This window comes from Pinus tabuliformis, chromosome 6, assembly GCF_031772625.1.
Source record: "Pinus tabuliformis cultivar Carrire ecotype Pingquan chromosome 6, CPIR1, whole genome shotgun sequence".
Taxonomy (NCBI): Eukaryota; Viridiplantae; Streptophyta; class Pinopsida; order Pinales; family Pinaceae; genus Pinus; species Pinus tabuliformis.
Window position 1 is genome coordinate 292,385,655 of NC_142292.1, and position 144,179 is coordinate 292,529,833.

At 38.2% G+C, this 144,179-nt stretch overlaps 1 protein-coding gene across 1 annotated transcript; it reads left to right on the forward strand.

Annotated features, from left to right (window-relative positions):
* Window positions 1-33,504: 33,504 nt before the first annotated feature.
* Window positions 33,505-103,910, forward strand: LOC149258478 (uncharacterized). Its single transcript, XM_089419114.1, has 2 exons — window positions 33,505-34,575; window positions 103,698-103,910. The coding sequence occupies exons 1-2, from the start codon at window positions 33,505-33,507 to the stop codon at window positions 103,908-103,910; spliced, it is 1,284 nt and encodes a 427-aa protein (XP_089275240.1).
* Window positions 103,911-144,179: the final 40,269 nt, after the last annotated feature.

Sequence of the window (144,179 nt, forward strand, 5' to 3'; positions counted from 1 at the left end):
TGGCTGATGAAAATGAGCTATAGAAGACCTGGCTGGGATATGTTTAAAATTTTCACTTTCTTCTGTGGGAGCGAGTCTAAATAAGCAGAGATTAAATCAAAAACTTTAGCTGGGGAATAATTGGATATAGGTGGAAAAACTAATAATAATATAAAAAACAATTATATATATATATATATATATATATATATATATATATATATATATATATATATATATATATATATATAGTGTGTGTGTGTGTGCGCGCGCAACTTCATTGACAATGATTACTTGGAGCATATTGATGGGCCTCTAAATTAGATACAAATTAAGGGCCAGTTAAATTTTCTTAGGCACTTAAAAGCTATATAAAATATCTCATTCTTAACTTAATAATGTTTTTTTTTAACTTTAATATGTCCTTAAGAAGATTTAGAGTTAATTGCATATTATGTGTCTAATATTATTTATTTTTGCAAAATATTGAAAAAATATTGAGTAAATTCTAAATGAGATAATATACACACTTTCTCCCTACTACAGGATGGACCAAGATTGGATAATAAATGAACATGATATTATAAAATCATTGGCATATTCTAGAGCTCCGGTGATTGAGAAAATCTAGGGATGTGATCCTTGCCATTTAGTGAATATTTCTACTGTTGGGAACCATATCCACTTTTTGAGGGATCTTGGAGGGGAAAATTTTCTTCTTTCAAGGAGGATATTTCACCATAAGTTTGTATAAGTACCAATTCTAATTTTTCTCTAGGGGCATGTATTTCTTAATCTTCTTGAGGAGAAATTTTTTTCTTTAGTAGTTCTACTTTTACTTCTAGCAATAATGTACTTGGATCGATTCAAATAGTAAAGTTTTGTGCCATTTTTAGCTTCTAAAGCTTCATTTCCTTCACAGGAAACTGAGTACCCTTGGTCTTGGCCATCCCAGGAGCCTTAGATCCATGTTGTACAATTTCTTTATTTTCTTTGAATGATTTTTTTACTTGCATCTCTTATTTCTGCATTTAGTGTTCATTCTTCCTTTGTTGCAGGTTATATTGGTTAAATGATTGAAGTGAGTTATTTTGTAAGTTATTTACAGAGTCACAAGCATGATACATCCTTAGAATAGTTTTGAAAAGTCATATTCATCATTGGGTTGTTAGAAATAGCAACAATAAATCTTAATTTAATTTGTCCTTGGATTAAATTAGGAATTAAATCGAAATTCTATCCTCATAGCAACTTGCAATAGTTAACTAAGTTAATCTAACTTAATTGACTTAGTAAATTCGAGCTGGAAGTCTATCTAGAGTCATGTAGAGTGATTCCTAAATTTTAGGGGTCCATATTGAGTTCTTTCGAGTTGTAATTAATTAGCTAAGTCTAACTAAGTTAAATTCTGTTAAACTAGTTCAAAGAGTTGGAGGAACTAGTAGGAGGTCTAGTAATGGGGACAAGCACTAGTCCACCTTCACTACTCCACTATTTAACTGAAGATTCTCTAATAAATAACTCATGCATGTTAGTTCATAGGAAGACCCAGTTGAGATTAGAGTTCATGGAGAGTGTAATATCAGTTGTATAATTTTCGGAGTTGTATAGATCATGCATGCAATCCGTTGAGGGCCTATGGACAGATTGCACAGTTATGGAGAGATAATTCCCCAATTAAATATGGGCTAACTCTCTCAGGAATTTCTCAAGGAAGTAAGGGGTTGGCATGCAGCAAAATTGGCTAAGTGTTGGCTTGAGCTAGTTTTTGAAGCAGAGAGATAGATTGGGATTTTTATTTAGTGTGACTTTTTGGACTTTCCGGTGCTAGAATCCGACGAGAAAATTTGAGGTGAAATATTGATTTGTGTTATTTAAACTTTTTTTTTTTTTTACTATATATATGGATTCAGCACCATAAAAAACCCCTAGCACACTTTGATTGTGCAGGGGTTACACACCAAACTTGTGATTTCAATAAATTCTTGCTAGATTTTAGAGAAATTAGATCGGAAAAACCCATTGGAAAAACTTCCAAAAAGTCTCACTAAATATAACTCGGATAGATTGTACCTGTGGAGGAATTGTTTAGGTTAAACAAGAATTGTATTTTCTTCTCAGATCTTCTGGTTATTGCAATATAGATAGTTGGGGTTTTGAGCAGTTTCTTTCCCTAGAGAAATTCTTCCTTTTCTTCTTAGTGTTTTCATTGATCATTTTTTTTTTTTCGCTGATGAGTAGAGTATATTTTTGTCTTATGTTTCAGCATATCACATAAGGTTTTGAATCTACAAGTAAAAATATACATGGTATTGAAGCTGAAGACATTATAGAAGAGGAGAATTTACAAGTTCATACTTCAAAGTCTGTAGTATGTTATTCTACGGTTTGAGACTTGAGTATGCCCTGGAGGGCAACACAAATTACATAACTTGGAAGGACATGAAGGAGGCAGTGTTTGAAGACAAGGGGTGAAGGAATTCAAAGATCATGGTATTCTAAAGCCTCCAACATCTGATGCCAAAGATCTGGATGAATGGAGAAAGTGTGTGGCAAAAGTGAGAAGGATTATCCTAAAAGAAGTTCGAGATCATATATTCTCGAATCCCCAGAGTAAGGAAACTCCATTTCCAATGTGGAACGCATTGACGAGCCTGATTCAAAATAGAAGTGACCACAGGAAGTTGGTATTGGAGGACAAACTCAAAAAGATCAATATGAAGAAGGGAGACTCTATTCCAAAGTACTTGACCAAGTTCACTCAATGTTGGGATGAGCTTGGAAGTGTCACGATTACTGTTTTTGAAGACGATTTGGTGAACCTAGCACTTCTAGGACTTCCCAAGAGCTGCCACAGTTACCAAGACTCAGTTAATGGGACGGAGAAGCTATCAGAGGGAGCGATTGTGGTTCGACTTGGTATAGGAAAGGATTCGACAGAAAACCAGAGACGGATCCTCGTCAAAGCATGATGATGAGGAGAATTGTGCTTTAGAGAGTAAGGAAAAGAAAGGGAAGGGGGAGTCATCCCATTCCAAATCAGATACTTGTCAGGGCGACAAGAAGAAGGACATGTCGAAAATCAAGTGTTTTCATTGTCATGAGTTGGGACACTTTGCCACAAATTGTTCACAGAAGAAAGCAAGTAAGAATCCCTCAGGAGGAGTGGTAGGTGAAGCTCTTGCTTCACAGTTTGAACTAGATTTTACCCTCATCGCTTCTATGGTGTCATCGATGATGGGTAGTGTGTGGTACCTGAACAAAGAGCTCTTTAGTAACTTGGAGGAGAAGCATCTCCAGATGCATATCAAGATGGGCGATGATGGGAGGTATAGCGCAATCAGGATTGGTACAGTTACCTTTCATAGGAAATCTAGTTCTCCCCTCACTTTGCGAGATGTTATGTATGTTCCGGGTTTGAAGAAGAACTTGGGTTTTGTTGCCATGTTAGAGGATAGAGGCTATGATGTGATATTTAGTAAGGGAAATGCATTCCTTTGTCACATATATGCATGAAAGGTGAAGAGGATAGGGGTTTGAGTGAAGAACCTCCACAAGTTGGAGGTAGAAGATTGTGATGCCTTGAGAACTAAAGCAGAGAAGGTGCAGAGTCGAAATATCGGTGATTTGTGGCACAGGAAGTTGGGCCACTTGCACCATGGCACTTTAAAGATCATGCACTAAATATCTATCGGTCTTCCCAAGGGTACACTAGAGAAGGTAGAAACATGCAAAGGGTGTACATTGGGGAAGTACACCAAAGACTCCTTTCATGAAAAATACAGTCGAGCACAGGCGATCCTCGATCGAGTTCACTCACATGTGTGTGGACCATTCTCGACAGTATCCACGGCCAAGCAGAAGTATTATGTGATATTTGTTGATGAATTTTCTCGTAAGTATTTGATCTTATTCATGCAGAATAAACATCAGAATTTTGCCAAGTTTTGTGAATTTAAAGCACTTGTCGAGAAAGATATTAGCAGGAAAGTTAAAGCTCTCAGAAGTGATAATAGTGGAGAGTATGTGTCAAATGAGTTCAAAATTTTTTGTGCATCTTAGTGAGTTAACTAGCTTAGTGAAGCAATTGTTAAGCCGACCAAGCTATAACAGCCTTGGTAAAAATTTCATGTAAAAATATATAAGATGATATAGTTGATGGGGCACATGTTCCAAGTTGAATTGTGGGAGAAACATTCTAGTGTGGGTGTTCATCAGTTTAATGGATAAGGAAATTGACAAAAGCTAATGCAAAGGCCTTAAAATGAAAAAAAGACATCTTTGGCACATTTATTTATGAAAATAAAGGAAATTAGGAGAAAAGTAAGGTGAAAGATCACAGGTTCCATGTGAGGAGGAAATTGAAGGAAAATAATGAAAAATGAAGAAAATAGAGGCCTCATTCATAAAAAGACTGATGAGTATCATTTGGAAAGCTCTTGGTTAGTGTAAGTTCTTGGCTCAAGCTTGATCAATTCAATTTTGGAGCTCTCTTCTATTATCTCTCTCTCTCACTCTTGGAGAGTTTTCTTGGAGCACTTTTTCATTGGAGCGAGAAAGGCGGAGAAGGCAAGAGGGAGAAAAGATCAAGCAGGAAAAGGCAGGATCAAGAAGCTACAATAGGATTCATTGCAGGTATCGATTTGCATGTGTATTTTCCTTGGTACAGTTGGCATGCATGGTATTACATGTGGTTATTTAATATCATATCATGGATTTTTCTAGATGTGATAGTGTTCCTTAACCTAGCCTTGCGATTTATGGATAGCCTTGATGAGACGGGTTCTCATACTTTGGTTGATGTGGGATGGCTGGATGGATTCGAAGCTGAGTGGGGTGGATCTCTGAAATGACAAACACATGGCCTAGTGGCCCATGAACTAGACTGTGGATCAAAAGAAAGCCACTAGTCTAGTAACCCTTGAGCGAGACTATGGGTTGCGGTAAAGCCAGGATTGTGTGCCTCGGTGGGCTTAGGAATCCTTGTCGGTGAATGGGAGGGTATATGGAAAATCCAAGAGGTGGATTTCTCTTTGTTGGGTCTAGTAGTCTCGGGATGGGATGTACGGTAAATCCTGGAGAGTCTGCCTTAGTGTAGGGCCTAGTGATCCCTAGTTCAGAATGTGGATTATGGTAATTCTTGAGAGACTAGGAGGCACTCAAATTCCTCGTGGTGTAGGTGAAGAACTCCGGTGGCATCTATGCTTGTTTGGTGTGTTCTATGAGTTGAACATTCATGCTTTGAATATGGCACGAGGGTGATTGGCTGAAGAGAGACTTGGCTCAACCAATCTATGGTTGTGTGGAACGTGGTAGTCCCATGTCCGGTTGGTTTATTGCATTCATTAATGAGACATCCATTGCCTTGGTTTTCATATGTAAATGTATTGATTTATATGTGTATTTTATGATTGGTATATATATGGTATTTCTATTGTTACTATGTTGGTTATATGTATGTTTTATGGCAACAACTATGTATGGCAATAGGTGCAGCATCGCCACCGCAAAACTACAATCTAGTTATTTGAAAATACGATCTAAGGGTTTCCCAAATTTCTGAGTCCACCCCAAATATCAAAAGCCACGAGGCACTCTCGCATCTGTCTCAATGATTTTTTTTAGAGACAAAACTTAAAAAAAAACAACAAATTTTTTACCTAAGATCTATAATTATTTATAACAGCAAAATCAACTATACATAAAATAAATAAATAAATAATTTGAATATAATTTAAGTCGGAGTGGGTCATCCGAAGTATTGTGAACATCATTTCATTTCATTTCAATCGTTCCAGTGAGGACTTGGGGGTTGTTTCCTAACCGCGATAAAGTGGGCTTGATGCATAGACATTGCAATTATATTACTGGGTGTTCCTTAAGGACAAAAACCTGAATAGGTGAATTTCATGTTTTAACAAATAGCCTTTTAATTGAGTTGATGGCAGTGTGAATAGGCCAATTTCACGTTTTAACAAATAGCCTTTAATTGAGTTGATGGCAGCACAAATAACAATAACCTGGCACCAATGATTTTTTATTTTCTCTCTATTTGATATCACCCGAAACGTAAAACAAGCCCTTTTCAGTTAGAAATAATTAATTCCTACTTGTCTATGGTTGTAATTCTCCATTTGAGGAGTTTGTTCCTACATAATAGGAATTTAGCTTCTCCTAGTTTAGTGTGTGGTTGAGAGAATCTCTCAACCACACTACTGTACGTCTAAGATAGAATTCCTATCTTGATACTATTGCTTGTATAAATATGTGTGTAAATTTCCTCATTAATATAGAATATATTGCTGTGTGCCATTTTATCTTGGTATCAGAGCCCGTGAGGGCCTGAACCCTCCTGGGCTTGGCCCTTCCTGGGCTGAGGGAAATAATTGAGAAGTATTTGTTTTTAGTTTTTGAGTTTGTCCATCATCGATTATACAGCGTGGAGGTGGCATTGGTAACCAGCTCCCTGGAAAGCACAGTGGCGGTGTGGTGAATCCGAATCCGTGTTGTGGAGGTTCCTGGGAGGCTAAGTGCTGAAGCAACAGAGGTGGAGACTGTGAGACTGTAGCGAATCAATGTAATTATTTCTAGCGTAGCTTTGTAGCGGCGCCGCTCAACGCGACGTATACTGTCGAGGAATTCGAATTTTATTTGGTCGACTCCAAGTCGAAGCTGCTGTTGTTGCCGGCCGAAGGAAAAACAGCCGCTGCCAAGATCGCATTACCTGTGGCCAAGTGTCAGTTTAGTATTCTGTCAGAGGGCACTGGGAGCGTGGAGTTCGTGTCAGAGTCGCCCGGGTTCGATCTCGATCTCGGCCTGATCGGCAAAGGCCAGACTGACATCGAGGCCGAGCTGAGTTGTGATATTCATGATGACATGGCGCTGTTCCTACACACGTCGGGAACGACGAGCCGGCCTAAGGGGGTGCCCTTGACGCAGCTCAACCTGGCGACCTCCACGTTGCACATCAAGGAAACCTACGAGTTCTCCACGTCAGACGTGACAGTCATTACCCTGCCGCTCTTCCATGTCCATGGCCTGGTCGCGAGTCTGCTCTCGTCTCTGATCTCCGGAGCCTCGGTTGTGCTCCCCGCGGCAAGCAGATTCTCCGCCTCGACATTCTGGACTGACATGCGAACCCACGGAGCCACGTGGTATACGGCGGTTCCCACGATCCACCAGATTTTGCTGGAGCGCCACACCACCAAACCCGAGGATCAGTACCCCGAGCTCCGGTTCATCCGTAGCTGCAGCGAAGCAACCAATGCGTGTGTGCAACCATCTATTGGGTTTCGTTGTGGGCAGTGAAGCTTCCGAGAATTTCACAATACTATTGTGTGTACAGGCTCCTTCTCAGAATCAAGGAAGCCTGTTGTGAAAGATTGCATGCTGCATGCTGGTGATATGGAGTATTGCACGTTGGTTGAATGAGGTTGCTTGAACTCTGTCTGAGCATTGAAGGGCTTAGTGTTGTTCATGCCCACGTATGAGGGCGACAACGTTGGTGCTGGTGCAGATCTGAATGTGTGGATCTGCATAGTGGATGTTTGCATGTCTTATTGATGTAGATCGGAGCGTAGGTGTTGAGGCTTGCTGATCTAAGTGGGAATTTGAACTACGAACAGTGATATGTGACTTTGAAGAGGCGTGAAGCCTGTAATTGCGGCCAGATCTGAGCTGGTGTGTTGTGCCTCTGTCAGCCTTGGCCTGGATACCTTGATCAAGAATTTGGAAGGCAGCATGAGTTAGGGAGAGTTCGCAGATCAGTGTTTCTCCATGCATGGTTGCCTAGTTGGGGCCAGTGCAGATCAGAAAGCTTAGAACGTGCTGGAGACTGTGGCATGCGATCAAGAAATCTCAAAAGCATCTTCCAAGCACCCAGTTGACAGAAGAAGAGGCGCTGGTCTATGTGACAGTGGAAGCCAGGTAGGTGAGTTCCAGTTGCAAAAATCGTGGGTGGTTTCCCGGATGTTGTGGAGCAGATAAGCCATCGGAGCAACATCGAAGATCTACTGGTAAATCGTTGAAGACCATGCTATTTTATCTTGGTATGCTGGATTGAGGTGGCACAACATGTGAGTTCCATAATAGTTCGGATCTGCTGCAAGTGGATCGTATGATTGGCGCAGGCCATGGATCCCATCGTGGCGATTGAAGCAGCAACGCAAGTTGTGGTCGCAATCCCTGTGCGAGTTTCCCTTCACTACACGATTGAACGATGTTTCCCTAGATTTTCCTGGCCCTTGCTTGAGTTCTATGGCATCTGTTTGGGATTTCCCTTCGAAATTCAAATCTTTGAATCTTCCTTTGAACATTTTAATAAATAATGCGGGAATTATGGCATGTCCCTTTCAGCTTTCTCAGGATGGAATAGAAGGAAAAGCGCTGGCTATTGAGAAGGAAAGGCGATCGCAAGATTCCCCTGCTCGATCGTTACCACTTCTTGCGGGTCATTTACAAGCACCACAGCAATGTTGAGGACGAGATCTTTGATATGTCGGTGTAGATCAAGGAAGGATCGGATCGCGATATCTCTGCCCCCCACTTCGTGTGGCTTATCAGAGTGTGCCTGGTCCCTATAGAGAAGCCGCGACTCGGATGGCGTACCCCAATTCGGAGGCCATTCCCTGCGACAAGTTCGAGGTGGCTTTTCAGGCTGTGGAGCTTTGGATAGCCTACGGGGCAGTTCTTCCTGTGGAGAATTCGTTGGGTAGAAAAATAAATTAATGTGAAGAGTTCATGTTTTATTTAGTTTCTTGGAATCATGTTTAAATATTATTGAGCCTAGCTAACTCAATGTAGGTAAAGTTGTTTCGTTAGAATTCATGACTCTAACAAATGACAGGATAAGCATGGAGTTCCAAGAATTTATTTGACAAAGATGCCCAAGATGCGAACAATGAACAGATGAGGTAAAGGAGCACTGACAATGTTTATGGTGGACAAAAAAATAGATGTTTGTTTGAGTTAGTGTGGTTTGTGGAATAGACTCCCTAGCATGTTATAAGCAAGACCAGTTGTTGTAATGGTCATTGTATGTACCCAGAAACTCCAAAATGTGGAATGAAATGTAAGTTTTAAAGGCATCTAAAAGTTCGTGGTGATCTTAAAACCACTTTGTAATGGTTTATGGTCAGCCTGAAACCATCTTTTGTCACTATAATGTGATGGTTGGTGGTGAGCCAGAAACCATCTATAGAGTCTTTGTGGCTGAAGTGCTTGCCTTTGTGGCAGAATCGCCTCTGTGGCTTGAGGTGCCTTTGTGGTTGCGTGTACACGAGAGCTTTGTGCTCAATTGAGCAGGTGGACTGCAGAACACCTGGCTCGGACTCAGATGATTTTTAATTTTCTGAGTAGAAGGGGATTGGCGCGCTTTTTGCGTTGACAGTCACGCCAGGATGCGCAACTAGCACGTCTGTTAGGCCATTAATAGTGCCACCGCGCCAAAATACCAGATTGGTGCGGAATTTTACGGAAAGATCGCGCCAATTCACCTTCAAGGGGATTCGCGGGAATCCTCATCTTCATTTGACGATTTGCGAGAGGAGGCAGATCGGAGAAGTTGTGGATCTGTCTGAGGGAGGCAGATTGTGTTTTGGAGGTTTTGTACATGCAATTCGCCTGATGGTGGTGGATTTGACTATCATGACAAGTAGTCATTAAGGGGGGAGTTAGAAATAATTAATTCCTACTTGTCTATGGTTGTAATTCTCCATTTGAGGAGTTTGTTCCTACATAATAGGAATTTAGCTTCTCCTAGTTTAGTGTGTGGTTGAGAGAATCTCTCAACCACACTACTGTATGTCTAAGATAGAATTCCTATCTTGAGACTATTGCTTGTATAAATATGTGTGTAAATTTCCTCATTAATATAGAATATATTGCTGTGTGCCATTTTATCTTATTCCGTTGTCAAAAAAATAATCTATTGCTTTACCTTCCCGTTTGGGTGGAAATAATATCATATTTAAGTTTACTATCCTGTTTGGGTAGAAATAATATCATATTTAATGATTAGGTAATTGTATAAAAGTAATATGATATTTATGACATAAATTAATGATTCATTTATTTTGTTGTTTAGGTAAGAAACCATTGCCTTATTTTTTTTTATTAATTAGTTTGCATAAAAAGTATGATATTGTAACATTTTAGGTAAGTGTAAAAGTATAAAAGGTTGGAAAATTTTTTAGTCATGATTTACTTATCTTATATTCTATTATTTATTCCAAATTTTTTAATTTACTATTAGATAAATCATCATTATCGCGTAAAATAATTTTAGAAGTGGAATAGTAAGCTACATAACATAACACCTATTGTTGCGGTATATTAATGTAAGGTTCTTGTTGCAACTTTACATCATCATCTTGATTCTTTTAACTAAGTCGGTGATTCACACACTTAATAATGTAAGTGTTTACATTATGTAAGAAAGTAGCATCATTGGAATGGCACAAAAGTCAAACACATCATTAGACATGGATATACCCTTGAATCTCTATAGGGAAAATCCAATAAATGTTGTATGGAAAAACTAACAAATGTTTAATTTTATTAAACACTCATGAGGGTGTTTACCCCACTCAATGACTGTAAGGGAGTCCATCCCTTGACCATTGCCATAAAATATTACAAAGAAATATAATCTTAAATACAACATAACTAGTCAAGCTATTACATTAATCATGATATCATATACCCACAAATCCTCGAACATTACGTCTTTGCAACCTCATTGTTTCCATCAACATATTATCCTACAGTTCACATTCCTTCAATTTGCATGGACCATTAACTCATTATCTATCATAATGTTGAACATAATCCATCTTTCGCGTACGTCACAATCTTTTCCTGCAACTTTTACAGTGAAATTTTTTTGATATCATGATTAAATAAAATAAATAAATAAATAATATTTAGAGTTGACGCTTCAAGCATATTTTTATGTACATAAAAAAAAGTAGATAAAGTATTGAGACATGCCCCTTTTAACAACACCGCACATGTGTTAATTAAAAGTACATCATTATCAAAACATACACATGCATGATTATTACACATGTTGGTCCATTCATAGCTCACATATATAAGGTAAAATACATAACAATTATCAAGGCATGCTCGTTTATCCACTTCACATGCATTATAAGAAAAGGAATAAATACATTTACCTCTACCCAATAGAGTATGATAAATTTAAAAGATTCACTACGACAAAATTTCAAAGAAATTCCATGGTTATCACTATTTCTTCACACAAGAAGAGGGAACTCTTTCAAAGTTAAAACATTGCATTAAGTATTATTTCCTTCACACAAGGCGCATTCTTTTCCAACAAAACAACCACCGCAACTACCCATATTCCTTTAAAGAAAGACTAGCACAATAGCTATGTTCTTTGCACGTGCAATAACATAAACTTTATCCAAAAGTAACTAGCTCTTTGACTCTTACTTTTGGTGCATACAAATCTGTAAAAGAATGCTAACACAATGAATATTGTTCTTATGAATGCAAATGCATATTTTTTTCAAAAGAAAACTTAACACAATATAGCATGCAAATATATTTTTCTTTTTTAGGAAATTTAACAAAATTAAGCATCCAAAAACATTTATATTCTCCAACGAATTTAATACAATAAAACATGCAAAAATATTTTCTCTTTTCTAAAAATCTAATACAATAATGCATGCAAAACTTATTTCATTATCAAGAAAATCTATCACATTTAGTTATTCATACAATTACATATTTTCTATAACACAATGGCTATTATTTTAGGCATGCAACCAGTGTTTTTTCTAATACAATCATCATTACTTCTATACGTACAAATACGTAACCTTTCCGAGAAAACAAACCTAAGTTTTTATCTCTATATACACATGATTCATAAACAAGTTTATAAGAAAATAATTTTGGTTCCTATCATTTCATGCATAAGAGTTCATATGCTTTTCTTTCTAAAAGGTTAACACAACTAATATATGGTGTACCCTGTAGTCTTTCCAAGAAAAATAATGTGGCTAATCTTTTACGCCAATGATATTTATGTGCAGAAATTACCGTTGACGGTGTTGCCCATGACGACAATAGTGTACACAGTGGCCTCCATCTACACTGCCCAACACCAAGAATTTGAAACTGTTGTATATGAAAGTTTCGAACTGTCGATGTTCCTAGGGTTAAGAACACCTCATTTTAACCTTATCTACCTTATTTCAATTTTCACGAATATCAAAAATAATTTGAACTAATTAATGACTAACTAGTAAAATAACTAAATATTAACAATACTATTTTCATAAATAATAAAAACTATATTAAAATTTTAAAAATATTTAGTAAATAAAATATAAAAATAATAAATCAATCATTAACTTATTAAATAATACTTACTATTTACTAAAACCATCTGTTATCTCTAACTCTAAATATTGATTACATTTTAGTACTTTACTGAGAATCCCATTGCGTGCTGGATAAAATTCCTCATCCCATCATGTTTGATGTGACATATTTGTTTTCACATAAATAAAAGGAGTTGTCTATAATGCGATTTTTTGGAGATTTCGGTGACGGAATCCGGTGGAAGAAATTGAGGTCAAATCTTGATTTGTTGCAGTTAAAATGGTTTTTTAACTGCATATTTGGATTCAGCACCCTGAAAAACCCCTGGGACGCTTTGATTGTGCGGAAACTAGCTATCAAACTTGAGATTCCAATAAATTGCTGCCGGATTTTGACCGGAAAAACTTACCAAAAAAACTTTCAAAAAGTCACATTATAAACAACTGCTAAATAAAATGGCAATGAGACAAGCCATTAATAACTGTAGAAAGTATTATTGAAACACTTGCTGAACAAACATGAAACTAAGGGAGCTCACCTACAAAGACAACAAGGCAAATCCATTTCTTCATGTGACATGTTTGTATTGAGGTAAATAAAATTCCAGTGAGACACGCCATTAATAAGTGTAAGGTCTATTTGTCCGGTCACATGAATCCCAGTGAGACACGCCATTAGTAAGTGTAAGGTCTAATTGTCCGGTCACATGAATGTGTTATAGCATTAAACGACTCTATTGATCTACCAATCTCCACAGACATACTCAGCCATACCATAAACTCACGTTTGAAAATGGACTGAATTAACAATTCAATAAAATTATTTTTTGAAAATTTTGATACTTTTGAAATCGATCAAAATTTTGAAATAAAATTATTAATATTAGAAAGCGAACTAAGAAATGGAATAAAGAGTTGCATGTGACTCAACTATTTGAATGAATAATAACATGTGATTAAATAGCTTATGTAATATAATGGTATTCAATTATGACTACTGAATTTAGTCACTTAAAATGAATTTTATTTAGCTTTTTATTAAAAATAGTTACAAAACTTTTTAATACATGGTGTTAACACTTGTAACTTAGTCAATTGTAAACAATTGTAACTTAGTCAATTGTAAACAATTGTAACTTAGTCAATCAAATTTGTTCTCTTTATAATTTTTGAAAAATTGATATAATTTAAAAAATAATGAAATCTTTTAAAGATTAGTATGTTAATTTTTTTCCTGAAGTATAATATATATGTTCAAGTTAAGTTTAGGATTTGGTTGGTAAATGATGAAATTTTTGAAAAGATTTATATGGTTGTAGGTAAGAGGTGGTTTTTTTTAATGCTATTTAAAAATAATTTTTAATGTTAATTATTATTATTATTATTATTATTATTATTTAATAAAGAAATCTAATGAATCTATAGTGATATTTTCACAATAGATTAACCAATCAAATGTTATAGTGAAAATCAAATATCTATATTTTTATAAATTTGATATATGTGAAAAAAATATTAACAAAATGAAAAACAATAATATATATTGTGTGTGCATGCAATTTCATTGACAATGATTACTTGGAACATATTGATGGGTCTCTAAATTAGACACAAATTAAGGTGTATCTAACTTTTCTTAGGCACCTAAAGGCTATATTAAATCTCTCATTTTATACTTAATAATGTTTTTTTAGCTTTAATATGTGCTTAAGAAGGTTTAGAGATAATTTCATATTATGTGTCTAATATTATTTATTTTTACAAAATATTGAGAAAATATTGAGTAAATTCTAAATGAGATAATATAGAGGCTTTCTCCCTACTATAGGATGGACCAAGATTGGATAATAAATGAACATGATATTATAAAATTATTTACATATTCTAGAGCTCCAATGATTGAGAAAATCTAGGAATCTGCATCTTATCATTTAATGAATATTTCTACTATTGGGAACCATATCCACTTTTTGAGGGATTTTGGAGGGGAAAATTGTATTCTTTCAAGGAGGATGTTTCGCCATAAATTTATATAAAAATCAATTCATTTTTTTCTCTATGGGCATGTATTTCTTAATCTTCTTGAAGAGAAAACTTTTTATTTAGTAGTTCTACTTTTATTGCTAGCAAGGATGTACTTGGATCAATTCAAATAATAAAGCTTGGTGCCATTTTTAGCTTCTAAAGCTTGATTTTCTTCATAGGACTTTGAGTATCCTTGGCCTTGGCCATCCCATGAGCTTCAGAGCCATGTTGTACAACTTTATTTTCTTTGAATGATTTTTTTAATTATATTTCTGCATATAGTGTTCATTCTTCCTTTGTTGCAGGTTATATTGGTTAAATGATTGAAGTGAGTTGTTTTGCAGGTTTTTTACAGAGTCACAAGCATGATACATCCTTAGAATAGTTTTGAAAAGTCATATTCATCATTGAGTTATTAAAAATAGCAACAAGAAATCTTAATTTAATTTGTCCTTTAATTAAATTAGGAATTAAATCAAAATTTTGTTTTCATAACAACTTGTAATAGTTAACTAAATTAATTTGACTTAGTTGGCTCAGAAAATTCGAGTTGGAAGTCTATCTAGAGTCATGTAGAGTGATTCCTAAATTTTAGGGGTCCAAGTTGAGTTCTTTTGAGTTGTAAATAATTAAGTCAGTCTAACTGAGTTAAAGTTAGTTAAACTTGTTCAAACCGTTGGAGGAACTAGTAGGAGGTATAATAGTGGGGACAAACACTAGTGCACCTTCACTGCTCCACCAATTAACTAAAGATTCCCTCATAAATAACTCATGCATGTCAATTCAGAGGAAGGCCTAGTTGAGATTAGATTTCAGGGACAGTGTAGTATCAGTTGTATAATTTTCCGAGTTGTACAGATGGTGCATGCAATCAGTTGAGGGCCTATGGATGGATTGCGCATTTATGGAGAGAGAATTTCTCAATTAAACATGGGCTAATTCTCTCAGGAATTGCACGAGGAAGTAGGGTCTTAGCAGGCATTAGGATTGGCTAAGTGTTGGCTTGAGCTAGTTTGTGAAGCAGAGAGATAGATTGCGAGTTGTCTTTAGTGCGAATTTTTGGACTTTCCGATGTTGGAATCTGGTGGAAAATTTTGAGGTGAAATCTTGATTTGTGTTATTTAAATTGATTTTTTAACTGTATATATGGATTCAGCACCTTGAAAAACCCATAGGGCACTTCAATTGTGTAGGGGTTACCCATCAAGCTTGTGATTTCAAGAAAATCCTACTGGATTTTAGAGAAATTAGATTGGAAAAACCCAACAGAAAAGCTTCCAAAAAGTCTCACTAAAGACAACTTAGATAGATTTTACTTGTGCGGGAATTGTTCGAGTTGAACAAGAATTGTATTTTCTTCTTAGATCTTCTGGTTAATGCAATATAGATTGTCGGGGTTTTGAGCAGTTGCTTTTTGTAGAGAAATATTGTGTTATGTGAGATTGGAATTCTTTCTTTTCTGTTTAGTATTTTGATGGATAAATTTTTGTTTCCACTGATGAGTAGAGTATATTCATGTCTTATGTTTTAGCATATCACATAAGTTGTTTAATCTACAAGTAAAAATGTACATGGTATCGGAACTAAAGACATTATAGAAGAGGGGAATTTGAGTTTGTTGTGCAGGTGAAATCAAATTTACAGGTTCATACCTCAAATTTAGCAGTATGTCATTCTACAGTTTGAGACTTGAGTATGCCATAAAGGGCATCTCAAATTACATAACTTGTAAGGACATGATGCATGCAGTGTCGAAAGACAACGAGCTAAAGGAATTCATAGATCATGATATTCTGAAGCCTCTAACATCTAGTGCTAAATATCTGGTTGAATGGAGAAAGTGTGTGGCAAAAGCAAGAAGGATTATCCTAGAAAGAGTTCTCGATCATATTGTCTCTAATATCCATGGTAAGGAAACTCCATTTGTAATGTGGAAGGCATTGGTGACCCTGTTTCAAAATAGAAGTTACCACGAGAAGCTAGCATTGAAGGACAAACTCAGAAAGATCAAGATGGAGAAGGGTGACTTTATTATGAAGTACTTGACCAAGTTCACTCAATGTCGGGATGAGCTTGGAAGTGTCAGGATTATTGTTGCCGAAGACGATCTAGTGAGCCTTGCAATTATAGGACTTCCCAAGGACTTCCATGGTTACCAAGACTTAGTTAATGGGAGGGAGAAGCTACCAGAGGGAGAAATTGTGGTTTGACTTGGTATAGGAAGAGATTCAGTGGAACACTAGAGACGGATCCTCATCAAAGCATGATGATAAGGAGAATTGTGCCTTAGCGGGTAAGACAAATAAGGGAAGGGGAAGTCATCCCATTCCAAATCATATTCTTGTAAGGGCAGAAAGAAGAAAGACATATCAAAAATCAAGTGTTTTCACTGTCACGAGCTGGGACACTTTGCCACAAAGTTTCCGTACAAGAAGTTCGGTAAGAAGCCCTCAGGAAGAGTGGTAGGTGAAGCTATTGCTTCAGAGTTTGAAATGTATTTTACACTCATCGCTTGTATGGTGTCACCAATGATGGTTAGTGTGTGGTACCAGGATAGTGGAGCTTCATTCCATATGACCAGTAACAAAGACCTTTTTAGTAACTTGGAGGAGAAGGATCTCCAGATGCATATCAAGATGGGTGATGATGGAAGGTATATTGCAACCCAGATTGGTTTAGTTACCTTTCAGAGGGATTCTATTTCTCCACTTACTTTGCGAGATGTTATGTATGTTCTAGGTTTGATGAAGTAATTTCTTTTTGTTTTCATGTTGGAGGATAGAGGCTATGATGTGATATTTAGTAAGGGAAAGGCATTCCTTGATCACATAGCCACATGACAGGTGAAGAGGGTAGGGGTTTGAGTGAAGAACCTCTACAAATTGGAGGTAGAATATTGTGCTACCTTGAGCACTAAAGCATAGAAGGTGCAGAGCACTAGAGAAGGTAGACACATGAAAAGGGTCTACAATGGGAAAGTACACCAAAGATTCCTTTCATGAAAAATACAGTTGAGCACAGGCAATCCTTGATTGTGTTCACTTAGATGTGCGTGGACCGATCTCGATAGCATCCATGGCGAAGCACATGTATTATGTGATATTTTTTGATGATTTTTCTCGTAAGTGTTGGATCTTTTTCATGCAAAAGAAATATTAGACTTTTATTGTGTTTTTTCAATTTAAAGCACTTGTCGAGAAAGATACTTGCAGGAAAGTTAAATCTCTTAGAAGCAATAATGGTGGAGAGAATGTGTCGAATGAGTTCAAAAACTTTTGTGCATCAGAAGGCATTCGATAAGAGTTGATAACACCTCATAACCCACAACAGAATGGGGTGGCCGGAAGGAATAACATGAGTATTGTGGGAGTAGGACATGCGATGTTGCATGATTGGGGCCTACCATTACACTTGTGGGCTGAAGCACACAACACAATTGTTTATTTTCATAACAGAAGTCCTCATCGCATTCTTGGGATGAGTACATTAGAAGAGGATTTTTCAGGGAAGAAAACATATGTGGCACACTTCAGGATCTTTGGTTCATCAGTCTACTTCCATGAAGATGTATGTAAAAAGAGAGAGCCAACAACAGAGTTGGGCATATTTGTGGGGTACATTGATACACCTCAGAACTATCGGTTGTACCTGCCAACCAACAGGATGAAAATGGTTCATAGAGATGTAAAGTTCGATGAAGAGAAGGCCCAGAGATGTTCCCTTGAGAGGGAGCTTTAGCTACATGTGGTTGAAGAACTTTTATCTCCTAAGGAGGAACCTCAGGATGATTTGGAGTAGCCACATGCAAAGGATTAGGGAGTGGAGACACCCACTAATGAAAAAGCTTCCAGAGATGGGAGAAAGCACACCAGAGAGGCTAACAGGTTATTGCATGATGCTAGAGAGCATGTGGGAGCACCCACTTCAGAACGCAAGCAGAGGAGGTCACCAGAGAGGTACACTTGCTACATGACTATGATGAGCGTATGTGTAGAGATTGAGCCATCCTCTTTTGAGGAATCAATGCAGCAACCAGTTTGGGTTGATGCCATGGTTGAGGAGTATGACTTCATTGTCAGGAAAAATGTTTGGGATGTGGTCTCAAGACTGGCAGAGAATACAGTGGTGAGTTCCAGATGGCTTTACAAGGTAAAGTAAGTAGTGCATGATAGTGTGGAGAAACACAAGGCTAGCTTTCTGTCTAGAGGGTTTTCTCAACTGGAGGGGATTGATTACGATGAGACATTTTCTCCTGTTACAAGGTATTCATCAATCAAGTCCATTCTAGCACTGTCAACACAGATGGGATGGAGGATATATCAGATGGATGTAAAGACAACATTCCTCAATGACATGATTGAGGAAGAGGTGCATATTGAGCAAGATTAAGGATTTGAGACCTTCAAAAGAGATTCGTATGTGTTCCAACTCGAGCGATCGTTGTATGGATTGAAACAAGCGCCCTGTGATTGGTACACCGGGATCATAGTTATTTCACCGGGTTGGGCTTCACCAAAAGTGAAGCAAATGCTAACCTTTATCATATTGTGGTTGAAGGTAAATTGTTTATTATTTTTCTATATGTTGACGATTTGATTCTGACAACTCATGATAAGTTGATCAAGTCTTGTAAAGAGGGTCTTGCAAGAGAGTTCGAAAAGAAGGACTTGGGGCTCATGCACTACTTTCTGGGGATGGAAGTATGGAAAGGTGATGAGGAACTACTTGTCTCTAAAGGAAAGTATGCCAACAAGATACTCAAGAAGTTCCACATGGAGAATAGTAAAGCCATTGAGACTCCTCTAGCTGGAAACTCAAGGAAGGAGAATGCTACTTTCAGTGAAGTATTGGAGGCTACTATTTACAGGAATCTTGTGGGTTCATTCATGTATTTGGTGAACACATGACCAGACATGTGTTATGTAGTTAACCATCTTAGTCAAGCAATGGTTAAGCTAACCAAGCTGTAACAACCCTGGTGAAAATTCCATGTAAAAATATATAAGACCACAATTGATGGGACACGTATTCCAAGCTGAATGGTGGGAAAAACATTCTAGTGTGGGTGTTCTTTGGTTTAATGGCTAAGGAAATTGGCAAAGGCTAAGGCTAAGGAAAAGGCATTAAAAGGAAAACATGAATTTATGGCACATTTATTTATCAAAATAAAGGAAATTAGGAAAAAATTAAGGTGAAAGGTCAGAGGTTGCATGTGAGGAGGAAATTGAAGGAAAATAATGGAAAATGAAGAAAATAGAGACCTCATTCATAAAACGAATTCGAAGAATCAGTTGGTAAGCTCTTGGTTAGTGTAAGTTCTTGGCTCAAGCTTGATCAATTCAGTTTTAGAGCACTCTTCTATTCTCTCTCTCTCTCTCTCTCACTCGGATAGTTTTCTTGGAGCAATTTGCATTGGAGCAAGAAAGGAATAGAAGGCAAAAGGAAGAAAATATCAAGAAGGAAAGGAAATATCAAGCAGCTAGAGAAGGATTCATTGCAGGTATCCATTTTCATGTGTATTTTCCTTGCTAGATTTGGCATGAATGGTTTTACATGTGATTATTTTCTATCATGGCATGGGTTTTGCCGGATGTGACATTGTTCCTCAACCTAGCCTCGCCATTTCCATAAAGCCTTGATGAGATGGGTTCTCATACTTCAGTTGATGTGGGATGACTAGATGGATTCGAAGATGAGTGGGTGGATCTTTGAAATGAAAAAAACATGGCCTAGTGACCCTTGAACCAGACTGTGGATCACGGTAAATCCACTAGCCTAGTAACCCCTTAGCCAGAATATGGGTTGTGGTAAAGCCAGGATTATGTGCCTCGGTGGGTCTAGGAATCCTTGTTGGTGAATAGTAGGATATATGGTAAATCAAAGAGGTGGATTTCTCTTTGTTAGGTCTAGTAGTCTCGGGATGGGATGTATGGAAAAGCCTGGACAGTGTGTCTTGTTGCAGGGCCTTGTGATCCCTGGATCGGACTGTGGATTATGATAAATCCTGAGAGACTATGAGGCACTCAAATTCCTCATAGTATATGTAGAGAACTCCAGTGGCATCTGTGTTGAAAATAGCAACAAGAAATGCTAAAAATAGAAATGCTATAAATAGCATTTTAGGTACTAGTGTTGAAAACAGCAACAAGGAATGATAAAATAGAAATGCTAAAAACAACATTGCTATGAATAGCATTTTAGGATATATTCCAATTTTAATTAGTCCTTGAATTAAAATTCGAATTTAGTCTCACTAGCTGTTTGAAAAATAATTAATTAATTCATCTTGAGTTAATTAGTTGGAGAAAATCAAACATGAAGTCTTTGTGAAGACATGTAACAGTTATCCCTTTGATTGAGGAAGTTATCCCTTAATTAAGGAGATAATGATGAGTTGTATTTGAGTTGTAATTAGTTAGCTCAGTTAACTGAGTTAAGTCCAGTTAAATTAGTTCCAAACAGTTTGTGGAACTAATTGTGAGTTCAGACAGTTAATGCATGCATGCATGAAACTAGCGTTTTCCAGATAACTGAATATTCTCTCATAAATAACTCATGCATGTCAGTTCAGAGAAAGACCCAGTTGAGATTAAAGGAAGGGACAATGTACTATCAGTTGGAGGAATTTTCCTATAAAGGAAACTCATCCATGCAGAAGGAATTCACTCCTTCAGGATTGCGCAGTTATTTCAGAGGTCAGTGTTGTGTGTGAGGTGAGAATCACACAGGTTGCAGCTGGAGGACCCAGGAGAAATTGCACAAGGAAATAGGAGGCTTGGAGGACTGAAGGAAGGCATATGTGTTGTCTATTCTGTCTATGAGCAGCAGTGAGGGATTGTACTGAGAGCTAGATAGCTTGTGAGCTAAAGCTTTGTGTAATTCTAAGATATTTCCACTTGTATGATAATACAGATAGCGGGGTTTTTAGCTGAGGCTTTCCCCAGAGTATTCTTCTGTGTTTCTTGTGTGATTGAATCTTCTTCTATGTTATATGTGTTCTATTTGATCTTGCTCAAAATCAATTAAGCTTCCGCAAGTTTGAATGTAGAAGTAGATTAAGTATTTTGCTTTAGTACATTGCATAATCAATTTAATCTACGATGAAATTTGTACATGGTATCAGAGCAAAGGTGATCAATGTGGAGAACAATATACAAAGAAGTTCGAAGTTCGAAGGTTGAATTTCTTGATTGTAGGTACAAAATCGATTTCTTATCACATCTCAAAGTTCACCAATGGCATTCAATGGCTTGATACTTGAGTATGCCCTAGATGGCAGCTCAAATTAGTGGTATTAGAGGACAGTGGGTTGAAGGACTTCATTGATCAAGAAGTCCCCAAGCCAGCAACAACTAATGCCCAAGAATTGGCTGAATGGAAGAAATGTGTGGTGAGAGCGACGAGGATTCTTCTGGAGGGAGTTTGAGACCATATTGTCTCGAGTCTCCATGGGAAGGAGACTTCGTTTTCAATGTGGAAGACATTGAAGGATCTATATTAGAACAGCAACAACCAGAAGAAGCTGGCACTGAAGCACAAGCTTTAGAAAATCAAGTGTGAAAAGGGCGACATGATCTCTAAATATTTGAACAAGCTCACCACCTACAGAGATGAGCTTAGAAGTGTAGGAATCATGACAGCTGATGATGATATGGTGAGTCTTTCTCTCCTCAGTCTTCTTAAGAGCTGGCATAGCTACCAGGACTCAGTGAATGGAAGAGAGAAACTGCCAGATTGGGAACGTCTATGGTCGGATCTGATGCAGGAGGAGATCAGGAGAAGCACCAGAGATTGTTCTTCATCCAAGGAGGACGACGAAAATTTCTCCTTAGCGAGTAACGCAAGGAAAGGGAAGGAGAAGGATTCTCATCCCAAATTGAGTTCTTCTCATGGAGGGAAGAAGATTGATGAATCTAAAGTGAGATGCTTTAATTGTCATGAGGTGGGCCATTATGCAACTAATTTTCCATTGAAGAAATCCAAGAAGGGATCCTCGGAAGGCTCTTAAGGTGAGGCATTGGCCTCTCAGTTTGAATTGGATTTTACCCTCATCGCATGCATGGTTTCAATGATGATGGATTGTGGTTGGTTTCTTGACAGTGGAGCCTCATTCCACATGATCAGTGATAAGAGTTTGTTTAGTACCTTGGAGGAGAAAGACCTCTAGATGCACATAGAGATGGGTAATGATGAAAAGTATTGTGTTTCAGGAGTGGGCACGGTTTCTTTTCAAAGGGAGCATGGAGCTCGCATCACCTTGACAGATGTGAAGTATGTGCCAGGACTGAAGAAGAACTTGGTATCGATCACAATGTTGGATGACAAAGGCTACGATGTTGTCTTCAGTAAGGGAAAGGTTTTCCTTAGACACGTCACCACAAGACAGGTGAAGCATATCGGTTCACGAGTCAAGAACCTATATGCTCTTGAGGTTCAAGATGCATGCAAAGCCTTGAGGAGTAAGGCAAATGTTGGAGACTTGGTGGTTGAGAGGGAGAGTAGATTACCTCTCAACATGCAATGCCAGAAGAAGTCTCAGAAAATTGTGGAGGGGCCACAGTTGGTGAAGCAGCTTTAGGAGGTTATGGAGTAGCCACAACTGGAGAAGCCAAGAGGAGACTGAGTAGAGGCATGCACTCATGTAGAGACCTCCAGTGGGGGGAAATTTTGAGCCAAGTGGGCAGAGGGATCACATGCATCCATACCTCCAGGTGTGAGGTGGGGCGATGTGAAGTGATAGTCCCAAGAAGGCTAAAATAGGGGTAGGATCCTTGAGGTACCCAGCCTCTTTGATTAGAACTTGCTACGAGAGCCCTAATGAGGAGTAGCAGGACTAGCTAAGTGGGTAGAGACATATGCAGATGGAGCGACAGAGGGAGCTTCAGCATCAGAGGGTGTTTCTAGCCCAACAGGGAGGTTAGTTGGGAGATCAGTTACTTACTTCTTAGTAACTAAGTTACAGTGTAGCAGTGGGCAGTATGATGCAACATGATGAGAGGAGGTGCAATGCGGATGTAGTGCTGGGAGAAAGGACCAACAGTAGCACGGATGCAGCAAGAGGAATCAGTGTGATTGATGCAATCAGAGATCAAAGTGATAGAGGCTAGAGCAGTCAAATACTGAAGGACACAAAGGTGCAGAGGTTTCAGTTGACAAAGGCAATAACAGTCAGAGACTTTGATGACAGAGGCATCATTTTGATTCAGGTTGGACATTTTTTGTTTCTAGAGTTGCTGGAGCAACAACACTAGGGAGAAGTGTTGCATGCGGAACATTCCAAAGGTTCAAGATCGGGTTCGAGTTGAATGCCTTTCTTGTTGAGAGAGAGTGTTGAAAATAGCAACAAGAAATGCTAAAAATAGAAATGCTATAAATAACATTGCTATAAACAGCGTTTCAGGTACCAGTGTAGAAAATAACAACAAGGAATGATAAAATAGAAATGCTAAAAATATCATTGCTATAAATATCATTTCAGGATATATTCCAATTTTAATTAGTCCTTGAATTAAAGTTGAGAATTAAAATTCGAATTTAGTCTCACTAGCTGTTCGAAAAATAATTAATTAATTCATCTTGAGTTAATTAGTTGGAGAAAATCAAACATGAAGTCTTTGTGAAGACATGCAATAGTTATCCCTTTGATTGAGGAATTTATCCCTTAATTAAGGAGATAAGGATGAGTTGAATTTGAGTTGTAATTAGTTAGCTCAGTTAACTCAGTTAAGTCTAGTTAAATTAGTTCCAAATAGTTTGTGGAACTAATTGTGAGTTCAGTCAGTTAATGCATGCATGCATGCAACTAGTGTTCTCTAGATAACTGAATATTCTCTCATAAATAACTCATGCATGTCAGTTCAGAGAAATAACCAATTGAGATTAAAGGAAGGGATAGTGTACTATCAGTTGGAGGAATTTTCCTATAAAGGAAACTCGTCCATGTAGAAGGAATTCACTCCTTCAGGATTGCGCAATTATTTCAGAGGTCAGTGTTGTGTGTGAGGTAAGAATCACACAAGTTGTAGCTAGAGGACCTAGGAGAAACTGCGCAAGGAAATAGGAGGCTTGGAGAACTAAAGGAAGGCATATATGTTGTCTATTCTGTCTATGAGCAGCAATGAGGAATTGTACTAAGAGTTGGATAGGTTGTGAGCTAAAGCTTTGTGTAATCCTGAGATATATCCACTTGTATGATAATACAGATAGCGAGGTTTTCAGCTTAGGCTTTCCCCAGAGAATTCTTCTGTGTTTCATGTGTGATTGAATCTTCTTCTCTGTTATATGTGTTCTATTTGATCTTGCTCAAAATCAATTACGCTTCCGCAAGTTCGATTATAGAAGTAGATTAAGTATTTTGCTTTAGTACATTGCATAATCAATTTAATCTACGGTGAAATTTCTACAATCTGTGCTTGTTTGGTTTTTCTGGCGTGTTCTATGAGTTCCACATTCATGCTTGGAATATGGCACGAGGGTGATTGGTTGAAGAGAGACATGGCTGAACCAATCTATGGTCGGGTGGAACATGGTAGTCCCATCTCCAGTTGGTTTATTAGATTCATTAATGAGACATCCATTCCCTCGGTTTTCATGTGTAAATTTACTGATTTATATGTGGATTTTATGAATTGTATATTTATGGTATTTTTGTTGTTACTATACTGGTTATATATATGTTTTATGACAATAGTTATGTATGGCTCTCACCATGTTTTTACTTGTAAATGAATGAACAATGTATCTATGAACTAATGGATGAAATGGTTGTTAAATTGATAAGGAAACAATGCTTCATGGTGAATATCTGATAAGTATGAGACCCCTATGCTCATATATGTTATTTACACATGTAAGTTGCATATTTACTAAGTGTTTGAAAAACTGTGTGCCATGGCTAGGCTTGGTTAGGTCAAGCTCTTGATCAAGTTTTGTGTTAGGGGCTTTGCCTTGGTGTCATTTAATGTCCTGGAAAGTCTCATCATGTTCCAAGAATTGGTTTGGAGACTAGCCCTAAAAAAGTGGCTTAAATCTCACAGTCTCTGGCACAGAACTGGCTGGAAAATACTGTAGTCTCTCCCTTGCAGGTATTATGGTAGCAACTATAGGGTTCCAGTCGCATGCATGCCTTGCCATGGGAGTGAATTTGTGTTTAATTCATTAAAATGTTAGGTTAATTTAGGGGTTGGGCACTCGGAGTGGTGTATTAGCTCCCTGGGGTCTTGAAGCACCAAAGGGAGGTCTGTAAGATCTTGTTTTTTTTACTCCATTTCCTTAAGGTTACCTATAAGGTTGAGTCTTTTCATAGTGGCCTCTCATTGCATGTTTACCCCAATTAGTTGGTTGCTTCGGTATATGTGCGAGGAGGGTGTTACAGAGTGGTATCATAGAATTAGGGTTATATGAATTAGGGTTATATACATTAGGTTTATGTACATGTCTTGTGATGTTATGATTACATTCATGATATATGTTAGTTGATTAGTGTAGTTAAATGCACGTGTCCAATAGTCAAGAATGATGGTAACCTGTAGTTGTGTGCGTTTTTATTGTTGTTTTATGTTAGATAACTTGATGATTAGGTTATATGTTGTTGATGAGCATGATATATATCTTATTTTTCTTATATGCTATTAACTTGATGATTAGGGTTATTTCATTTAGATCTTGATGTTGTAAATTGGATTGGTCATATGCGTGATGGTTATGTTCATTGCATTGAATATCTTGATGTTATATGTATTGTGCTAACCTGGTTTGACCGATGCAGATGGTTATGGCTGTAATATTAAGGTATGAACTGACATATTTGTGATATGTTGTCATACTAACTATACTGATCGTACATATGTGATTATTATGCATGAACAACAAATGCTTATGAGCTTATGATGTGAACATGTTAGTTAGTTATTGTTATGAATATCATGATTTATGTTTGAGTTGATATGTTGTGAAGTTGTATCGTGCTAACTTGGATTGATTGTGCAGACAAGATCACCTCCCCTATGATACATCAAGGTATGAGTTTGCTTATGTCGTATATTTGGTACTTTATTGTTTGATTATGTTGTCTGGTTGATATATTTAACATGATATGGTTGTAAGTTGGTTGAATGCTTGATGAATTGCATAATATCAGTATGTGTTCAAATGATCTTGTTTTAAGATTATTGTACTAACACATATGCATTGAGACAATTGCTATGTACTTGAGTGCAGTAGGTGATAGTTGTAGCATTATGTCTAATGACTATGAGTTGACTATGGATTATGACATGATTGTTAGTCTTGGTAAAGGTTTATTTCAATTTGATAGATATTATTGTCTCGATATTTGGAACATGTGGTTAACATGTGTGAGCAGTTGTAGGAAGCATGTTGGTATTAGCCTGACAAGGTAATAGTTAATTTTCTTATATCACTAACAGTTGGGTGATGTGACAGTGCATAGTAACACTCAATTGCAGTTAAAGGAAAAGGTCAAATAAAGGAATTGGGCAAGAATTCCTTTGGTTATGTTTGGAAATCCTAATTCCAAACAAATGAGTGATTTGCACATAGGAAGTCTTCTTAACTTTAATACTGTCTGACATTATGTGGATATGTGCTAGATTCATGAACATGTACTTGACATGTATATTAGCTAGTCTCTAGCTACAAGCGGATTTGTTAAAGGATTGGAGTCCCTTGAGAGATGGCTTGGATATGTTCAGTTGCAAGCAACATGTTGGGCACAAAAGGATGAGGTAACTGGTGTATTTTTATGTTTATTTATGCACTAACATCTATATGTTAATGATAGCATGATGCAGGGAGTTGCATGGAAAGAGAGGTTGGCATGAAATCTCAAAGAAGGCACAAGTCGATCTTTCCTTGGGAACCATGAGGATTGAGTCATGGTTTTTGTTGTTAGTCTTTTGCTTTTCGTCTTTTGTGATTTTTGCACTTGATTTGCGATTTTGATTCTTTCTGGTGCATAGCTATACCACTTTATTGTAGTGTCATATCATTATTGGTTTTCATGGTTTTCTTCTTGTTTGTTTCTTATCTTTCCTTTCATGTTTTGAGTCTTGGGAATTGGTTTGGGAAAGAGGAAGAGTTGATGGAGCTCAGGGAAAGTTGTGTGGTACACGACATAAGCTTGTGAGGCTATCAATATGAGGAATATTATTGTTGGTTTGTTTGGTCAGCAGATGGATCTAACAGTGATTTACTGTGATGATTACAGATGAATCAAACTCTATGAGAATCCTTTTTTTCATGATCGGTCCAAGCATATTGATATCCGGTATCATCATCATCGAGATTGTGCCTAGAGGAGAATTATGTTGTTGGAGTACATTCCCACAGAAGAGTAGGATGCAGTTATTTTGACAAAGGCATTGTCAATATGAAAATTCAAGTTTCATAGAGGCGGGATCAGAGTAGCAAATAATCCCTTTCTTGTTGAGAGGGAGTATTAAAAATAGGAACAATAAATCCTAATTTAATTTATCCATGAATTAAATTAGGAAATAAATATAAACTCTATTCTCATAGAAACTTGTAATAGTTAACTAAGTTAATTTGACTTAATTGGCTTAGTAAATTCGAGTTGGAAGTCTATCTAGAGTCATGTAGAGTGATTCTTAGATTTTAGTGGTCCAAGTTGAGTTATTTTGAGTTGTAATTAATTAACTCTGTCTAACTGAGTTAATGTTAGTTAAACGCGTTAAAACAATTGGAGGAAATAGTAGGAGGTCTAGTAGTGGGGAAAAGCACCAATGCACCTTCATTGCTCCACCAGTTAACTGAAGATTCACTCATAAATAACTCATGCATGTCAGTTCAGAGGAAGACCCAATTCAGATTAGAGTTCAAGGACATTGTAATATCCATTGTATAATTGTTTAAGTTGTAAAAATGGTGCATGCAATTAGCTGAGGGCCTATGTATGGATTGCACAGTTATGGAGAGAGAATTTCCCAATTAAATATGGGCTAATTCTCTAGGAATTGTGCAAGGAAGTAGGGGCTTGTCAGACAGAAGAATTTCCTAAGTGTTGGCTTGCGCTGTTTCTAAACTAGAGAGATAGATTTCACTTGTGCAAGAATTGTTTGGGTTGAACAAGAATTGTATTTTCTTCTCATACCTTATGGTTAATGAAATATAGATAGTCAGGGTTTTGAGCAGTTGTTTCCCCAGTCAAATATTGTGTTATGTGCAATTGAAATTCTTCCTTTTCTTCTTAGTGTTTTCATCGATCAATTTTTTTTCCACTGATGATTAGAGTAGACTCATGTCTTATGTTTTAGCATATCACATAATTTGTTGAATATACAAGTAAAACTCTACATGAGCTACTTGGATTGGTTTACTAGTTCACAAATCTAGAATTTTTGGAAGTCTCTTCTAGCAAAATAATAGTAATTTCATGTTCTTTTTTAGGACATGCTAACGAGCATGTTTTGAGTTGATTACACTTGTATTTAGTCCTAAAAAAAATCAAGTTAATAATTTTTTTTTACCCAATAGCATTTTCACTTGATTAGGTTAGGCATTTAGTAGGTTAACTAGCTCACTCATTCCTTAATTTCTAGTTTTTTGATTAGTAATTTTCTGCTATTTTTTTAACACACATTAAAAATGGTATCTTTGAGTGATTCCACTTGTATGGGATTCCTATGAAATCCTACTTAATAAAAAAAGTTACCCCATCCCATTTTCATTCGACTTGTTTGGTCATTGGTGAGATAAGTAGGAGGACAAACTAACTGGCATACTACGTATTCAGTCTTTTTGATTATAAAAATCATAATATTTTTGTGGCATGAAGGTTATATTATTGATTTGAAGGGTTATAATTATCACTTACACTCCTCATTCTACCACCATATCCTTCTCTCTGCCTCAACAGCTCCTCCAAAATGTTGTTCACCGAGAGTACATTTCTGGTTTGTATAAGGCCACCATGTGCATTTTTATTTGTGCAAGATGGGACCCTGAAGGTTACTCAACTTGGAAAGGGAAACATACAACATTATCCTACCTTCCACTACCATTTCCCACTTTTATATCACCTTTTCCACCCTTAGAATACTCACGGATCCAATCTTATAGAAAAGCAAAGCAATCTTGTAGCATCATGTAGCACCATGTAAACTTGACCATATTTGCTCCAAAATCTTGATTTTTTCCTCTTGGAAATTAATAATGACCCTTAGACTCTAAAACCATGATTTAGGATGACTAAAAACCACTTAGGACTTGCCTTTTTACCCCTCCAACACATCTCAACAACTTGGGTTAGTGGACAAATTTATGAATTGGATAACACAATAATGATTTTCTTGATTGCCACATGAAGTATATAATGAACTCTATCAATGGATTTGACATCTTTGGAATGTAGTTATTGATTTCATATTATTTCCTTCATTCCAGTTAGATTAGTTTTCTTTCTTTATTCTTAAGTTAGTGTTTCTATTTCAAGCACTATTATTTCCATTCGATAGACTAGGTTTCCCTTCAATGCAACATTTACATTTTGCAAGTAGCTTAATGTTTAAATTTTTTTAAGTAGTATAAACTTTACATTTCTACAATTAGGATTAACATTTACATTTAAGTAAGCAACATTTCCATTTCTTACAAATAAAGTAACATTTCCATTGTTTCCATTAGTTTAGGCTTTGATTTCATGACATTCACCCCATTACATAAGATCAATGAAAGAATGGAACATTGCATGTTGCACATATAGCACCGAAACCTCTTAAGTTTGTAAGAACCTTGGGTTGATAGTTTAAGTTGGTAGCCTTGAGAGTTTCAACATTCTTGTTGCAATACTAGGGTTCATCACTTTTTCGTACCGTTGTCAGGGAGGTGTTAAAGCATGCATTGTTTTCTTCCCTAGTTGATTGATTTATTTTACATTTTGGAAAAACAAAAAAAAATATTAGGCATATTGCCTTGCATTAGCATTCTTATTCGAAATTTTTATGAAAATAGAAAAATACTTCTCCAACACCAAACCTCCCCCATTTAATCACGTGGTGTAGTAAGAAGCACATCACCACCCACTTTTGCATGTAGAAGAAGAAGAGGTGAAAAAGAAGGTAGAATAAATGGATGGAGATAATGACAATGAGGCAGATCCTCCTGGATTTCCCATTCAAGATATTGATATCAGTGTTCATATGAAGAACATCCCTCCATCTTTCCTTCAAAACTTCCATGATATGAGGTCAGAGGATCCATAAACCTTTTTCTTTGAATTTAAAATACTTTATAGATCTTATCGTTACTTATTAAAGACTCAAAACTTGAGATTGTTTCCGGCAACATTGAATGATAGAGCTCTTAAATGCTTCATGAGTTAAAGGACTAATTCAATAATTGAATTAGACCATGGAGTGATATGCAAAGATAATTATAGAAAAATATAAAGATCATGATCTTAAAGAATAAATATTTAGAATGGATCAAACAGAAGGTGAGAGCCTTCAGGATCTAATAGAGAGATTTATGTATAATGTTAACAGGTAAAAATTACATCATTTAGGATTTGACACACTAAAACCCATCTTACATAGAATAATTAGGGATGATTGGATTGATATCCTTGATCTCGTGAGTAGAGGTGATGTATACCAATTATCATTTGAAGAAATTTGTGAAACATGCAAACATGTATCAAGAGGAAGGGAAAGAGTAAGTAAATCAGCATCGATATCAGTAAGTCAAGATAAACTTGGAAATTTTCTTAATAACTTTAAAACAAAAATTCTTGGAAATCTAAGTGAACAAGTAGAAATTTTAAGAATGACAAATGAGATAAAAGAGGATGTTGATATTTGCATAATTCATGTAGAATCACAAGTCACTAAATATTTCCCATCAATACCAAGGTTGAAGAAAGTTTACGAGGAGGACAGTGGAGCAAGTCTTTCACCAAAGAAACTCTATTATGTAACTCCAAGAAGACCATGACAACCTAGTCAAATTGGTATGATGTAAGAACCCAATTTACGATTTCAAGGTTATGCACAACCATTTCAAAGTAATTGTAACATACCCTTTCCTTGGAAACCTTGGCCATCTCAACCCCAAAACCAATCTTGGAAACAAGGTTGGCAAAGACCTTATGGGAGAAACCCACATTATCCTCAATATTTTCCTCAATATCCTTCATTCTATCGATACCATCCACCTCCACCACAACCACAACCTAAAGAACATCCATCTCAAATATCTACTTCCACTCAACTACATGTACAACCATTTTCAAACCCAAACAATAAAGTAACTCAGTCCACTTACCATGTTGAGGTACAACACTTCCAAACAAATTCTCTTAGTCTAAATGGTATTCATTGTATATCAGGAAAATTATTGCAAAAAAATATATTCTCCTAATGTCATTGAAGAAGAAGATCCAAAAGAATCATGTATTACATTTATGAAGAGCATCAACTAGAGCTTGAGATTGAAGAGTTTTTGCAATGCTTATCATTAGATCCTTTATGCGTTCAAGGTACTAATAAGAAAATATTAGAATATTTGAATGACATGGAAGAGGAGGGCATATAAAATTATCTAGATGAGAAAGTGAACCAAGGGCATGACATCTGTATTGAACTTTGGTTCTTGTTGATCACTAAGCTAGAGCACCACTCTCTTCAACGGTATTTGACATCATCAAAGTCAAAGAAGTTGGGATCTCATATTCAGGTACATGTTAAAGCATATATTTCGAGCCTACACATGAGTTTAACTGTCATATTTTTATGCACATGGCTCCATTGGAAGTATACCTATACTTAAAAGAGATTTTTTTTTTTTCCAGGTAGAGTAGGATAGAGGAATAAAAATAAAATAAAAGGGAAAAGAGGAAAAAATAAAAAATGAAATCTCAATTGAAAACCTCCTTTGAGGCACTTGAGATTGGCTCATTGATTGAAAACCTCCATAAGACAGTCAATGGGTTGGAAAAAAGAGAAAAAAGGAAAAAAAGTAGATCCTAGGTGAAAACCTCTTATGAGGTGCCTAGGCAGACCTACTAGTTGAAAACCTCATTGAGACATCTGGTAGGCATAGAAAAAATAAAAAAGGATTATTTTACCCAGGTATCTCTCTCTGATGAATGTGGGTGTTTTCCAACCTCTGCAAGAAAAAAGAAGAACTTAGCAACATGAGAAAAAGATGATAACAAAACTAGTCAAGGGAAGTCAAACTTAAGATTTCACCTCCTTTTCTTAGATGCTCCAATAGGACCAAGGCTATGTCAATCCATCACCCCCATTAATTTCCAACATCCACCCACCATTCACAAGCCTTTCCCATTCATTTTCCTCATTCTTTGAAGTGCTACAAGAAAGTTTTGTTTTTCTATAGTATTTCCAAAAATACACAGGGCATAATTGTTTTTTCCCATATCTCAAAAACCGTGGATCCATTAGTTGAGTTGTTTCATGGGGAGACACACAAGGATGATAGTAACATTGAAGAAATTTCAGCAAATTCTAATGCATATGTTTTGAGCAATTATCCATCATCACCTACAACCATTTTCCATTTTTCTCAATATTCGTGTATCCATTGGATAGGATTTTTTGTGGGCATATGCATAAGGATGATAGAAATTATAATAATTATAATAATTATTATAATTATTATAATTTCTATCATCCTTATAATATCAGCGTAGATAATAATAATATTAATAATAACTATATTTATTATTATTATTATGTACGATGATGATAATAATAATAATAATAGCCTTGATTCGGGAAGTAATTCTCACCCTCTACCTCCTAGCAATAAAGTGATCAATCTCTCTAGCTTTTCCTTTCCCCCGTCCGTTTTCAATCTCTTAAGTAAGGGTCTTAATTTTGCCTTAGCTCCGAAGAAAATTCCAGTTGAAGACATCATCTGCAATGTGGAATTTGGTATTAAGAGCCTTCCTGATAAAACTAAGGACACGATTAGGCAAGATTGTGCCGTGGCCCTTAGGAAGGCAAAACCGCCCCGAAGTAATATCAGCAAAGCTGAGTTTGAGGCTCTAAAAACCTTAAACCAGAATCGCGATATTGTTGTCCTAAAAGCCGATAAAGGAGGAGCAGCAGTCATCCTTAACAAGGATGATTACCGCTCCAAGATGTTGGATCATCTTAACAATAGTGGAAGCTACAAAAAGCTTTCCAAGAATCCTTTAAAGAAGGTTTCGAGGGCAGTTGCTCTTGCTATCAAGTCCTGTAATTTTACTGATTCTTTATCCCAGAAGCTCATAGAAAGCAACCCCATCACCCCTAGGATCTATGGCCTTCCAAAGATCCACAAAGAGGGGGTTCCCTTAAGACCTATTGTCAATACCATCGGTGGTCCTACTTACCTTCTTGCAAAATTCCTTGCCTTAAAGCTTAGACCATTGGTTGGTTGCACGGAGTCCTTCGTCAAAGACTCTGCATCGTTTGTTGATGATCTTAAGAAGGTAAAGCTTGACCCCGATGATATTCTGGTTAGTTTTGACGTGGTCTCCCTTTATACTTGTATTCCCATCAATGAGGCCATGGAGGTTATCAACAGGCTCACTGACCCAGATACCACTCGGTTAGTTGAGTTGTGTCTTACTTCCACCTTTTTCAGCTTCGAAGGAGAGTTCTATGAGCAAACTTGTGGGGTGGCCATGGGCTCCCCCCTATCCGCGGTTGTCGCAAATCTTTTTATGGAGGATTTCGCGTCCACGGCTTTGTCCTCAGCCCATCTCTTGCCAAACCTTTGGAAGAAATTTGTAGATGAAACAGGTGTCGTTTGGTCTCATGGTCACAATGAGTTGGATCTCTTCTTCCGTCATCTCAATGAGCAATCCTCCGCCATTAAGTTCACTATGGAAAAGGAAGTCAACAGTTGTCTTCCCTTCCTTGATGTTCTCATCTCTAAGAATAATGATGGTTCCTTCTCCCACCAGGTATTTCAAAAAAAGACTCATACCGATCAATATCTCCACGCTAGCTCTCATCATTTCCTTGCTCAGAAGTTAGGCGTTCTCAACATGCTGGCTACTCGTGCATTAAGAATCTCTGATGAGAAAAACTTGGCAAAGGAGAAGGCTCATCTCCTGGATGTCTTCGTTAAAAATGGTTACAGTAGACACCTAGGTCAGAAAGCCTTCCTCAAGGCCTGGAAGGAGCACTCTATCCATAAAGATCCTAAAGACCAGATCCTGGGGGTACACCTCCCCTACATCCAAGGAACCACTGATAGGATTGCCAGGATTCTTAAGAAGCATAATATTCCCTCGACCTTTAGACCTCTTAACACCATCCGTAGCTCTCTTAGATCTGTTAAAGATCTTGTCGACCCTAAAGACATGAAAGGGGTCTATGTCATTCCCTGTTCCTGTGGGGCCCCATACATTGGTGAAACTGGTCGTTCTATTAATCAGAGGATTAGTGAGCACTCAGCAGACTTGAGGCATGGAAGGGCCAAGTCCTCAGCCCTTGCTGAGCATGCCGAGAAAACTAAACATCAAGTCTGTATCGAAGAGGCTCAAGTTATCGCAAGAGTTGTGCAGTTTCACCATCGTAAATTGAGGGAAGCCCTTGAGATCGAGAAAAGACCTTTGAATCTCAATAGGGATGACGGCTGGAAGATTAGTAGGTGTTGGATCCCAGCCCTTTTACCTTAGCCTCTTCTTCGCCTAACCCCTCTTGGTTTGTTTAGCTGGACGCTGTTTTCTTATGATAACATTGGTTTAGTAATAATAATATTGCTCTTTTAATAACATTAGTCTCTTTAGTAATTAATAATCTTAATTATTCACCCTATACCTGTATTATTAGTAATTAACAATTGTAATATTATTCATCTTACTCATATATTAGAAAATTTACCCTAGACTAATATTATTAATAATATTAATTTGAAATTAATATAATAATATTAGCTTGGAGTTAATATAATAATATTGCAAATAATAATAATAATAATAATAATTATTATTATTATATATATATATATATATATATATATAAATAAATAAATAAATAAAATAGAATAAAATAAGAAAAAATTTACCCTAGTCTATTATTAATAATAATATTATTCATTTTACTCATATATTAGAAAATTTACCCCAGACTAATATTATTAATAATATCAACTTGAAATTAATATAATAATATTAGCTTGGAGTTAATATAATAATATTGCAACTAAAAAAATAAAATAATAATAATTATAATAATTATAATATATATATATATATATATATATATATATATATATATATATATATATATTAATAAAATTATTAATTAATAAATAAATAAAATAGAATAAAATAAGAAAAAATTTACCCTAGTCTATTATTAAATTATTAATATTTATTTGAGAAGTTAATAATTATGGTAATAAATTGAACCATGGTCTCTTTAATGATTATATTTTTGAATAATTTATCGAACCCTGACCCTTTCCCCTAGGCCCTGGTCTAATCTAGCCGTTAAGGGTCTTTTTAACCGTTGCCCGTTCATATAGCCGTTGAAGGACCTGCATGCTCTATTTAACGGATTGCTCAGAATTGTTCCTCAACTTGTCCTGACGATGAACCACACTAGTTGGTTCGAAACACGTCGACAAATGATTCTCTATGTGATTTTGCTGAAATCATTCTCACAATCAAGTATGGATAACAGACGTCTAAACTCTTTGATAGAAACATGCTAAAAAAAATTAAGGTGTATCCAATCTACCGTTTGAGAGATATGTATCAAACAACTGTACTACAAGATTGTCCTGTAGTGCTATTGGATTGACCAAAATTGCTACATGATTATGATTAGCATAGAGAGAGGGGCCAGGTCTTATGTTTTCTTTGGGGGAATGAAAAAAAAAAAAAACTACCACACCTCCATCATCCATCCTCCACGCCATTTAGCCACTTCTCCATCCAAAAATCCATCTTTGTCAATGAAAAAATCCATTTTTACCCCTTCTTCCATTGTTTTCACCACCACCAAAGTTTCTAATTCCTATCCATGGTCTAACCATCAATTATTAGAGCTTCTAAATTCATTTCATGAAGTTTATGGTGATTTTGGAGGGGCCTGTGTGACTTCTACAAGAAAGAATCCATTCTTGTATCAATTTGCAGAAACCCTACAAGACCACAATTGAGAGCACTAGAATGAAGAACCAATCATCATGAAGACATTGGATAGTCATTTCCTCAAATTTGGGTAGTTATAAAACCTTTGCAAAGTTTCTACAAGATCATTTGTCATCTCCAACACCAACATCTGATCCATGGTGGCACTTATATTTTGATCACATGAATCATCTAAATTCAATCAACAATGAAAATATTTTAGACTTTAAGCTTCTGTGGTAGTTTTTTGGGGTAGCATGATCCGGATTCTCCACAGTATTATGTTCATTCTGTCGACGTTTCGAACCCCAAAGGGGGTCCATCATCAGGACCTTTTTAGAATATGAATGATATTTTCTTGAGAGAAGAATCTTCCGACTAGAGTGTATATATAAACCTAGAAATTGCTAAATTTTTAGAAGCCGACCTTTTTAATTTTTAATTATTATAATAATTTAGTTTAATTATTTTATTTTAGTTTTTAATTATTCTAGCTTTAATTGTTCTATTTGTTTTAATTATTTGATTTAAATTATATGTTAACTAAATTAATTAATCATCCCTTAATAAATACAATTGATTAAATACTAATTGTAAGTTTATTTTAATAATGTAGTGTAATATGATTTATTTTATTATTTTCATAATTAGTTTTTATTTTATCTCATTTTATTTTATTAATTTTATTTATTACTAAATTACTTAATCACTTAATTAACCTATGAACCTAATGTATTAATAAAGATGTATTTTTTTTTTTTTAGTTTTATTGTTTAATTAGTTCATGATTTTATTTAACTTAAGTATCTTACAATATAATTTAATTCATATAACTAATTCATAAATTAGTTTAATTAATTAATTAATTAAGTTATAGTTTTATTAATTAATTAATTAATTTATAGTTTTTCCTTTCTAAATTTTTATTTAATTTATCTTATTCTAGTTGATTAATCCTAAGTATAATAAAGGAATAATTATTTAATTGATTCAATTAATTAATTTGATTTTGATTTATTTTGATTAATCTTAATTTAATTATTTTGATTAATTTAATTTAATTAATTAATTTCATAATTATTTATTATTATTTCTATTTTTTATTTATCTTCCAATGTTAATTTTATTTAACCCTAAGTATGTAATTGTTAAATAAGTAAATTATTTTGTTTTAATTTATTTGATTAATTAATTAATTTAATTACTTTTATTTTAATTAATTGATTAATTTTTTTTATTTTTTTTTATAATTTTTTTTTGGGGGAGACCAGTGATACTATGTTTCTAAAGGTTTGGGGGGATTAATTTGTCTAATAAGGGGAAGCCAGTTTCCACTAATCTCACTACCATTGCCCCTGTTGAGGTTATGAGGAAATTTCATAATTTCGATGGCCTCTCTCATTTTTCTCTTTTGATAATGATCTTCTCTTGCAATTATTTTAGAATCTTCTAAAAACACATGATGTTTAGTTTTGGATGAGAGTTCCGCAAGCGTTGATGTACGAGATCTCCCATCCTTTATATCAGCTCTGTGCTCTTTAAGTCTTATTTTCAGAGATCGTCCCGTTTCCCCAATATAACTCTTGCCACAGGAGCAATCGATCTTGTACCTCAGAAAGAATTCCAAGAAAATGACATTTTGTACCTCAGAAAGAATTCCAAGAGCTTCATCAATGTTTCAACAACCTCATGCAAGAATCAACAAGTTGGTCATCAGCTACAACACTCACATCATGAGCATCTCAACAACAATATTTTAGCAAGAGATGTAAAGCAACAACAACAACAACAAAAAACCTAGAATACCTCTAGAAACAAGGCTATTAGTAGTAGGATCTCCAATAGATTATCACATGTAGCTTCATGATCATCAAATGTAGTCTCCACATCTACAACACCATCTTTCAAAATAAAAACACGCATGGTAAGGCATAGGTATTCAACTCTTTAACCGCACCCTTTGAACCTATTCTAGCTTGAGAAAACATTAAAAATGTGAGAAGGAAAGGTTTTTTATAGCCAAACTTATAATAGAGCAACCTCAAACTTATGTAGTAGTTAACTTTGCATTTCCACCAACACACCCACATGTGTGGGACATGAACAAGACAAAAATGAAAAAGACTTGAGAAAATTGGTTTTCATCATTTAGTCATGATAGAGGACAAAGAGAGCAAAGGGGTAGGTGCTGCCAGCTCAGTTAACTCAAAGCACTCTTAGTTTATTTTGCATGCAGTGAAAAAAAATAGAAAAAAATTAAAAAATAATAACAAATTAATAAAAAATAAAAAGGTGGACCCTCACCACCTCTTGGTGTGTGAAGGTTAGTTGCTATAGGATTTGAGTTGTGTGCTACAGGATTAGAACAAGCTATTACAATATCAAAATAGACTATTACATGATTGACATAGTATGTTACAGGAAGCTAATAGAGTGCTATAGGAAGGAAAATTTTGCACAAAAAAACCACTAGATACTTAGGAGGCAAGGAAATATTCAAAGGAAATAACAAGGGAACAAACAAATATGATACATGTGTTGGCTTGATTTGGGCTGACCCAGGATCAATCTATACTACGCACCAAAAAAACCCTCAATCACTGGCCCTTTTGGCAACAACCGGCAAGCAGATCACAGTCTCACCCGAGGTGACTATGGGAGGATGCAGAACCAGTTTTCTATAGCCTTGAAGGATTAAGGGATGTGGTATTATTATGTTATCCTATTCTTAGCATTTATAAATCACTTCTCCACATTAGATTAATCACTTAAACATGCCATATAAATCATAAACCATTACTGTGCTGAAGTAAAATGCAAGTATAATAACTGCTACTCTACAACAGATAATAAGAAAATATACACATCAAACACCAAATTACCATGGTTCACCCCTGCGTAGGGCTACGTCCACAAGAACTGTTACTTAATATAATAAATTTATGAACAATAAGGAGTTCTTGGCCTACGCACTAAGTTGCAGGATTTCTGCGCACTCAACTGCAGAGCCTCGCCTTCTCTTTCAAATGACAGATCACAACAATTTTCCCATAACGCTGATCTGGATCTAGAGATAGATGATTCTTTTCTTATTATTTTACCCTATATACTATTACATCGAAGGGTTACATAATTAAAATACCATGGTCCAAATGCCATGGACTCCCTAAAACAAGAAACTATGGTCCCAAAATCATTGATCCCTTACAAAATCACATGATTTTACAAAAAAGGGGGGTTGCGACCCACCCCAAATCCCTTATGTTGCACGGTATATTTAATTCCTTAAACTGTGCTCCACTACTCCACTGTGTTGTCCACTTCATGCTCTGATGTTCGCTCCACTGCATGCTCCACCCCATAAAATGCGGAGTCTTTGCCAAAATCTAGGCCAAGTTGGGATGTTCCCAACACTCACATGTGACTCGTCCCGAGTCACTCAGCTGATTTACCTCTGATATTTGCTGCAATGTTTTTGTAGGCACTGTTGGACTACTGCAGAATGTCTGTGACCTGCTTCTCTTCGTTGCGTGATTCTTCCAACGGTGCTTCTGTAGTAGGTTTTGTAGCCTTTTGCATCATTGTTGTCTCTCTCTATCGAAGCTCTTGAAGCTTCTCATCCACTGCTTGGGACATATTGAGAGCCTCATCCTGCCATGGTTGAGTTCTCTCTATCAAAATCTTCTCTTCCTTCCTCAACTCCTTTATCTTCTTCTGGAGGGCATTTCCCTCATTGATCTTTATGAGCTTCTGTGAGATTGGTAAGGTTCTCATAGTTGTCTGAATCTCCTCAAACTATTGTTGCTTCTACTGAATATCCTCTTATAGTTTCTACACATTTTAATCTTCCTGCAGTGAAGTCCAAATATTTAAGCTCCGATCCAGAAGATTCCCACAATCTGCCACTGTTGCGGATATACCGTCCATTATAACCTTCAAGTCTGTCTCCCTCTTCTCTCACACTTCCTGTGGTGTGGTTGGTTGTAGCTTCATCTGTAGCTCGCTAATCTTCATCTCATATGTAAATTTCACTTTTGAAATATTATCCTTGTATCTTTTTACAGTAAGGTCGAACTTCCTGACCTTATCCTCCATTGGTTCCTCTTCTCGGACCTCAATGTCTGGAATCTCACGGCATGTTTCTTCGATGACCTCCTTTAGCTTTTCTTGTTGTTGTATTACTTAATACCTCTCCTTGATCGCCTGGTTAAGATTCTGCTGTAATGAAGCTCACTCTTTCTCTACCTAAATGTTTAACTTCAAATTGAGTTATTCGCATTACTTCAGCTCATCTATGATCTCTTAATGTAGCTTGTGTAATGTATGAAGTGGCATTGTTGCGATGTTTCTATTCACATACCTCCACTCTTTTGCCTGTTGTTGTACCTCAATGGACTCAAACTGTAGGGCTCCGAAAAGTATTGGTGTTATCCACACTCCAAGTGTAGGCTCTATTAGTCTCTCCTCTCCAAGATTTTCCTCTCCATGCACTGGTTGTCTAAGTGTTTGTGACAATAACTTGAGTTATGAAATGCACTCCTCGACACCTGTTAGAAGTGCGTTGTAGAGATCCTTTAACTTGTTCCATGATTTCACCATTGCTTCCTGAATTCTATCCTCAATTTGATCCAAGTCCCCATTAGTGAGGATGAGTGGTTTTTTGTCCTTTGCCGTTTCTTCCTTCTGCTTATTTTTTCCTCTTGTGGAAACTTCAACACCTTCCTTCCTCTTCTTCATGGCAGCTTGGTCTATCTCTGTCTTTTAAGACTCTTTTTTCTACTCATCACCTTCAGGAGGATCCTGGTGACCCTCGTGTATTTCTCCTCTTGTTCCAACTCGTGCTCATCCTTATCCTTCACAATAGCTTCCTCGTGCTATGTCGTGTCCTCCTCTGTCGGACTATCCTCTTTCTGTGTCTCGAGCTTAGTCATCCACTCTGCGTGTCACTATTGTATCTTTGCTAGGAGATCATCTTCTGTCACTAAATATGGCAGGGGATTCCATTTCTTCCTTGTGTCCCCATGAGCTTGTATGTTAATTCTGTGGAATTCAGCCTTAAACTTTGTGACATAGCTATATTTATTGTATAGACTTAGTGAAAGGCAAGGGTGTTGGTTCACCAACATGTGTAAGTCCATATGAAATAAAACAAAAGACATTGTGCTCTCCTGCGCTCGTGCTTGTTTAGTGGTATACGACAATGAGGTATATCGCACAACTTCACAAACATTCAAGGGTACTAGAGTGAACTATGAATCTTTCAACTCTCTCCATACAAGCATCATAATGAAACAGACTACCTTTATCTTGAACCTCACAGCAATCGTCTAAAAAATCTTGGCAAAGATATGCCACCCAATTGTATTGAACCCCATTAGTGCACTACGCAACTAATGAAACCACTGGTGCAGGGACTTCATTAGCCTGGCGCTTCCTCATGATTTTTCCAGCCAATATATGTGCTGCAAAGTGAACTACCTGGTCATTGATCAAGTTGATATCATAACCTCACTTCCCTTTTGTCAGTCCAAACTTCTTCTTCATGTTTTCTACTATGGCTCTATCCTTATCATTCCTGACAAACTCTTCCGTGGGGTTCTGCCCTTCATAGGGAAGTCTTATGATTATCCATATTAGCATTGGGTCGATAGGGATTGTCTTCCCCATCCATAGACATCCATCATGCACTAGTACGAGTTGTTGTCCCACACAAGCTGTGCAACCTAGACTTGTTTTGAAGTGCGACACATTCAATATATTCATCAAGTCTGATTGTGTCAATGCAACCACCCCCTATTGCAGTTATAACCTTGTCACACCACTCTCAAGCTAGTGTACTTATTTTAAGTATCTTTCTGGTGTGAATTGCGAATATTTCTTCCTGTCATTGAAATCATAGTGCATGAACTTAAGCTGTGGAATCTTCCCAAGGGTTTCTCTAGTAAATCGCACTGACTCCATAAATAAAGGTGTGAAGGTGCCATACTTCGTGTCCTTCAACTCTTTTACTAGATTTTCATTTAGTTTTCTTGGTGGAATATATGGTGGGAGAGGTGATGGAAACATTGCGCCATCCATTTCCATTTTCACTTACTCTTCTTCTTCCTCACCATCTCTTACTTGTTCGGGCTCTTTGATAGGTCTCTTGTCCTGTTTATTCTTTGTTCTCTGCTCTTTGGTCATTTTCTTTTGTGGGGATCAGGGTTGTGTGCATGATGATGCTGATGCAAGTGATGCTGGTGTGGGAATATCAACTACTTTATCAGATGCTGCTTCCATGACTTCGTCTAAGCCCTCCTCACTAAATATACGAATAAATTCTTTAGTTGTCAGGATATTCATTTGACAATTTCTACAATTTCTTCGCAATAGCAGTACTCAAATTCTCAATTCAGCAAAGTGCCCAATATGGGCCAGACTCAACTTTTTATAAAAAATATGAGTTTCTAACCCCATTATTAGCTTAGATTGTGTTCATTAATTTCATATATATCCTTAGATATGCTCAATCGGTCCTCATAAATGCAGCTTTCCGTGTGCTTTAACATTAACTTTCACTTTCAATGGTCATATTTTTCTGGTGAACTTCGATGCATCCCATATTGTAGAGAGAAACCCTTCTTACATCGAGGCTCCTATGAACTTTGACATAATCTAGACTGTAATGAAGTAACTTTCTACGTCGAAGCTCTTTTTGCAGGGTAGTTTATAGTCCAGTTACCACTTTCAACTGCAGGTGGCACTGAGACTCTTCTCCTTTCTTCAGAGTGAGGTTGTAGGGGTAGGGTTGTCCCTATACAAATTTAACCTGCTTCCATTTACTATTCCTTCAACATATTCTCCATTTAACTTTGCTAATTGAATTTCAACTCCTTTAGTAATATGTTTGATAATGTATGGGCCCAACCAATGCATCTTGAATTTTCCTAGAAATTTTACAAACTTACTTTCATAAAGGAGAACAAGGTCTCCTACTTAGAACTTCTTTTGCTTAATATATCTGTCATGCGAGGCCTTTTCTCTTTCGACAATCTTTCCTCCATTATATCAGGATCTTCCATATCTGTAAAAGTTGCAATCCTCAAACTAGGCACCATGAATGCCATTGGCATCACAAATTGTTGCCCATAAACTCTCTTGAAGGGTGTCTGACCTATCAACGTTTTACATGTGGTCTAATAAGCCCATAAAACTATTGAAATTCTAAGGTTCCATACATCTCTATTCCCTTTGCATACCTTAGTAAGTGCATTCTCCAGAATATTATTAAATGCTTCTATTGTTCCATTGGCCTGAGGATGATAAGGGGTACTTTTCTGATGATAAACTTGGAACTCCTCAGTCAATGCTTCAATATTCTTATTTAGGAAGTGTGAACCTTGGTCACTCATCAAAATCTTTGGACATCCAAATCAAGACAATATATAATCAAAAATAAACTTCGCAAAAGTATTTGCGTTGTAGTCCTTTACTGGTTGTGCTTCGGCCCATCTTGTGAAGTAATCAATCACTGTAATTATGTACCTTTCATCACTTCTCTTTCCAGGTGGGTTGATGGGTCCAAAAAAAATCAATGGCCCACTTATCAAAGGCCAACAATTTAACTTGTCGTACCAATGGAATCTCATCTCTTTTGGAAGGCTTTCCTGTGCTTTGACACAAATCAAATGCTCAGCAGTATCCCTTCACATATTTATGTAGTGTAGGCCACCACAATCCTACTCTCAAAATCTTCTACATAATAGCTTTTCCTGCATAGTGTCCACCAGTTGCGCCCCCATGAGCCTCTGCTAGAATCATTTGTCTTTCATGTTCAAGAACATATCTATGCAGTATCTCATCTGGTCCCATCTTATATAGTTGTCCTGCTATTAATGAAAAGTCATTTTCCTTAACCACTAATTATTTCTTTTGTTGTGTAGTATATTCTGAAGGGGCCATTCTTGTGGTCAAAAACTAAATGATATCTATGAAATGGTCATCTTCCACTCTGATTGTAAATAACTACACATTAGGGAGATTATCCTCTATGCTGGTTGGTTCTTCCCCTATTTCTAGTCTTGACAGATGGTCAGGTCCTGCATTCAATCTCCATGGTTTAACAATTATCTCAAAGTCATATTCCTGGAATAATAGTAACCATGTGCAAATATTTCATCCTAAGACTATCTTATAAACCAAATACTTCAGTGCAGAATGATTTGTAAACATTTTAAAGTGTTAACCCAGAAAAACGTGTCTAAACTTCTGCAAAGCATATACCATGGCCAGTCCTTCCCGTTATGTAGTGGTGTAATTCTTTTATTCTTTAGATAACTTTCTACTTGCAAAATATATAGGATGATCAATCTCTCTTGCACCAGGTTTTGCCAATACCACTCCCAAAGTTATACAAGACGCATCCAAATGGACATGGAATTCCTTATTCCAATGAAGGAACACTAGTATAGGTGAAACTACTATTTCTTCTTTCAATACGTCGAGGCTCTTCTGACATTCTTCATTCCAATGAAAAGTTATATTCTTCTTCAACAACTTCTCCATAGGCGCAATGATCTAAGCATGCTCCTTGATGAACTTGCTATAATACCCAGTATGTACCAACGTAGTGCAAAGCTGTCCTACTATCTTAGGCAAAGGCAGGTTTACAATGATAGCAATCTTAACAGGGTCCACCATTAGTCCTTTCTTACAGACAATATGTCCCAACAATATGCTGAAAAGTACAGAAAATATGCATTTCTTTAAGTTCAAAGAGATCTGATACTGCCTACATGTGTTGAGCATAAGTCTCAAACTTTCAACATGTTTTCTCAATAATCCAAATATTGTCCGATTGTCAAAATGTACCTCTAAAAACTTATGGATGTATTCCTTAAACGCTGCAACCACCACCCTAGAAAATATAGAAGGGGCATCTTTTAATCTAAAAGGAATTATTGTGTATTCATATGAGCCCCATTCTGTATCAAATGTGGTCTTATGCCAATCTTCAGGTGTAATCCTAATTTGATGATAACATGAGAATCTATTTGTAAATGAGTAAACTTCATGACCTTCTACATTGTCTAGCACTTCATATGTGAAAGGGGTAGGGAAGGGATCATGTAAACATGCATAATTCAACTTTCTCAGGTCAACACAGATCCTAATCTCTCCTTGAGTCTTCTTCTCTTGCACCACCATAGGACTCACCCATTCTGATTCTTCTAGTGGTTCAATAATTCCTACGGCTATCATCTTAACAAGCTCTACTTTCACTTTCTCCTTATATTTTAGGTTCATCCTTAAGGTCTTTGTTTGATTGGCTTCACATCAAGCTTAAGGGGGATATTCATGAATCCTAAATCTCCTGTTATACCCTTCATCTCTGAAAACTTGGTGGGAAATAGTTCTTGATATTCATGGAGTAACTATGTAACTTTACTAAATGTCTCTTCATCCCATTAGTCTCCTATTGTTGCAAACACGGGTTCCTTTCTTGATCCTATGTTCACCTTCTTGGTCTTCATTAGCTTCGTTATGTCTGATATTTCTAGCTCAGGTCTAGTTACTTCATGGTATCCTTCTAACTATTCTATCTTGATGTTGCGAGGATGTTCTTCTTCATCTGCAGTGAGGTGATAGCACTCTAGTGCATTTTCTATCTATGTAGCCCAATCAAGTTGCTACCATGTTAGTGGGGTTACATTCTCAAAGATCCTCTTCTTGACTATCTGAAGGGCCAAATATATGTATGGAAAATCATCCTCAAAGATGAATGTTAATATGAAGCCATCAACCATGTTTTCCCAGTTCACAATACCATGTCAAAGCTTCATTTCTAGGTACCAGTTCTTAGGGATTGTCTCTAATGTATGAATGAATCCATGTACCCATTCTTGTTGTGGAATCTCCTTCCATGTTGTAGTGCATAGCTGGATATGCTTCCTAGGATTAGTTTCACCATCATATTTTATTTCTATCTCTGTATCTATCTATCCAAACCTTATCCCCATCAATCTTTGACATTCCTTCCAACCTCCTATATTCTTCTTGTGTGCATTCCACCATCTAGCAAGGGGTAGCTTTCAGGGCTATATCCAAGGATGACAATATTTAATTTTATGGAACTTTTTCTTCATAATCATTAAGAAAAGTATTTACATCACCTAAGCCATCATAATAAGGAAAGTTACATAACTAAGATATCATACAACGAACTGATTTGGTAATTCTTGCACAACACCTTGTGAATAATTCATACAACCTATTTCAGTAGTTCTCCAACTCTTCTTCTAAGTCTCATGAACAAGAATTATCACGTTCCCAACTCTACTTGCCTTATCCAGTAGGGTTAACATAATCATGTTCCTTTGTTGTCATATGATAGATATTTTCTATATTAGTTGCACATTATTCTTCTTTGATTGGTTTTGTATATCTTACTCCTTCTGATGGATCCAAGGGAACAATTACTCTCATATTGTTTCCTTCAAATATCATCTGTCTCTTCTTCATATTAATTATTTCCATATTGTCAAATTCCCAGTCAATTCCAAGAAATGAAAGATAAGGGTTATTATCATCGATGATCTCTATTACTTCAAAATTAGCAGTGGTGCGAACTCCTTCAATATCCACTGTGACACTTGGTAGTCTTCCTATACGGAAGATATTTTGTTGATTTGTCATCCTTAACTGAATAGGTGACCACTGTAGCTTTGACTTACCCATTAATTTCCATTCCTACTTCGTCAAGACATTAGCATCGGATTCAAGATCCAAAATAATTTAATCCATCTCATATTCTCTTACCTCTGCACTAAGCCTTATCTCTCTTCTGGTTTTCTTATGTTGATGTAAATTATTGAATGCGTGCATCTCACTTCGCGGTGTTTCTTTGGATGCACAATAATATATCAGCTCGTGAAGCCCTTCTACAGCCTTTTGATCTCTTAACAATTTCATACAAGTTTGCAAAAAAAGACTTTAAAATACCTACTTGATTTTCTGAATCTTGGTCTTCTGTCGGAGCTTGATCCTATGTCAGATCTTGGTTATGTGTTGACACTGATGATACGTCACTGTTAACTTTCTGATCGAGCTTTGGATGTGCACTAGAGGTTGAAGCTCCATCATCCATAGAACTTCACTTTGCTTCCATAAATACTTATTTTTCTTTCCAAATATAAAAAATAGGAACTTTCTCAACAGTTTTTCTTACCCATGGACTTTCAGATTCTTTCTTTTCATATGCTTTATCACTATCGGTCGCAGCTCCACTTCTAGTGACAAATCTAATTTGAGGTTCATCGGTCCTCCTTTCAACAATCATCACTTGAATATTCTATGTCAGCGGCTGATTCCTTTTTTCTTGCATCTTTGCCATAAGTATAGGACATTCTTCAATTACATGGTCAAAGGATTTACAGTAGTTGCATGTTGTTGTGGGATGCTCGAAGTCTCCTACAAAATGACCTGGCTGGCCGCAGTTATAGAAAATGATTTGTCCATGTCCTCAACCAACGCCATCACCTTGAATGCTGCCTTGGTAATCTCCTTGACCACCACGCTGTCCATTTTCCTCATATCCATGCTCTTCTACTTGCATTCTATAAGCACCAGCACCATGCTCCATCATTAGTTCTTAAACCCGACAATTATTATCATCATGTCCTACTGACTTACAGAATTTTCAATATAGACTCCTCAGAGTTTGTACATATTTTTGTAACAAGTAACAATCTTGTGAACGATGTTGGCCTCTAGTCTTACATATTTTGTACCACAGGCTAGATCTTGCATTCAAGGGATTTAGTGCCCCACAAGCCATGTAATTCCTAAAGATAGGACACTGTTCTTTAGAATGACCCTCTGATCTGCACTTCGTACACCATATTTCTTCTCCAGCTTCTTTTTTTTCTTGATGTCTTGTATCTGTAGGGTTAGGCTCGCCAGCTGCTTCTGAATCTATTTCATACCTACATTAGTATCTCTTATAGGCAAAGCTTCCAATTTCATCACAATCTGTAGAGCTTCATCTTGACTTTCTATCTTTTGTTGTGTTAATGGAAATTTCATATGCGGTAGCAGCACAACTATAAACCATTCTTGATGTTTCTGTGGAGCTATGTCAAAACTTACATGATCCAACAACGCCTTAAATCTCTGATCAAACTCCCAAACAGACTCAATAGGTTTCTATTTGATTTCTTTCAACTTGGTGATGCACTGCAACTCAGACTTCGGTTTCTTAAACTCTCTTATCAGTGATGTTTTAATATCTACAAACATTATGTTCTGGTTATTTGAATACTTCATATACCATGTCAATTCTCTATCACAGAACATTGTAACGAGTTGTGCTTTCTTTATATTCTCATTGTTGATCTACTTCCTTGTCCATACAGCTTCACATAAAAACCAAAACTATTTCGGATCCTCCAATCTGGTTCCTTTGAAAATAGGTAACCTAATATCGTTAGCCATACTTCTTCTTGGGAGGGGAGAGGGAGGGGTGGGGGAGAAGTAGGGGGAGGGGATGGGGGGTTGGATGGGTAGGGGTAGTATGGGGAAAGCCAAAAATACACTGGCTATTACTAGATTATAGCTTTTGTGAACTCTCAAATTGGAAGGATGAATACTGCAAAATTGCCTTGGGGTTATTAGGGTGGCTTTCTTCTCTTTCACTTTCAGATTCACTTAAAAGAGGACTATAATCAGTTTCTATAAAGGTCTTCAGGTATTGTCCATGAGATCTCTTTTTGGTATCTACTCTATCTCTTTCCACTTCATGTTGCTCCGATCTCTTACTCAAATTTATTCTCTCTTCTTCCAAACATAAGTAAACTAGAAATCTCACTACATTTGTAAAAATCCCTTTTCACACAAAAGAATCTTGATCCGAAGTCTCAGAGATTTTAAATACTTACCTTGCGGTCCTTTGAATAATCATCATTACACTTCATTGTATGACACAATTGAGTCTCGGCGAACTCAATAATGAATCCTCCCAAGATGATATCAATCCAGAAATCGACATCGCTTGAAATCATATTGTCAATGCTCTTGAGTCGTTGTATGAGTTCACGATTCCACACCGTAGGTTCTTCACCTTTAAAACAATTCTTCCTTGTGGTCAACTTTGATATCCACACGTATAGTTCAATAGGAAAATAAGTGAAGAAAATCTCGTATTGATATGTAAAAATATACTTCTATAACCAAGCTTCTGGTGTCAGACGAGGGTTTCTATTTTCTTGATCAACAAATTCTCTCTCTATTAGTTATATCAAGTCTTGAATATCCTTCTTCGATGGGTGCCACATCCACATATCCTGGTCCCAGCAATGGAACCATTTGTAGGCTTGCTTTGGGCTGACCCAGGTTCAATCTATATTGTGCACCAACAAAACAACAATCATTGGCCCTTTTGGCAACGACTTGCAAGCAGATCATAGTCTCACTTGAAGTGACTATGGGAGGATGGAGAGCAATGTTTTTGAAACCTTGAAGGATTAGGGGATGTAGTATTATTATGTTATATTATTCTTAACATTTATAAATCACTTCGCCGCATTAGATTAATCACTTAAACATGCCATATAAAATCATAAACCATCATTGTGCTGAAGTAAAATGCAACTGTAATAACTTCTACTCTACAATAGATAATAAGAAAATATACACATCAAACACCAAATTACCTTGGTTCACCCCAGTGTAGGGTTATGCCCACAAGAACTGTTGCTTAATATAATAAATTTTTGAACAACATACAGTTTTGACCTGCACACTAAGTTGTAGGTTGTCTGCACACTCAGTTGTAGAGCCTCGCCTTCTCTTTCAAATGACAGATCACAATAATTTTCCCATAACAATGATCTGGATCTAAATATGGATGATTCTCTTCTTATTATTTTATGTCGAAGGGTTACATCATTAAAATAACATGGTCAAAATACCATGAACTCCCTAAAAAAAGAAACTATGGTCCCAAAACCATTGATCCCTTACAAAATCATGTGATTTTACAAAAATGGGGGCTTCGACCCACCTTGAAGTCTTTACACCACACGATATATTTAATTCCTTAAACTGTGCTCCATTGCTTTGCTGTGCGGTCCACTTCACGCTCCTTCATGCGTTCCAGTGCGTGCTCTGCCCCACAAAATGTGGAGTCTTTGCCAAAATCTAGGCCAAGTTGGGTTGTGTCCGACAACAGGGGAAACCAAATTTGTTATATGAAGGAACATAGCTACTACAGGAAAGAAAAAAGTTGCTATAGGATGAAGAAAACATGTTACATGAAGGGACAAAAACAACTGAAGAGGAGGGAGAAGTTCCAGAATGAATCCAAGGGCCCACTCCACAACCTGATCTTGGATCCTATTAAAAATTTATTCAATGGGGAAGAATTATACCTACAATGTGTGCATTTCCCCTCATGTTTGAGTCAGAAAAACAAAGAGGAAGAACTCACTAGTGGATGAAAATTGCGAAATCCAAGAAAGTGGAGGATGTGGGCCTCATGGAGGAAAAGGTGCAAAAAATGTGTAAGGAATTAGTTGACTTGAGGTTAAAGGAATCAATCATGAAGGAGTAGTTGTAGCTATAAAACAAGAGGTCGAGAGAGAAACTACAAGAAAAAGAGGCACAACTCGCCACCATGGAAAGTGTGTTCATGAAGGCCATCTAATGCAGGCAACCATCCAAATCATATGTAATTTTCCTCAAACAACAATGAGCTATGGAAGGTAATTACATGAAAAGTCATTTGAAATATAAAAGAAGAACAATAGGGGAATAATATGGATAGGTTTCTCATAGGATGAGCAACGATTTCAGTAGGGGTACGATGAGCCTTTAAATTAGACATAAATTAAGGCCCATCTAACCTTACTCAGGCACATAGAGGATATATTAAATCTCTCCTTCTTCAATTAATAATGTTTTTTTAGTTTTTATATGTTCTGTGGAAGGTTTAGAGATAATTGCATATTATGTGCCTAATATTATTTATTTTTTCATAATATTGAGAGAATACTGAGCAAATTTTGAATGAGATAATATAGGGACTTACTCCCTACTACAGGTTGGACCAAGATTAGAATTTTTTGGGAACATTTTCAAATAAAAATTCCCATTATGCAGGACCTATTACTGACACTTACATTTTCTTGTGAAATCATGAACAATGCATATTCTAAACAATTTAAGAAAACCATCAATATGAAACAAGAAGCAATAATCATGAACAAGAATAAACACATGATATGATAATAGATTTCACCCAGTGTGGGCTATGTCTTCGGGCCCGATGTCAAAAGTGGGGAGGTTGATTCATTAATTGCTACAAGATGATCATGAGTACATGATGTATTATTTTTCCATACAAGGATGAACCCCCTTAACTAGAGTGACATGTCTCCATGAGACATTCTTCTATAAGAAGTCTCACTCATAAAATCTCTCCTTCAACATGAAAAAATAACAATTTCTCACATAGAATGGCATACAATGATCCTCCAACAAATTGACATACATGGATTTGAAAATCAAATCATCATCTCAGAAAAAATAAAAAGGACATCGGAACAAACCACCTTACACCTCCATGTCTAGGGATAGCCTAAAAATCAAGCTACTCAGATGAAGGAACTATCTATGCCATCATGTTCCTTGTGAAAAATCATGAAATATGACTGTAAACATGAGTCTTTTTTGTCTCAATCAATTCTCAGGTCCCTGGGAATCTCAAAGTTCCTTAGAGATTCTCGTTTGTGGGTTGTTCGGCATGCAATCCCCCCAAGGCATGTTTTGGGGCTCAAAGCCCAAGTTTTGACCGAATCTTGTTGTAAAGCTCTACGAATTGTGGGCCCAGGGCATGAAAGTACGATAGAGTCACAAGATTGTCCACCCTAGTTTTGTAATGTAATGTCGACTAGATAGACCTACCCATGGTCCGCAAACCATGGGATTGTATAAATAGAGCAAGGCTCTAAGTAGAGAAGGAAGGAGAAGGTGGAAGAATTCTAAGTGACTAAGTCGAGGTGTAAAGTGTGTCTTTGGGTCGTAGAGTAGGAGAAGGATGTGCAGCTGAGTGCGCAGAGGCCTAGTAGTCTGCAGCTGAGTGCGCGGACCCGTGTAGCTGAGCGCACAGGGCGAGTCGAGTGTGTAACCAAGGAAGTAATTAATAAAGAGAAGTTTTATCATAATTTTGTGTATGTGTTCTTGGGTTAATGCATGTTTGATATAATTTGCAAATATACTATTTATTTATTGCGCGCACCTCTATGAATGGTTAATGTTGGTAAGTATAACTTAAAGCACGCAAGTAGGCTAAAATAATCAACTAACATTGGAATACCGGTAAGATCTTGGGTAATAATGCAGAAGTGTGGGGTTTAGCCCCTAAGTAGGGTCATGCGAAGGCAGTATATTAGGCTATGAGGTACGGGAAAGTGTGCAAAGCCACCTGCATGCAGGGTCAAACCGTGGACCACTTGAACTCATCAGACATCTCCACGGTGTGGAAACCTAGTTCTAGCATGCTCCCATACTACTTCGAGTGAGACCTCAGTCTGCGCTCCGCGGACTGTTGCCGAAAGGGCTAGTAGTACTGGGATTTTTTTGGCTAAAATAACTCTGAACTTGGGTCAGGCCCCAATAAGCCAACAAATGGTTCCGTTGCCGAGACCGGGATCTACATAGAGATGTCTGATGTCATATCATTGGAATCCGATAAAAAAAGGAATTAAAGAGTGGTTGGATAGAAAGATTCAGGAGTTCGCAGCACAGAAAAGCAAGAATCCGTGATTGTCAAAAGGAAGAGTGGTTAGATTGCTACTTATATACAGAAATCCATGGAATTTTCTTTGCATCCTTCCCCTCTAAGTTGTACGAGTGGATTGCAAGGCTAGCAGACAGTCAAGGAAGGTGTAGGCTCGACAAACCTATTGTGTAGACTCCAGAGTTGGTGCGCAGATTGGAAGCATCAGAGGATAAGATTGCACACTGGATCGATTGAATTATAGGAGGATTTATCACCGAGTTCACTACAGATACTTCAATCAGCTATAGCGAGGTGGAACATGCTTCTTCAAAGGACCGCGAGGTAAGTACGTTAAATCTTTGAACACTTGGATTAAAATGCTATTGTGTGAAAAGTGGGTTATGCGAATAAATTGATGTTTGGGGCTACACAAAGTGGGAGGATCCACGGAAATGAAGGTAGCGCAGAACTAGAAATTAGCCCCTTTATTTCACCTCCGCGAGAAAGTGAGGAAGAGCTCGCGAAGGTTTCACCAAGAAGTGAGATCAGTTTGATAAAGCAGCGAATTCTGTGCATACCACCCCCACCTACACCACCACCAGTTTCACCATCTTCACCCCTGTTTTCGACCACGCCACCTCTGCCACCACCACAGTTTAATATGGCAAGCGCGATAAAGTTGTCGGTGTTCAAAGGATTAGGGAATGAAGATCCGTACCAGTTTTGGTTCATGGTAAGGGTTGTATGGGAAGCGCAGGGAGTCACAGATGACAATATAAAGAAAGCAACGCTGGTCAGCACTCTGCAAGATCGCGCACTGACTTGGTACATTAAGCATTCCAATGACAATCCGAACACATGGATCGTGGATATCCAAGTCACGCTAAATAAGGAATTTAGCAGGTCAAAATCAGAGACATAATCGATCATTGGATTTAAGGAAATCATGATGCTTCTAGGTAAGACCCCCTGGGAACTAGATCAGAGACTAAAATGTACAATTCTTGAAGCCAATATGACCTTCATGGATGGGCAACACCGCACATGGTTTGTATCATCACTAACGCCGCATCTAAGGAACGCGTTGTCACAGTAGAAGCTAACCACTCAGGCCAAGGCCTTGGAGATTTCAATGAGACTACATGAGACCCTGATACAAGATCCTAACCTGGAAGTTCAACAAATCCACTCGCAGTTGAAAAAATTGTACCTTGAGATGTAGAGTTTGAGACAAGACATGACAGCTCACCCAGAAGCACGCGAGGATGTATGGTGCATAAAGTTCAAAGGCAAGGGACATGACAAGGACCATTGTCCAGTCTTCGCGAACTACCTGGCAGGAGGAGGACCAATGCCATTGACACTAGAGACACAAGCAGGATCGAGCGTGGCGCCTGCATTATGGTGCATGATTTGTTAGATAGGAGGGAAGCATGCTACAGATAACTGCCATCTATTACAGAAGTATACATAGAATTCCCAACAATTGTTCTGTAATTTCTACAAGTCAGTAGGCGACAATGAGTGTACCTGTAGAAGTTATGAATTGATGATGGATCAGACTCCTACCTATAGAGTTTAGACTGAAACACGGGCCCTCCATCGAAATGTAGGGATGGTGTACACTGGATTTCAGGGGCGTGGACGAGGTCGAGGTGGAATGGGACCAAGAAGAGGTCGCGGACAATTGATATGTTACAATTGTGGAGGAACAGGGAATTATGCCCATGATTGTACAAATCCAACAAGACCATCATGCTTATATTGTACCCAGTTTGATCATGAGATGGAGGATTGTCCCACATTGATAGCAAGGTTGCATGATAAAGGAGCATTCCAACCTCCCCCGACTCAAAACATGCAAATGATGAGGTTTGAGCCACGCGAGGAAGACCCAAATGTAAATATTGTGCTTCGAAGCAGTATTACGACGGGGGATGACAAGGGAAAGCAACCCGAAGAAAGTACCTGGGTTCGCAAGGCTCTGACAAAGGAACCTGAATTTGATCTGGAGCGTGCTAAAGAGACATTCATGGAAGCTAAGAAGAGCTTTGTGAATGCCTCTACTTCAGGAAGTAAAGACAGATTGGAACCAGAAATGGACCCATCGATGCTCACTACATTCTTAGAGACATGCATGAAGCTGCTGTGCGACAACAAGGCTGTGAAGGAGTTGCAAGAAATCATAACTAGATGTGCTAGGACCGTGCTAGGAGAACTCCGCGTAGTCCAGAAGCTCAGAAAGCACACGACACAAATAGGAAGGGAGATGAGATTGACCACGTAGATCGGGGAATATGAAATGGATCAAGTGATTTTGGATCTAGGATCAGACGCGAACATCCTGCCAAAGCAAACATGGGAGCACATGGGCAGGCCTGCGCTGCAATGGTCTCCTATTCAATTGTGAATGGAGAACCAGCAAAAGATCCTACCTATGGGAATATTGCAGGGAATAACGATAGATATCGAAGGTGCGAGCGCGCTTGCAGATTTCGAAGTGATAGAGATTGTTGATGATAACAATACCTATCCCACGCTACTAGGAATAGATTGGGCCACTGACATGAATGGGGTGATAAATCTAAATAAGTGCAAGATGACTTTCGAGAAAAAGTCACTGTGCATAGTGGTACCTTTAGACCCAGCAGAAGGATCGCGCTACACAAACCCAGTGCGCAACTACGATAGTGACGATGATCTAGACTGTATCTACAAGATAACCACGTGGGAGAAGGACTAGGTAAATCCAACAGTAGATGGCAGGATTTTGTGGGAGCACGAAAGCTCCTGCACCTCAGATTCCGACGAGGAAATAGAATGATGGCAAAATCGGTTACACGAGGTAACCACACTCAACTGTAACATGATGACAAGGTCGCTACACTACATCGAAACAGAGGTAAGAGATCTATCTATGTAAGACAAATTGACAGAGGTGGATGGTTTCCTGAACAAATTTGAAAGAGAAGTATCGGAACAGTAGCATTTCGACGCTTTAAAATGGGTACTGCACGCTACGCCCGCAAGATGGTGGGGTATGCATCAAAGAATTTTTTAGGACTAGCACAAATGCAGAAGGATGATGCACATGTGGTTTGGGATGCCTAAGATATGGATAATAGACAAGTATGAAAGATAAGATGATCCATGTGCACACCTCGCAAAATGGACCAAGGTCTATGGGGAAGAGCCACAACCTGACTGGGTGAAACTATTCTGTCATACCCTGGATATCATACCCATGAATTGGTATACTGAGACAGAGCTCCACCATTGCACGAGCGAATGGGATATCGTGCGTGAAGGATTCCTGTTAAACTTCACGTTTGAGGATTGTTGGTGGGATACTGTTGACGATGCGCTACAAGAAGTAAAAGAAGCAATCTTCAGAATACCCCAGGACCCAATGGAAGTGCTTCAGCTGGAATGGGCGACCCAGTTGAGCTGCACGCTGGAGTGTTACAATGTAAATATTGAGGAGGATGATGAACATCCACAAAAAATTAACATTCCAGAAACTGAAGGCTATTGCAAGGTTCAGGGACCAATTATTGAAGATCCTTACATCACTGTGCTGCTAAAAAGGAAGCTGGTAAATATTGGGAAGGAGGCTGAACTAAAGTATGCAACGCTTGGTGACTATTGGGATGATGCCACAATGGATAAGGTTGCTGAGCTACTCCACGAGTACCAAGACTTATTCCTGACCAAGATTATGGACTTAAAGGGGATCATTGGCGATTTAGAGATGATGAAGATCACCTTAAAACCTAACGCAAAGCCGGTTAAGCAGAGACCTTACTGCTTGAATCTGAAGTACAAGGAAAAGCTTCGCTTAGAACTAGACAAAATGCTCGCAGCCGGAATCATTGAGCTGGTGGAAGAATCCAATTGGGTAAGCCCTATGGTAGTATAGGAGAAAAAGCATAAGGGCAACATAAGAATGTGCGTGGACCTTAGGAATTTGAATGACGCCTGTGTACACAACCCATTCCCATCCCCGTTCATAGATGAAGTATTAGACAATGTCTGTGGGCAAGAAACATATTCTTTCACCGATGGGTCCTCAGGATACCACCAGATCAAAATCACGCTGAAAGATAGGAGCAAGACCACCTTTGCCACTGAATGGGGCTGCTTTCAATACACCATCATGCCATTTGGGTTAAAAAACATGCCAGCCATCTTTTCGCGCATAGTTGTTGCTGCCTTCAAAGAATATATCCACAAATTCTTGGAGGTCTATCTGGATGATTGGACTATCTTTGGATTGGTTAAGCACCACGTAGCAAGCTTATGCTTGATGCTGGATACTTACCGATGACACCAGATTGCGTTGAACCTTAAGAAGTGTACGTTCCTCATTCCCTTTGGGAACCTACTAGGACATGTGGTCTGCAAATAGGGACTAATGGTAGACCCTGCAAAGATTGCAGTAATTCTGAATTTGGAAGCACCGCGAAGTGTTAAACAGTTGCATGCTACCTTGGGACACATAGGGTACTACAGGAAGTTTATCAAAAGCTATGCCTAAATCACCATGCCAATGGAGAAACTATTGAAAAAGGATGTCATGTTCTGCTAGAATGATGATTGCATGAAGAGCCTGGATGTCCTAAAGGGGAAATTGGCCTCCACTCCAATCCTAGTCTTCCCAAAATGGGATGTGGAGTTTAATGTCCATGTTGATGTATCATGTATCGTGCTGGGAGCGGTGTTCACACAAGAGGGCGAAGAAGGCTTGGATCACCCTATCACATTTGCAAGTTGTAGATTTTCCAAAGCCGAAAAGAACTATTACACAACCAAGTGTGAGGGATTGGCTATGGTGTACGTGCTCCAAAAATACCAGCACTATTTGCTAGGAGGACATTTCAAGATGTACACAGACCATTCCATGCTAAAGTACTTGGTCAATAAGCCTGTGTTGGGGGGGCACATATGTATATGGCTCTTATTGTTTCAAGAATATGACTTTGAGGTTGTGGTAAAACTTGGACGCTTGAACTCAGGACCGGATCACTTGTTGCATATTGAGATGGGCGAGGAACCTACTAGTTTGGAGGAAGGATTACCTAACGCACAACTCTTTGTTGTGCACATCGCGGATAGACACTTGAAAGATATAATCCACTTTCTGACAACAGGGACTGCACTGAAGGAATACTCCGTCCAATAGAAGAAGGAATTGGTGGTGCGTGTGGCGGATTTTTCTATCATCGTGGGTCACCTATACAAAATGGGAAATGATGAGATATTGCGAAGGTACGTGCCTGAATTTGAACGAAGTTAGATCCTCGCGGAAGCACATGGGGGCACTGCAGGAGGACACTATGCAGGACGAGCAACCGCACAAAATATTCTCTTCACAGGGTTGTGGTGACCAATCCTTCATCACGATTCAAAGGCACACTGTAAGGCCTATGATATATGTCAAAGGACTGGTAAACCATTGCGAAGGGATGAGATGTCTTTGAATCTGCAAATGACACTACAACCCTTCGAAAAGTGCGCAATCGACTTTGTGGGACCTATCAAACCCCAGGGAAAAACGGGCACGTGATACATCATCACCGGGATAAAGTACCTGATGCGTTAGGAGGAAGTGTAGCTGGTCAAAGACTGCACGACCAACTACGGCTGTGAAGTTTTTGTTTGAACACATGTTGACCTGATTTAGCTGTCCGAAAATCTTAATGAGTGATTGCCGTACACATTTTCTGAACGAAACCATGAGCGCACTCACAGAAAAGTTCCAGGTGTATCATCAGAAAGGCACACCGTATCACCCACAAGTCAATGGGATAGTAGAAGCCTTCAACAAAATACTGGAGGCTGCGCTAACCAAAGTGTGCAACACGTAGCGAAGTGATTGGGACCTGCGCGTACCTATAGTACTATGGGCTTATAGGACAACGTGCAAGAAATTGATGGGAAAAACACCTTTTCAGTTAGTTTATGGCGTGGATGTTGTCATGCCGATGGAGTATATTATACCTAGTCTGTGCATAACAGTGCTCACACGTATGACGGACCACGAAGCTCTAGAAGAAAGGCTCGCGCAATTGGAAGAATTTGAGGATGAACGGTTCTTCGCTCGTTTTCATCAGCAGGTACAAAAGCAGCGTGAAAAGGCCTGGCAGTCTGCCCTAGTTTTGTAATGTAATGTCGGCTGGATAGACCTACCCATGGTCCACAAACCATGGGATTATATAAATAGAGCAAGACTCTAAGTAGAGAAGGAAGGAGAAGGAGGAACAAGTCTAAGTGACTAAGTTGAGGTGTAAAGTGTGTCTTTGGGTTGTAGAGTAGGAGAAGGCTCTGCCACTGAGTCCTAGTAGTATGCAGTTGAGTGCGCGGACCCCTGCATCTGAGTGTGCAGGGAGAGTCGAGTCTGTAACCTAGGAAGGAATTAATAAAGAGAAGTTTTATCATAATTCTGTGTATCTATTCTTCGGTTAATGCATGTTTGATATAATTTGCAAATATATTGTTTATTTATTGGGCGCACCTGTATGAATGGTTTATGTTGGTAAGTATAACTTAAAGCATGCAAGTAGGCTAAAATAATCAACTAAGATTGGAATACCAGTAAGGTCTTGGGTAATAACGCAGAAGCATGGTGTTCAGCCCCTGAGTAGGGCCGCGTGAAAGCAGTATATCAGGTTGCGAGGTACAAGAAAGTGAGCAAAGCCACCTGTGTGTGGGGTCAAACTGCAGACCACTTAAACTCATCAGACATCTCGAGGGTGCAGAAACCTAGTTCTAGCACCCTACCATACTACTTTGGGTGAGACCTTAGTCCGCGCTCCATGGACTGTTGCCAAAAGGGCTAGTAGTACTGGGATTTGTTTGGCTAAAATAGCTCTCAACCTAAGTCAGGCCCCAATAAGCCAACATGGGTTGACTAAAATTTGGATTCTCATATGAAGAAATTGATCACACCATCACATTATTTCCAAAAAATTGAGTCAAATGAGTATACAGTTGGCTTCGTTATGAAACTATCAATTTCAGACCTCCTTGGAATCTTTTAGATTCCATGCAGATTCCTGTGTCAAGGTTGCAATTTCATGGTTCCATCCTTAATATTATTTTCCTGAAAATTCATTGCTCAGATCATAAAATAAATTATGCCATGAGACTTCTAGTGGAATTCCAATTAATATTTGTATAAAATTGACATAATTCCAATTCTGTTAAAAATTTCCTCCAAGTGAATCTTAAAGATTCCTCAACATTTTTCAAAAGGGAATATTACACTAAAATATTCTCTCAAAAACCGTGCCCACTCCTAGTTCCGTCATGTGGTTCTCATCTCTGCCTCCATTGGCCTTGGAAAATGGTTGAGTTAGGTTTATATAAAATTAATGTGGCATTATTTTAAAATATGGGCCTAATAGGTCGTTGGAAAGTGGCATAAATTTTGAGGTGGCAAGGCTATGTTCAAACCTCGTGACCTCCCTAACATAATCAACATTTAATTTTTTAGGTAGTTTTGTTTGGTTGGCAAATGGAAGTTTGTGTGTTTTGGAGGTTGTGTTATGGGGCTGTCACATTGGGCATGTGGGCAACATGACCGATGCAGGTTCAATCCCCGCTAACCCACAATAGTTGGTCGTTATGGCCACGTTATCACATTTGTTATATAATACATAAAAACGGGGAGGGGTTGGTGGGTATGATAGCCTGCCGCTCCACTTAATTTATTTTTTCAATAATAACAACATTAAAAGCCAACCAACAGATTTTTAGGGGTTATTAGAAAAATTAAACATTCGATAAATTGACCAATTTCGGCCACCTCAAAATTTCAAATTGCAACCTAGTGTTGTAGTGGCTACAACCGCCCTCCAAAATTTTTGCCTGCACCCAAATTCGAAGCCTCCCTTGAGAGTTTCACTTGATGGTTGCATACACTCTATTTCACTCTGTGAGCTCGTGTGAGCCTTCGCACCCACCTTGCTTGTTCATTCCACCCAAGATTTTGCATGTTGATGTCAATGTCTTTCTTGCGACCATGTTCTAGTCATGCTCAAGGTCTTGGATTTGTGTGTACATGTTATGTTCGCTCTAAAAACATCTGTCGCACTCACACACAGATTCACATTCACTGTCGTGCAAGTGTCATCACGTTCGATCAACGATCAATCATGAGTTTCGCGCTTGTTGCTTGCACCGTCGATCAGTCATGTTGAACATGTGTGTCTAGCTGGTTTGAGTCGTCTCGTCATCAAGTCGTGAGGGTGTGTGTTTGTAAGATCAAATTTCCATCTTTCACTTGGTCACACACTTAGTCATTTCGCTAAAGTTCTGACGACAAGACTCCCCTTTGACAGCCAGACCATCACCCTGCCATTGAATCGATCGACTGTTACCCATAACAACACAGAAGCACCAAACACGTATTTTCAAGCTACACTACTCACAAGAAATTCAATCAACCTTCATGCTGGCCACCCGGAGAGTCAGACCCGGTAGCCATCCTAGGATTGAATCCCCTCAAAAATTTCATAGAGGTTGGTGACCTTGCCCATTCTTCTGACTGAAGAAATTGCACAGATAGGCTAGACAAACACCTAGTGCCCGTCCCTCTCTCCCTTAGAAAATTGTGCAGTTTTTCCATCCAGTCCTCCCAATAGTTGACCGACTGCTCATCTAGAAAATTGTGCAGTTTTCATGAGCAGGCCCTTTGCTACCAAGCAGTCCACTCAACTCAGAAATTTTGTAGATATGATCAACAGGTCGGCCTCCCACTGTTAGTGTAGTTTCTCTCGCTAGCAACTCCCAACAACAGACTGCTAGTTTCCTCCAGGAATTGCACAGTTTCTGCTGCCAAGCTCCCGACAGCTGATTGCCTATTCCCCTTGGGAATTTCGCATTTTTTACTGTCAGTGACCCAGCATCTAGCTACCAATTCCCTCCATGAATTTCACAATTTTGGTTGCCAGGCTCCCAGCCAGTTCGTCCAAGAATACACAAATCCTATCTTGCAGTCCTCTTTGTAGCCTGACCTGTTCCTCCAAGGAATTGCACAAATTTTTTTGCCAAGCTCCACTACCCGCTCATTCTGGAAAATGCACATATTTTTCTGCCTTGCCCTCCCGTAGCCTCGACTGTCCCTCGTATACAATCACTGTCGACTCAGTTTTCCCATCTTCATCACCCAGTGACTCTTGCGTAGTTTTCATCAGCAATGCTCGGAGCCATCATCCTACCTCTCAACCTTGTTGCCTCTCCCGGTTACCTGCATTCAAAATCATCATGTCATGAATGACTGCAGGTACAGGTACACCAACAAACATGGAGTGATGACAAATGGAATGAACAAAGGGAGCACTTGCAGAAGGACAAGTTCACCAATTGATGAACGAACGATGCATGCAAAGAGATGTGCTCATGAACGGAAGATCATGCAAAGATGTGTTCATGGACAAATGGACTAGCAAACATGAAAGATGTGCTCATGGATGGATGAATGAACAAACATGCACCTTTCATGAACAGACGAGCCTGTCAAGCCTTCCAACATACAAGCAAGAAGCAACATGCCAAATAAAAATCAAGCGAACCAATGACCATCAAAGACTCCGCACACATTGCCATGCGGAGGTGAAGTTGTAATACACCATGAAGACATCCATCACCTAGCAGCATTGCAGCTCGACATGCACTCCAGCGGCAGCACGAATGTACCAGCACTGTCATGTCGAGTTGTGTCATGAGTCATGTTGTCCACATTTCTATTGTGGGCCATGTTTTCAATCAATGTAATGTAACATGGAAGTCCAAGAGACCCACTTGTTGTACAAAGATTCATGTAAAGTTGAAAAGTCATGAGGGTAGTCAAATAGCCACAAGGGTCAGTTTCACCCTTGGCTATAAATACCCCGTCATTTGTACATGAAAAGGACTTTTCACCTCAGCTCCTCCCACATAGCCAAGAGAGTCTGTAATATTTTCTTTGAGAAGTAAGTAGTGGATCCAACGCCCGGTGCACGGGGTTAGTGATCTATGGTGTAATGATGTGTCTTGGAGCTTTCGCTTAATTCAGAAGTCTACTAACAAGCCAACACGTTTTCACACATGTATTGTAACTGTTGTAAGACTAATCTTGAACACTTTTAATGCATGTTTCTTTAACTTGTGTTGAACACTTGAACTTATTTCACTTGTTGTAATACATAATCTATTAATGAAAATGTGTTGTATATGTTGTTGATGTTGTCTCGCCTATGGTGGCTACCTCCCCGGACATCAGATAAACCTTTCACATAAAACTTGTTGTAAAAACCATCGCACTTGTGTGGACTCATCCACTGAGTGTTGTACACGTTATCTTCCCCTGTGTGTTGTGACTGACACGTCTGTGTGGACTGATCCTCTGGAAGTTGTACATGTCTTATTGTGTTGTGTGTTCCTAGCAAAGTTGGATCTTCCTCCCAACTGACTTGGGACTCACTCTCACACTCTCCCTTTACAGTGAAATAACCATTGACACCAGTAACACTAGCAATCACCAGGGATGCGAACATAAATTCTAGAAGACAAAGAAGACCACTCTCATGTGCTGACAAGCAAGAGTTGAGGCAAATCCTTAAGACAATGGCAATCGGGCCATCATATGGGTGGGACTCCCACACCAAACGGTGTGAGGTCTGGTTGGGACTTCATACCAAGGTGATCCCCTGAATGTTGGCAGGGCCAACACTATCAAAATTTCTGGCGCTAGAAGGAGGGAAGCCAATTGTATATGGCTGAACATCCTCTCACACTCATTCACCAACCATCTGGTCAAGGTAGTAACTCGCACTCCCTCTCACCTACGCACGACTCTATAATTGGTTACTCCTCACCGCCCAAGATTGATCACGAGATTCTATATCAACACCTTCATTCTGTCCATCCCATCACCCGCCATTTCACGAAAGTACTTGAACTGATACCAAACATACAATATCTTCCATACGCATCAAGAAATCCAAAATCTACACCCACGGGAGTTGTTGTATCATTTTTGGAAGAGGTAGTCCTTGCCACAGTTGAAGGTTTGGCAGAAGCTATTGAAGACGGAGAGGAACCTCTGGTCTTCAGGCAAGGCAAATAATACACTCTTGTGATCTTGGGGTCGAACTCTGGTACAAGAGGAAAAGGGGAAGGCAGCGGAGGAGGCAGAGGCAGAGATGAACCAACGGACTCAGAGCTAGAACCATCAGATTCTGAAAGAGAGGAGGAGGATGAACAAGAAGAAGAAATGATTGACCTGAATCTTGAATGGATGACTTAGGGACCATTGGCTCTCTCAGCTATTTTGCACAAGAAGTTGAAGTGATCAGAGAGAATGAACATCAAGTTCAACCTTGATAGCATGGTGAAGGCAGAAGACCACTCGGACGTCTTCTACCTATAGCTGCAAACCCTTGAGGTACGTATGACAACATAGCATGTATATTTTTCCCATGTACCTTGGATGGTCGTGCAACTGCATGGTATCATAGCCTTCCACCAAACTCTATACATAATTGGGGTGCATTCAAACGCATGTTCCTTGAAAAGTTTGTTGATGACAAGACCCCAGCCATGCTACTCAAAGAATTGGGAAGCCTCAAGATGGAGGGAAAAGAGAAAGTGAAAGACTTTAATTAGAGGTTTACATGCATATTGAACAAGTTTGCAACGAACACTAAACCTCATGACTCCATCATGGTTGATTACTACATGTCCGCACTGCTAACCAGCATTGCATAGTTCGTCAAGTGAGCTGTGAAACCAACACTCTTAGAAAATTGTGAAGAGGCTATTGCTGTTGAAAAATACCTATGCGCAATTGGAGTCATCAAGGATGATGAATCAACAAAAGACTCCAAGGATGTGAGCAGGAAGTCCCAAGTGATGGTGAGCAAGGGTAGAGACAAGGAAGCAACTAATATTGATACCCTCACTTGCCTTGATAAGAACTTGACTATAGAAGTTTCCAAGCTCAAACAACGGAAAACAGACACATTCGCAAGCTACCATTTGGCTAGATAGAGACATGCAAGTAACTCATCAAGCAACAACCGGTTCGCTTCCAAAATTACGCAGAAGCCCATGTTCCAGGTCGAATAGTGTGCAGATCCTAAGTTTTGTTCTTTCCATATCATTCCGAGAGCTTTTGTTCGGACTGGAAGCAAGTCACAATCTCTTTCTGCAGTCATACACTTGATGGGAAATCAATATGCATGAGTAGCTAGAATACACCAATGATGATGAAGAGGTTACACCTGATGAGACATCAAGCTCTGGGCATGTGGTGAACACGTATCAGTTCTCGCGAATGTTGTCAAAGATGAATACCAAGAAGCAACCCCAAAATAAAACTGACAGTTACAATATTAGGAGTAAAGGGGCTCCCCCCACACTTGGGGAAATGTAAGAGAAGATGAGACTATTGATGAGGAATGTCGATCCACTGGTCGCCCTAGAGCAGAAAACAAAAACAAGTTCGGGAAGACAACGACAAACAAGAGTACATCCATGAGTAATAAGTTGCAAAACACTCCTCCAAACAACATGAACATCCACTAGTAGAAAATGATGAAATTAGCGACTAGGTGACTAAAAATGTTAGTCACCATGATTATTTCAAGTGAATTACTACTAAATTTGAGCAATTTTAAGTGACCAAACTAAAAAGGACTAACTTAAACGACTAATTTAGTCTAAGGATAAAATATACGACTAAATAATAAGTGACTAACTTAAATGACTAATTTAGTCTAGGAATAAAATATATGACTAGAAAATAAGTGATAAAACTAATAATGATTTGCTTAAATGATTATTATAGTCCAAAAATAAAAATATGACCAAATAACAAGTACAACGAGTATTTGAATTACTCATTTATGTCAGTAATTTTTAATTATTCACTACATGGGTCTTTGAATCCATCTACATTGTTAAAATTTAGAGACAAAGGGGTCTCTGAATCCATCTACAAAGTCAAAGTTATGAATACCCTTTTGTCTCTAAATTTTAGCACTGCAAATGGATTCAGAGATCCCCTTTTTTGAATCCATTTGTAGTGTTAAATTTAGAGACAAAGGGGTCTTTGAGTCCATCTGCAGTGTTAAAATTTAGAGACCCATTTAAGAGGGTCTCTAAATCCATCTGCAATGTTAAGTACATAAAAATGACTCAAAATGACTAAAATGTTCTAGTCATAACATCTAACATAAAAATGACTCAAAATGCACATACATTATCTTGAATCCCTTCTAACAAAAGCTATTATCCATTGCATTCTGAATAAAAGGTGATATGAGATTACTTTTGCTATGAAATGTTTGATTTAAATCATTTACTTGTAATAGTTCATGAATCTTAATGAAGAGCATTTTCATAAATCCTTTGGAGTTAAGATGTTTCACATTACCTTCATTTTGAACATATTCTAGAATATTGGCCTGGTTGAAATCTCCTTGAAACATAACATATGATAAAAAAGAAATGCTAGTAAAGAAACAAAATTGCATAATTTTTTTTCTTTCTTCTATGCTATTGTTTCCTATGCTACCACCTTACAACGTTTACTTTGAAACATGTTGTGCAGTTGCTAGTTTTATATGTTTGATGAATAGAGTGTTTAGAGTTTATATAGACTAATTTGTTATTGCCTTGTGTGATATTCTTATACACTCCAAGAAAAAAGAGGAGCATGAGTGACATTTGAGGATGGTGCTATATGTGTTGCAAGAGCAATAATTGTATGCCAAGTTGAGAAAGTGCACTTTCTATCAAAGGAAAATCCATGATTTAGTTCAAAATGTCTTAGAGGAGGGCATAGAAATGGACCTAGGGAAGATGAATTAATCCATCAAAGGTTGGCCATCACCAAAGAATATTTCAAAGGTGAGACTCTTTATGGGTTTACCTAATTACCACATGATATTTATTCAAGGTTTCTATAAGATTGTACATTCAATTATTTCGTTGCAACATAAATGAGTATAGACTGAATGGACTACAAATTGTGAAGATAATTTTCAATATCTGAAATATTTATTAACCAATGCACCTATTCTAAAGAATGCATATCCAAATGAGGATATTTTTAGTGTGCATAAATGCATGTAAAGAAGGAATTGGTGGACCCCTTATGCAAGATAGGCATGTCATATGAATTGAAGAAAATCAAAGTACATGAAGGAAATTATGCTACCCATGACTTGGAGCTTACAACTATTATCCATGCATTGAAAATGTGAAGACATTATCTTATGGGATGAAATTTTGAGTTGAAAATAGACCATAGTGGTTTGAAATACTCACATAAACAAATTAGATTGTTGGAATTCCCTAGTGAATTTGAATTTGACATCAACAACATTAAGGGAAACGAGAATAAAGAGGTTAACGCACTCAACATTAAGAGGGTGCATGTAATGCATGATGCTATAGATATTATCATATACAACATAGACTTAAAAAGAATAATTTTGGAAGATTATGATCAAACTAACACTATTTACAAATTAAAGAAGGCTTACAACAAGGTAATTCACACCAAAAATTTAAAGACTACATGCTAGAAGAGGATGGAAACCTCTTGCAAAGGAACACAAGTTTATGATCCTAATTCTCAATAATTGAGAAATTTAGTGATAAGAGAATTGTGTGATGCACCATATGTTGGACACTAGGGTACCAGAAAACTATTGTAGCTATAAGAATCCAATATTTTTGACTTAGTATGAAAAAACATGTGGTTGATTACATAGCCAAATGCATGTAATGTTAGAAGGTAAAGGCTAAACATAGACATCCAACATGATTTCTATATCCATTGTCCATTCCTAAATGCAAATGAGAAATTGTTACCATAAATTTCATCACCAAGCTACCAAGGATAACAAGGTGAGATGATTCCATCATGGTATTGATGGACAAGCTTACGAAAGGAACACATATTATTTCAATTAAGTTGATTGATAAAGAATCCAATATTGTGGAAATTTATATAAAAAGGAAATTGTGAAGTTATATTTTGAGTTGGGATAACCTAGAAAACAAAGTGATTGTTGGGATATATATTATAAAAGAGATGTAAGAACATATGTTAAAGATACATAAAAATATAAAGGATACAATATAAGATAGGTAGAAAGTTAAGCAAACAAAAGATTGGTTGGGCATGTGTTTTTCAAAGTGAAGGCTAAAAGGAGCTCACTAAAATTGGGAAGCTACCCAGAATCGGTAGCACAATATTGTGGGCCATTTGAAATCCTAGATAAGATAATGTTGGTTATATACATTCTTGCATTATTTGCATCCATGAATATTCATAAAAGTGTTTCATGTATCTTTATTGGAAAAGTATGTGCCTAATCCTAACCTTGTGATTGATTAGACTATGGTCTAGGTGGAGCACAAACAAGAATTTTGGGTGGAGCCAATATGCATCTTTGACTCAAAATTCGAAGTTCTCCTGTACAAATCCATTATCTTGGTAAAGGTCCAATGGACCTACTGCAATCCTGAAGATACCAAACGGGAGCATGAAGAACATATGTGGGAGACTACCCATAGATTTTGCATATTTTGGGGAAATATGAATGTGCATTTGTGCATAAATGACTAAAGACTCCATTTTTTATCGCTAGGATTACTAAATTCCATATCTTGGATATTCTAATATCCAACTAGTGGGACGGCCTAAAGGATTGTGATTGAGAGAAGGTGTTGGAAATAATACTGAGAGGGGGGGGTGAATCAGTATTATCAGATCAATCAAACTTTTTCTATTTCATACTCAGAAACATATACGCTACTTCAATTAAGTGAACCCGCGTGTACACGCTACTGTGTCTAATGAAACTCGCGTATATCCAGAGATCTTATAATTCAGTTATCTTAATCTTCAGTAAATGCATCAGATCATTATTAAGCATATTAACAGTAAACAGGTGCAGAATAACAGAACAGAACATCACACAAGAGCCACACACATGAACACCATGATATAAGGTGGAAACCCAATGTGGGTGAAAACCACCTGCTGCAAGTCATCTCAATCTTCTTCTTAATAAGAAAATCCTTTTACAATATTTGTACTGGTGCAGTCTTATAACAGTACGGGAGCTACAACCCCCTTTGCTCTTGTACTAGCCGATCCATTTACTAGTACGCAGGCTGCTACCTGCTACAATGCTCCAAAGATCTCCTTTAGCTTTTTGTACTAGCTTAGATACTAGTACGTAGGTGCTTGCCTACAATCTTCTCACCTCCAGGTACCACGTTTCATCAATTTTCAGACTGGATACACTGAAGCACAACACATAATCTGTAAGGCCACTTTTCATCCAATTTTCATACTGGACCCATAACTATCATTGAAGCTCAAAACAATCATCAAACTCTGAATCACTGAAACCCTGTTAACAACAGTCACCAGAACACAGAGCAGACACAGAACTCTGTAATAACCATCAGATCCATCTGCAACTTCAAATATTAAGATTTACAATGTATACGCTACTTCGATGAATCAAACCCGCGTGTATACGCGCTTTCGCCAAAGACAACCCGCGTACAGATCTAAAAATAATTTCTCATAACTTGCAGCTGTACCGGACATCAATCATACTCATAATACTTATAGAACAATACATGCGTCAGTATGTAGATCTAGAATAAGCATCATAAAGATAGTTCATTTCAAACCATTTGATCCCGATCTCTCCTTAGATCTTGCTCTCCATCAACCGATGAGATCTCTCCTTAGCTCAGATCAAGCAATGCATCATCAACCCATAACCAGCATACTGGATCTAATGCTTCATCAGATATTCAAGACATTTCAGATACACTTGCCTAATGATTTCCTTCTCCTTATATAGCCTTAGGCCTTGTTCAATACCAAGAGCCAAAACCATAGAAATCTAATACCATCAACTTCAAAACTAGGGATCGACACGCCCGTCGAGACACAATGGTCCGAAACCATAGGCACAACTTCCAAGAACTAACCGCCATGGACCAAAGGTACTTTTCCACATACACGCGCTTTTGCTGAAGCCAACCTGCGTGTACACGCGACTTGGGCTTAACGAACCTGCGTGTATGAACTTTCTCTTCTTCTTATAGTCAGATCATCAATTCCTTGCTGCTGACCTTCTGTACTATGATTTGTCATCAGTGAGGTTTGTCATCAAGGACAACACTTATCTCATAATGCCAACAATCTCCCCCTTTGGACTTGATGGCAAAGCTAACTTGTCACACTTAGAACTATCATCTGATTTCTTTGAGCTGTCCTCCATCAGTCACATCTGATATTTCTTCTGAAGATTCATCATCTGATTCCTTTGAGCTGTCCTCCATCAGTCACATCTGATATCTCTTCTGAAGATTCACCCAGTTATACATAAGTGAGATATTCTTCTATGAGAGGGTTGCCATCAAGTACAACACATGCATCATAATGCCAACAATCTCCCCCTTTGGACTTGATGGCAACAACACCAAATCACTCTCCCCCTTTGACATCAAGGGCAAAGGGTGGACCAAGATATTCTCTTCCTTTGCTGAATCATTCCACTGTCCATACTCCCCCTGAGTACCTGCTGAAATCTCTGAATAGTCTCCCCCTTTGTATATGCCAAGGTGTACCAATCTGTCCATGCTCCCCCTGAGTACATGTTGAATCTCTGTTCTTGCTGAAGTGTGCTGATCATGCTCTCCCTGACTGTAAGCAAGGTCTACAAAAGATGTTCTTCAAGAAGAACATGACTCTATACATCATAAAGGACCTTCCTATCACTTAGGACTCATACATACATCCATCTCTCAACTAAGTGAGGATATACAAAAATTGACTCATCCACCCAACCAAGTGGGAATACATCAAAATTTTACATATGACAACCAATCACATTGCATCAATCATCCCAGGCATAGTGGGGAAACCAAAATAGGCCGTTACATGACCTTGACACCATGAAAGAGATACCACAAAAGAGATATATGACATAGAGACGAAATAACTAGACCAAGACTTATGAAAGTCACCAGCAGCATCTGATAATCACCATTCAGATCAGCAACCAAGAGATCCTTCTGTTCTCCTTTCGCCTTTGTTCCTCCTGAAATCAACACCAAATGTGAACTAGAACCAAAAGCTTTAAGATAATGCCAACAATGCATCATTGGAAGATTATCTGCTCCCCCTGAACCTGTGCCAGATGATCTCTGTCAGACCTATATCAGACTTTCTGCAACCAACATCTGTCCCTGCTGATTTCCTTCAAAACTCCATATACGCGTCTGCATCCACATAAACTAGCGTATATACGCGGATAGGCCTTATGAAACCCGCGTACAACCATTTTCATATCAGCAACCTGTAACTGTCCTGCAACAAGGTATGTCTGAACATAGATGTCAACTCCTCCTTTTAAACATCCTCATGAAATCATTCACATTATATGTGAAACCACCATAGCCATTACATCACTGTCAAGATCTACATGATCCAAGTATCATTACTTGGGAACATCTGCATCAATCAACATATGTAAGTATCATCCTATCATATAGATAAGAATTCATCACCATGTCTCCAACAAAGCAACTTTGAGTAGTCATCCATGTATCAGCACTATATATCTTGAGCTCAAGCTCACTTGACAGAAACTTATTGATATCATCAACAACAACAATCCTTATCCACATGAGTGCCTGCATCATAATTGTATGATATTTATGCATATGACAACAGCAGTATATAAGTGACTCATCATCAAGTGAGGAAGATGTGTATTCAAGCTTTGTACTTCTCCTTGTTCTTATGAAGATCACCATGTAAGCACCATATATGCATCATCAAAGAATCAACCATAAATCTGATCTGAACATCTTCTATGTAACTCCAAGAATCATATGAGAGTTTATCATAGACAACTCACAATAGCAAGATATATCATTTAGCCATATAAGAATCATCACCAAGGATTATTAACCATAATGCCAACATTGAATTGCTAAAGGCATATGCTCCCCCTCAACCTGTGCCATCTGTTAGATCTGATCATGCATATATCAGCAATAAGCATCAAGACATCATCATCATCAAGTTAGGATCAAAACACTTCTAGACATCTTACAGGTATCAAAACATTTTTACACATCCTCAACAGACTGTAACAATTAACCAATAGAGCAGATAATGGACTGAATCATGTCAGATCCCTTTTCTGAGCCTGTCCCCACTGCTTTTCCTCAAACTGATATATACGCGACTTTTAAGTGTCTAACTCGCGTATATACGCGACTTCCCTTTAAGAAACTTGCGTATGATATTCAGGACACTGAAGTTTTACACTTTCAGCTCCCCCTGAGTCTGATATGTCTGTGTTGTGTTGTGTCTCAGTACATTGTGCTGACTGTACTTCCTTCTTCCTCCATATCTTCAAGTGTGATGAGGTTTTCTTCCTTTTGTGTGATGTCCATCCTTTGTTCCTGCATTCCTTTGCTATATGTCCAAGCTTGTTACATGCATAACATCTAACATGTTTCATGTTCCTTCTGTAGCAATCAGCAGCTTTGTGACCAAACATATTGCAAGAAAAACAATATCCATTAAAGTACCTTGAATGTGATGATCTTTCTGCATGATGGTCTTGAACTCTTTTTCTTCCACATCTGGCTGCAACATGTCCAAGATTATGACATACATAACATTCAACATTATTCATAGGAGGAGTAAAAGATTTTCTTTGAGGAGTCTCTTTCCTTGATTGTTGATGGGGTTGACCTTTCATCTCCTTGTTGATCATTTTAGATTTCTCTTTAGAGTTCCTTGCCTCACCTTGTGAACTAGATTCACCTTCAACAGATTCATGAAAACCAAGACCAGTCTTGATAGCAGGAGACCTTTGACTACTAAGAATATCATCCAAGACTTTAGAACTATCTTGAAATCGTAACAGTTTATCCTTTTCTTCTAATTTACCTTTCAAGATATTTACCTCAACTTGAAGTTGTTCCTCCTTTTCTAGACATTGCTTCTTCATGTCTTCTTCAACTTTCTTTCCTTCTTCCAACTGATGCCTTAATTTGAGAATCTCCTTTTCTTGTTCTTCATTCACTTCCTGCTGCATTTGACGAACTCTGAAAGCACATTCCAATTGTGATTTTAAGCTGATGACTTCGTTGTCTTGTTTTTCAATTGCTTGGTGTAGATCTTCATTCTTCTTCCTTGATTCTTCAAGATCTCCCTTTAGAGAGAGGATTGTGGTTTCAAGATTTTCATAGTAGCTGGATCTATCTCTGAGTTTCTTGATGGTTGTGCTTCTTTCATTGACTTCATCTCTTAATGATGTCACTTCACCCTGCAACTTTTGACATTGATTTTCCTTGTCCTTGAGCAACTTTCTTACCTTGTTTCCTTCCTCTGATTGAGCTTTTAGTTTGGTAACTTCTTCTTTGAAAGCACATTCCCTTTTGTTCAATAGATCTTGTTGGTCTTTAACTTTGTCTGCAAGCCTTCTAAATACTGCCTCTATTTGATACTTTTCTTGCTCACCCATAAAAGCATGTTCAGTAGTTTCACTATCACTTCCATCACTTTCACAAGGAAATATAGCAGGAACATCAGAGGATAACACATTCATACCTGATAATGATTCTGAATCTGATTCTGAATCTGAAGAGCCTCTTATACCTAATCCCCAATCGATTCTCCCACTGTCATAGTCCTTCTGAGATGTCTTCTTCTTCTTATGAGCTTTCTTCTTAAGCTTCTTTCCCATTGTTCCACGGATCTCCTTCAAGCGATCAAGCTTCTATCAAAGGACCTGCTCTGATACCAATTGTTGGAAATAATACTGAGAGGGGGGGGTGAATCAGTATTATCAGATCAATCAAACTTTTTCTATTTCATACTCAGAAACATATACGCTACTTCAATTAAGTGAACCCGCGTGTACACGCTACTGTGTCTAATGAAACTCGCGTATATCCAGAGATCTTATAATTCAGTTATCTTAATCTTCAGTAAATGCATCAGATCATTATTAAGCATATTAACAGTAAACAGGTGCAGAATAACAGAACAGAACATCACACAAGAGCCACACACATGAACACCATGATATAAGGTGGAAACCCAATGTGGGTGAAAACCACCTGCTGCAAGTCATCTCAATCTTCTTCTTAATAAGAAAATCCTTTTACAATATTTGTACTGGTGCAGTCTTATAACAGTACGGGAGCTACAACCCCCTTTGCTCTTGTACTAGCCGATCCATTTACTAGTACGCAGGCTGCTACCTGCTACAATGCTCCAAAGATCTCCTTTAGCTTTTTGTACTAGCTTAGATACTAGTACGTAGGTGCTTGCCTACAATCTTCTCACCTCCAGGTACCACGTTTCATCAATTTTCAGACTGGATACACTGAAGCACAACACATAATCTGTAAGGCCACTTTTCATCCAATTTTCATACTGGACCCATAACTATCATTGAAGCTCAAAACAATCATCAAACTCTGAATCACTGAAACCCTGTTAACAACAGTCACCAGAACACAGAGCAGACACAGAACTCTGTAATAACCATCAGATCCATCTGCAACTTCAAATATTAAGATTTACAATGTATACGCTACTTCGATGAATCAAACCCACGTGTATACGCGCTTTCGCCAAAGACAACCCGCGTACAGATCTAAAAATAATTTCTCATAACTTGCAGCTGTACCGGACATCAATCATACTCATAATACTTATAGAACAATACATGCGTCAGTATGTAGATCTAGAATAAGCATCATAAAGATAGTTCATTTCAAACCATTTGATCCCGATCTCTCCTTAGATCTTGCTCTCCATCAACCGATGAGATCTCTCCTTAGCTCAGATCAAGCAATGCATCATCAACCCATAACCAGCATACTGGATCTAATGCTTCATCAGATATTCAAGACATTTCAGATACACTTGCCTAATGATTTCCTTCTCCTTATATAGCCTTAGGCCTTGTTCAATACCAAGAGCCAAAACCATAGAAATCTAATACCATCAACTTCAAAACTAGGGATCGACACGCCCGTCGAGACACAATGGTCCGAAACCATAGGCACAACTTCCAAGAACTAACCGCCATGGACCAAAGGTACTTTTCCACATACACGCGCTTTTGCTGAAGCCAACCTGCGTGTACACGCGACTTGGGCTTAACGAACCTGCGTGTATGAACTTTCTCTTCTTCTTATAGTCAGATCATCAATTCCTTGCTGCTGACCTTCTGTACTATGATTTGTCATCAGTGAGGTTTGTCATCAAGGACAACACTTATCTCATAATGCCAACAATCTCCCCCTTTGGACTTGATGGCAAAGCTAACTTGTCACACTTAGAACTATCATCTGATTTCTTTGAGCTGTCCTCCATCAGTCACATCTGATATTTCTTCTGAAGATTCATCATCTGATTCCTTTGAGCTGTCCTCCATCAGTCACATCTGATATCTCTTCTGAAGATTCACCCAGTTATACATAAGTGAGATATTCTTCTATGAGAGGGTTGCCATCAAGTACAACACATGCATCATAATGCCAACAATCTCCCCCTTTGGACTTGATGGCAACAACACCAAATCACTCTCCCCCTTTGACATCAAGGGCAAAGGGTGGACCAAGATATTCTCTTCCTTTGCTGAATCATTCCACTGTCCATACTCCCCCTGAGTACCTGCTGAAATCTCTGAATAGTCTCCCCCTTTGTATATGCCAAGGTGTACCAATCTGTCCATGCTCCCCCTGAGTACATGTTGAATCTCTGTTCTTGCTGAAGTGTGCTGATCATGCTCTCCCTGACTGTAAGCAAGGTCTACAAAAGATGTTCTTCAAGAAGAACATGACTCTATACATCATAAAGGACCTTCCTATCACTTAGGACTCATACATACATCCATCTCTCAACTAAGTGAGGATATACAAAAATTGACTCATCCACCCAACCAAGTGGGAATACATCAAAATTTTACATATGACAACCAATCACATTGCATCAATCATCCCAGGCATAGTGGGGAAACCAAAATAGGCCGTTACATGACCTTGACACCATGAAAGAGATACCACAAAAGAGATATATGACATAGAGACGAAATAACTAGACCAAGACTTATGAAAGTCACCAGCAGCATCTGATAATCACCATTCAGATCAGCAACCAAGAGATCCTTCTGTTCTCCTTTCGCCTTTGTTCCTCCTGAAATCAACACCAAATGTGAACTAGAACCAAAAGCTTTAAGATAATGCCAACAATGCATCATTGGAAGATTATCTGCTCCCCCTGAACCTGTGCCAGATGATCTCTGTCAGACCTATATCAGACTTTCTGCAACCAACATCTGTCCCTGCTGATTTCCTTCAAAACTCCATATACGCGTCTGCATCCACATAAACTAGCGTATATACGCGGATAGGCCTTATGAAACCCGCGTACAACCATTTTCATATCAGCAACCTGTAACTGTCCTGCAACAAGGTATGTCTGAACATAGATGTCAACTCCTCCTTTTAAACATCCTCATGAAATCATTCACATTATATGTGAAACCACCATAGCCATTACATCACTGTCAAGATCTACATGATCCAAGTATCATTACTTGGGAACATCTGCATCAATCAACATATGTAAGTATCATCCTATCATATAGATAAGAATTCATCACCATGTCTCCAACAAAGCAACTTTGAGTAGTCATCCATGTATCAGCACTATATATCTTGAGCTCAAGCTCACTTGACAGAAACTTATTGATATCATCAACAACAACAATCCTTATCCACATGAGTGCCTGCATCATAACTGTATGATATTTATGCATATGACAACAGCAGTATATAAGTGACTCATCATCAAGTGAGGAAGATGTGTATTCAAGCTTTGTACTTCTCCTTGTTCTTATGAAGATCACCATGTAAGCACCATATATGCATCATCAAAGAATCAACCATAAATCTGATCTGAACATCTTCTATGTAACTCCAAGAATCATATGAGAGTTTATCATAGACAACTCACAATAGCAAGATATATCATTTAGCCATATAAGAATCATCACCAAGGATTATTAACCATAATGCCAACATTGAATTGCTAAAGGCATATGCTCCCCCTCAACCTGTGCCATCTGTTAGATCTGATCATGCATATATCAGCAATAAGCATCAAGACATCATCATCATCAAGTTAGGATCAAAACACTTCTAGACATCTTACAGGTATCAAAACATTTTTACACATCCTCAACAGACTGTAACAATTAACCAATAGAGCAGATAATGGACTGAATCATGTCAGATCCCTTTTCTGAGCCTGTCCCCACTGCTTTTCCTCAGACTGATATATACGCGACTTTTAAGTGTCTAACTCGCGTATATACGCGACTTCCCTTTAAGAAACTTGCGTATGATATTCAGGACACTGAAGTTTTACACTTTCAGCTCCCCCTGAGTCTGATATGTCTGTGTTGTGTTGTGTCTCAGTACATTGTGCTGACTGTACTTCCTTCTTCCTCCATATCTTCAAGTGTGATGAGGTTTTCTTCCTTTTGTGTGATGTCCATCCTTTGTTCCTGCATTCCTTTGCTATATGTCCAAGCTTGTTACATGCATAACATCTAACATGTTTCATGTTCCTTCTGTAGCAATCAGCAGCTTTGTGACCAAACATATTGCAAGAAAAACAATATCCATTAAAGTACCTTGAATGTGATGATCTTTCTACATGATGGTCTTGAACTCTTTTTCTTCCACATCTGGCTGCAACATGTCCAAGATTATGACATACATAACATTCAACATTATTCATAGGAGGAGTAAAAGATTTTCTTTGAGGAGTCTCTTTCCTTGATTGTTGATGGGGTTGACCTTTCATCTCCTTGTTGATCATTTTAGATTTCTCTTTAGAGTTCCTTGCCTCACCTTGTGAACTAGATTCACCTTCAACAGATTCATGAAAACCAAGACCAGTCTTGATAGCAGGAGACCTTTGACTACTAAGAATATCATCCAAGACTTTAGAACTATCTTGAAATCGTAACAGTTTATCCTTTTCTTCTAATTTACCTTTCAAGATATTTACCTCAACTTGAAGTTGTTCCTCCTTTTCTATACATTGCTTCTTCATGTCTTCTTCAACTTTCTTTCCTTCTTCCAACTGATGCCTTAATTTGAGAATCTCCTTTTCTTGTTCTTCATTCACTTCCTGCTGCATTTGACGAACTCTGAAAGCACATTCCAATTGTGATTTTAAGCTGATGACTTCGTTGTCTTGTTTTTCAATTGCTTGGTGTAGATCTTCATTCTGCTTCTTCGATTCTTCAAGATCTCCCTTTAGAGAGAGGATTGTGGCTTCAAGATTTTCATAGTAGCTGGATCTATCTCTGAGTTTCTTGATGGTTGTGCTTCTTTCATTGACTTCATCTCTTAATGATGTCACTTCACCCTGCAACTTTTGACATTGATTTTCCTTGTCCTTGAGCAACTTTCTTACCTTGTTTCCTTCCTCTGATTGAGCTTTTAGTTTGGTAACTTCTTCTTTGAAAGCACATTCCCTTTTGTTCAATAGATCTTGTTGGTCTTTAACTTTGTCTGCAAGCCTTCTAAATACTGCCTCTATTTGATACTTTTCTTGCTCACCCATAAAAGCATGTTCAGTAGTTTCACTATCACTTCCATCACTTTCACAAGGAAATATAGCAGGAACATCAGAGGATAACACATTCATACCTGATAATGATTCTGAATCTGATTCTGAATCTGAAGAGCCTCTTATACCTAATCCCCAATCGATTCTCCCACTGTCATAGTCCTTCTGAGATGTCTTCTTCTTCTTATGAGCTTTCTTCTTAAGCTTCTTTCCCATTGTTCCACGGATCTCCTTCAAGCGATCAAGCTTCTATCAAAGGACCTGCTCTGATACCAATTGTTGGAAATAATACTGAGAGGGGGGGGTGAATCAGTATTATCAGATCAATCAAACTTTTTCTATTTCATACTCAGAAACATATACGCTACTTCAATTAAGTGAACCCGCGTGTACACGCTACTGTGTCTAATGAAACTCGCGTATATCCAGAGATCTTATAATTCAGTTAGCTTAATCTTCAGTAAATGCATCAGATCATTATTAAGCATATTAACAGTAAACAGGTGCAGAATAACAGAACAGAACATCACACAAGAGCCACACACATGAACACAAAGATATAAGGTGGAAACCCAATGTGGGTGAAAACCACCTGCTGCAAGTCATCTCAATCTTCTTCTTAATAAGAAAATCCTTTTACAATATTTGTACTGGTGCAGTCTTATACCAGTACGGGAGCTACAACCCCCTTTGCTCTTGTACTAGCCGATCCATTTACTAGTACGCAGGCTGCTACCTGCTACAATGCTCCAAAGATCTCCTTTAGCTTTTTGTACTAGCTTAGATACTAGTACGTAGGTGCTTGCCTACAATCTTCTCACCTCCAGGTACCACGTTTCATCAATTTTCAGACTGGATACACTGAAGCACAACACATAATCTGTAAGGCCACTTTTCATCCAATTTTCATACTGGACCCATAACTATCATTGAAGCTCAAAACAATCATCAAACTCTGAATCACTGAAACCCTGTTAACAACAGTCACCAGAACACAGAGCAGACACAGAACTCTGTAATAACCATCAGATCCATCTGCAACTTCAAATATTAAGATTTACAATGTATACGCTACTTCGATGAATCAAACCCGCGTGTATACGCGCTTTCGCCAAAGACAACCCGCGTACAGATCTAAAAATAATTTCTCATAACTTGCAGCTGTACCAGACATCAATCATACTCATAATACTTATAGAACAATACATGCGTCAGTATGTAGATCTAGAATAAGCATCATAAAGATAGTTCATTTCAAACCATTTGATCCCGATCTCTCCTTAGATCTTGCTCTCCATCAACCGATGAGATCTCTCCTTAGCTCAGATCAAGCAATGCATCATCAACCCATAACCAGCATACTGGATCTAATGCTTCATCAGATATTCAAGACATTTCAGATACACTTGCCTAATGATTTCCTTCTCCTTATATAGCCTTAGGCCTTGTTCAATACCAAGAGCCAAAACCATAGAAATCTAATACCATCAACTTCAAAACTAGGGATCGACACGCCCGTCGAGACACAATGGTCCGAAACCATAGGCACAACTTCCAAGAACTAACCGCCATGGACCAAAGGTACTTTTCCACATACACGCGCTTTTGCTGAAGCCAACCTGCGTGTACACGCGACTTGGGCTTAACGAACCTACGTGTATGAACTTTCTCTTCTTCTTATAGTCAGATCATCAATTCCTTGCTGCTGACCTTCTGTACTATGATTTGTCATCAGTGAGGTTTGTCATCAAGGACAACACTTATCTCATAATGCCAACAATCTCCCCCTTTGGACTTGATGGCAAAGCTAACTTGTCACACTTAGAACTATCATCTGATTTCTTTGAGCTGTCCTCCATCAGTCACATCTGATATTTCTTCTGAAGATTCATCATCTGATTCCTTTGAGCTGTCCTCCATCAGTCACATCTGATATCTCTTCTGAAGATTCACCCAGTTATACATAAGTGAGATATTCTTCTATGAGAGGGTTGCCATCAAGTACAACACATGCATCATAATGCCAACAATCTCCCCCTTTGGACTTGATGGCAACAACACCAAATCACTCTCCCCCTTTGACATCAAGGGCAAAGGGTGGACCAAGATATTCTCTTCCTTTGCTGAATCATTCCACTGTCCATACTCCCCCTGAGTACCTGCTGAAATCTCTGAATAGTCTCCCCCTTTGTATATGCCAAGGTGTACCAATCTGTCCATGCTCCCCCTGAGTACATGTTGAATCTCTGTTCTTGCTGAAGTGTGCTGATCATGCTCTCCCTGACTGTAAGCAAGGTCTACAAAAGATGTTCTTCAAGAAGAACATGACTCTATACATCATAAAGGACCTTCCTATCACTTAGGACTCATACATACATCCATCTCTCAACTAAGTGAGGATATACAAAAATTGACTCATCCACCCAACCAAGTGGGAATACATCAAAATTTTACATATGACAACCAATCACATTGCATCAATCATCCCAGGCATAGTGGGGAAACCAAAATAGGCCGTTACATGACCTTGACACCATGAAAGAGATACCACAAAAGAGATATATGACATAGAGACGAAATAACTAGACCAAGACTTATGAAAGTCACCAGCAGCATCTGATAATCACCATTCAGATCAGCAACCAAGAGATCCTTCTGTTCTCCTTTCGCCTTTGTTCCTCCTGAAATCAACACCAAATGTGAACTAGAACCAAAAGCTTTAAGATAATGCCAACAATGCATCATTGGAAGATTATCTGCTCCCCCTGAACCTGTGCCAGATGATCTCTGTCAGACCTATATCAGACTTTCTGCAACCAACATCTGTCCCTGCTGATTTCCTTCAAAACTCCATATACGCGTCTGCATCCACATAAACTAGCGTATATACGCGGATAGGCCTTATGAAACCCGCGTACAACCATTTTCATATCAGCAACCTGTAACTGTCCTGCAACAAGGTATGTCTGAACATAGATGTCAACTCCTCCTTTTAAACATCCTCATGAAATCATTCACATTATATGTGAAACCACCATAGCCATTACATCACTGTCAAGATCTACATGATCCAAGTATCATTACTTGGGAACATCTGCATCAATCAACATATGTAAGTATCATCCTATCATATAGATAAGAATTCATCACCATGTCTCCAACAAAGCAACTTTGAGTAGTCATCCATGTATCAGCACTATATATCTTGAGCTCAAGCTCACTTGACAGAAACTTATTGATATCATCAACAACAACAATCCTTATCCACATGAGTGCCTGCATCATAACTGTATGATATTTATGCATATGACAACAGCAGTATATAAGTGACTCATCATCAAGTGAGGAAGATGTGTATTCAAGCTTTGTACTTCTCCTTGTTCTTATGAAGATCACCATGTAAGCACCATATATGCATCATCAAAGAATCAACCATAAATCTGATCTGAACATCTTCTATGTAACTCCAAGAATCATATGAGAGTTTATCATAGACAACTCACAATAGCAAGATATATCATTTAGCCATATAAGAATCATCACCAAGGATTATTAACCATAATGCCAACATTGAATTGCTAAAGGCATATGCTCCCCCTCAACCTGTGCCATCTGTTAGATCTGATCATGCATATATCAGCAATAAGCATCAAGACATCATCATCATCAAGTTAGGATCAAAACACTTCTAGACATCTTACAGGTATCAAAACATTTTTACACATCCTCAACAGACTGTAACAATTAACCAATAGAGCAAATAATGGACTGAATCATGTCAGATCCCTTTTCTGAGCCTGTCCCCACTGCTTTTCCTCAGACTGATATATACGCGACTTTTAAGTGTCTAACTCGCGTATATACGCGACTTCCCTTTAAGAAACTTGCGTATGATATTCAGGACACTGAAGTTTTACACTTTCAGCTCCCCCTGAGTCTGATATGTCTGTGTTGTGTTGTGTCTCAGTACATTGTGCTGACTGTACTTCCTTCTTCCTCCATATCTTCAAGTGTGATGAGGTTTTCTTCCTTTTGTGTGATGTCCATCCTTTGTTCCTGCATTCCTTTGCTATATGTCCAAGCTTGTTACATGCATAACATCTAACATGTTTCATGTTCCTTCTGTAGCAATCAGCAGCTTTGTGACCAAACATATTGCAAGAAAAACAATATCCATTAAAGTACCTTGAATGTGATGATCTTTCTACATGATGGTCTTGAACTCTTTTTATTCCACATCTGGCTGCAACATGTCCAAGATTATGACATACATAACATTCAACATTATTCATAGGAGGAGTAAAAGATTTTCTTTGAGGAGTCTCTTTCCTTGATTGTTGATGGGGTTGACCTTTCATCTCCTTGTTGATCATTTTAGATTTCTCTTTAGAGTTCCTTGCCTCACCTTGTGAACTAGATTCACCTTCAACAGATTCATGAAAACCAAGACCAGTCTTGATAGCAGGAGACCTTTGACTACTAAGAATATCATCCAAGACTTTAGAACTATCTTGAAATCGTAACAGTTTATCCTTTTCTTCTAATTTACCTTTCAAGATATTTACCTCAACTTGAAGTTGTTCCTCCTTTTCTATACATTGCTTCTTCATGTCTTCTTCAACTTTCTTTCCTTCTTCCAACTGATGCCTTAATTTGAGAATCTCCTTTTCTTGTTCTTCATTCACTTCCTGCTGCATTTGACGAACTCTGAAAGCACATTCCAATTGTGATTTTAAGCTGATGACTTCGTTGTCTTGTTTTTCAATTGCTTGGTGTAGATCTTCATTCTTCTTCCTTGATTCTTCAAGATCTCCCTTTAGAGAGAGGATTGTGGTTTCAAGATTTTCATAGTAGCTGGATCTATCTCTGAGTTTCTTGATGGTTGTGCTTCTTTCATTGACTTCATCTCTTAATGATGTCACTTCACCCTGCAACTTTTGACATTGATTTTCCTTGTCCTTGAGCAACTTTCTTACCTTGTTTCCTTCCTCTGATTGAGCTTTTAGTTTGGTAACTTCTTCTTTGAAAGCACATTCCCTTTTGTTCAATAGATCTTGTTGGTCTTTAACTTTGTCTGCAAGCCTTCTAAATACTGCCTCTATTTGATACTTTTCTTGCTCACCCATAAAAGCATGTTCAGTAGTTTCACTATCACTTCCATCACTTTCACAAGGAAATATAGCAGGAACATCAGAGGATAACACATTCATACCTGATAATGATTCTGAATCTGATTCTGAATCTGAAGAGCCTCTTATACCTAATCCCCAATCGATTCTCCCACTGTCATAGTCCTTCTGAGATGTCTTCTTCTTCTTATGAGCTTTCTTCTTAAGCTTCTTTCCCATTGTTCCACGGATCTCCTTCAAGCGATCAAGCTTCTATCAAAGGACCTGCTCTGATACCAATTGTTGGAAATAATACTGAGAGGGGGGGGTGAATCAGTATTATCAGATCAATCAAACTTTTTCTATTTCATACTCAGAAACATATACGCTACTTCAATTAAGTGAACCCGCGTGTACACGCTACTGTGTCTAATGAAACTCGCGTATATCCAGAGATCTTATAATTCAGTTATCTTAATCTTCAGTAAATGCATCAGATCATTATTAAGCATATTAACAGTAAACAGGTGCAGAATAACAGAACAGAACATCACACAAGAGCCACACACATGAACACCATGATATAAGGTGGAAACCCAATGTGGGTGAAAACCACCTGCTGCAAGTCATCTCAATCTTCTTCTTAATAAGAAAATCCTTTTACAATATTTGTACTGGTGCAGTCTTATAACAGTACGGGAGCTACAACCCCCTTTGCTCTTGTACTAGCCGATCCATTTACTAGTACGCAGGCTGCTACCTGCTACAATGCTCCAAAGATCTCCTTTAGCTTTTTGTACTAGCTTAGATACTAGTACGTAGGTGCTTGCCTACAATCTTCTCACCTCCAGGTACCACGTTTCATCAATTTTCAGACTGGATACACTGAAGCACAACACATAATCTGTAAGGCCACTTTTCATCCAATTTTCATACTGGACCCATAACTATCATTGAAGCTCAAAACAATCATCAAACTCTGAATCACTGAAACCCTGTTAACAACAGTCACCAGAACACAGAGCAGACACAGAACTCTGTAATAACCATCAGATCCATCTGCAACTTCAAATATTAAGATTTACAATGTATACGCTACTTCGATGAATCAAACCCGCGTGTATACGCGCTTTCGCCAAAGACAACCCGCGTACAGATCTAAAAATAATTTCTCATAACTTGCAGCTGTACCGGACATCAATCATACTCATAATACTTATAGAACAATACATGCGTCAGTATGTAGATCTAGAATAAGCATCATAAAGATAGTTCATTTCAAACCATTTGATCCCGATCTCTCCTTAGATCTTGCTCTCCATCAACCGATGAGATCTCTCCTTAGCTCAGATCAAGCAATGCATCATCAACCCATAACCAGCATACTGGATCTAATGCTTCATCAGATATTCAAGACATTTCAGATACACTTGCCTAATGATTTCCTTCTCCTTATATAGCCTTAGGCCTTGTTCAATACCAAGAGCCAAAACCATAGAAATCTAATACCATCAACTTCAAAACTAGGGATCGACACGCCCGTCGAGACACAATGGTCCGAAACCATAGGCACAACTTCCAAGAACTAACCGCCATGGACCAAAGGTACTTTTCCACATACACGCGCTTTTGCTGAAGCCAACCTGCGTGTACACGCGACTTGGGCTTAACGAACCTGCGTGTATGAACTTTCTCTTCTTCTTATAGTCAGATCATCAATTCCTTGCTGCTGACCTTCTGTACTATGATTTGTCATCAGTGAGGTTTGTCATCAAGGACAACACTTATCTCATAATGCCAACAATCTCCCCCTTTGGACTTGATGGCAAAGCTAACTTGTCACACTTAGAACTATCATCTGATTTCTTTGAGCTGTCCTCCATCAGTCACATCTGATATTTCTTCTGAAGATTCATCATCTGATTCCTTTGAGCTGTCCTCCATCAGTCACATCTGATATCTCTTCTGAAGATTCACCCAGTTATACATAAGTGAGATATTCTTCTATGAGAGGGTTGCCATCAAGTACAACACATGCATCATAATGCCAACAATCTCCCCCTTTGGACTTGATGGCAACAACACCAAATCACTCTCCCCCTTTGACATCAAGGGCAAAGGGTGGACCAAGATATTCTCTTCCTTTGCTGAATCATTCCACTGTCCATACTCCCCCTGAGTACCTGCTGAAATCTCTGAATAGTCTCCCCCTTTGTATATGCCAAGGTGTACCAATCTGTCCATGCTCCCCCTGAGTACATGTTGAATCTCTGTTCTTGCTCAAGTGTGCTGATCATGCTCTCCCTGACTGTAAGCAAGGTCTACAAAAGATGTTCTTCAAGAAGAACATGACTCTATACATCATAAAGGACCTTCCTATCACTTAGGACTCATACATACATCCATCTCTCAACTAAGTGAGGATATACAAAAATTGACTCATCCACCCAACCAAGTGGGAATACATCAAAATTTTACATATGACAACCAATCACATTGCATCAATCATCCCAGGCATAGTGGGGAAACCAAAATAGGCCGTTACATGACCTTGACACCATGAAAGAGATACCACAAAAGAGATATATGACATAGAGACGAAATAACTAGACCAAGACTTATGAAAGTCACCAGCAGCATCTGATAATCACCATTCAGATCAGCAACCAAGAGATCCTTCTGTTCTCCTTTCGCCTTTGTTCCTCCTGAAATCAACACCAAATGTGAACTAGAACCAAAAGCTTTAAGATAATGCCAACAATGCATCATTGGAAGATTATCTGCTCCCCCTGAACCTGTGCCAGATGATCTCTGTCAGACCTATATCAGACTTTCTGCAACCAACATCTGTCCCTGCTGATTTCCTTCAAAACTCCATATACGCGTCTGCATCCACATAAACTAGCGTATATACGCGGATAGGCCTTATGAAACCCGCGTACAACCATTTTCATATCAGCAACCTGTAACTGTCCTGCAACAAGGTATGTCTGAACATAGATGTCAACTCCTCCTTTTAAACATCCTCATGAAATCATTCACATTATATGTGAAACCACCATAACCATTACATCACTGTCAAGATCTACATGATCCAAGTATCATTACTTGGGAACATCTGCATCAATCAACATATGTAAGTATCATCCTATCATATAGATAAGAATTCATCACCATGTCTCCAACAAAGCAACTTTGAGTAGTCATCCATGTATCAGCACTATATATCTTGAGCTCAAGCTCACTTGACAGAAACTTATTGATATCATCAACAACAACAATCCTTATCCACATGAGTGCCTGCATCATAACTGTATGATATTTATGCATATGACAACAGCAGTATATAAGTGACTCATCATCAAGTGAGGAAGATGTGTATTCAAGCTTTGTACTTCTCCTTGTTCTTATGAAGATCACCATGTAAGCACCATATATGCATCATCAAAGAATCAACCATAAATCTGATCTGAACATCTTCTATGTAACTCCAAGAATCATATGAGAGTTTATCATAGACAACTCACAATAGCAAGATATATCATTTAGCCATATAAGAATCATCACCAAGGATTATTAACCATAATGCCAACATTGAATTGCTAAAGGCATATGCTCCCCCTCAACCTGTGCCATCTGTTAGATCTGATCATGCATATATCAGCAATAAGCATCAAGACATCATCATCATCAAGTTAGGATCAAAACACTTCTAGACATCTTACAGGTATCAAAACATTTTTACACATCCTCAACAGACTGTAACAATTAACCAATAGAGCAGATAATGGACTGAATCATGTCAGATCCCTTTTCTGAGCCTGTCCCCACTGCTTTTCCTCAGACTGATATATACGCGACTTTTAAGTGTCTAACTCGCGTATATACGCGACTTCCCTTTAAGAAACTTGCGTATGATATTCAGGACACTGAAGTTTTACACTTTCAGCTCCCCCTGAGTCTGATATGTCTGTGTTGTGTTGTGTCTCAGTACATTGTGCTGACTGTACTTCCTTCTTCCTCCATATCTTCAAGTGTGATGAGGTTTTCTTCCTTTTGTGTGATGTCCATCCTTTGTTCCTGCATTCCTTTGCTATATGTCCAAGCTTGTTACATGCATAACATCTAACATGTTTCATGTTCCTTCTGTAGCAATCAGCAGCTTTGTGACCAAACATATTGCAAGAAAAACAATATCCATTAAAGTACCTTGAATGTGATGATCTTTCTACATGATGGTCTTGAACTCTTTTTCTTCCACATCTGGCTGCAACATGTCCAAGATTATGACATACATAACATTCAACATTATTCATAGGAGGAGTAAAAGATTTTCTTTGAGGAGTCTCTTTCCTTGATTGTTGATGGGGTTGACCTTTCATCTCCTTGTTGATCATTTTAGATTTCTCTTTAGAGTTCCTTGCCTCACCTTGTGAACTAGATTCACCTTCAACAGATTCATGAAAACCAAGACCAGTCTTGATAGCAGGAGACCTTTGACTACTAAGAATATCATCCAAGACTTTAGAACTATCTTGAAATCGTAACAGTTTATCCTTTTCTTCTAATTTACCTTTCAAGATATTTACCTCAACTTGAAGTTGTTCCTCCTTTTCTATACATTGCTTCTTCATGTCTTCTTCAACTTTCTTTCCTTCTTCCAACTGATGCCTTAATTTGAGAATCTCCTTTTCTTGTTCTTCATTCACTTCCTGCTGCATTTGACGAACTCTGAAAGCACATTCCAATTGTGATTTTAAGCTGATGACTTCGTTGTCTTGTTTTTCAATTGCTTGGTGTAGATCTTCATTCTTCTTCCTTGATTCTTCAAGATCTCCCTTTAGAGAGAGGATTGTGGCTTCAAGATTTTCATAGTAGCTGGATCTATCTCTGAGTTTCTTGATGGTTGTGCTTCTTTCATTGACTTCATCTCTTAATGATGTCACTTCACCCTGCAACTTTTGACATTGATTTTCCTTGTCCTTGAGCAACTTTCTTACCTTGTTTCCTTCCTCTGATTGAGCTTTTAGTTTGGTAACTTCTTCTTTGAAAGCACATTCCCTTTTGTTCAATAGATCTTGTTGGTCTTTAACTTTGTCTGCAAGCCTTCTAAATACTGCCTCTATTTGATACTTTTCTTGCTCACCCATAAAAGCATGTTCAGTAGTTTCACTATCACTTCCATCACTTTCACAAGGAAATATAGCAGGAACATCAGAGGATAACACATTCATACCTGATAATGATTCTGAATCTGATTCTGAATCTGAAGAGCCTCTTATACCTAATCCCCAATCGATTCTCCCACTGTCATAGTCCTTCTGAGATGTCTTCTTCTTCTTATGAGCTTTCTTCTTAAGCTTCTTTCCCATTGTTCCACGGATCTCCTTCAAGCGATCAAGCTTCTATCAAAGGACCTGCTCTGATACCAATTGTTGGAAATAATACTGAGAGGGGGGGGTGAATCAGTATTATCAGATCAATCAAACTTTTTCTATTTCATACTCAGAAACATATACGCTACTTCAATTAAGTGAACCCGCGTGTACACGCTACTGTGTCTAATGAAACTCGCGTATATCCAGAGATCTTATAATTCAGTTATCTTAATCTTCAGTAAATGCATCAGATCATTATTAAGCATATTAACAGTAAACAGGTGCAGAATAACAGAACAGAACATCACACAAGAGCCACACACATGAACACCATGATATAAGGTGGAAACCCAATGTGGGTGAAAACCACCTGCTGCAAGTCATCTCAATCTTCTTCTTAATAAGAAAATCCTTTTACAATATTTGTACTGGTGCAGTCTTATAACAGTACGGGAGCTACAACCCCCTTTGCTCTTGTACTAGCCGATCCATTTACTAGTACGCAGGCTGCTACCTGCTACAATGCTCCAAAGATCTCCTTTAGCTTTTTGTACTAGCTTAGATACTAGTACGTAGGTGCTTGCCTACAATCTTCTCACCTCCAGGTACCACGTTTCATCAATTTTCAGACTGGATACACTGAAGCACAACACATAATCTGTAAGGCCACTTTTCATCCAATTTTCATACTGGACCCATAACTATCATTGAAGCTCAAAACAATCATCAAACTCTGAATCACTGAAACCCTGTTAACAACAGTCACCGGAACACAGAGCAGACACAGAACTCTGTAATAACCATCAGATCCATCTGCAACTTCAAATATTAAGATTTACAATGTATACGCTACTTCGATGAATCAAACCCGCGTGTATACGCGCTTTCGCCAAAGACAACCCGCGTACAGATCTAAAAATAATTTCTCATAACTTGCAGCTGTACCGGACATCAATCATACTCATAATACTTATAGAACAATACATGCGTCAGTATGTAGATCTAGAATAAGCATCATAAAGATAGTTCATTTCAAACCATTTGATCCCGATCTCTCCTTAGATCTTGCTCTCCATCAACCGATGAGATCTCTCCTTAGCTCAGATCAAGCAATGCATCATCAACCCATAACCAGCATACTGGATCTAATGCTTCATCATATATTCAAGACATTTCAGATACACTTGCCTAATGATTTCCTTCTCCTTATATAGCCTTAGGCCTTGTTCAATACCAAGAGCCAAAACCATAGAAATCTAATACCATCAACTTCAAAACTAGGGATCGACACGCCCGTCGAGACACAATGGTCCGAAACCATAGGCACAACTTCCAAGAACTAACCGCCATGGACCAAAGGTACTTTTCCACATACACGCGCTTTTGCTGAAGCCAACCTGCGTGTACACGCGACTTGGGCTTAACGAACCTGCGTGTATGAACTTTCTCTTCTTCTTATAGTCAGATCATCAATTCCTTGCTGCTGACCTTCTGTACTATGATTTGTCATCAGTGAGGTTTGTCATCAAGGAGAACACTTATCTCATAATGCCAACAGAAGGGAGTACTCTTTCTTGGATTATGTAGGTTGAAGGGAGTGAGAGTTGGGCATTTGGAATTTCTATAGGAGTTACTAAATTGTAAAATTATAGAGTGCCAAGATGTAGAAAAATATCGCTACATGTTAAGGGTTAGTGTGGTCTAGGCCTAGTGTGATCATCAAGTGATTTTGATGGCTTAGATGCCCTAGGTTATGGTTTCTTATATCACATGCTAGTCCCACAAGTCATGGACACAATATCAAACAAAAAATTATATGTAAACTTTTATATTGAAAATAATAATATAAAATACATCACTGGTTATAAAATGGACAAGAACATATTCATGGAGGACCTATCATTCCATAAAGGAGGGGGATAAAAATGGGTCCAAGGGTAAATTGCACATGCCTAAAATCCCATGTTATTAGCATAAATTAAATGTCATTACCATATAATCCCCATTTGACTTATTAAAACCAATCATTGAATGCATTTTTGAGGTTGGTAGAAGAGTCATATCAATTAGTTATTGAAGCATGGGCTAAGTACACTCATGAGGGGAGTGGTTTTATTGAATGCATGTAAGAGGTGGGTGAGAGAGTCATCTCACCTAGATGTGAGAACATGTGATGAGTAAAATTATCTTTTGAATCGTCTGAGTCAGAACATGCATAAGAAAAGGAATTTGAGTAGAGGAGATAACTAACTTTAAAAAAGAAAGAGGACAAAAAAAACTAGAGTTTTGGTGCTACAAGAGGAGAAAATACAATTTGTGTTGAAAACCAATCTCTAGTGTTGATATTTATGATAAGAACTAGCTTTGAATTTTTGTGAGGGGTTCTCATTTAGAAATCACTCAAGTGCTTGTGTAAAGGTTGACATTGTAAGTGCTCCACTAGTAGCTAGATTTCCTAAATCCCATAACTAAGAGATTCCTTACCAATCTATGTTAGAGCCCTAGAGGGGATGGAGATTGTCTAAGGGACTATGATACATAGAAATAAATATCATCCTTAGATTGTGAAAAATGATGGGAAAGAGAGTTGGCTAGTAGGAATTATTGTAGGGGTCACATCACTCTTAATTTACTAGGTATTGGTATCTTAGTGTTGACTATAGACATCCATAGGAGCATGCTCACCTTTGTGGAATCATAGCCCTAGATTAGGGGTGGCCTATTGTAGAGAGAATTAGTCCAAAAATAACTATGGTTGGATGGAATATTTGACATTTGTAGCTAGTTGTGTAAAACATTTATAAGGATAAATATTCCAATCACTCTATTATTTAATATGTAAATGCTATGCTTGAATGTTATGTTCAATTTATGTTATGTATGTTTAAATGTTGTCGTGCATGAATAATTCATCTACATTCTTTAATTTTAAAATCATGGACAATTAGATGAGCTTATATGTCAGATAACATACATTCATTTCTTTTAAAATGGTATTAGAGTTGGATTTATGGTAGCATGCCTTAGACTAAGGGTTTAGGTATGTCACTCATTGTCTTATTGGTATGTTGTCAAAACCTAGAAAATTTTCAAGTAGAAGAATAAGTGTGATGAGGTTTAATCATATTTATCTCAAACATCCACAAAGAAATGCAAACAAAATACCCAGACAATAGAGAAAGTAAATCATAAATGAATCGAAAGAAAAATTATTGGTTCTTATTCATCTCACAATGGATTTTTTATAGTTTTACAAAGATATCATCAATTGAAGAGTCAATCCCTAAATTTGGCATGCATACAAATTAAAGGCTAGAAGAAATAACAAAATATGCAACTAACTAAAAAACTAGCATTTAATATCTAGAAAGGGATCCTTCATGGGAGGTGAACTACTAGTGATGATGCTCCTTGGCGATCATGGCCTAATGTGTCACCTTAGGTCCTCCCAGCTTAGATGGATATTTTCCCCACTTTCTTCTCAATTTAGTGATAGAGCTATGTATGCAAAATTGCTATTATATAGGTTATCACTAAACTTGTGAGCACTACTAAAAATGATATGATGAGCAAGGTTACAATGATGTGCACAAGCATATGAATCAAACCCTACTCAATGTGTAGATGAAAAAAACTATGCTATGAGAAAAAAATGAAAAATATGTTGTTGTTGTAAGCTACCAAACACTACTAACATCATAGTGTGCCCATCATAAAATTCTAATATATAAAATGAAACAAAGATCTTATCCAAGATGTAAAAACTCATTGTGTAAGTATCTCACTCTTACACCCAAAATATTTAATCTCTAAGAAGATTTTGACCTTCAAAATGATCAACATGCATACTTTTGTGACATTTCACAATGAATAAAAGTTATTATTTTACACACCATTAAAAAAAACAAATGTCTAGAAGAAAACAAATGTCAAAAATCTTCAAATAAATTTAAAACAGATTGCTCAAAATTGAGCGCCTAAAAATATATCTATCCATCCCATAATTTAACACATTTTGCTCAAAATTTGGCGTCTTGTTAAATAGATTTTACCATGATCTAATTTCCACTAAAAAACAAAATCCATAACAATAGTTTTGCACAACAGTATCGATCTCCAATCTTCCTTGGAATATATGGAAACAAGAGGTCACACTGGATCAATCTTTAGGATATCTAGATCGATTCTCGTTCTTCAAATCAATTGAACTCTGATGCCTTAGTTGCAGATTTGTTCGTTTTCACACAGATTTGTTCTACGTTTTCATAGGAAATTCAACAGTTATTCATGGACAGCTAGGGTTTCAAGGTTGAATTTCGATACGGTGGATGGAGGAGGATCTCTTCAATAGCTCGCCCCACAAAACATCGATTTGTTCGGCGCCTATTTTCGTATCTCCCCCGATATTGATCTTGCGAAGCTCCACCATGAAGAACGAGGGTGTTACTTCGAAAATCTTGGCATCAATCGACAAATGCCCCTTCAGCCCCTGCTCAAGTCTCTGTAACTTCATCTTGCAATCCTCAGATTTCTTGACTCTGAATCTCAGTATTTTGGCAATCTCCTCATAGCTTCGATATTATGCTCCAGGATGGCTGAGTCAATGTGAGCCACAATTCCTGCTTTAGGGTTTTGTCCTTGAATAACCCTGAGAGGTCGAATGCAGGGGAAAGAGTGATAATGTCGAATGCATTGAAGCAGGCCAGCTTCGGAATAAAGAACGCCAAATCAACATTGTTAAGGAGGATGACATCGACATCACAGTCAGGATGCGGGGGTTCGAAGCCCTGCCAAAACCAGGGGACCTCCATTAGCTCGGTGAGGGTTATCCTCATCTCAGGGTTGGGATCTAGGAAATGGAGAATGAGTTGCCAGACTTGGATCTTCTTATACAAGGCCATCAAATTTGCATCATGGAATGGCAAGAAACCCACCAGGAGAACAAAAAGTATGACCCCGCAAGACCAAATGTCAACCTTGGCACCATCATAGCCCTCCTTTTGGTATCTATTTGAGAAAATATTGAATATTATACTGAAATTCTTGAGTATGTAAATTGTTGGCAGGACTATATAAAAGAAATGGATACCTAATGGTCTCTTGCAATGGAGGCCTAGATCAGAATAGATTTTCTCCCATTTTGTCTATCAGAGGCATGCACATCTGAAAATACAATGAGAACAAGCCCAACAACACATACTCCTACACCAATAAACTGTCCGATTTTGTATCTTGTCTTCAAGAATATCCATGTAAGGAACAAGACACAAGGAATTGTCCAGTAGTCCAGCAACATGACACTTGTTATTTATGTATAGTCATATGCCCTCACCATGACATAGTTAGCTTCAACATCCACGAAAGCCAACAAAACATAGTAGTACCACCAAGCCCGAAGCCATCTCCTGTGATATATTAATTGACTTCCAAACACAATTGACAGAAGAAGATAATTCAAGAAGGATTGTGAGGTCGGTACAACAATTCCTCTGTGGGTAAGCTCATTTGAGGAGAATCCAGTGGATGTTATCAGCAGAGAAGCCACCTGACCCAAAAGAAGGGCTATCAATGTCTTCTTGGAGCAGAGTTTTTCGAAATTTAGAGTGCAAAATGGAAGATGTGAGCTGCAATATGCAAGTTGGTTTATCTCCACCTTTTAGAATTATGCATGATTGTCCTTTAGCTAGGGCCTTGATTATGGTTCTCCAAACTCTATAATTATTTACTTCATGTTGTCACTGTGTTTGTTGAATTTTATTTTGTGACTGTTTTGTGATATATTATCATTTGATCAAGGTCAATCTTTTTCTCATGTTAGATATGTGACATGGTTACAATTATCTCAATGTGACTGTGGTTGTCCCAAAGCTGGACAAGGCTTCATTTTGGTCAATATTTTTCTCATGTTATATATGTGACATGGTTACAATTATCTCAATGTGACTATGGTTGTTCCAAAGTTGGACAAGGCTTCACTTTGGGCAGATCCTAGGTGTTTAACTTCAACATTCCTCCTATATGTTAACAAATCTTTAGTTGTTTTATTGATTCATTTCAGCATTGGGTATTGCATGGCATTAATTACTTGTGGGGGTGGTTTATCCTTCATGTTTCCTTTTGAAAAAATTAATCTTTAATTCTATGTGAACAATGAATTTGAAGACATTTTTTATGTGGATTAGTTTATAACATCTCTCAGAGGCAAGTTTCAGATAGTAAAGAAGCTTCCTTCAAAGCTGAAGGCAAAGGCAGAATATGGGAGGCAAAGGCAGAAGATGGGGCAATCTTCACCATGCCTCCTATGAGATGGCCAAACATGTCCTATTACCTGCATTAGGTTGAGTATCAAAGACTATCATTTAATACTTTGGTCTTTGCACAGAAGGATACTAACAAAGTTTCCTACCATGATACAAATCCTTCCCCTTATAAGAAAGCACAAAGTTTTGCATTTGAATAAGGCATATGCACATCTAGCAAATGATAGCCTGCCACTTGAGGTTTAAAAGCTATGTTGTCATGTGAATTACAACACTCTACTTTTCACTTCAAAAATTGATGAATTGGGTCATTTTTTTTAAATATTGCAATAGCATGGTCCTTTTGTGGCTCTTCATATTTGTTATGAAATGGATATATTGGTTTTTTATGGTTGCACTCTTTGTTGTACTGATGAATAAGTTGAGGAACTCACCAGACTGAGGTATATTACATGTTTGGAAATCATAATATTTTCCTAGTCAAGTCAAAATATTTATTGTTAACAATGTTTATCCTATTATCTTGTTGTATTTCTTTCAGAGGCATGGCTACCCTTAGTGGAAGGAGGTCATAATTTCTTAAATGAAGAGGAAAGACGAACTGTGTCTTGTAACACCAAAGGAGACTCCATTAGTATTGAAAGCTTTTGATTTTGATATAAATGTTTAGATATATATTGCTACTGAAGAAATATATGGGGGAGAAAGAAGGATGCCTACCCTCTATTCAACTTATCCAAATATTGTAAGTTGACTGATTAACTCACTTCAACTCATTTTCCTTTGAAGTTGGATTTTCTTATGTCATGCACTCATGCTGATCAAGAAAAATCCGCAGGTGAGGAAGGAGACTCTTCTTAGTCCTATGGATTTAAAGCCATTCCAAAATCATTCATCTGAAATGGGTGCACTGGATTACATGGTATCTTTGGCCAGCGATGTGTTTATTCCTATATATGATGAAAACATGGCAAAAGTTATGGAAGGGAATTGTAGGTAATCTTATATTGTTTTGCCTATATCTTGCAGAGAGCATATAGTGGTTACCTAGTGGTATGAGCTGTAGTGGTGACACACTTAGTTCTCTTAGAACTGACCTTTGTAAGTAGCGTTAAGAAGCCTTGGGAATTGGGTCACACTTACTATTAGTAATTTTCCAATCAGTTGTCTACATTATTTATTATATGTTGCCTTTTTCTTTCTTGATTGAGTTTCAGTTCAATGTAAATTGTGGAAATGCTTTGGATGTGTTAATCATGTTATCCTAGTGATGCATCAACATTTGAGAATTATTGTTATATTAATATTTTAGAATAAATATCCCTAGTTGTGAAATCCTTAAATGAACCTCTTAGAAGCCCATTTCTAATCAACCCTGAAGGGCCTCAATTTTAACTTAAAAGTTTGCTCTGAGTTGGAATTATTTTTTGAAGTGTGACAAATGCCTTGGAGATTGATTGAGGGCTCTCTTAGAAAGCCTTTGAGTCTCCATCTCAAAAATCCTTGGAAGCAAAGTTGCATGGTATTGGGAGAGGGGTACATGCTGGAAACATGATCCCTGCCTCATCCCCCATCAAAAAAGTAAAAAGACAAAAAAAATTGAAATAGGGAAACAATATTTGTTTGTCTATCTATAAATATAAAATAGCACAAGAAGAAAGGATAATTGAGTAAGAAAATTTAAATGTAGCCTCCAATAATATCCATGTTGTCCAAAATGCACATAGCATGCTTGTTGTAGCTATAGAAAACACTTTTTCCTAAAAGTTGTTGAAGAAAATGTGAAGAAATGAAGTGTGGAACAATGTTGTTGCTCACAACTATCTTCTGGTTGTGACTACAAAACCAGATCACAATGCTTCACACACAACAGAAGTGCTTCTTGTTTGTGTAGGAGATACCTTTGCTCAAACAGTCTGGAAGAAAGTGTGAGGAAATAATAAGTGGTAAATTGTATTTAGAACAAAGACAAGGTGTAAGGGTTTTCTAGAAGCTTATTCAATGTGAAATTAGTGTCAAAATTTATGTCAATGCCAATTTAAAGCACTTGGGCAGGTTCCTATGGTCAATTTCCCTGTCAAAACACAGTTAAACCAGATTAAGACATGCCCATTTTTCCTTGAAATGCCACTTGCCATTTTAGATGGCATTTCAGAATTGTGAAACATTATTTGAAATGTTTTATGGCATTTCAAAGGCATAACTTCTTGAGATTTGTGCTAACAACTGAAAAAGGTTACATTCATCCTTATATCTAGGGCATTCCTTAAAAATCTCCAATCATATATTAATATTAAATTACCCTTGTATCCCTCAGGCATGGAGAACTTTACTTCTTATTGACTCTTTGACCTTGGAGAATATGACAACTGCCTTGTATCCCTTAAAGCTTGGGTATTCTTCTTCATGTTAACCAACTCCTCATAAAAAGGATCTCAAGTGCAAGCTACAACTTCCTCAAAATGTGGTCACCTCGAGGCTCCAAAATAGGTGCATTAAAGTAGTGATCTATGTGGATTGGATGGAGTGCTCCTCTAATGTGGTCCTTCAGGTTTTCTAACCAACCAACCTTCAAAAATAAGAAACTTTCAAAAATGAGTTATGCCTTTGCAACCTGATGAAAATATTATTTTCAAATCTAGGTATAGAAATCAAATTTGAATCAATGTTCTGATATAAGTGTTGGCTGAAAATAATATCTCTGCAATATCATCATATCAAGGCAATGATAAGGTTTGCTTAACACCTCTGCATTTTGTCACCAATATCCAAAGAAGGTAGCTTCTTTAACTTTGTAAGTCATTTTTGTAGGCTGTAAGCACCCCTAAATCATGATTATAGACCTGAAAGGGGTCATAAGTTACAACCCTTCTAAAGAAGGGTTTTTCCCTGTTACTATATGTTGGCTTGGTTAATATCTCATAGAATTCATTTGTCATATGCTGGATGATAAAATAGGAGTTCTGGCATAAACTAAAAATTTGTACCATGTGTAAAGGACCACAGATCCACTTTTGTATCTATTCTTGTTGATGTGAAAGAGATGCCAGAAGAAGGTACAAAGTGAACAATTTCCAGCAAAGTGTATCCATGTGGACAAATTGCACATCATTATAAAAGCTACAACAATAAGGTCAGCTCAGAAACAAATCTTGGACATTATTTCAATTCAACAATCATTCTACAAATGATCCCCCCCCCCCCACCCTTAGCCAGTGATGTTCCTTGGTCAAGCTTTTTGGAGTAAGGTAAAACAAAACTTCCTTAAGTGGTAGTCACGGCCACTTGCACACCCAATCATAGAATAGTTGGGCCTAAAATCAACTATGGAAAGTTTTGGATGGAATCCTGAGAAGAGGATGGTATAAGTGATGTAATTATGTACAAACAGTTGCACTAGTGCACTGACTTTCATATTCTGGTGCTTCTTATACCTTGAAGCCCAACAAACAAGACATCCCTTGCAAGGATGGAAAAATAATTGGTGTAAAGACCTAAAAACCCTTAAGCTTCACACATTAAATTATCCAGAGTAATGCAGATATATCGGTATTTCCAATGCCTCGGAGATGGTTGTATGTTGTCTTGTAGTTGCATACAATGCTTCCTTGTGCATCTTGTTTGCATCTTTTATTTGCATAAAGAGGAACTCTTTTACTTCTTCTCTGTGCTGTTTATTTCTCCATGCAGTAAACAATTCACTTACTGCTGGTAATATACTATAAAATGAGACTCAACATCCGTGCCAATAACATGTTGGGAACAATTTTTTTGTGCCCACCTTTGATTTTTGTTGAAATGTAACATTTTCTTAATTCTTGCATTCAAGTGGAGAATGTCTAAATCTATAAAGGTGCGAAATGTTGAACTCATTGTGACAATGAAGGAAGAGATGAATCAAGACCAAACAATTGGTTAATAATTGTCATTCTAAACTTGATCAATGACTACTCATGCATAAATAGTGAGGCATTATTTAGTGACAACCATCAAATTAAAATTCTCTTGGGCTGGTGCATTATTGACAATGGTGGCATAAAAAATTTGACTTATAGGACCTATTTCAACAATAATGCTTGCCCCAAATTGCCATCCACATCCATATACACCAAGACCAATTATATAATGCATGCCACAAACATTGAATCATATTTTTAATTTGAGGAAATGGGAGGCTGAACCTTGGGCCTCCATGACCATTTTAGAGGGAACCAGTTGAAAATGGCTTCAATTATGGAGTCTCTATAAATGATGGTTGGGTGCACATTGGTTCACTTCAACCTCCACCTAGAGGTTAAGCGATCTCCCACTCTCAACTTAAGCAACACCTTTGTAGACTCTACCTCCTCTAGCCCACCTCATTCTATGGATACACCCTAAGTGGTCATATCTCGAAGCTACTGGAAAGCCCCACTGAAGACAATCATGTGGCTATCTACATTGATACTGGCTCCACAATTGTGAAATATGAAGCCCTAGCATGTCATGTGGACCAAGTAACTAAAGCCCAAAACGGGCATTACATTTTTACCTTTTTTTAGTAACCTAGTATGTTTTGTTGAGTTCTATTTTTATTATGCCAGTATGTTAAGCAATATACCTATGGAATTCTAAGAAGCAGATATAGGTAGGCCTCCATAGTATTTTGACTGGTTCATCCTTGACTAGGGATTCCAGGATATGCTTGCTGAGGACTATATATTTTTAGTAAAATTAAGTTGTATCATATGGCCACAACTTTTTTAATATAAGCTCTACTGACCCCCACCCCCGTCACCTTGAAAAAAAACATAAAAAATAACTAACCTAGAAAAACTTGAAATTTACGATATCCCTTAACAATGAACATGGATAGTGTTTTTTGTTTCTGTTGGGGGGGTAGGGTTTAGGTTTAGGGTTTTGAACAGTGCCCTTAACTAATACAAACTGCACCCAACCCATTATATGGACTACAAGCTTGCTTGGTTAACCATGAGTTTCCAACAATGACAACTTCAAGTAAAGGTCAATATATACTTCAAAGGAATCCAGAAGTAATGGAATGTATCAATTTCTATACTTACTACCTAGAAACAATTGCAAAAAGGATTCCAATCAAGTCAAAATGTTTACATCATATTACTTCATATTCAAGAATTGGATATTCTATGAATGCATCCAGATAAAACCTTTATGTTGTCATTGTTACTCTGTTTTATTCATTTGTAATGGTGAGTGCCAAATTTCTTTTTAACCTAGAGATATAATTTTTTTGTAAATGATTGTGTGTGTGATCCTAAGCACAATTGTACTTTTATTTCTGTTTGTTTTTATCTCTGTTGGGCAAGCAATGTGCCGAAATAATCATAATACGATTTGTGCTTCTATTTCTTTACACCAAACACTTTATCAACAAACTCTATTGTTGTCTCTTAGTGAATGGATTGATTCCAAGATGAATTTTCTCAACAAGCATTTTTTAATGGTAGCAGTAGCATAGTTTTCATTGAATTTTTGCAGTATGCAATGTCAGTGGCAATATGTAATTCACAATAAGAGCATAAGATGGTAGGCTCTGTAACATAAGAAACTACAAAGCTTATATGCAATCATATTTTGTGATCATTTTTCATACCCTCTATTTTGGTAACATTATTAAAAACTTGAAACTTTGCAACAATTTTTTGTATGATCCGTAGAACACCAAACTAATTGCGATAGGTCTGGAGGCAAGTATTTTCCATCATTTTGTACTTGGCACTAAATCAAGCATCAAGTAAGTATTACTCATAGCAGTGATGGTGTATGATACATAGTAGAAATCATTTTTGACAATAATTGCTAACTATCGTTCCCTTAGCAACCAACCTTTCACCTTCCTCCATCTTTCCTGTGAATGCCCCATAAGTAGTACAACTCAAAAACAAACCCCTATTCAAAATTTATTTCAATTGGTTGTTTTCATCCTGAATTTCGCTAGCCTTGCAGAGGTCATAGATCATAGAAAAATAGATGAATGCAAACAATAATCTTTAAGAGCAATATTCCATCACATTATTAGAATGAAATTTCCTCTGGAAAATCAGGAAACCTTCCTGACATGAAATTTGTGTACTTGGACTTCAAATCATCTATTGCAGTTTTTGATTTCTTTTTCCCTTTACTTGATGGCAATTTCTCCGAAAGAGTTGCTTCCACCAATTTCAAGATCTCCTCACCTGATAGATACTTCTCCTCGACATTGACATTGGTGAGAAAGGAAGAAATATTATTTTTTGTTAACTAAGAGGAAATCTCCTTGGTAACTATGATAGGACCAAGAGACACTGGACCTGACTCATATGCAGGTACAAAGTTTCCATTTTGGTATCCAACCAAAAAGTGATAGGAAACTTGACCAGGTGTGAGGGCGTTAGCTTGAATATGTCATTTTATTATTTTGAGTGCTTTATGTAGCTAAGTGACTCTTATTGTTAGGCCTATCTATACTAATAGAGATTGGATGCACAACCTTAGGATTCCCCTTGGTTCATTCAGAGTGGGATCCCACTAGCTTTGGTTTGAGATAGCTCACGACATCACACACCTCAAAGGGAATTTTCAGCTATGTGACTTACAAGAGATCAAGTTGGGGGAGCACATTGTCTTCAAATGTTCCATCTAGTAGGAGATAGCATTGTTACATATTTATTGGATTTATTCTTGACTGATAACACTTGTTGTTTGGTTGTTTTGTCATGACTCACATCTTATTCATCAATTTTAAAGTTTTGTTTGTTGCTTAGAGTCTATAGCCAAGGGACCAGGCACTATGTCTTGCCTAGCTTTCCATTTCAAATCTTAAAAGACAAAAACAATATCATTTTGCAAATATGTTTTTTTAGCGTTTGAAGAACAAGTTTGTAGGCTTATCATGGATTCCTTCCTTATGTGGGAGGAGAGCTAGCCTTATGTGAGAAGGATGATCACCAAGGTGAAAATGGGTGATATTGTTAAGTAACTTTGGGGTCTATAATTGATAATTGAATCTATATTTCGAAGCACAGATTTTAGAGGTAGCAATGAAGTGCTTTTATCCTTGGATTGATGGAATGAGTTTAAGCACTTATTCTATTTCTTAACAAACCATCATTTCGATGCTGTTATGGTTCTTTTGCTTTTGAGAAAGAAGTTGCCCCAACATATTTGAAAGCTTTTGTGGCTACCTCAAAGACTAGATCAAAGGAGGAAAGGGAGCCGCCCCTCCTTAGGGAAGTCATGGCTACCTCTAAGAATAGAGAACTTGAGAGTGAAAACCTAGTTGTGCAAGATGTCATCTCTATTAATTGTAGGATTTGAACAATTAAATCTATCTTTGACATCATATTTAGCTTTGAACATTTTTCTTGCTTAATGCAAGTGTTTTTTTGTAAAGTAACAACCTGCAGTACTTTGTATTAATTGGGACATTGCTACATTCTATAAGTTAAAACATTCTTTCAGTTATTGTTGAATTCATTTTTACCATTTAGAAAAACATGACAATTAAGGTGATTAGACATTTGTGTTAATTGTGCCATTTTCCTAAATGCATATATTTGCAATATGTTGTAGTTTTCATCTGTAGTGTGCTCTTCCACTCAGTCTCACCTGAGAAGGGATCAAATTTCCAGTTTTACAGTTTGAAATAAGCCATTTGGAAGGATATGAAAAATAATAACTGGTTTTATATGTGAGAACCATTGCAACGAAACATCTTGTTCTTGTTTCTATCTGGAGCATTTTATTTGTAATATTGTAGACATTTACTCAGACATTCATATTAGTCAAGCTTCAGCATGCCCCCTAATTTTGATCATCAATAGTCACAAGGTTATCTACATGGTAAAATTTCATGCTGGTATGTTGTGATAAACACAATGCTTAACAACATTCTTCATGTTTTATAGTGATAAAAATACTTTTGTAATTTTTTTTGTGAAACGGATTACACTTTAACTTTGCTTACATTATATATTGTAAATTTGACAGGTTGAGCTTCAATATATGCATGATTATGTAGGGGTCAGTACAAGCATTGTATTGACACCATCTCCAATAACACATTTCTCAGGAGTAATTGGAAACGAGAATCTTTCTGTAGGGGGTGAAGTTTATTTCTACATTGCATCAGGAAACTTCTTGAAATATGATGAAGGCTTGGGTATTTCAAAGCTTGATTTTGTTTCTTCTTTGACCTTATAAGACTTGGTCCTTGCCATTCTTGTAAACTGAAATAGTGAATTTTAGTGGGTTTTTTGGTAAAATTTAGGGGAAATTGAAAACTTTTTTATGAAGCATTGCATAGAAAGTTTTTTGGTGTCATACTAAAAGTGACTCATGCTTTGCAGAACTGGTAAGGGTGATACCTTGAAGGCATATTACTTGCACATTGTTAGTCCTCTAAAAAAGACTGTTGTTGGAGCAGAGATATCACATAGCTTTTCAAGGAACAAGAAAATGTTCACCATAGGCACTCAACATGCTTTGGACCCACCAACAACAATTAAGGGGTGCCTCAATAATTATGGAATGACAATTGCACTACTTCAGCATGAGTAGAGGCCTACAAGTTTTGTTACTCTTTCTGGTGAGGTGGACACCAAAGCCTTTCACAACCATGCGAAGGTGGTGTTATCTCTGGTTTTGTAGACTTGAAGGATATGTCATGGATATGCACTATTTGGTACAGATTTAAGCAAAGGTCTGTGCCAAATTTTTATTGGAATTTTTAAGTTTTTCCTTTCAGAATAATTATTTCAGTTCATGTGTTTTATTTTGAGGCACAAAGCAGCTCAACACTTTGACTTAATTGGAAATGTAGTTTTGTGAAGTCAAATGTTGTAAATTTTATAAGGTGATGTAGGAGCATTCAACTCAAGAAAAATCATTGTACTTTAGTAGACATAGGGGGTCTTGTGTTTTAGGGAAGTTGGTTTCCTAAGTGTTGAATTAATGTAATTATTAAGGTTTTAAGTGATTTTAATGAGAGAAGCTAGAATAGGGATTTAATTAAGTATTGTGAGGCATATTTGTAAATGTTCTCGAATGTAGGAGAACATGAGAGAATTAGGATAGTTGAGAGATTGATAGATCTGAGAATTAATTGTAAAACTTAGATTAGGAGTTAGTTCATGATTTTGTGGATTAGAGAGGATCCTTAGAGATAAGGAAGAGATTTTAGGATTTTGTTCAGAAGGTTATGGATCTAAACCAAGAATTGGTTATAGAATCCTTTTGTATAAATGTAAGCCTAAAAGGCATAGTCAAGTTAGTCAAGTTAGTAGTTAGAGTTTGTGAGTTAGAAGTTTGATTGTAAGACTATTGGTAGGTAGGAAAACAGAGGCCATTGATAAGAATATCAGGCCAGAGAGAGAGAGAAAGAGAGAGACTCTTATATAAATACTTGTTTATTAATACAAACCACTTGATTTTGAGTTCATGTGTGTGTATTGAGTAATTGAGATATAGATTGTGTATAATCTTGAGTTATTCTGCGTAACATAGGTTGCAGGTGTAGAATCAGAGGCGAAATACAGAGAAGAGTAATAGAGAGGTGTTACGGCTTTACACACATCGACAGTACAATAGGAAGCCTTTAATGTTACAGTGAAGGTGAAGAAGGCATAAAGGCGTGAGCGGAATTGAGCTCAGGAGGAAGTTGTGATGCTAAACAACTAAAGACCAGAACCTTGAAGTAAGCCAAAACCACAAAGAACTTTGAGAAACCACGTAAAGGTGAAGAAAGTAAAGACACAAAGGAAGGAATTAAATGTGCACGGGAGCCATTGGATTAGCTAGATCAACGGACGAGATTGTTTGCGATAAGCGGCCAGGATTAAGTCATGTAGAATGGAGTAAAAGAAATGAACGACGGAGACTGACTTAAGTGTTAGCAAAAGAGAAATCTGGAGGAGCCATCACAGCCATCTGATGGATGAAGATCTACGGTCATCGGGTGCCAATAATCTCGGGCGTTAGTCGAGGAAGAAAGGTGGGTTATAAGAGAAAGTGGGTTGTCATGTGGAGAAAAAGTGGTAAGTGGTAATTCGGGGTGGTCACCCAATTCCATTTAGCAGTCGACACGTATCACATCGGAGGAGAGAGAAAACCACTTTATCAGGTGGGTAATCCTCATGCAAGTAGCTCACCTAATATCGTTGTTAACCATTGGATCAAATGGGTTTTGATCAACGGTGTAGGATCACCAATTAGTTTTGTTGATTGGGGAAGTCAACAACCGTTGGATTGAATGGTAAGATCGATGGTGGAGGTTGAAGCCGATAAGGCTTGGGAAAAGCGGACCCGAGAAGTTTATCAATGCGTTTTAAAGTTATTTGAGTTCCATAGGATGGGTGGAGATCGCACAATAGCCGTTGATCTGATGGAGTGTAATCAACGGTGGAGGTTGAATGCAATAAAGGTAGAGCGTCGGAAAATGTGCATAGGCCATGGAAAGGCAGAAAGGTAAAGTTAAGCGTGTTTATGTGTTTTTCTATTATATGGGCTATAATAGAAATAAAGTGGGTTAATGAATTATGGTTTAAGTCGGGTTTAACCAATGTCTAAGATCATGGTATGATTAAGACGAGCAGGTAATGAAAACAACCAGAGGGTTAAGTAATAAGGGTTAAGGATTAATCAAAGTTTATTAAAGGGTGAATAAAGTTGCGTTGGAAAGGTTAATGAAGGTTTAGGCCATTGAAAAGTCAAATGAAATGTTTCCGCATGAGATTAAATGAAGGGGCCTTAAACCTTTATTTGTTAAGGTTTTCACCATGGATCAGGTGATTAAGGCCTGGGACTAGTGACATGCAATTTTATTTGCATAATGTGGGTTTTGTCGGTTTAGGCTAGCATCATAAGGCATATGCTCTTGAAAATGGGTGTTGCCAAACATGGTTAGCCGAAGCTTCAATCTGGTTGAAAAGTTGTGAAACATTTTTGGTTTTAGGTAATGGTAAGATTATTAACTGAGCTCTTCAGTATTTGATATGGGTGGGGTTTTGTTTAGGCCCTTCATTTCATATTATTTCAACATTTGGATGAGGGCTTAGACCTTCCCATTTTGATTGAATTAATAATTTGAGGGTGTGTTGGCTTGCCCAAATTTGTCATGGACATTAGTGCTCGACCTTCAACTGATCCAATTGGAAGAAAAGGAGTTGGCACTATTGTGTGTGTAACATATCCATTTTTGGCCAATAATAATTTTTTGTTGGGACTGATACTAACACCATAGTTGAAGTTTCTGCTTTATTTCCATCTAATATTTAAACTTGATTTAATGTACTTTTGCATAGGTGTATTTAAGTGCCATAGAAAAGTCTAAAGAAGTATCTTTCTTTGAATCATATGAGGTAGCACATTCCATGCATGACTTGACCGCTACAATAGCAAAGGTATTTTTCCATCCAATTTAGGATCTTGTGATATTCTTTTTTGCAGTTGGAAAATGGAAATTTGTTAATGAATTGGGCTCTACCTTTTCTTAGAGGCCATGGCCAAGGGTATCTCTTCCATTAAATTCATCCAAGATTGCATCTTTCCTCGTCTATTGAGATATTCCATAACCATGGGCCATCAAGGTTGCTAAGACTTCCACCCACTTTTGGATGGGGTAGATAACTCTGTTGGCTACATTAAATTCATCTAATACTTGCATCTTTCCTCACTTGTTGAGACATACCACAACCATGGGCCATCAAGGTTGTTAAGACTTCCACCCACTTTTGGATGAGGTAGATAACTTCGTTGGCCATATTAATTCAGTAACATGTCTTTGGGTGGCTTTGAACCCAGTTTTGTGCACTAAAAGTGCTTTGATTTAACCACTTGACCACAACCCACCTAAGAGGATTTTGAGCAGTTCACTTCGATTTGTTTTAATATACAATTTAACTATTTATTTACTGGATAAATTGTGAGACTCTTGTGAAAATATCCTTGACAGATCTCGGGTGAGGACCAGATCCAGGTTTACCATGTCAGAACCTAGGTTCATTAAGATGATGACCTTGGTTTGAAGATATCCACCATAAAAACTAGGACCACCCATATTTATCATTGCCATCTCTCTTTCATCATTAAGACTAACATACTGAGGAGCTGTAACTCGTGGAGTGTTGGCATTATGTTTCTGGTATGACTCTATGATTCATGTGTTGTACTTGATGGCAACTCATACAGGTGGCAATGCTCTGATCAGGCTCTCAAAATGTTGGAAATTAAGAGGTACGCAGGAGAATAGTTCAAAAGGTGCGTACCCGCAGGTACGCTGGCCAGGAAGTGCGTTCATACCCGCAGGTGACCCGTTCATGAGGTGCGTACCCCCAGTTCACTCACTTCAAGGCAGAGAAGTGTGCTCACGTGGGGTTTCTTATGTTTGGCCCGTGGTATTAAGCCCGCCGTTCTTGTTTCTATGGTTTTGGCCCATGGTATAGGATCTAATTTGACTATAAATAGGGAAGGAGATCACTTGGCCAATGTATCTTTTGCAAATTGAATATCTTAAGATCTGAAATATTGGGTTATCGGTTTAAAAGCTTGATCTATATAAAAGTGAGGTTGAAAGTGAATCTATGAAGCGTGATCTCTCGGGTGCATGATCAGATCTGGGCATCTGATTATCTGTGGCACTCTGGTGGACTGCCAATTCGGCCCTAATCAGAGGTACGCAGGTGATTAACGGTGCAAGTGCGTGGGTAGGCAGAGTAGAAGAAGGAGCAGTGCATGGGTACGCAGAGCAGAAGAAGGCGCAGTGCGTGGGTACACAGCGCGACAAAGGTTCAGGTGCGTAGGCACAGTGAAAGTACGCGGCGCTTCAGAAGCCACAGGGGCGTAAGTACGCAGCGCGATAGCATCTGTGGGTGCGTGGCTACAGTAGAAGTACGCGGCGCGATAGCATCTGTGGGTGCGTGGCTACAGTAGCAGTACGCGGCGTGATTGAAGAAACAGTGCGTGGGTACGTGGTGAAGCAGAAGGCTCTCTGCGGGTATACGCAGGGGAGCAAAAGGTGAAGTGCAGAACCAGGCAGGCCAGAGAAAGAAAAACTGCGTATCTGTATTAAGGCATTTATTTGACTGACTTTCCTCTGTTGATAAGGTGTTCTGGGTTTAGTTTACTGTTACTATTGATCTGGTTACTGCAGTTGACTGGGTGATTTACTTGTACTTGATGATCATTTGATATTCTTGGATCCAGTTTGAAAATTTATGAAAAGTGGTCCTTGAAAGAAGTAGGGGGTTGTAGCTCCCTTCCAGGAGAGACTGGAAAATGAGAGAGAGTTGTAGCTCTCTGTAGGTTGCAGCCTGCGTACTGGTAAAGGACTGCACCAGTACAAAACCATTGTAAAAGGAGTTTCTAATTTGAAAGAAGATAGAGACATATTGCAGCAGGTGGTTTTCACCCACATTGGGTTTCCACCTTACATCTGGTGTTCTTTGGTGTGACTATCTGTTTTCTTTGTTCATGCTCATTATTTTATGGTACTGACATGCAAAAATAATTCAAAGTATAAATAAGGAAGATTTATTAAAAGAACTTGATAATACTGATTCACCCCCCCCCTCTCAGTATTATTTCCAACAATTGGTATCAGAGCAGGTCCTTCAGAGAAGCTTGATCGCTTGAAGGAAGATCATTCATCATGAGCAACTACGAGAGGGAAGCATCAATCAGGCCACCAATCTTTGATGGGACAAACTTCAATTATTGGAAGGTAAGAGTTACTGCCTATCTTCAATCTCTTGGTACAGAAGTTTGGGATAGCATAGATACAGGCTACACTTTTCCTTCAGCTACTCCTACAGATTTGGCCGAGAAGAAGAAATATGAAACAAATGCTAAAGAAGTCAATACTCTGCTAGGATGCTTATCTCAAACAGAATTCGTAAAGGTTATGCAATATAAATCCGCAAAGGAAATATTTGACAAGATTGTCTTGAGCTACGAAGGAGATGAACAGGTAAAACGTGCTAAACTTCAAACCCTCAGGATTCAGTATGAGAATCTCAGAATGTATAATGATGAAAGTGTGGCTAACTATTTTCTTTGGGTAGACGAGATTGTTAATTGCATGAAAAATTTGGGTGAAGAAATAAAAGAGGCTATTGTGGTTGAAAAAGTTTTAAGATCATTGTCCCCCAAGTTTGAATCTAAAGTGTCTGCAATAGAAGAAAAGGAAAATCTACGAATTCTTACTATGTCTCAGCTACACGGAATTCTAACTGCTTATGAAATGAGAAAGGGAGGTCCATCAGATAGGAGAGAAGCTGCTTTCAAGGCTTCAGGCAAAGGAGACTACTATGAAGCAAGTCACGTTCCAGAAGAAGAAGAAGAATCAAATTTTGTCAGAAATCTTCAACGGGGTACTGGAAGGTTCAGAGGTAAGTTACCTTTTAAATGTTTTGCTTGTGGAAGAGTAGGTCATTATGCTGCGAAATGTCCTCATAAGGATAAGATTGACAAAGGAAAGGAACCTGCTAGATGGAGCAAGAAACAGAATGCAAATAAGAAAAGCTACTACACTCATGAAGATAGTGATGGTCTATCAAATAGTGATGAAGATGAACGAGGTAATAACTATAAACTTTTAATGGCATTTGAAGATGATGATTACATGGATGCTATAGATGTGGATAGCTTTCATGAAGAAATTTCTAGACTCAAGACATGTATAGAAGAAAAGAATATGATCATTGATACTCTACAATTTCAGATTGATGAAAAAGAAAAATATCTTGAAAAGTTAGAAGGTGAAATTGTTGGTCTTAGAAAAGAGATTGAGAAAAAAAAGGCTATTAATCTTAAGTTTGTCAAAGGATCTGAAACTCTGGATGAGATCATCAATGTACAGCGTTCTCCACTAAACAAGACAGGTCTGGGGTATAATGGAGAAACTTCTCAAGCATCCACCTCAAAGAGTCATCTTGATGCAGCAAGAAGGAATGAGAAAAAGCATAATGGAGATCACCAGATAAAGCAGGTGATGAGCCCCAATTTTGGTACAATTTGGGCTCATTTTTGGCCTATTTTGCTTGCTCAAACCATTCATTTTTATTGTTTATGCATACACTTCTTAGTTTATTCATGTTGTTTGTAGGAGAAAGGATAGGCACTTGATCTACGTAGCTAATGCATTGTGATTCCAGGTTTTGGCATTAAAAGGGAGCAAAAGACAATGAAAAGGTGGCAAGGAGACAACGAGTTGGCATTGCTGACGTAAGGAGAGGTTGTCCACGGTCTTGGGGGACATTCCTCGTGATCCTCACCAAGAACTCCGAGCCCCACTCCATCCTCCCTCCGAGCTTAATACACGGCCAGCTGTTCTACAGGAACAACAGTTCAAAACTGCTCTACAGGAAACAGCATTTATGATCATCCTACAGGATCAGCAGTTAAACTATAGATTGAACAGCCGAGCTCCTAGAATCATGGATACTTGTTGGAGCATCGTTTTGTATAAGTATAGAGGCCTTAGCCTTGGTTAGGTTGTTGAAACTCTCGTATTACTATTGTAATTTTGGAGCACAGCTCAAGTTTCGTTCTCTTTTGTAAGCCAATTTGGCATGTTATCAGATTATGAATAAAGAAGGCCACTTTTGAGTTAGTTCTGAGTTTTCTCAAGGAGCTAGATAGCTCTCAGGTTAGGGCCCAACCTGAGAGCCATAGACCTCCTCAGTGTTGTAATGCATTTACCATTAGTTCCAGCACTTGAGTTTGTTTAGTTTCCTATGCAATTCGGATTTCCAGCTTGTTAGTTTAATTGTTTTCATTAGCATAGATAGGACTGGTATGATGCTTTGCTTTCAGTATTCAAGTTTGATAGGTTGGTAGAATAAATCTCTTGGAGCTCCAACAAAAACAGGTTGTAAAGGTTCACTGCCATCTCACTGTTTGGGATTGGGGTGTAGACCATGATCAGCCACCAAAAAGAACAGTAGTCGTTTCATCTCCACGCAAGCTACCACATGAACGTTTTTATTGAAGATCCATTCATACATTCTCGACATTGATCCATACTGCACTCTCACGCATTAGTTTCATTTCTTGTTTTCCATTTCGGATTTATAGGTTTCATGGCATAATAGGTTAATGAATTTCTTGTTTTGATGCACAGGTCATTTGTTTCATTTACACTGCTCTTTCTCAAGCCACTTCCTTCGTCATTTTCTCCATCCACCTGTAAGTTCTATTCACCCTCTATCTCACTCACTTGCCCTCCAACTCTCTCATTTCACGTACAGCTCCATCTCCTTCACTCTCGTTGATTCCACCTTTCCAAAACATCAACCCATTGCATGCACCCTTCCTTCGTCTGACTTTCCATTTCCTGAGACATCATCAGGTCCATCTCCATCTCCCTTAGCCTCCCACACCATTCCATTTCTCCTCCATCACTCCAACCACTCACGGTAGGACATCCTGTAGCCATTTGTAGACATCCTGTAGAAAACAGAGTATCCTGTAGGATCCTCCACAGCCATCCTGTAGGAGGCCACTCTCTTGGTTGCTGAGCATCTGAATGCGAGGAACCTCTGTGGATGGATGCTAAGGATCCTTAGGGACCTCCCCTAGCCTTCCCAACCTGTCCCACGCTTTCCTTCCTTCTCCATCCCATCTGCACAACCAAACCCTAATTAGCGCACAATCACAATCATTCCACACACTTAAAGGGAAAATACAAAAACATGTCTTTTATGATGCACACAGCTTAGATCCATGCATTTCCACTTATTAGAGGTAACAGCAGCATTGGTAGAAGTTTCCTTCACATTCCTTGCAGTATAGAGGTTAGACTAGTTAAATTAGGGTTTCATAGATTTACATGCTTTAAATTGCTTTTGATTCAGTTTGTCAAGTAGAGTAGCCTTCCTTTGAGTTAGCTTTCGTCCATCATTGATAAAGCTTCTTCTGTGAGCCTATAGAAGTTGGCTTAAGCCCTAGCGGACTTGTGCCAGCTGACCAAGTGACAGCTGCGACAAGGGCTAGTACTTGTGCATACAGCACCGTCGCTTCCAAGTTTGTACGAACTACCGGGTTGATAAAATTAAGAGATAGGAAGCCCCAGGAGTTGTAGCATTATTGCTACAATACTGGAGCTCACCAGCAGGGACCAATTACAAACAAAGACTATCAGGTAAACCAAGGGCAATCCGTCTTAAGGATGAACAAAAGCTACAACCAGCCACAGGTAAAATCCTCTCAATTTGCTTCAAGAATGAATGACAATAGAAATTACAATCGTTTGGTCGGAAGATTTGATAACCGCAGAAGTTTCTTCAATGGACAATGCTTCTCTTGCCATAACTTTGGTCACAAAGCAGCTCAATGTGTTGCATATAAAACGATCATGACTAGAGAAGCTCAAAAACAAAGAAGTATGACCGGGATTACAAAAAGGACCTATAACAACTTTTCGGTTCTTGAAAATGAAGTTGAATGTTCTATTTGCAATAACTTTGGTCATGAAGATTCTGAATGCAGGAGTAGGTTTTAGCAGACAAAGGAACAAGCCTCAAGCACCAAAACATGGAGAATAAAGGAACCACAAACAGAAAGATGTGGGATAGCATTTTATGCAGAGGGACAGGAAAATCTATGGTACATTGACAGTGGATGTTCGAAGCATATGACAGGTGATAAAGAAAAACTTGAATCATATTCTGCCTTAGAAAAGGGAAAGAAAGTTTCTTTTGGAAATGATACTCCTGCAGCTATAAAAGGAAAAGGCACTGCTTAGTTAAAAGAAAAGGTCAAAGCGGGAAATGTTTTGTATGTTGATGGATTGAAGCATAATCTTCTGAGTGTCAGCCAGATGTGTGATGAAGGAACCGAGGTGATATTTAGATCAAATGGATGTCTTGTTCGTGATCTTGATACAGGTAAAACGGTGATCAAAGGTAAAAGAACTCCAAATAATCTATACATATTTGAAGAAGGACAACAACAATGCTATCTAAGCAAGGATGATGAACACTGGTTATGGCACCGGAGGTTGGGGCATCTAAGCTTTTCACAAATAAGGAAAGCATGCAAATATCAGGCAGTTCGCGGTCTTCCAGATATCAAAATTCCAGACAACACCATATACAAATCATGTCAGTTTGGAAAGCAAACCAGAACTAACTTTCCATAGAAGGAAGGATCATCTAGCATGACTCTTGAGCTTGTACATACAGATGTATGTGGACCATTCAAGAAAAGGACACCTCGAGGAGAAGAATACTTGATATTATTCATTGACGATTTCTCCAGGTTTGTCTGGTTAGGACTTATGAAGCACAAAGATGAAGCATTCGAAAAATTCAAATCCTTTAAAGCCTTGGTTGAAAATGAATCAGGATACAAAATTAAGTGCCTCAGATCCGACAGAGGTGGGGAGTTTACCTCAAATGAATTTTTCGATTTCTGTGAAGAACATGGGATAAGAAGAGAATTCTCTACAGCTAGAACTCCTTAGCAAAATGGAGTAGTGGAAAGAATGAACAGAACAGTCCAACAAATGGCTCGTGCTATGCTTGATGAGTCTGGAACTCCCGCAACTTTCTGGGGTGAAGCTGCATATGCTGCGGTTGTTATTCTCAACAAAACTAATGTCAGGGTGAACAGCACTCAAACTCCTCATGAGCTCTGGTATGGTGAGACTCCTTCGGTAAAGCACTTCAAAATCTTTGGGAGCAAATGCTATATTAAGAATACTGATGAGCAACTTGGCAAACTTGAACCTAGAGTAGATGAAGGCATTCTTCTTGGTTATTCTCCACACAGCAAAGCATACAAGTGCTACAATAAAAGACTTGGAAGAATTGTTGACAGCACTGATGTAGTGGTTGATGAGAAGGGATACATTCCTAGGCAAGTAAATCATGAAGATATCGAAGAAGATGAAGACTACCCTCAAAGACAGAATGATGAAGAACAAGAACCTCAAGAAGAACCAGAGGAGCAGATAAGGATAGAAAAGAAGAATCCATCCAGATATGTTCAGAAGAATCATCCAGAATCTCAGATTTTGGGGCAGAAAGAAGCAGGTGTACAAACAAGAAGAACGGTTGCAGAAGCTTCAAGCTATTTGGCATTACTCTCTTCCACTGAACCACAAAATGTGAAAGAGGCGTGCAAAGATGAATGTTGGGTCAAAGCAATGGATGAAGAACTTGAGCAGATCGAAAAGAACAACACTTGGGAGCTGGTTCCTAGACCAAAGGATAAGAATGTTATAGGGACAAAATGGGTCTTCAAAAATAAATTGAATGAAAATGGAGAAGTAATTAGAAACAAGGCCAAACTTGTTTGTAAAGGATATGCGCAGTAAGAAGGAATAGATTTTGAAGAAACCTTTGCTCCTGTTGCAAGACTTGAGGTCATCCGAATGTTCCTTGCTCTCTCAAGCTTTCAAAACTTCAAAGTATTTCAAATGGATGTGAAATCAGCCTTTCTGAATGGAGACTTGGAAGAAGAAGTATACATTGAGCAGCCAGATGGTTTCATTCTTGGAAATGATCCAAATCTGGTATGCAGATTGAAAAAGGCTCTCTATGGTCTCAAACAAGCTCCAAGGGCTTGGTACTATCGCTTGGACAAATATCTTCATCAACAAGGTTTTTGAAAAGGATCAGCAGATAGCAATCTTTATATAAAAGTTGAAAACGACAAATTGCTAATACTTGCTGTGTATGTAGATGACATTATCTTTGGGAGCAATGAAGAAGCTATGAGCCAAAGCTTTGCCTTGGTAATGCAGAAACAATTCGAAATGTCCTTGCTGGGAGAACTAACATATTTTCTTGGTTTGCAAATCCAACAAAAAGAAGAAGGGATCTTTTTGTCTCAAACCAAGTATCTCAAGAAGATTTTGAAGAAATATGGCATGGAAGATGCAAAACCAGTATGTACACCCATGGTCACAGGATGTAGCCTCAGTGCAAATGATGAATCAGTAGCAGTGCATCAACCAACCTACAGATCTATGATTGGAAGTCTACTTTATTTGACAGGTACCCGACCAGACATAATGCATGCAGTAGGAATAGTTGGAAGATTTTAGGCAAATCCAAAGGAAACTCATCTTCAGGCAGTAAAGAGAATCTTCAAATATCTTCAAGGAACTCAAAACTATGGCTTATGGTATCCTAGAGATACAGATCTCACACTTCATGCTTATACAGATGCAGATTGGGCCGGAAGCGTGGATGACAGGAAGAGCACAAGTGGTGGTGCATTCTTTATGGGTTCCAGATTAGTATCTTGGTTCAGCAAGAAACAGAGTTTGATTGCCTTGTCTACAGCTGAAGCAGAATATGTTGCTGCTGGATTTTGCTGCACTCAACTCCTTTGGATGATGCAGACCTTGCAGGATTTTCAAATCACTTGTATACCACCCATCTCCATCTTATGTGATAATACAAGTGCAATCAGCATTTCAAAGAACCCATTCATGCATTCAAAGACCAAGCACATACCGATCAAGTATCATTTTCTCTGGGAACAAGTACTTGAACAAAAGGTCAAGTTGGAGTATGTTCCTTCTAAGGAACAAGTTGCTGATATACTCACCAAACCATTGCCCAGGGAGACCTTTGAATACCTCAGGCAAAAGCTGGGGGTTGTTGATGCATCATCATGTTGTTGAATCTCTTTTGATTGACGGTTGTACGCAAGGTTCATCTGGGGTATATGCGTACACTTGCTGGGTTGCGGATTGGTCGAAGATCGAATGGCACAGGTTCAGGGGGAGCATATAATGCATTGTTGGCATTATGGAGGAAGTACATCATGGATGCTGGTCTGAATATTGCTGCAATATGTCTCTATCTCTTTCATGGTCATTTATGGTGTTTGGTGGATTATGGTTCTTCTTTGCAGATCTGGTTTATATTCAGGGGGAGCATGTTCTTAGGGGGAGCATAACCCTTTGCCCTTGATGTCAAAGGGGGAGAATGACGTTGAAGATTTTGAGGTTGCCATCAAGTCCAAAGGGGGAGATTGTTGGCATTATGTTTCTGGTATGGCTCTATGATTCATGTGTTGTACTTGATGGCAACTCATACAGGTGGCAATGCTCTGATCAGGCTCTCAAAATGTTGGAAATTAAGAGGTATGCAGGAGAATAGTTCAAAAGGTGCGTACCCGCAGGTACGCTGGCCAGGAAGTGCGTTCATACCCGCAGGTGACCCGTTCATGAGGTGCGTACCCCCAGTTCACTCACTTCAAGGCAGAGAAGCGCGCTCACGTGGGGTTTCTTATGTTTGGCCCGTGGTATTAAGCCCGCCGTTCTTGTTTCTATGGTTTTGGCCCGTGGTATAGGATCTAATTTGACTATAAATAGGGAAGGAGATCACTTGGCCAATGTATCTTTTGCAAATTGAATATCTTAAGATCTGAAATATTGGGTTATCGGTTTAAAAGCTTGATCTATATAAAAGTGAGGTTGAAAGTGAATCTATGAAGCGTGATCTCTCGGGTGCATGATCAGATCTGGGCATCTGACTATCTGTGGCACTCTGGTGGACTGCCAATTTGGCCCTAATCAGAGGTACGCAGGTGATTAACGGTGCAAGTGCGTGGGTACGCAGAGCAGAAGAAGGCGCAATGCGTGGGTACGCAGAGCAGAAGAAGGCGCAATGCGTGGGTACGCAGCGCGACAGAGGTTCAGGTGCGTAGGCACAGTGAAAGTACGCGGCGCTTCAGAAGCCGCAGGTGTGTAAGTATGCAGCACGATAGCATCTGTGGGTGCGTGGCTACAGTAGAAGTACGCGGCGCGATAGCATCTGTGGGTGCATGGCTACAGTAGCAGTACACGGCGTGATTGAAGAAACAGTGCGTGGGTACGCGGTGAAGCAGAAGGCTCTCTGCGGGTATACACAGGGGAGCAAAAGGTGAAGTGCGGAGCCATGCAGGCCAGAGAAAGAAAAACTGCGTATCTGTATTAAGGCATTTATTTGACTGACTTTCCTCTGTTGATAAGGTGTTCTGGGTTTAGTTTACTGTTACTATTGATCTGGTTACTGCAGTTGACTGGGTGATTTACTTGTACTTGATGATCATTTGATATTCTTGGATCCAGTTTGAAAATTTATGAAAAGTGGTCCTTGAAAGAAGTAGGGGGTTGTAGCTCCCTTCCAGGAGAGACTGGAAAACGAGAGAGAGTTGTAGCTCTCTGCAGGTTGCAGCCTGCATACTGGTAAAGGACTGCACCAGTACAAAACCATTGTAAAAGGAGTTTCTAATTTGAAAGAAGATAGAGACATATTGCAGTAGGTGGTTTTCACCCACATTGGGTTTCCACCTTACATCTGGTGTTCTTTGGTGTGACTATTTGTTTTCTTTGTTCATGCTCATTATTTTATGGTACTGACATGAAAAAATAATTCAAAGTATAAATAAGGAAGATTTATTAAAAGAACTTGATAATACTGATTCACCCCCCCCTCTCAGTATTATTTCCAACATGGAGGCCCATGGTAGTCATTGCGATGCAATTTATTAAAATACATGCCATGTCCACAAGTTTTTATATTTAATCTTTGCATCCAATGTGGCCATTTCTTATTATGAGATTTACCACATCCAAAAATGGCATCATTCACATAATTTTGAAGAAGTCTACAAAGGTAAACATAATTTTTTTCACATTTACAACTTCCCTCACATTTGTTGGTTCCTGAAGCTCGAGCACTTTCATAACAAAAATAGGCAAAGTCAAGTGGCAAAAATGGTCCACTCTCTTTTCATCTGCTGATATTAGAATGAAGTTTTATTAGAGGCATTGTTTGTTTGTTGTTTGTTTTGGTTAGAAAAGGGTTTGCTCTTGGTTTTATGTGACTTTTAATTTATCATATGTAGCATGTTGAGAAATGGGAAAGAATAATGTGTGACATTTATCTTGCAGAAATTGATGTTGAATGAAAGGATACCGAGTTTAACCAAGCTACAGTTTGTTTTGGTAAAGGCGGAGGAACATCTTAAAAAGTTGCCTAAGAATACACCATATAAAGAGTTTGAACATAAGTAATATATGGATTTTTCTTTTGCAGATATGTTCTTTTTTATACCCAAGATATCATATCATGAAAAATATATTGTAGAAATTGTTTTAGGACCTCATTGAGGTTGATTTTTCTGATTTCATGCTTGATTGGTACCTTCTCATATGCCAGGAAGACTTTAAATATGAATTAATATGTTCTCGAAACAAATTAGATTCAAATTTTATAGATAGAAAAGATAAAAAAAATGTCAATGTCTTTGTTTAATTGTTACCTGACACTGTTGTGGGCATGTTACGGGAAATTTGATTGGAAAAAGGATGGGGAGACAATGCAGAGCATGTATTAGATATGATTCATTTGCTGTTAGAGGTCCTCCAGGCACTTGAGCCATCGACTTTGGAAATTTTTCTAGTAGGGATCCCTATGGTTTTTAATCTTATGATTCTTTCACCTCATGGTTATTTTGGGAAAGAAAATGTTTTAAGAATGCCAGACAAGACATCGGTGGACTGGTAAACAAATTTTTTAAACAAGGCGGAGGAGGAACATCTTGTATTTTGAAAGTTTCTTATGATTTTGTTTTATCTTTTAACTATGAAATTGAAAATACTTGGTATCATGTCAATTTAAACAATAGCCAAATCTTGAAGATGAAATTAGTATTACACGATATTGATTGGAATCCTTATAACTATTTTGTGTTAAAAGATTTTCATGACTATCAGAAAATTTTACTTTCATGTTGTTATTTGAGCACATGTTGTTTATATACTTACCAAGTTCATGCATTAGAAAATGAAATGTTGTTGCGAATAAAATGACAAGGATTAGACATCACATATTAGATTATTTGCTTTCACAAGTTACATATAGTTTGAACTTTCTAGCATGTAACTTAGTTGACATGATTGTGCCTAAGCTTTCCTTGAAGGTTGAATACTAAGTTACTAAGGTGTTATTTTACATGGTGACATTTTATTTTCTTTGTTTATACATATCATCTGGCCACATTATAGTGGCCACTATCACTAAACTAAAGAAAACTTGTTCGAGTTTCTTGGTTGTATGGGGAAAATGGATTTGACATTACTGATGTTGAGGTATATGTCATATAAACTCTTTATAGTCTACTTTAGTTTATATTTTATTGTTCATTATATTTCATGTCTTACACTCTACATTGTATCTTCTTTTGTCTTTCAGAAAATGAACTCAGTATTGATGCTACGATGCAAGAATTGAAGAAAGAGGTTGAGAGCATTAACAATGGAGCGACAAATGCAAAAAGAGAGAGAGAAGAGAGTCAGTCTAGCGATATTCTTAGATTAAATATCCCACATAAGACACACACATAGAGACTAATGGTCAAGTCTTCAGAGTTGGTGAATTCAACTGTAATGCCTTGGCAACACAATGATAGTGTTTTGAAGTGATGAAACATCATTTTATGTGTAAATTGTAGTTCAAACAATATTAAGTTAGAAACTCATATTGTAATACTTTAGAATTTCATATAACATAATCTATGTGGTTGAAATTATTTATAGATGCAATTGATATTGTTTAGTATTGTAATTAACATATGAAACTCTGTGTTTTCATATTAGATGAACATGCACATTGTATGACATTTTTTAAATTTAGTTGCAAAATCATACTAATTAATTTATGTTGATTAATAATGAACACATAAAATCAATCTAAAACTACTAAATTAGTAGTTTATATTGATTAATGATGAACATAAATGAAATAAATATATGACTAAATTAGTTATTTATAATGATTATTAATGAAAGTAAATGAAATGAATATAAACTACTAAATTAGTCATTTATATAATAAATATGAAACTACAAAAAAATGACTACTGCAAATGGTAAATTTGTGATTCCAAAGGACGACTAAATTTTGCATATATATGACTATTAGTAGCTAATTTGCAGTATCTTATAACATGACCAAAATTTAGTCATATTTCTCTGGTCATTAATTGGTTTCAAACGATGACTAAAATTTGCATATATATGACTATTAGTAGCTAATTTACAGTATCTTATAACACGACCAACATTTTGGTCATATTTCTTTGGTCATTAATTGGTTTTCTCAGGTGACGATATAGTAATATATTTTTTTTGTATATTTGGTCATTAATTTGGCAATTAATGACTAAATCAATGACCAAATTTATGACTAAATATACTACTAGACGATAAAATTGAGACAACCAATTAATGACTAAGCTAAAAATGACTAAAAGTTGGTCACGTTATAAGATACTGTAAATTAGCTACTACTGGTCATCGACTGAAAAATGGTCGTTTATATGAAATTTTTAGTTGTTTTTTTAGTAATTAATTAGCCATTTTGTACTATTGATCCATCCTACCCTGGACACTTTAGTAAGTCTACCACCTCTAGACTACAACATTGTTGATGACATGAAGAAAACTTGAGCGAACATCAGTTTGTTCGAGTTAGCTAAGATCCAGAGTCAGTGAGATATCCTGCTACGCGCATTGGGACAGACAGCAATGGACGGCGCAGTCTCTACCAGCATGGGAGCAAACACACCTACCGGATCACTTTCCATTGTGCTCAATACACTCTAGATGGAAGAAGTGAACTCATGTTGCCCTCCATTCCTGCTATCTTTGAAATTTTCAATTGTAATGTTCACAACTACTTGGTTGATTCCAATGCGGCAACCAACATCATGCCACTCTCCATTGCAAAGAAGATCAATATTGCACAATGGAACGAGACCTCAGCGCGAATCATCCAACTTGATCGAACATTAGTGCGAGCCATTGGTGAACTAAGAGACGTGATATTCCAACTATCTCATGATAGTCGAGTCCACCAATTCATTAACATAGTGGTTGTGGACATACCGGAAGCATATGGTCTACTACTTAGTAGAGACTGGTCCAACAAGCTAGACATATATTTTGCTATAGACTGGTCTCACATGTGGCTTCCGTACAATGGCAAGTGCAACCAAATCTAGGTATTGTCCGAGAGGTACATGAAGTATAATGTCACTCCCCTTAACGGTGAAAATGGACCTTTGGCCTTTGTAGATCTCATCTTTGGCAACTGACTCCTTGAAATAACATTGGGGTGTTATCCTACACCGCTAGCTCCAACCCCACCAAACACGTAGTTGGGACTCCTTCCTTGCCCAACTGATGGTAATGAAACTTGTATAGTACATTGTACCAATAGTAGCAGTAGTAGCAATAGTACTAGCACATCAAGTGGTTCGTGTACAGACAAGTTGTGGACCATGTACTTTAACAGATCAAAGACACAGGCTGGCTCAAGAGAAGGGTGTGTCTTGATCGAATCTTACAATAGGAAGCATCTAGTTTCAAGTCGTTTGGAGTTCGAGTGCACGAAGAATGTTGCTGAGTATGAAGCATTCGTGTTAGGCTTGCAGAAAGCCATCAGCCTTGGCGTGGTTGCACTCAAAGTGGTAGGCGATTCATAGATAGTGGTAAAGCAGGTACGTAACACCATTCATTATTTATCACCGCATCTCAAAAGTTACCAGCAAGAGGTATGATGACTAATCTCAAACTTCCAATCATTGATATCATTGTTGTACCACGTACGTGTAATGCAGCTGCCAATGCACTGGCAAATTAATCTTCCAGAATGTCACTGATTAGGGATAGATTTACTATTGAGATTTTGTACAAACCATCTATCCCGGAAAACATAGCTAACTTACGTGTGTTTAATGATGATCAATAGATATTGCATTTCATGGCCAACGCTAATGAGTTTAAAGATGTGGCAATAGACAATGACGAGCATGAGCACTCTCTGCAAGGTGAAGATGGTAACAGGAAAGGCCACCTTATCACAAATGGTGTGGCAACATTTAAAAATCTTTATGAATTGCAAGAACATTTTCAAGGGCCAAGGAACAGCAAGACCCGCAGTTCCACCATGAGACATGAACTGATTAACCTGGGAACAGAAGAAGATTTGATGTTTGTAAATCTTGGTACATGTTGTACACAACAAAAGCGATGAGACTTTATTCTCTTGTTCAAATCGTACCAAGATATGTTCGCGTGGACATATGATGATCTGAAAACTTATGACACGCAGATCATCCAACATATCATCCCGATCAAAGAAGGGGTTAATCCATATCAGCAGAAGTTGAGGAAATTACATTTGTTGCTTGAACCCCTCATACAAAAAGAGATTTATAAGTTGTTGGATGCACGGATCATATACAAAGTTCGTCATTCCACATGGGTTTCAAATCTTGTTCATGTACGTAAGAAGTCAGGGGAAATTTGCTTGTGTGTCAATTTCCCGAATGTAAAATGCGCCTTGGACAGAGACAACTACCCCATGTCGTCTATGAATCACATTTAGCAAACAATATCTAGGGCACAAATGTTTTCTCTTCTTAACAGTTCCTCAGGATACAATCAGATTCTGGTAGAAAAACCTAACATACTCAAAACTACTTTCCATACCAAGTGGGGTACGTTCGCTTATAGACGAATGTTGTTTGGGCTTGTAAACGTAGGTGCAACATTTCAGCGCGCCATGGACATCGCTTTTTTTGAACTCATAAGACAGAATGTAGTGGTATACCTCGATGATGTGACTATGTTCTCAAGAAGATGAGAGGACCACATACGCCATCTAAAGAAAAACCTTGAGCGATGTCAGAGATACAGGATTTCCTTGAATCCCAAAAAGAGCATATTCGCAGTGTTAGAGGGGAACCTCCTCGGACATGTTGTTACCAAAAGAGGGATCAAGGTGGACCCGAACCGGGTCCAAACTATTACACAGATCCCTTACCCAACCAACAAGAAATCCATGCAGTCCTTCTTGGGCAAGATAAAATTCATCAGGAATTTCATCTCGGATTATGCGCAAATAGTTAAGCCCATGCATGACATAATCAAGAAAGAGATAGTCTATAGCTAGGGCAAGAGGGAAAAGTATGCATTTGCCTAGATCAAGCAGGCCATTGCAGAAGCACCTGCACTCTGCAACCCAGATTTCAAGAAGGATTTCCTGTTGTACACCTTTGCCTCCAATAATTCACTAGCTACTATACTCACTTAGAAGGACGAGATGAATATGAACGCCCAGTATCCTCCATGAGCGCAAGCATGCAGGGACCAAAACTCAACTACCCCGTCATTGAAAAGCAACCTTATGCAGTTTACAAGGTAGTGAAACACTTCAGGGCCTACTTGCTAAAGAACCACTGCATATTCTTTGTCCCTCACCTAGTAATCTACATATTGCTGCTATAACAAGAACTAGGTGAACAACGTGCGAACTAGATGACAGGATTGCAAGATTATGATCTTGAATTCAAGTTAGTTAATATGATAAAAGGACATGGGCTCTACAGACTTGCAGCTGACGCAATACACGCTCCGGAGAGCGAAGAAGAGCTCGTCGGCTGGGAGCAGGAAATTGAGATGTATGATATAAGGCGAGAAACACCCACTGAAGACAGAACCTCTTGGTATGCAGATGTGTGCTAGTACCTTGAGCACGACACCGTACCCTCTCACTTTTCCATCAAACAAAAGAGGGCATTGTGCCTTAAAGCCTTATCATATCAGTCGGTGCATGGAGTGCTTTACAGAAAGCACAATAATGGAGTTTTTCTCAGGTGCCTGGAGGCACATGAATCAAAGAAGGTACTTCAAGATCTGCATGATGGACTTGCTGGGGGTCACTTTGTGGGAAACACCACTGCGCAAAAAGTTATGCGAGCTAGTTTTTACTGGCCCACATTATTCAAGGATGCACATGCTTATGCCCGCAAGTGCCCGATCTGTCAGTGATGCACCAACAGAACATGAAGATCAGCAGCCCCACTGCACCCTGTTGCAGTGACCGAACCATTCCAACAGTGGGGCCTGGACATCATTGGGGAAATCTTCCCACATTCGTCAAATAAACACCACTACATCCTAACAACAACTGATTACTTCACACGATGGAAAAAAGCAGTTCTTCTCAAACAAGTGAACGACTAGGAGGTAATTAGCTTCCTTCAGCAAAACATCGTCTCATGCTTCGACGTTCTGGTATCACTAATTTTTGATAATGCAACGTACTTCTCATCCTTGAAACTCTATGATTTTGCATTATAAAATGGTATTGTGCTAAAGCATTCATCTAACTATTACCCACAAGGAAACGGTCTCGCAGAATCCAAAAATAGAAACCTCATTCGCATAATCAAGAAGATTATTTTCTCTGAGCAGTGTAACTGACATACCACCCTAACGATCGCATTATGGGATGACCGTGTAACGCCCAAGCCCTCTCTCAATACCTCACCATACTTCCTAGTTTATGGTAAAGAAGCCATCCTTTCGCCAAATATCTACTTTCCTACACTTCAACTTTCCCAAGATTCCCAAGGCAAGTTGTGCTATCTAGTACAATGTAGGATGGATGCTCTCCATAAGCTTCAGGAAGAAAGGATGAAAGAAAAAGAAAAATTCACAATCCACCAGAATCGTATCAAGAGATCATTTGATAAGAAGTTTGCAGGGAAAGCTAACTTCAGTGTTGGTGACTTAGTTTTGAAATGAGATAAGCCCCATGAAAACAAAGGCAAACATATGAAGTTCTAGTCCCTGTGGATTGGTTTGTACACAGTCCACGAGAAGCTTTGCCCATACACGTATCATCTGCAATCACTTGATGGGAGGATTGACATCCTTCCTATCAACGGCCAAGATCTCAAGCATTGCTTTCAGTAGACCAAGCCGCACCCATGCCATGTACATAGTCTGCTTGTTGCTTGTTATTTTCATCTTGTTTTCTTTGCTTCACAGTTTGCTTTGGAAGAGGGCAAGCTACTAGGACATGTTGTTTCTACTGCAGGTGTCCAAATTGACCCAGAAAGAGTAAGAGCCATACAGACTTTGTCTGTCCCAAGATCAAAGAAAGATATCTAGTCCTTTCTGGGCAAGATAAATTTTGTAAGGAGGTTTATCCCAAATTTTGCAGAACTTGTGAAGCATATTACCTCCATGTTGAAAAAGGGGTCAGAGGTTAAGTGGACTGATTCAGCAAGAAAATCCTTTGAGTCCATTAAGAAAGCTATTATGGAAGCTCCCACTTTAAGAAGTCCAGATTACAGCAAGGAGTTCCACATATTTTCTTTTGCCTCTGAAGACACCCTTGCAGCAGTTTTATTGCAAGTAGATGAAGAAGGCTCAGAGCATCCAGTGGCATTTTTCAGCAAAACCTTAAGGGATGCTGAGCTGAGGTATGACATCATTGAAAAACATGCATATGCTCTTATCAAGTCTTTGAAAGCTTTCAGAGTTTATATTCTGCATTCCAAGATAATTGCATATGTACCCTCTGCTTCAATAAAAGATGTCTTAACACAGCCTGATGCTAATGGAAGAAGGGCTAAATGGATTGCAAAGTTAATTGAATTTAATATATAATTGAAGCCCACCAAGCTGGTTAGAGGTCAGGGCCTTGCCAGACTATTGGCTGAAGAAAATTGCAGAACATTGGACATAAATCTCATGGGCACAATTGCAGAAAATGGTCAAATAGAAGAAGAGGAAGTGGCTGAACCAGGGGAAAGTTAGTCATTGGCAAAAAATCTAGCTTCTTGTGATTGGTACCATGCAATAGCTCAATTTTTGCTGAAGCTAGAAATTCCTGTAGGCCTTAGTTCAAGCCAAGCCAGAACTGTTAAACTCAGGGCAGCAAAATATTGCATCTATGACAATCTGCTCTACTGGAGGGATCCCTCTGGAATTCTTTTGAAGTGTTTGGACAAAAAACAATCCACTGAAGTCATGCAGCAGTTTCATTCTAGAATGTGTGGGGGACATCATTATTGGAAGACTACAGCCCACAAAATTCTCAGAGCTGGGTACTATTGGCCCACCTTGTTTTCTATGACAGGTGCCAAAGATTTGAAGGAAAGCAGCAATTGAAGTCCTTGCCCTTAAAACCCATACATGCTAGTGGCCCTTTTCAGCAGTGGGGCTTGGATTTCATTGGAGAAATCAATCCACATTCCAGTGGCCAACACAGATGGATATTAGTAGCCACTAATTACTTCACTAAATGGATTGAAGCAATCCCTACCAGAAATGTTGATCATAATGTGGTCATGAAGTTTTTGACAGAGAATATCTTCACCAGATTTGGTTGTCCACATAAATTAGTCACAGACAATGCAGTAGCCTTCAGGGCAAAAGAGTTGGTGGATATGTGTGGCTCAATGGGCATTAAGCTGGTTCATTCCACCTCATATTACCCTCAAGGCAATGGTCTAGTAGAATCTTCAAATAAAAGCCTGATAAGGATAATTAAAAAGCTGTTGGAAGACAACAAAAAGAATTGGGATTCTAAGCTCAAATATGCACTGTGGGCTGACAAAGTGACCATCAAGAAATCCATAAGGAATTCTCCATTTAAGCTGGTATATTGCACTAAGGTTGTGTTTCCAATTCAGTTAACCCTCCCTGTGGCAAAGTTCCTATAAGAAGATCAAAGAGGAAAAAGACATGGCAAAAAGGATCACTGATTTAGCAGAGGTACACCAAATCAGAGAACAGCTAGTTGAAAAGTTTGTAGCACATCAAAAGAAGATCAAGGAAGCTTTTGACAGAAAGACAAAATCAGATGATTTCCAGGTTGGAGATTTGGTTCTGAAGTGGGATGCATTGAAAGAAAAGAAAGGCAACCATGGGAAGTTTGATGCCTTCTGGACAGGGCCTTTTATTATTTCTCAGATCAAAGGGAACAATACCTTCACGCTGAAAAGCATGGAAGGGGAGATAGTTTTTGATAGCCCAGTTAATGGGCGGTTTCTAAAAATTTATGTGATTTAAGGTCTTTGGCCTTAAAGTTGTAAATATGTTGTTTTATTAGTTTTAGTGTAAGATCAGTTAGACTCCATGCCCAATGGAACACTAGGAAATTTTGTTATTTGTTTTCACAGGAAAGGCAATGATCTGCAGTTCTTGAGACCTCACAGGGAGGATCTCATCCCTTGAAGGAGCCAGTGTTAGCTCTGCTGCATGTTGCAGATATTCGAAGACTCAGAAGTAAGCTCGTTCCTCATTTCTTGCTTGAAGAAAGTCTATAACTAGTCATTCCACCTCCCCTTTCACTCTACTAACCCTCCTCTCATCCCCATTTCACGAGTTTGACTGTCCCATATAAAAAAGAGCCTTTTGCCCTTAAGACCGAGTGCAAAGCCTAAAACTGCACACGACCGTCTTCACATGACTACGCGCATTCGTAATCCTTTCGCCTGTCACATCCGACAAAACCTGCCCGTTTATTTCCTCCACCGTCTGATCGTCTTCACCGTGATCGGACGGTAGTCGCACCTCCAGCACCTTCAAGCCGCCCAGATGTTAACTCGCTATCAAAAGTGGTTTCATCCCGTCCTATCCACCACGCATTGCCCTTTGAGTGGTATCGCTCCCCCTCGTATGATTACTGCCCGACCCTTGATAGCGGTGCGAGCAATACCGCTTACCGCTCAAGCCTGCTCTCCCCACCTGATAAACTCCGTGCAGCTTCCGCGCCCGACGACCGTTGGATCCACCCGCCTGAGATCCAACGACTGATCTTCTTCCTCCATTCATCCCAACTGTCCACGTCTTTAACCATTCCATACTCCCGAAAGGACGAAGGTGGCCTGCATCCAGTACTCGGCATAATAGATCCTCAACAACCGCATTCAATAGGGAGGATGGCCAAGAAGAAAAAGGACATGCCTCGAGCAGTTAAAATACATTCAACAGTTATGGAACTTCATCCATACGACACTTTACCTGCTCGAGAGGTACAACAGAGCATCCAAGAAGATCCATTTTGTTCATAAAAGCAGGCAGATTGCATCAGAAAATCTATCAGACAGTTAAAGTGGTTGGTGGTCCATTATGACCCCTCCACGCATAGAATAGCAGAATGTTTTTGTAATCAAAATCTATATATACCCAAAAAACAGATGTAATCAGGGTTGATGGTTGTTGTTTGATGTAAGGTTCAACTTATGGAGACTGTAACTGCTTTGATACTTGCAGCGTCTCGTCTTCATTTTCAGCTAATACAAGCTTCTTTTGTTGTTGATTGCTCACTTTCCATCTCTTTTCTATTCTAGGTTGTGCTTGATATGCATTCTTCCTGAACTCTTAATGTTTAGCATTAGAGGGGTTGTCATCCCACCTCTGTGTTTGGATCTTGCATGTATCAGTGAATGCATTGATCAGGTTTCTTTTCACTTAGTGACAGAGAGCTATCATCCTATCTATGCACTAGGGAATTAGATTTGCAGACATTTTTACTAGTTGCAACCGGCCATCACATGGTCTTTTGCATCTGCTGGTGTGGTCAGTATTCTCCATATTCACCCAATCCTTAAACTGTGAGTAATTGGTGCTCTAAAGCCTTGTAGTCTGGGGGTGTTCACGCATGTCTAGAGTCAAGCAAAGTAGAAGTGATTATCTCGCTTGAATATGCATCATTCCTTCCATTCATCCATTTTTAACTTTAAGTTGAGTTTGTGATGTCCCCAGCATCTCCGAGCTACAACCTAGGAGAGTTTCATGGGGTGATAACAGGCACAGCTTCACTTATGTTCCCAGTGTTTTTATTCATTGCATTAATAGAGGACATGAATATATCTTTTGTTGCGTTAAGATGATGAGGGTTAGGCCCTGCAAGGGAATTGACAGGAGGAACAAAAACTTCCATTGACATACAATAAACATTCAATGCATTTAAAAGGATTTCCCTTAAATTTTGCACACTTGAACATGTACTACTTAGAGGGCCACCCACTGAACATGCATTTGTTGCTAACCCTGACACTGCTACACCATTACCCCAGTTTCCATTATTTATGTTAGTATTAGGTAGTTTCGAAGAGATTAACATGTTAATATTACTTTCCCCCATTCTTTGACCAAAATTTTAGTGGTTAAGGTGGTCAAACCCATTCCATGGTTCTAATGCTATTGTTGCATCAATTGCAACACCAAAGAATTATTTGTTAAATTCACTTAGATGTTTCCATTGCTACCTCCATCCAGGGAAATAGGAAGACTATTCGTACTTGTCAACTACCGCTATAATGTGCGAAATCCTTCAAGATCATCGACATGAGAAATTATATCTCTAAGTCTAGTAATTTCTTCCTCTTTTTTTGTAATTGATGTAGTTCAATTAGAGTTAATAAACAAGGAAATGTAGTCCCTAGATTGTTTGCAGGTGCAATTCCTTGAGATCTTCCAATTCTTTTATTTCTTCCAACGCCTGGAAGAGAGGCAATTTGGAGAATTCCATAGGGGTTTAGACCTAGCAAACCTAAGGCTACTGAACCATTTAATCTACCTAGAACCCCTGCTTGTAATGATTTAAGAGCACGAGCAGAAAGTTTACCAGGTAAATCAAGAAGATGCAAATCACTAATTCCATCCACTTGGCAAAGAAAAGCAAACAAAGATTCTCTGCCTCCTCCAAATGCATTGCCCATGCTACCCTCTTGACTAACCACGACACTAAGCTTTTTAAGTACAATCTATATTTCTATAGATTATTCAAAAAAACAAAACCCACACCATCAGAAAACAAGCTTTAATGTTAATCAATTCAGACAAATATGAGGGTCATGTGTGACTGCTCTGTTTAATCAAGCTATACACATATTTAAATTAGAGATCAAAGAGACATGTAGAAACAACGAAATCATAAAAAAATAAAGAATACAACATATCTAGAGATTGAAATCCAAAATATAAGCATGAAAGATGACTCGATTTTAGATATGTAAAAAATATGGTAGAAACTCAACTACACCTGTAGATGGCTTGCAACATTTTCTCATGTCAATCCTTGAACATTCATAAGCTCCAATATTCACTTTGGAGCAACTTTTGTACCACAAAGAAATCATATCAACATCAAAAGACCTGTGAAAAAATCCTATTATTAAGAGATAATCATGCAAAATTATCCTCTAAAGAAAATTGATTTACTTGTAAATGTAATAATTGTTTACATAGAACTACATTCCAATTCAAATGAATAGAAATTGCTTCTAGAGGAAATGAGTAGCAAAGAAATACATTACGGTAACAAGTAACTTGTTATGTCAATAGTCATACATTGAAAAGATGAAATTTCAAAGTTAAAATTCTAAATAGGAAGGTTTCTTACTCTTTATTCCAAATTTATTAACAACATATAGAGTGGAAAAAAAGTAAAAGTTGTATATTATTGAAGCGAATGTTAAGTGCCCGTCTTGGTTTGTGCCAACTTGCATGCAGAAAAAACACAAAATTATATATGAGATTTCGTGCCACTGTCCACACTCATTTTCAACAGAATGTAGATATCAACACGTCCCATAACAACACCATAACACATTATAAATATATGGACACCACAGTTGTAACCCAATGTCATATAAATATATATCAATCAGCATGTTGGAAATATAATTAAGCATATCGTGGCTGCAATATTGGTTAGAAATTGTAATTATTCTCGCATGTGGAGTTAGTTACAATTTAAAAAGTTGGAGTGATTGAGTGTTCAAGTATTGAGTAAAGTCCAGTTAAGTGATAGATGATTTTTAGTGTGTGGTTGTATGTCAAGATATTTTAGGCAAGAAATTAATTGAAAACACTTAAATATTCTTCACCGGGTTCATTGTAAGTATGATGTTTTATATGATCAACCTAAGAGAAACAGCACATGTTTTGTGTGAATTCATACTTTGTTTCCTCCCCTTTCCAATAAATTGGTATCAGACCGACATTACCAATAGAAAAAAAAAAAAAAAAATGTATTAGCAACAATCCGTCGCGTTATAACACTGGTAGGCTTAACACAGAAAGTCGTGTTACAAGTCTTACACTCACGGTGTTCCGCAGTTCCGCATGCACGTGGATTCGATCCGTGGTTGGAAGCGTTAAAAGACTAACCTGAAAGTCCATTAACGTGAAAGGTGTTAACATGCAATAATTCAAACGATAATGTGGTGAAGTCAATTAGCGTGGTTGTTTGACTTCTTAAATTCTTAAATACTTGACGTGAAAGAACAACGTGTTGGTAAAAGGTATTTTCATAAATTCTTTTAAAAGATTCATTATTAAGGATTTTTAATAAATTTTCTTTTAAACACGTGAGGTTGATTAAAAAAAAATTTTAAGGCGTGGTTGAAAGGTTTGAAGAGTTATTAAAGTGCTTTTATAATTCAAAAAAGAAACAAGGTGCTTTGGAGAGGAAGGTTTCGAAATAAGTTTTCTTATTAAAAAAAAAATATTGTGGGGCTTTGCAAAAGTTTATTTATCTGTAAAATTTTTGGTGTTTTGTCAAGCATGACAATTTTTTAGTGAATATTGTACCTTACGAGGGCATATATTGAAAATCATATTTTTTTTCGTGGGTGATATGGAAGACAACCTCATGCAATCACGAAAAAATCTATAAAACAGAGGAAAGACCGCAGTCATAGGTCGCAAAGTGCAACTGAAGCATATTAATAAAAGGAATCGAAAAGAAGAGACAAATATCATTGTCATGGTTATAGAGGTTCAAGCCATAGCCGAGTCATTGAGAAGTCTAGCAGAAGACAAAGAAGAAATCAAGGGTGATGGGTGTCACTTTGATCTGCTACCACCTCCTATGTTTATAGGGGAATATCTTGATCTCTTCGAGCTAAAGAGTTAATTGAGTACGAATCTTAAAACCCATATGATGAAGTATGCGATGTGTTAGCATTAAATATTATAAAATGGGCATTGGATGAGAAGTGTTTGTGCAAGATAGCAAAAGCTACAACTTCCAAGGAAGCATGGAAGATCTTGGAAACTGAGTTTTGAAGAAAAGGGAGTGACATGCAACAGCAGGTTATGTCACAAGAAAAAAGGTCAGCAGCAGATCCGAGAGCATATAAGCAAGACTTTGAGAGGACAACAGAGCTTGAAGAATCCCACTCACAAGTGGATGATGGTTATCAAGACCATAAAATTGAAACCCATTATGCAAGCATGCATATGGATGAAGAAGATGCAACAAAGATTGCAGAGAGAGAAATTAAAGCCTCTGTGTGTGAAACAGAGCAAGAGAAAATAAATGCTCAAGGACTCCATTGTAATGTGGATGATACAGATGATGGTGAATCCCACTGTGATGAGACACATGTGGATGATAACTGCAAAGTTATATGTGAATTTGTGAATCCAGCCGCAACTAATGGATTTGGTGAAGTTGAAATTGTCAATGAAATTGACAATGAACACATGCATGCTCGGATATCCCACCATAGTGTGGATGAACATTATGTTGATGTTATGTGTGGTTTCTTTTTTGAAACAGGGATTGATTGTGACAATATGGTAAGTGTAATGTTTGATGAAACATTGAAGGCTGAAGTTGCCATTATAGCAGCAAGATATGAAGCAGTTGGAACTGCTCATGAAGCAGTATGTCATCTAGCAATAGCTGATGATCAAGAACATGATAAAGTGACTGAATATTTTTTGATGAGAATATCCACTAACAACATAATAGTGGAAGACAACCTCCATGCAGTTGAAAAGAAGGCATATGTAGAGCAAAAATCTCTCACTGAAGAGAGACATATTAAAGATGTTTTTAGCATTGTCTTTGAATATGCTAGTGTTCAAAATAGTATGGGAGTAGAAGTTGAAAGCAAGGTTGTTAATAAATTTGATGCAGATTACAGGAAAAAAGTAGCAGTACCTCATGATGAAAGTGAAAATGATATGGATGTTTTTGAAGATAGAGATGAATGCATTGAAATTATTTTTTAGTAATGGTGTCAAGAAGAGATAAGATTCTACTATCAAGAATATGGAAGAAACAAAGTCAAGAATATAAAGCACAAGAAGCAGAGAAAAGAAGAAAGTTTGAAGATGCAATGTTGTGGCAACAGTTCATGGTTGAATGAATATTTGAAGATGAATGTGTACTAGACAATATCAGATTGTGTTTCATCACAAATTCAAGAAAAGTCAAAGAAACATTGTAGCAGCAACAAGTGAATAAAGCCTACAATAAGAAAGTTCAATAGAGAATGAAGTAATTTTGAAGATTTAAAATTTGGAAGAAGAGAAAAAGAAAATGCAAAATTATAAAATTCTTGAGTTATAGTAAGCCTAGCTGAGACATAGACCAGCAGGCATGTTTGTGTGATAGTTAAGTGATGTTGCGTTGTGTTGAGTCATACGGTCGTAATTAAAGGGGAATGTTAGAAATTTTAATTACTCCCGGATGTGGAGTTAGCTAAAACTTAGAGAGTCAGTTAACTGAGTGATTGGGTGTTTAAGTGTTGAGTAAAGTCAAGTTAAGTGATAGACGACTTGTTAGGTCCCTATAATACTAGTGATTAGCCCATTACTATTGTAGTTGTATCCCTTATTAATATTGTTGTGCCCCTATTGTCCCCATATTGTTATTACTATGCCCATAGAATCCCTTTATTGTTATTTTTGTGCCTTTATATTATTATTGTTAGGTCGGCCAGATTATATTGTGAGTCCTTAGACTCCTATATATAGAAAGGAGGTTTTGTCATTTGAATCATCAAAGAATCATTCATTTGTGTAATGTAAAGGAGGTTGCCCCCTCGAAGATGCTAAATTCTAAGGTGTTGATCTATCTTTTCTATCTTTTTGTGAGTTGGTTTCATAACACGACTTTTAGTGTGTGATTGCATGTGGTTACATGTCAAGATATTTTAGGCAAGAAGCTAGTTGGAAAAGCTTAAATACCCTTCACTGGGTTCATTGTAAGTATCATGTTTTATGTGATCAATAGAAGAGCAACAACTCATGTTTTGTGTGAATTCATGCTTTGTTTCCTCCACCTATCCAACAATATTTGCTTGGAGTGACTTACACTGTGGTCTCCATCGCTATATAATTCCAATAACATAACGCAATTACATAAAAATGAGCGCCGCAATATATATATATATATATATATATATATATATATATATATATATATATATATATAATATATATATATATTGAATTGGTCTAATATGACCACTCATGATTATTGAACATCAAATGCTACTTGGTTCACATGAAACTGCAGCTGCCTTGAGAGAATATAACGCTATTGTATTAATTCAAATGTCAATGTATATATGTTAAAATTGGCAACCAGGGCAAAACTTCATGTGGGTCATATTATTCATGGCTAATAATATTTTTATTAGATTCCTCTCGTCGAGAGGTGTAGGATTGATATAAAGATCATCCAATTCCGATAAGTATTCATGGAGATATGAATTTATTTTGATTATGGAATTATTATCAAGCCGACCTACAACTCATGTAGGCTCAGAAGCCCAACAGTCGCATCTATTCACCCACCTACGTTGTGTATAAATATAAGAGGAATTTTCCTCATTTAGACTCACTCATCTCATCATATCTCTCTCTCTCTACTGCACAGATATGAGTCTCTTCTCTACTGCGCTGAAATGGGTCTCTCTCTCTCTCACATGTGAAGCCGGAAGCTGTTGAATTTGAAGCTGCAACTGCAGAAGTAAAGATTGACTTGCGTGGCCTAGAAGATCTCCTCTTTGGAACTGCGCTGTAGGTTCATCTGAAGCTCCTCTGAAAGCCGCAACTTTTGGTGGTGGAATGAAGTCAATCCGATGAACGGTTTGCAAGATATCGACTGCCCTAGTTTGAAGCTGGAAACTGCTGAAACTGAAGCTGCAACTGTAGAAGCAAAGATTGACTTGCGTGGCCTAGAAGATCTCCTCATTTGAACTACGCTGCAGGTTCATCTGAACCTCCTCTGAAAGCCGCAACTTTTGGTGGTGGAATGAAGTCAATCCGACGAACAGTTTGCAAGATATCGACTGCCCTAGTTTGAAGCCGGAAACTGCTGAAACTGAAGCTGCAACTGCAGAAGCAAAGATTGACTTGCGTGGCCTAGAAGATCTCCTCATCTGAACTGCACTGTAGGTTCATCTATACCTCCTCTGGAAGCCGAAACTTTTGGTGGTGGAATGAAGTGAATCCGACTGTCGGTTTGTGAGATATGGTCTGCCCTAGTTTGATAATGAAGCCGCTAATGCTGATGCTACTGATCTAGGGTTTTCTACTGCTGATATGAATCAGATTTATTGTACTATTTCTCTCTGCTGAATTATTGAAGATAAAAGAAGATTTGATCAAAGGGTTTCCCCACACATTGTGGGGTTTGTCCCTGGCTAGCCGCCACATCTTGTGTCTCTTGTCTTGGCTTGTTTTCTGTCGATCGTTTAATGTTCTATCTGCACTTTACTTTATGTACATGTGATTGCTAGTCGGTGGAATATAATAAGAAAAAGAAGTAAACTATTATAAGCATAGAACATACCATAACTTAACATGGTATCGGAGCTGAGGTGAAGACAAAGCCCGAGCAAGAGCAAGAGTAATCATTGAAGAGAAGATTGGCAAGGCTATCCTAAAAGAACTATGGGGTCCTCATCACTCTTTCCTGCCGAAGACAAGCTCCGTGAGCAAGCTGACTATCACGGATGAAAGATGTCTATCGATCTAACCCTTGAAGATCAAGGAGTGCTGGACCATGTAAGAGGCAATATTGTTGAGCCTTCATCAAATGCATCTGCTGCTACCTAGAACAAATGGAAAAATGGAGAAGTCAAAACAAAGAAGATCATCCAGGACTCTATCGACAAGTGCTTGGTGGCCTACATCTCTGATCTAGACACCTCCAAGGAAATCTACGACAGACTGGTGAGTTTATTTAAAGTTAATGATGCAAATCAAGTTTTGTTTCTTAGAAATAAGCTGAGGGAAATCAAGAAGGGTAAAGATGAAAGTATGCAAGTATACTTCTTAAGAATCACGGAGATCAAGAACGATCTCCTATGTATTGGGGAAACTATTACTGACAGAGAAATGGCACTCACAACTCTTGAAGGATTACCATCTGAATGGTATGTGTTCAGGACTACTCTTCTGAACTATAATGTAATTCCTGGTTTCAAGGAATTAATGGCTAGATGCATTCAAGAAGAAACAAGGGAAGAAGTGTAAGAAATGCCCATGCCTAAAGGTCCTCCTGCTGCCTTTTCTTTTCATGCAAAGAAAAGAAATAATTCTGGGACTAAATCAAAAGGAAAGGCTGGACCTAAGGCTAGAAGAAAATGACGATGTTACATTTGCGATAAAGCAAGTCACTATGCAAGGGAGTGCCCTGATAGAAAGGACTCACTCTAGGACGATGATCAAAATCCCTCTGATGGCAATCAAAGGAATGACAAATTCAACAACAAAGGTAAGAGGAGAGCTGGGAATCAAGGAAGAGGACAAGCAATCAAGAAGGCCAGAAATTCCAGGATGTATTAAATGCACTTGACCTCAAAAAGAACCTAGTGTCCATCTTGGGAACAGAAGACAAAGGCTACAAGGTAACCTTCAGCGATGGCAAGGTATGTATATGGAAAAATAATGTTAAAGATGCCTTTACTCTTGGGTTTAGTGTTTCATTATATCAGGTCGATGGAAGTCTGCTAGGTGTCATGTCTTATGACACATCTCTTCAGTCCGAAGTTTGGCATTAGAGGTTTTCCCCCCTTCATTATAAAGCTATACTCGGTGTAAGACAAATGGTGATAGGGATGCCCGAATTCTGAATAGAGAATGAAGGTGTATGTCCAGGATGTGCTGAAGGGAAGCTCAAAAGGGGACCATTCCCCTCAAGCCAAAGCAAGACCTCTGATATATTACAATTGGTTCACTCAGGCATACCTGAGGTTGGCATTAAGGGGGAGACTACTACACCACATACTCCTGAGCAGAATGGTGTGGTGGGAAGGAAGAACCGCACGATGATGGAAGCTGTCTGGGCCATGCTACATGATCAAAGACTTCTGATATTTCTATGGGCTAAAACTACAATCACCGTCGTATATGTACAAAATTGATGCCCTCATCAAGCATTGGGTTCCAAGACTCCTAAAGAAAAGTTCACCGCAAGGTGAACAATCTTTCGACTTTGAGGAGCTCTCAAGAAGCCAACACCAGGGAACTAAAAGAAAAGGATGATGAATCAATGCCTGATGTAGAAGAACCCATGGATCTGATTGATTCTCATCCACATGAGCCTTCCTCTTCTAGGAAGAGGCCTTTATGGCTTAGGGGGATACTTGATGATGCTAAAGGACATGCTGCACCCTGAGGAACCTTCCGTCAAAGTAAGAAACTTAATAGGTATCAAGGATACCTGACCATCATGAGCACGATCATACAAAATGAGCCTTCGTCATTCTCAGATGCCGTCAAACATCAAGTATGGAAGGATGCTATGATCGAAGAATATGAGTCTATCATAAAGAATGATGTTTGGGAAGTAGTTCCCAGACCCCAGGACAAGACTGTTGTTGCTTCCAAATGGCTTTACAAGATAAAGCATGCAGCAGATGTAAGCACGGAAAAGTATAAGGCTCGTTTTGTTGCTTGAGGTTTCTCCCAAAAGGAAGGTATAGACTATGATGAGATATTTGCACCTGTTGCCAGATATACGACCATCCGCTCGATCATAGCCTTTGCCGCTTCACAAGGATGGAACCTACATCAGATGGATGTCAAGACTGCGTTCTTGCATGGCTCGATCAAAGAAGAGGTCTACATGGAGCAACCCGGAGGATTTGAGATTTATGATCGAAAATCTCATGTATGCAGGTTGAAGAAAGCTCTCTATGGGCTGAAGCAAGCACCCCGAGCATGGTATGAGAGGATCGATAGCTACTTGATGAAGCTGGGATTCACTAGGAGTGAAGCCGATCCTAACCTTTACTTTAAGGTTGAAGATGACAAGCCTCTCATACTGGTATTGTATGTGGATGACCTCTCTCTAACAGGTGCAGACCCTCTCATTCACAAATGTAAGAGGGAGCTAGCCTCTGAATTTGAAATGAAAGACCTAGGACTGATGCACTACTTCCTAGGACTTGAAGTATGGCAGAAGCCAAGGGAAATTTTCCTATCTCAAGGGAAATATGTGGTAAAGATATTGGAAAGATTTGGTATGATGGACTGCAAGCCTGTGACTACCTCGAGGATCTTAACTTTTAGAAGTTATATGGTAGAGATGTCGGACTAAATTTGGGAAATGCCTCTGAGTTTCATAAACTCATTCGCATTTATGTTCTTGGTGAACCTCCGTCTGAACATATTTTTTTGCAGTTAGCATTGTGAGCTCATATTTGGTTGAGCCTCACTGGATTGATGCCAGGAATCTTCTGAGATGTCTTCAGGACACAATCTCTCATGGATTAAGATACACTGCCGGAGATGTGAGACTACTTGGATATACTGATGTTGATTGGGCAGGCAGTGTGGTGGACCGTAAGAGCACTTCTGGGTGTTGTTTCACCTTGGGATCTGCTTCGATATCCTGGATGAGCAGGAAGCAGAAGTCGGTGGCTTTGAGCACCGCCGAAGCAGGATATATTGTTGCTAGCATAACCTCGTGTGAGGTGGTCTGGTTGCGAAAGCTCTTCAGTGAGCTGTTTGGACTTACATTGGATACCACTGTGATTCTCTATAACAACCAGAGGTGGGATTCGATTATTGAGGAATCCTGTATTCGTCGATTGCTCCAGTAGATAGACATCATCTTGGATATGGTAAGTTGATGAGCAAGGAGGCTCCATCGCATTAAGATGATGTACAGGTTGATACACCTTGTCAAAGCCCCGAGGAAAGATATAATCTGTGATTTTCCCAAATGACTTGGAGTCGGTAAGAAACCCTTGTACAAGGGTCCTGCATGTTGCATACATTGAGCTCTGGGAGCTCTGAGGGCTTGCGGTTATTACTGGAGCAACATACGACCACAAGGTGACTCACCCTCCCCTGGTGGTGCACACTAGAACAAGATGATTCGCTCTCTTGTGGGACAAGATGATTCGCTCTCTTGTGGAACAGGATGATTCGCTCTCCTGTGTAGCAGGATGATTAGTTCTCCTGTGAGTCCTGGATTGATGTGTTCTCCATGGCGATTGTAGCAGGATTGATGTGTTCTCCTGTGAGGCCTGGATTGATGTGTTCTCCATGGCGATTGTAGAAGGATTGATGTGTTCTCCTGTGAGGCCTGGATTGATGTGTTCTCCATGGCGATTGTAGCAGGATTGATGTGTTCTCCTGTGAGGCCTAGATTGATGTGTTCTCCATGGCAATTGTAGCAGGATTGATGTGTTCTCCTGTGAGGAAAGGATTGATTAGTTCTCCTGTCGAGGCATCCTACCCATGCAGTCTGGGACTCATGGGAAGTACCTCTTGTTCGATCAATGAGCAGGGAAATGAAGTTAGGGACCATAGTAGTACCGATGGATGCATCGTTGTAACTACTGTACTCCCTACGCTAGGATGACCTCCATTGATCTGGGATCAATGATACTGGTCTGGGACCAGTGGTAGAAGTTTTACCATACTATGACGTTGACTTCGGGTCGGTTGAGACTAGTCTGGGATCAGTGGTACATACTCTGAGACTGACTTTGAGTCAGTGGAGGATGATATTGGTCTGGGACCATTGGAGTTGTACTCATTATGATGCTGACTTTGGGTTGGTTGAGACTGGTCTGGGACCAGTGGTACATACTCTGAGACTAACTTTGAGTCAGTATGATACATCCTCGATCATTTCTTCTTCTTCATAATTCGGACAAAAGCAGAGTAGAACAGAACAATGCAAGAGCAGAGCAGAACAGAACAAATCAGTACAGATCAGTGCAGGGCAGAACAAGACAAAGCAGAACAGGGAAAATAGAGTAGAGCAGGGCAAGGGTCAGGCTGTACAAGGTAGTGCATTTGATGGATGAATAGTAACGACCGATAGACAGATTGCAGATGAAGTTCTCCATGGTCGAGAGGGAGTGTTAAAATTGGCAACCAGGGCAAAACATCATGTGGGTCATCTTATTCATGGCTAATAATATTTTTATTAGATTCCTCTCGTCGAGAGGTGTAGGATTGATATAAATATCATCCAATTTCGATAAGTATTCATGGAGATATGAATTTATTTTGATTATGGAATTATTATCAAGCCGACCTACAACTCATGTAGGCTCAGAAGCCCAACAGTCGCATCTATTCACCCACCTACGTTGTGTATAAATATAAGAGTACTTTTCCTCATTTAGACTCACTCATCTCATCACATCTCTTTCTCTCTACTGCGCAGATATGAGTCTCTTCTCTACTGTGCTAAAATGGGTCTCTCTCTCTCACACATGTGAAGCCGGAAGCTGTTGAATTTGAAGCTGCAACTGCAGAAGTAAAGATTGACTTGCGTGGCCTAGAAGATCTCCTCTTTGGAACTGCACTGTAGGTTCACCTGAACCTCCTCTGAAAGCCGCAACTTTTGGTGGTGGAATGAAGTCAATCCGACGAACGGTTTGCAAGATATCGACTGCCCTAGTTTGAAGCCAGAAACTGCTGAAACTGAAGCTGCAACTGCAGAAGCAAAGATTGACTTGCGTGGCCTAGAAGATCTCCTCATTTGAACTACGCTGTAGGTTCATCTGAACCTCCTCTGAAAGCCGCAACTTTTGGTGGTGGAATGCAGTCAATCCGACGAACGGTTTGCAAGATATCGACTGCCCTAGTTTGAAGCCGGAAACTGCTGAAACTGAAGCTGCAACTGCAGAAGCAAAGATTGACTTGCGTGGCCTAGAAGATCTCCTCATCTGAACTGCGCTGTAGGTTCATCTGATCCTCCTCTGGAAGCCAAAACTTTTGGTGGTGGAATGAAGTCAATCCGACTGTCGGTTTGTGAGATATGGTCTACCCTAGTTTAATAATGAAGCCGCTAATGTTGATGCTACTGATCTAGGGTTTGCTACTGCTGATATGAATCAGATTTATTGTACTATTTCTCTCTGCTGAATTATTGAAGATAAAAGAAGATTTGATCAAAGGGTTTCCCCACACATTGTGGGGTTTGTCCCTGGCTAGCCGCCACATCTTGTGTCTCTTGTCTTGGCTTGTTTTCTGTCGATCGTTTAATGTTCTATCTGCACTTTACTTTATGTACATGTGATTGCTAATTGGTGGAATATAATAAGAAAAAGAAGTACACTGTTATAAGCATAGAACATACCATAACTTAACAATATAGTATCTAACACACTGTAAACATCATCAATATAATATTCATCACCATGCCTCTTTACACTTAAAAAATTGGATCATTCCATTGTTTAGGACTTCAAATTTTTGAACTTTTCATATGGCTTCTTGTAGGATCCGGACTCCAACATCCTCTGCAATAATGTGTCGTGCTTATTGCTTATGTATATCTCTAGCCCCCGCACGGCATGCTTGCAACAATTTTCATATTTGAGGCACTCATATTTCTCATCGAATTCCATCAACATGAAGAACACATATGATGTGTGGTTGGTCCTGCCAAGTCCCGTGTTCAATCCTTTTGACCTTTAGCTTCTCCAGCAAGCCTATAATTTGCCGGTGTTTTCCATATTGAAATGAAATGCAATGTTTCGCTACCGTTTCTTCCATGGTTGTCAATTTTTGTGTGCAATGATAATGAGAAGTAGGGAAAATTTTAGGGGCTAATATTCACAAGTGGACTAATTTTCCATGTTTTTTTTTCAAAAAAGAAGATTCACCAATATCCATTTTTTCTAAAAATTGTTCGCCCAGATTTTATAGTATATAATTATTTAACCTTACAAATCACTAATAATTTATAGATATTATATAAAATAATTAGAAATTTGAATATGTTTATAAAATATCATCAAACATTTTACAATTTTCATATTGGGGACTAGTAAGATTCATCGAGGTTTCTAGATTTTAACATAGATTTCCATCCTTCAAATTTTCCCAATTGAGAACTACATATATTTCCTCACTCAAAATTTTGAAAAGGAATTTATGATGTGGAATTATGTATGCCTTCATAGTTGATATAGTAATTATCATCATATGACCAAGGCTTTTCATCATATATGTATCCTTTAGAATGCACATATGAATTTATCATGTGGAATTATGTATGCCTTCATAGTCGATATAAGTATTATCATCATATGGCCAAGGCTTTTCATTATATATGCTTTCCTTCAGAATGCACATATGATTACCCGATAGAGAGGCCTATATGAGTTCGGTCCTTTCTTAATTCAATAGTAAATGGAATATGAGATGTGACTAGAGAATTTCAAGCTGGTAGCGTCCCATCTTGTGGAGGATCTGTAACTTCAATAAATGCCATTATTTGGTAGTAAATAGTCGTTGATAAATAAAAGGGTATCTTCCTTCACCTTTTTCTTTTATTTATTTTAACAAGGAGCAGAAAATGAAGTTATTGTATCTCAGATCTTCCATTATTGTAACGTCCTACATATTTAGCATACTAATTTTTCTAGAGTTATTTGGCATTCACAACGCGTTCTAATTCTACAGTGTCTGACATTCCCTTTTTAAGGCATAGATATTTTGGATGGAAGAAGCTAACATATAACATATAATGTAAACGCATAATAGATAATGTTCTACTGCAATTTTTGTGACAAAAATGATTATCATCAACAAAAGATTTTCCTGAAATGAAGATGAGGCATTCGGTTATTGCACTATCATATCTATGGTTTGTTCGAATTTTGAAACGTAGGAGAGATTTCAGGATTGTGTAATATTTCGGTAACGTTCAATAACACCATTATATCATAAAACTGATAAAAATGGCAATGTCGTATTAAAAGAAATAAAACCCACTGGTCAGCTCTACGAAAGAGAGTCTGAACTAGGAGAGTTTGGCTCTACAGAATGCTCTACATTGTTCATGTACATCACACATTATATAGTAATCATGGTTTTAGGGAAGTTAAACCAATAACCTAAGAATAGAAACTAATTCCTATCCTAAGGTCACGTGAACCAACTCACACTATTCTAGGATATTCTCCATTATCTTCAACACTCCCCCTTAATGGAGAAGGGATTCACAAATATTCCTAACATCTCCCTAAACATTTCAAACTTAATCCTGCCAATAGGCTTAGTGAAAATGTCTGCAACATTATCACATGTATTACAATATACCAAATGGATTTCTTTAGATTGCACTTTCTCCCTGACGAAGTGGAATTGTGTATCAATATGTTTAGTGTTTTTGTGGAGCACTAGATTATTCGCAAGTTTGATTGAACTCTTATTGTCACATCTGATTGTTGTTGCATCTATCTATTCTTCCCTGACATCTTGGAGAAGTCTTTGCAACCAAATTGCCTCACACGTTGCTGCACACATAGCTCGATACTCTGCTTCCGCTAAGGAGAAGGAGACTGTGTTCTGCTTCTTGTTGCTCCATGTGATCACCCCAGATCCAATGCTGAATGCATAACCTATTATGGATCTGCGATCATCTACATTTC

Excerpts from the sequence above, each read along its gene's own strand:
- LOC149258478 (XM_089419114.1), top strand. The coding sequence starts at position 33,505 with ATGTTGGATCATCTTAACAATAGTGGAAGCTACAAAAAGCTTTCCAAG. Across the intron at positions 34,576-103,697 it reads CTAAAGACCAGATCCTGGGG|GTTGAGCTTCAATATATGCA; the intron begins GTACACCTCCCC and ends TAAATTTGACAG.